The sequence below is a fragment of the Betta splendens genome, chromosome 22 (assembly GCF_900634795.4).
Source record: "Betta splendens chromosome 22, fBetSpl5.4, whole genome shotgun sequence".
NCBI classification, from domain to species: Eukaryota; Metazoa; Chordata; class Actinopteri; order Anabantiformes; family Osphronemidae; genus Betta; species Betta splendens.
In genome coordinates this window covers 16,515,558-16,659,736 of record NC_040900.2, presented here as the reverse complement: position 1 = coordinate 16,659,736, position 144,179 = coordinate 16,515,558, and the positions used below count along the sequence as shown (strand labels likewise).

The 144,179-nt window shown below is 42.1% G+C and overlaps 2 protein-coding genes across 15 annotated transcripts; both read right to left on the bottom strand.

Moving 5' to 3' along the window:
- Positions 1–37,234: 37,234 nt before the first annotated feature.
- Positions 37,235–46,268, bottom strand: LOC129603629 (translation initiation factor IF-2-like). The gene is made up of 2 exons (XM_055505907.1): positions 44,259–46,268; positions 37,235–44,202 (listed from the first exon to the last, which is right to left on the bottom strand). The coding sequence occupies exon 1, from the start codon at positions 46,175–46,177 to the stop codon at positions 45,371–45,373; it is 807 nt and encodes a 268-aa protein (XP_055361882.1). The 5' UTR covers positions 46,178–46,268; the 3' UTR covers positions 37,235–44,202; positions 44,259–45,370.
- An 8,845-nt stretch (positions 46,269–55,113) lies between these two features.
- On the bottom strand, positions 55,114–110,544 carry ccdc88c (coiled-coil domain containing 88C). 14 transcript variants are annotated; one of them, XM_029138376.3, is made up of 32 exons: positions 110,448–110,486; positions 107,624–107,736; positions 105,913–106,021; positions 95,845–95,914; positions 94,027–94,085; positions 92,592–92,675; positions 92,265–92,408; positions 90,204–90,436; positions 88,161–88,242; positions 87,843–88,001; positions 87,558–87,704; positions 87,321–87,465; positions 87,065–87,246; positions 86,836–86,973; positions 86,445–86,729; positions 86,214–86,351; positions 85,554–86,120; positions 84,981–85,108; positions 84,733–84,874; positions 84,373–84,513; positions 83,322–83,483; positions 82,953–83,230; positions 76,570–76,713; positions 70,321–70,507; positions 69,942–70,087; positions 69,633–69,722; positions 68,590–68,885; positions 65,816–65,905; positions 65,371–65,448; positions 65,171–65,275; positions 58,284–58,513; positions 55,114–58,023 (listed from the first exon to the last, which is right to left on the bottom strand). In XM_029138376.3, the coding sequence occupies exons 1-32, from the start codon at positions 110,469–110,471 to the stop codon at positions 57,271–57,273; spliced, it is 5,649 nt and encodes a 1,882-aa protein (XP_028994209.3). In that variant the 5' UTR covers positions 110,472–110,486; the 3' UTR covers positions 55,114–57,270. The 14 variants fall into 14 exon arrangements, 10 of the variants coding, with proteins under 10 accessions (XP_028994209.3, XP_028994205.3, XP_028994207.3 ...); XM_029138372.3 differs by having other exon boundaries at positions 85,554–86,351; XM_029138374.3 differs by having other exon boundaries at positions 65,852–65,905; positions 85,554–86,351.
- Positions 110,545–144,179: the final 33,635 nt, after the last annotated feature.

Genomic DNA, 144,179 nt, shown 5'->3' with positions numbered 1-144,179 from the left:
GAGCTTTTCAGGCCATAAGAAAACTACTTTAAACCACGACATATGCATGTATGCTTTTAGGGTGTATTGAGCTGTTTGACAGTATCCTGGCATCAGAACATGACCATTAGAGGCTGTTCTGATGGAAACCAACGCAGAAACACTAAACCATCGTTTCTGAGCTTTTCTAGCCAAAAGAAAAATAGTTTAGACCTCAACATTTGCAACTGTGCTTATGGTGTACTGAGCTGTTTTAAAGTAGCCTGGCATCAACACGTAACCAGTAGAGGCTGTTCTGAATGCAACCAATGCAGAAACACTAAAACATCATTTGTGAGCTTGTCAGATAGAAAACTAGTTTAACCACGGCATAGCAACTGCTTTAGGGTGTACTGAGCGTTTTAAATAGTCTGGATATCAACACATGACCATAGAGGCTGTTCTGATGAAACCAATGCAAAACACTTAAAACATCGTTTTGAGCTGTCAGCATAGAAAACTAGTTTAAACCACGCATATGCAACTGTGTTTAGGGTGTATTGAGCTGTTTTAAGTACCTGGCATCAACACGGACCAGTAAGGGCTGTTCCGAATGCAACCAATGCCGAAACACTAAACATCATTTTTGAGCTTGTCAGGCCATAAGAAACAACTAGTTTACCAGGCATTTGCAACTGTACTTTAGGGATTGAGCTGTTTACAGCATTCTGGCATCAAACATGACCATTAGAGGCTGTTCAGGTGGAACCAATGCAGAAACACAAAACATTGTTTTGGAGCTTTTCAGGCCATAAGAAACTAGTTTAAACACGGACTTTGCAACTGGGCTTTTATGTGTATGAGTGTTTTAAGTAGTCTGCATCAAACATGACCAGTAGAGGCTGTTCTGAATGAACCAATGCAAAACACTAAAACATCGTTTTTGAGCTTGTCAGGCATAAGAAAACTAGTTTAAACCACGGCATATGCAACTATGCTTTTAGGGTGTATGACTGTTTTGACGTACCTGATCAGAACATGACCATTAGAGGCTGTTCTGATGGAAACGGAACCAATGCAGAAGAAACACTAAAAACATCGTTTTTGAGCTTGTCAGGCCCTAAGAAAACAGTTTAAACCACGGCAAGCAACTATGGTTTTAGGGGTGGTATGAGCTGTTTGAAGTTAGCCTGGCATCAACACGTGACCATAGAGGCTGTTCTATGGAAACCAATGCAGAAACACTAAAAAACATCATTTTGGTTGTCAGGCCATAAGAAAAACTAGTTTAAACCACGGCATATGCAACTATGCTTTTAGGGTGTATTGACCTGTTTGACAGGATCCTGCATCAGAACATGACCATTAGAGGCTGTTCTGATGGAAACCAATGCAGAACAATAAAAACCTCTTTTTGAGCTTTTCAGGCCATAAGAAAACTAGTTTAAACCAAGGCATATGCATCTATGCTTTTAGGGTGTATTGACCTGTTTGAAGTAATCTGGCATCAGAACATGACCAGTTAGAGGCTGTTCTGAATGCAACCAATGCAGAAACACTAAAACATAATTTTTGACTTGTCAGGCCATAAGAAAACTAGTTTTTAAACCACGTCATATGCAACTTGCTTTTAGGGTGTACGAGCTGTTTTAAAGTAGCCTGGCATCAACAAGTGACCAGTAGGGGCTGTTCTGAATGAACCAATGCAGAAACACTAAAACATCATTTTGAGCTTGTCAGGCCATAAGAAAACTAGTTTAAACCGGCATATGCAACTATGCTTTTAGGTGTATTGACCCTTTGACAGTATACCTGGCATCAGAACATGACATTAGAGGCTGGTCGAGGAAACCAACCAGACGAGAAACACTAAAACATCGTTTTTGAGTTTCAGGCCTAAGAAAAATAGTTAAACCACGGCATATGCAACTATGCTTTTAGGGTGTATTGACCTGTTTGACAGTATCCTGGCATCAGAACATGACCATTAGAAGGCTGTTCTGATGGAAACCAATGCAGCAGAAACAATAAAACTCGTTTTTGAGATTTTCAGGCCATAAGAAAACTAGTTTGAACCACGGCATATGCAACTATGCTTTTAGGGTGTACTGAGGTTTTAAAGTAGCCTGGCATCAACACGTGACCAGTAGAGGCTGTTCTGAATGCAACCAATGCAGAAACACTAAAACATCATTTTTGAGCTGTCAGGACATAAGAAAACTAGTTTAAAACACGGCATATGCAAATATGCTTTTAGGGTGTATGACCTGTTTGACAGTATCCTGGCATCAGAACATGACCATTAGAGGCTGTTCTGATGGAAAACCAATGCAGAAAACACTAAAACATCGTTTTGAGCTTGTTCAGGCCAAAGAAAAATAGTTATTTAAACCACGCATATGCAACTATGCTTTTAGGTGTATGCCTGGTTACAGATATCTGGCATCAGAACATGACCATTAGAGGCTGTTCTGATGGAAGAACCAACGCAGAAACACTAAAACATCTTTTTGAGCTTTTCAGGCCAAAAGGAAACTAGTTTTAAACCTCACATTTGCAACTGTGCCTTTTATGGTGGTATTTGAACCTGTGTCAGCATCCTGCACAGAACATGACCATTAGAGGCTGTTCTGATGGAAACCAATGCAGAACACATAAAACCTCGTTTTGAGTTTCAGGCCATAAGAAAACTAGTTTAAACACGGCATATGCATATGCTTTGGGTGTATTGGACCTGTTTGAAAGTCCTGGCATCAGAACATGACCAGTAGAGGGCTGTTCTGATGGAAACCAATGAGAAACACTAAAACATCGTTTTTGAGCTTGTCAGGCATAAGAAAACTGTTAAACCACGGCATATGCAACTATGCTTTTAGGGTGTACTGAGCGTGTTTGAAGTAGCCTGGCATCAACACGTGACCAGTAGGGCTGTTCTGAATGCAACCAATGCAGAAACATAAAACATCATTTTGAGCTTGTCAGGCCATAAGAAACTAGTTTAAACCACGGCATATGCAACTATGCTTTTAGGGTGTATTGACCTGTTTGACAGTATCCTGCATCAGAACATGACCATTAGAGGCTGTTCTGATGGAAACCAATGCAGAAACATAAAACAAGTTTTTGAGCTTGTCAGGCCATAAGAAACTAGTTTAAAACCACGGCATATGGACTATGTTTAGGTGTATTGACCTGTTTGACAGTATCCTGGCATCAGAACATGACCATTAGAGGCTGTTCTGATGGAAACCAACAGCAGAAACACTAAAACATCGTTTTGAGCTTTTTAGCCAAAAGAAAAATGTTAACCCTCAACATTTGCAACTGTGCCTTTATGGTGTACTGAGCTGTTTTAAGTAGCCTGGCATCAACACGTACCGAGTAGGGCTGTTCTGAATGCAACCAATGCAGAAACACTAAAACATCATTTTTGAGCTGTCAGGCCATAGAGAAAACTAGTTTAATCCACGGCATATGAACTGTGCTTTTAGGTGTACTGAGCTGTTTTTAAGTAGCCTGGCATCAACACGACCATTAAGGGCGGTGTTCGAATGCAACCAATGCAGAAACACTAAACATCATTTTTGAGCTTGTCAGGCCATAAGAAAACTAGTTTAACCAGCAATGCAACTATGCTTTAGGGTGATTGACCCGTTTGACAGTATCTGGCATCAGAACATGACCATGAGGCTGTTCTGAATGCAACCAAGCAGAAAACAATAAAACATCATTTAGAGCTTGTCACGGCCATAAGAAAATAGTTTTAAACCAGGATATGCAACTAGCTTTTAGGGTGTATTGACTGTTTGACAGTATCCTGGCATCAGAACATGAACAGTAGAGGCTGTTGATGGAAACCAAGCAGAAACACTAAAACATGTTTTGAGCTTTTCTAGCCAAAAAAACTAGTTTACACCTCAACATTGCAACTGTGCTTTTATGGTGTACTGAGCTGTTTTAAAGTAGCCATGGCATCAACACGTGACCATTAGAGGCGTTTCTGATGGAAACCAATGCGAAAACAAAACACAAACATCGTTTTTGAGTTTCACGGCCATAAGAAAACTATTAAAACACGGCATATGCATGTATGCTTTTAGGGTGTATTGAGCTGTTTGACAGTATCCTGGCATCAGAACATGACCATTAGAGGCTGTTCTGATGGAAACCAACGCAGAACACACTAAACCATCGTTTTTGATTTTCAGCCAAAAGAAAATAGTTTAAACCTCAACATGCAACTGTGCCTTTATGGTGTCTGAGCTGTTTTAAAGTAGCTCTGGCATCAACAGTACCAGTAGAGGCTGTTTCTGAATGCAACCAATGCAGAAACACTAAAACATCATTTTTGAGCTTGTCAGGCCATAAGAAAACTAGTTTAACCACGGCATATGCAACTGTGCTTTTGGGTGTACTGGAGCTTGTTTTAAAGTAGTCCTGATATCACACATGACCATAGAGGCTGTTCTGAATTGAACAATGCAAAACACTAAAACATCGTTTTTGAGCTTGTCAGGACATAAAAGAAAACTAGTTTAACCACGGCATATGCAACTATGCTTTTTGGGTGTACTGAGCTGTTTTAAAGTAGCCTGGCATCAACACGTTACCATTAGAGGCTGTTCTGAATGCAACCAATGCAGAACAACACTAAAAAATCATTTTTGAGTCTTATCAGGCCATAAAGAAAATAGTTAAACACAGGCATGCAACTATGCTTTTAGGGTGTATTGACCTAATTGACAGTATCCTGGCATCAGAACAGACCATTAGAGGCTGTTCTGATGGGAACCAACTGCAAAACAAACATAAAACATCGTTTTTGAGCTTGCAGGCCAAAGAAAACTAGTTTAAACCTCAACATTTGCAATTTGCTTTTATGGTGTACTGAGCCTGGTTAAGTACCTGGCATCAACACTGACCAGTAGAGGCTGTTCTGACTGCAACCAATGCAAACACTAAAACATCGTTTTGGCTTGTTCAGGCCAATAAGAAAACTAGTTTGAACCACGCAATGCAATAGCTTTTAGGGTGAAGCTGTTTTAGTAGCTTTGGTTGATCTAGTATACCTGGCATCAACACGTGACCAGTAGAGGCTGTTTTGATGGAACCAATGCAGAAAACATAAAAACCATCGTTTTTGAGATTGTCAGGCCATAAGAAAACTAGTTTAAACACGGCATATGCAACTATGCTTTTAGGTTGTATTGACCTGTTTGACAGCATCCTGGCATCAGAACATGACCTTAGAGGCTGTTCGATGGAAACCAACGCAGAAACACTAAACATCAGTTTTGAGCTTTTCAGCCAAAAGAAAAATAGTTTAGACCTCAACATTGCAAAACTGCTTTATGGTGTGACTGAGCTGTTTAAAGTAGCCTGGCATCAACATCGTACCAGTAGAGGCTGATTTGAATGCAACCAATGCAGAAACACTAAATCATCATTTTGGAGCTGTAGGCCATAAGAAATAGTTTAAACCACGGCATATGCAACTGTTGCTTTAGGGTGGACTGAGCGTTTTAAAGTAGCCTGGCATCAACACGTGACCAGTAAGGGCTGTTCGAATGAAACCAATGCAGAAGAAACACTAAAACATCATTTTGAGCTTTGTCAGGCCATAAGAAAACTAGTTTAAAACCACGGCATATGCAACTATGCTTTATGTGTATTGACACGTTGACAGTATCCTGGCATCAGAACAGACCATAGAGGCTGTTCTGAATGCAACCAATCAGCAAGAAACACTAAAACATCATTTTTGAGCTTGTCGCCATAGAAAAAGTAGTTTAAACCACGGCATATGCAAACTATGCTTTTAGGGTGTATGACGTTTGACAGTATCCTGGCCATCAGAACATGAACCAGTCAGGTGTCTAGGAACCACACGCAGAAACTAAAACATGTTTTTGAGCTTTTCTAGCCAAAAAAACTAGTTTAAACTAAACTTTGCAACTTGCTTTATGGTGTACTGAGCTGTTTTAAAGTAGCCTGGCATAAACAGTGACCTAGTAAGGTGTTTCTGATGGAACCAATGCAGAAACACAAAAACATCGTTTTTGAGCTTTTCAGGCCATAAGAAAACTATTAAACCACGACAATGCATTATGCTTTTAGGGTGTATTGACCTGTTGACAGTATCCTGGCATCAGAACATGACCATTAGAGGCTGTTCTGATGGAAACCAACGCAGAAACACTAAACCATCGTTTCTGAGCTTTTCTAGCCAAAAGAAAAATAGTTTAGACCTCAACATTTGCAACTGTGCCTTTATGGTGTACTGAGCTGTTTTAAAGTAGCTGCCATCAGAACAAAACCAGTAGAGGCTGTTCTGAATGGAACCAATGCAAAAGCACTAAAAACAGTTTTTGAGCTTATCAGGCATAAGAACACTGGTTTATAAACCACGGCATTTGCAACTGTGCTTTAGGGTGTAATGAGCTGTTTTCAAGTAGCCGGGATTCAAAACATGTCCAGTAGAGGCTGCTCTGATGGAAACCAATGCAGAAACACTAAAACATCGTATTTGAGCTTTTCAGGTCATAAGAACTAGTTTAAACACCGGCATAGCAAACTTGACTTTTAGGGTGTATGAGCGTTTTAAAGTAGCCTGGCATCAGAACTATCTGACCATAGGAAGGGGCTGTTCGAATGCAACCCCAATGCGAAACAAAAAACACATTTTTGAGCTTGTCAGGCCATAAGAACATAGTTTCAAACCAAATGGCATTGCAACTGTATTTAAGATGCTGCATGAGAGCTGTTGACAGCATATGGCATCAGAACATGAACCATTGAGCTGTTAGGTGGAAACCAAGCAGAAACACTAAAAAACATTGTTGTGAGCTTTTCAGGCAAAAGAAACTAGTTAAACTCACATTTGCAACTGTGCTTATTGTGGTACTGAGCTGTTTTAATAGATAGTCTGCATCACACATGACCAGTAGAGGCGTGTTCTGAATGAAACAAGCATAAACACTAAAACATCGTTTTGAGCTTGTCAGGCAGAAGAAAACTAGTTTAAACAACGCATAGCAACTATGCTTTTAGGGTTGATTGACCGTTTGACAGTATCCTAGCATCAGAACCTGACCATTAGGCTGTTCTGATGGAAACCAACGCAGAAACACTAAAACATCGTTTTGAGCTTGTTCAGGCCTAAGAAAACTAGTTTATAACACGGCAATTGCAAACGTTGCTTCTAGGGTTGACTGAGCTGTTTCAAGTAGGCTGGCATCAACACGGACCAGTAGAGGCTGTTCTGAATGGGAAAGCAAAGACAACACTAAAACATCATTTTTGAGCTTGTCAGGCCATAAGAAAACTAGTTTAAACACACGGCATATGCAACAGGCTTTTAGGGGGTATTGACCTGTTTGACAGATCCTAGCATCAGAAGTGACTAGAGGCTGTTCTGATGGAAAACCAATGCAGAATCAATAAAACACTCGTTTTTGGATTTTCAGGCCTAAGAAAAACTAGTTTAAACCACGGCTTATGCATCTAGTGCTTTTCAGGGTTGTAATGACAGTTTGACAGCATCTGGCATCAGAACATGACCATAGAGGCTGGTCTATTGAATGAACCAATGCAGAAAACAAAAACATAATTTTGACCTTGTCAGGCCATAAGAAACTAGTTGAAACCACGTCATATGCAACCTGCTTAGGGTGTACTGAGCTGTTTAGGTAGCGGCATCAAACGTGACAGTAGGGCTGTTCTGAATGCAACCAAGCAGAGACACACTAAAAATCATTTTTTGAGCTTGTTCAGGCCAAAACAAACTGTTTAAATCCACGAAATATGCAACTATGCTTTTAGCGGTATTGACCCATTAAGATCATGGGCATCAGGAAATGCATTAGAGGCTGTTCCGATGGAAACAAACGCGCAAGAACACGAAAACATCGTTTTGAGATTTTCAGGCCAGAAGGAAACTAGATAAACCACGGCATAGCCACTATGATTTTAGGGTGTATGACCTGTTGACAGTTTCTGGCCATAGAAATGGACATTTGAGGCTGTTGATGATGGAAACCATGTGCCTTGGTTCAAACTAGTTTTCTTATGGCCTGACAAGCTCAAAAATGATGTTTTAGTGTTTCTGCATTGGTTTCATTCAGAACAGCCTCTACTGGTCATGTTCTGATGCCAGGATACTGTCAAACAGGTCAATACACCCTAAAAGCATAGTTGCATATGCCGTGGTTTAAACTAGTTTTCTTATGGCCTGACAAGCTCAAAAACGATGTTTTAGTGTTTCTGCATTGGTTTCCATCAGAACAGCCTCTACTGGTCATGTTCTGATGCCAGGATGCTGTCAACAGGTAAATACACCCTAAAAGCATAGATGCATATGCCATGGTTTAAACTAGTTTTCTTATGGCCTGACAAGCTCAAAATGATGTTTTAGTGTTTCTGCATTGGTTTCCATCAGAACAGCCTCTACTGGTCACGTGTTGATGCCAGGCTACTTTAAAACAGCTCAGTACACCATAAAAGCACAGTTGCAAAGGTCGAGTATTTAAACTAGTTTTTTTATTGCCTGAAAAGCTTAAAAACGATGTTTTAGTGTTTCTGCATTGGTTTCATTCACAACAGCCTCTACTGGTCATGTGTTGATGCCAGGCTACTTTAAAACAGCTCAGTACACCATAAAAGCAAAGTTGCAAATGTTGAGGTTTTAAACTAGTTTTCTTTTGGCTAGAAAAGCTCAAAAACGATGTTTTAGTGTTTCTGCGTTGGTTTCCATCAGAACAGCCTCTAATGGTCATGTTCTGATGCCAGGATACTGTCAAACAGGTCAATACACCCTAAAAGCATAGATGCATATGCCGTGGTTTAAACTAGTTTTCTTATGGCCTGAAAATCTCAAAAACGATGTTTTAGTGTTTCTGCATTGGTTTCCATCAGAACAGCCTCTAATGGTCATGTTCTGATGCCAGGATACTGTCAAACAGGTCAATACACCCTAAAAGCATAGTTGCATATGCCGTGGTTTAAACTAGTTTTCTTATGGCCTGACAAGCTCAAAATGATGTTTTAGTGTTTCTGCATTGGTTGCATTCAGAACAGCCTCTACTGGTCACGTGTTGATGCCAGGCTACTTTAAAACAGCTCAGTACACCATAAAAGCACAGTTGCAAATGTTGAGGTTTAAACTAGTTTTCTTTTGGCCCGTAAAGCTCAAAAACAATGTTTTAGTGTTTCTGCATTGGTTTCCATCAGAACAGCCTCTAATGGTCATGTTCTGATGCCAGGATACTGTCAAACAGGTCAATACACCCTAAAAGAATAGTTGCATATGCTGTAGTTTAAACTAGTTTTCTTATTGCCTGATAAGCTCAAAAATGATGTTTTAGTGTTTCTGCATTGGTTGCATTCAGAACAGCCCTTACTGGTCACGTGTTGATGCCAGGCTACTTTAAAACAGCTCAGTACACCATAAAAGCATAGTTGCAAATGTTGAGGTTTTAAACTAGTTTCCCTTTGGCCTGAAAAGCTCAAAAACAAGGTTTTATTGTTTCTGCATTGGTTTCCATCAGAACAGCCTCTAATGGTCATGTTCTGATGCCAGGATACTGTCAAACAGCTCAGTACACCATAAAAGCATAGTTGCAAATGTTGAGGTTTAAACTAGTTTTCTTTTGGCCCGTAAAGCTCAAAAACAATGTTTTAGTGTTTCTGCGTTGGTTTCCATCAGAACAGCCTCTAATGGTCATGTTCTGATGCCAGGATGCTGTCAAACAGCTCAGTACACCCTAAAAGCATAGATGCATATGCCGTGGTTTAAAACTAGTTTTCTTATGGCCTGAAAATCTCAAAACGAGGTTTTATTGTTTCTACATTGGTTTCCATCAGAACAGCCTCTAATGGTCATGTTTTGATGCCAGGATGCTGTCAAACAGGTCAATACACCCTAAAAGCATAGATGCATATGCCTTGGTTCAAACTAGTTTTCTTATGGCCTGCCAAGCTCAAAAATGATGTTTTAGTGTTTTCTGCATTGGTTGCATTCAGAACAGCCTCTACTGGTCATGTTCTGATGCCAGGATACTGTCAAACAGGTCAATACACCCTAAAAGCATAGTTGCATATGCCGTGGTTTAAACTAGTTTTCTTATGGCCTGACAAGCTCAAAAATGATGTTTTAGTGTTTCTGCGTTGGTTTCCATCAGAACAGCCTCTAATGGTCATGTTCTGATGCCAGGATGCTGTCAAACAGGTCAATACACCCTAAAAGCATAGATGCATATGCCGTGGTTTAAACTAGTTTTCTTATGGCCTGACAAGCTCAAAAATGATGTTTTAGTGTTTCTGCATTGGTTGCATTCAGAACAGCTTATACTGGTCATGTTCTGATGCCAGGCTACTTTAAAACAGCTCACTACACCCTAAAAGTATAGTTGCATATGCCGTGGTTTTTAAACTAGTTTTCTTATGGCCTGACAAGCTCAAAATTGATGTTTTAGTGTTTCTGCGTTGGTTTCCATCAGAACAGCCTCTAATGGTCATGTTCTGATGCCAGGATTCTTTCAAACAGGTCAATACACCCTAAAAGCATAGATGCATATGCCGTGGTTTAAACTAGTTTTCTTATGGCCTGACAAGCTCAAAAATGATGTTTTAGTGTTTTTGCATTGGTTTCCATCAGAACAGCCTCTAATGGTCATGTTCTGATGCCAGGATACTGTCAAACAGGTCAATACACCCTAAAAGCATAGTTGCATATGCCGTGGTTTAAACTAGTTTTCTTATGGCCTGACAAGCTCAAAAATGATGTTTTAGTGTTTCTGCATTGGTTTCCATCAGAACAGCCTCTAATGGTCATGTTCTGATGCCAGGATTCTGTCAAACAGGTCAATACACCCTAAAAGCATAGATGCATATGCCGTGGTTTAAACTAGTTTTCTTATGGCCTGACAAGCTCAAAAATGATGTTTTAGTGTTTCTGCATTGGTTCCATTCAAAACAGCCTCTACTGGTCACGTGTTGATGCCAGGCTACTTTAAAACAGCTTACTACACCCTAAAAGCATAGTTGCATATGCCGTGGTTCAAACTAGTTTTCTTATGGCCTGACAAGCTCAAAACGATGTTTTAGTGTTTCTGCATTGGTTGCATTCAGAACAGCCTCTACTGGTCACGTGTTGATGCCAGGCTACTTTAACACAGCTCAGTACACCATAAAAGCACAATTGCAAATGTTGAGGTTTAAACTAGTTTTCTTATGGCCTGTCAAGCTCAAAAACGATGTTTTAGTGTTTTTGCATTGGTTTCCATCAGAACAGCCTCTAATGGTCATGTTCTGATGCCAGGATACTGTCAATTAGGTCAATACACCCTAAAAGCATAGTTGCATATGCTGTAGTTTAAACTAGTTTTCTTATGGCCTGATAAGCTCAAAAATGATGTTTTAGTGTTTCTGCATTGGTTGCATTCAGAACAGCCCTTACTGGTCACGTGTTGATGCCAGGCTACTTTAAAACAGCTCAGTACACCATAAAAGCACAGTTGCAGATGCTGCGGTTTAAACTAGTTTCCCTTTGGCCTGAAAAGCTCAAAAACAAGGTTCTATCGTTTCTGCATTGGTTTCCATCAGAACAGCCTCTAATGGTCATGTTCTGATGCCAGGATACTGTCAAACAGGTCAGTGCACCATAAAAGCAGAGTTGCAAATGTTGAGGTTAAAACTAGTTTTCTTTTGGCTAGAAAAGCTCAAAAACGATGTTTTAGTGTTTCTGCGTTGGTTTCCATTAGAACAGCCTCTAATGGTCATGTTCTGATGCCAGGATGCTGTCAAACAGGTCAATACACCCTAAAAGCATAGATGCATATGCCTTGGTTCAAACTAGTTTTCTTATGGCCTGACAAGCTCAAAAATGATGTTTTATTGTTTCTACATTGGTTTCCATCAGAACAGCCTCTAATGGTCATGTTCTGATGCCAGGATGCTGTCAAACAGGTCAATACACCATAAAAGCATAGATGCATATGCCGTGGTTCAAACTAGTTTTCTTATGGCCTGCCAAGCTCAAAAATGATGTTTTAGTGTTTCTGCATTGGTTCCATTCAAAACAGCCTCTACTGGTCATGTTCTGATGCCAGGATACTGTCAAACAGGTCAATGCACCCTAAAAGCATAGTTGCATATGCCGTGGTTTTAAACTAGTTTTCTTATGGCCTGACAAGCTCAAAAATGATGTTTTAGTGTTTCTGCATTGGTTTCCATCAGAACAGCCTCTAATGGTCATGTTCTGATGCCAGGATGCTGTCAAACAGGTCAATACACCCTAAAAGCATAGATGCATATGCCGTGGTTTAAACTAGTTTTCTTATGGCCTGACAAGCTCAAAAATGATGTTTTAGTGTTTCTGCATTGGTTGCATTCAGAACAGCCTCTACTGGTCACGTGTTGATGCCAGGCTACTTTAAAACAGGTCAATACACCCTAAAAGCATAGTTGCATATGCCGTGGTTTAAACTAGTTTTCTTATGGCCTGACAAGCTCAAAAATGATGTTTTAGTGTTTCTGCATTGGTTTCCATCAGAACAGCCTCTAATGGTCATGTTCTGATGCCAGGATTCTTTCAAACAGGTCAATACACCCTAAAAGCATAGATGCATATGCCGTGGTTTAAACTAGTTTTCTTATGGCCTGACAAGCTCAAAAATGATGTTTTAGTGTTTCTGCGTTGGTTTCCATCAGAACAGCCTCTAATGGTCATGTTCTGATGCCAGGATACTGTCAAACAGGTCAATACACCCTAAAAGCATAGTTGCATATGCCGTGGTTTAAACTAGTTTTCTTATGGCCTGACAAGCTCAAAAACGATGTTTTAGTGTTTCTGCATTGGTTTCCATCAGAACAGCCTCTAATGGTCATGTTCTGATGCCAGGATTCTGTCAAACAGGTCAATACACCCTAAAAGCATAGATGCATATGCCGTGGTTTAAACTAGTTTTCTTATGGCCTGACAAGCTCAAAAATGATGTTTTAGTGTTTCTGCATTGGTTCCATTCAAAACAGCCTCTACTGGTCACGTGTTGATGCCAGGCTACTTTAAAACAGCTCACTACACCCTAAAAGCATAGTTGCATATGCCGTGGTTCAAACTAGTTTTCTTATGGCCTGACAAGCTCAAAAACGATGTTTTAGTGTTTCTGCATTGGTTGCATTCAGAACAGCCTCTACTGGTCACGTGTTGATGCCAGGCTACTTTAAAACAGCTCAGTACACCATAAAAGCACAGTTGCAAATGTTGAGGTTTAAACTAGTTTTCTTATGGCCTGACAAGCTCAGAAACGAGGTTTTATTGTTTCTGCATTGGTTTCCATCAGAACAGCCTCTAATGGTGATGTTCTGATGCCAGGATACTGTGGAACAGGTCAATACACCCTAAAAGCATAGTTGCATATGCTGTAGTTTAAACTAGTTTTCTTATGGCCTGATAAGCTCAAAAATGATGTTTTAGTGTTTCTGCATTGGTTGCATTCAGAACAGCCCTTACTGGTCACGTGTTGATGCCAGGCTACTTTAAAACAGCTCAGTACACCATAAAAGCACAGTTGCAGATGCTGCGGTTTAAACTAGTTTCCCTTTGGCCTGAAAAGCTCAAAAACAAGGTTCTATCGTTTCTGCATTGGTTTCCATCAGAACAGCCTCTAATGGTCATGTTCTGATGCCAGGATACTGTCAAACAGGTCAGTGCACCATAAAAGCATAGTTGCAAATGTTGAGGTTAAAACTAGTTTTCTTTTGGCTAGAAAAGCTCAAAAACGATGTTTTAGTGTTTCTGCGTTGGTTTCCATTAGAACAGCCTCTAATGGTCATGTTCTGATGCCAGGATGCTGTCAAACAGGTCAATACACCCTAAAAGCATAGATGCATATGCCTTGGTTCAAACTAGTTTTCTTATGGCCTGACAAGCTCAAAAATGATGTTTTATTGTTTCTACATTGGTTTCCATCAGAACAGCCTCTAATGGTCATGTTCTGATGCCAGGATGCTGTCAAACAGGTCAATACACCATAAAAGCATAGATGCATATGCCGTGGTTTAAACTAGTTTTCTTATGGCCTGACAAGCTCAAAAATGATGTTTTAGTGTTTCTGCGTTGGTTTCCATCAGAACAGCCTCTAATGGTCATGTTCTGATGCCAGGATACTGTCAAACAGGTCAATACACCCTAAAAGCATAGTTGCATATGCCGTGGTTTAAACAAGTTTTCTTATGGCCTGACAAGCTCAAAATTGATGTTTTAGTGTTTCTGCGTTGGTTGCATTCAGAACAGCCTCTACTGGTCACGTGTTGATGCCAGGCTACTTTAAAACAGCTCAGTACACCATAAAAGCACAGTTACAAATGTTGAGGTTTAAACTAGTTTTCTTTTGGCCTGACAAGCTCAAAAATGATGTTTTAGTGTTTCTGCATTGGTGTCCATCAGAACAGCCTCTAATGGTCATGTTCTGATGCCAGGATGCTGTCAAACAGGTCAATACACCCTAAAAGCATAGATGCATATGCCGTGGTTTAAACTAGTTTTCTTATGGCCTGACAAGCTCAAAAATGATGTTTTAGTGTTTCTGCATTGGTTCCATTCAAAACAGCCTCTACTGGTCACGTGTTGATGCCAGGCTACTTTAACACAGCTCAGTACACCATAAAAGCACAGTTGCAAATGGTGAGGTTTAAACTAGTTTTCTTTTGGCCTGACAAGCTCAAAAACGATGTTTTAGTGTTTCTGCATTGGTTGGATTCAGAACAGCCTCTAATGGTCATGTTCTGATGCCAGGATTCTGTCAATTAGGTCAATACACCCTAAAATCATAGTTGCATATGCTGAGGTTTAAACTAGTTTTCTTATGGCCTGACAAGCTCAAAAATGATGTTTTAGTGTTTCTGCATTGGTTCCATTCAAAACAGCCTCTACTGGTCACGTTTCGATGCCAGGCTACTTTAAAACAGCTAAGTACACTATAAAAGCATAGTTGCATATGCCGTGGTTTAAACTAGTTTTCCTATGGCCTGACAAGCTCAAAAATATGTTTTAGTTTTTCTGCATTGGTTGCATTCGGAACAGCCTCTACTGGTCACGTGTTGATGCCAGGCTACTTTAAAACAGCTCAGTACACCATAAAAGCACAGTTGCAAATGTTGAGGTTTAAACTAGTTTTCTTTTGGCTAGAAAAGCTCAAAAACAATGTTTTAGTGTTTCTGCATTGGTTTCCATCAGAACAGCCTCTAATGGTAACGTTCTGATGCCAGGATACTGTCAAACAGGTCAATACACCCTAAAAGCATAGTTGCATATGCCGTGGTTTAAACTAGTTTTCTTATGGCCTGACAAGCTCAAAAATGATGTTTTAGTGTTTCTGCATTGGTTGCATTCAAAACAGCCTCTACTGGTCACGTGTTGATGCCAGGCTACTTTTAAACAGCTCAGTACACCATAAAAGCACAGTTGCAAATGTTGAGGTTTAAACTAGTTTTCTTATGGCCTGACAAGCTCAAAAACGATGTTTTAGTGTTTCTGCATTGGTTTCCATCAGAACAGCCTCTAATTGTCATGTTCTGATGCCAGGATTCTGTCAATTAGGTCAATACACCCTAAAAGCATAGTTGCATATGCTGTGGTTTAAACTAGTTTTCTTATGGCCTGACAATCTCAAAAATGATGTTTTAGTGTTTCTGCATTGGTTGCATTCAGAACAGCCTCTACTGGTCACGTGTTGATGCCAGGCTACTTTAAAACAGCTCAGTACACCCTAAAAGCATAGTTGCATATGCCGTGGTTTAAACTAGTTTTCTTATGGCCTGACAAGCTCAAAAACGATGTTTTAGTGTTTCTGCATTGGTTGCATTCAGAACAGCCTCTACTGGTCACGTGTTGATGCCAGGCTACTTTAACACAGCTCAGTACACCATAAAAGCACAGTTGCAAATGTTGAGGTTTAAACTAGTTTTCTTTTGGCTAGAAAAGCTCAAAAACAATGTTTTAGTGTTTCTGCGTTGGTTTCCATTCAAAACAGCCTCTACTGGTCATGTTCTGATGCCAGGATACTGTCAAACAGGTCAATACACCCTAAAAGCACAGTTGCAGATGCTGTGGTTTAAACTAGTTTCCCTTTGGCCTGAAAAGCTCAAAAACAAGGTTTTTATGTTTCTGCATTGGTTTCCATCAGAACCGCCTCTAATGGTCATATTCTGATGCCAGGATACTGTCAAACAGGTCAGTACACCATAAAAGCATAGTTGCAAATGTTGAGGTTTAAACTAGTTTTCTTTTGGCTAGAAAAGCTCAAAAACGATGTTTTAGTGTTTCTGCGTTGGTTTCCATTAGAACAGCCTCTAATGGTCATGTTCTGATGCCAGGATACTGTCAAAGAGGTCAATACACCCTAAAAGCATAGTTGCATATGCCCTGGTTTAAACTAGTTTTCTTATGGCCTGACAAGCTCAAAAATGATGTTTTAGTGTTTCTGCATTAGTTGCATTTAGAACAGCCCCTACTGGTCACGTGTTGATGCCAGGCTACTTTAAAACAACTCAGTACACCCTAAAAGCATAGTTGCATATGCCGTGGTTTAAACTAGTTTTCTTATGGCCTGACAAGCTCAAAATTGATGTTTTAGTGTTTCTGTGTTGGTTTCCATCAGAACAGCCTCTAATGGTCATGTTCTGATGCCAGGATTCTGTCAAACAGGTCAATACACCCTAAAAGCATAGATGCATATGCCGTGGTTTAAACTAGTTTTCTTATGGCCTGACAAGCTCAAAAATGATGTTTTAGTGTTTCTGCGTTGGTTTCCATCAGAACAGCCTCTAATGGTCATGTTCTGATGCCAGGATACTGTCAAACAGGTCAATACACCCTAAAAGCATAGTTGCATATGCCGTGGTTTAAACTAGTTTTCTTATGGCCTGACAAGCTCAAAATTGATGTTTTAGTGTTTCTGCGTTGGTTTCCATCAGAACAGCCTCTAATGGTCATGTTCTGATGCCAGGATTCTGTCAAACAGGTCAATACACCCTAAAAGCATAGATGCATATGCCGTGGTTTAAACTAGTTTTCTTATGGCCTGACAAGCTCAAAAATGATGTTTTAGTGTTTCTGCATTGGTTTCCATCAGAACAGCCTCTAATGGTCATGTTCTGATGCCAGGATACTGTCAAACAGGTCAATACACCCTAAAAGCATAGTTGCATATGCCTTGGTTTAAACTAGTTTTCTTATGGCCTGACAAGCTCAAAATTAATGTTTTAGTGTTTCTGCGTTGGTTTCCATCAGAACAGCCTCTAATGGTCATGTTCTAAAGCCAGGATGCTGTCAAACAGGTCAATACACCCTAAAAGCATAGATGCATATGCCGTGGTTTAAACTAGTTTTCTTATGGCCTGACAAGCTCAAAAACGATGTTTTAGTTTTTCTGCATTGGTTGCATTCAGAGCAGCCTCTACTGGTCACGTGTTGATGCCAGGCTACTTTAACACAGCTCAGTACACCATTAAAGCACAGTTGCAAATGGTAAGGTTTAAACTCGTTTTCTTTTGGCCTGACAAGCTCAAAAACGATGTTTTAGTGTTTCTGCATTGGTTGCATTCAGAACAGCCTCTAATGGTCATGTTCTGATGCCAGGATGCTGTCAAACAGGTCAATACACCCTAAAAGCATAGTTGCATATGCCGTGGTTTAAACTAGTTTTCTTATGGCCTGACAAGCTCAAAAATGATGTTTTAGTGTTTCTGCATTGGTTTCCATCAGAACAGCCTCTACTGGTCACGTGTTGATGCCAGGCTACTTTAAAACAGCTCAGTACACCATAAAAGCACAGTTGCAAATGTTGAGGTTTAAACTAGTTTTCTTTTGGCTAGAAAAGCTCAAAAAAATTACTGAAAAGATGACAGTACACCCATCTAGTTTGGGTGAACAGAAAACGCTTGAAAGCGTTTCCGTTTTATATTCCGTTTATTTGGTTATTACTCCTTTCACCTGTACCACATAAAGTCATTGCAGAGCTACAGCCATGTTCCTACAAAGTTAACCAGCTGTTTATTTCGTTATTTCCTCTTTCATGTCCGTCTGGTGAATGAAAGTGGGCGTGGCCATCCACGTCCCAGAGCGGTGACACTGGGGGAAGGGGAAACGCTCATCAACACGCAGGACAAAGATCTGTGTTTCTCTGCTGCTACAGCCTCGGCTGCGTTGGGTTGTTAGTGTCCCTTTCACCTCTACCATATGAAATGTGTTCCTACGAAGTTGATCAGCTGCTTTCAGAATCAGAATCCTTTTTATTTTATATTTTTTATTTTTTTCATATAACTACTAAGGGACGTACACCTTTACATATACCCCTAACTACGGCTGGGTGTTCACTTGTCCGCCACGCTCCAGCTGGCACCCTGCCAAGAGCCGCTTTTGTTACGTAAAGAGGGCCATCACCGACGCTCTCTGTGGGGTGGGACGCATGGGCTCGCTGACCCTGCTGCTGCCTGCAAGGCAGAGCAGGGTTCCTACTCATGTTCCTATGAGTCTATGAGTAACATCCACTGTTACAATGTTCCACCGCTATGTGCTTGGATTTACAACATGAAAGGACGAGTGTCATTGTTGCGGTCTCACCGAAGGAAGCAATAAAAAACATTAACAAGACAATAAAACAGTTTTGCTGCTCTGCTTATTTACAAAAAAACTAAATAAAGTTCACACATTATTTCACTGTAACGTTACTAAAAATTGCAGAAAAGACGACAGTACACCGCTCACCCATCTAGTTTTAACAAATGTGCAATTAAAAATATATTATAAACCCAAAAAAACGCTTGAAAGCGTTTCGGTTTTATATTCCATTTATTTCGTTATTTCCCCTTTCACCAGTACCACATAATGAGTCATTGCAGAGCTACAACCATGTTTCACCAGCCGCTTTCGGCAGTGAGTCATAGACGGACGTTGTTCTGCCCGCTTTCATGTAGACACGGAACTCTTCACAGTTTTGTCAAACGTAATTTCGTTATTCATATACAACAACATGCAAATGCTAAAAATTACTGAAAAGATGACAGTACACCCATCTAGTTTGGGTGAACAGAAAACGCTTGAAAGCGTTTCCGTTTTATATTCCGTTTATTTGGTTATTACTCCTTTCACCTGTACAACATAAAGTCATTGCAGAGCTACAGCCATGTTCCTACAAAGTTAACCAGCTGTTTATTTCGTTATTTCCTCTTTCATGTCCGTCTGGTGAATGAAAGTGGGCGTGGCCATCCACGTCCCAGAGCGGTGACACTGGGGGAAGGGGAAACGCTCATCAACACGCAGGACAAAGATCTGTGTTTCTCTGCTGCTACAGCCTCGGCTGCGTTGGGTTGTTAGTGTCCCTTTCACCTCTACCATATGAAATGTGTTCCTACGAAGTTGATCAGCTGCTTTCAGAATCAGAATCCTTTTTATTTTATATTTTTTATTTTTTTCATATAACTACTAAGGGACGTACACCTTTACATATACCCCTAACTACGGCTGGGTGTTCACTTGTCCGCCACGCTCCAGCTGGCACCCTGCCAAGAGCCGCTTTTGTTACGTAAAGAGGGCCATCACCGACGCTCTCTGTGGGGTGGGACGCATGGGCTCGCTGACCCTGCTGCTGCCTGCAAGGCAGAGCAGGGTTCCTACTCATGTTCCTATGAGTCTATGAGTAACATCCACTGTTACAATGTTCCACCGCTATGTGCTTGGATTTACAACATGAAAGGACGAGTGTCATTGTTGCGGTCTCACCGAAGGAAGCAATAAAAAACATTAACAAGACAATAAAACAGTTTTGCTGCTCTGCTTATTTACAAAAAAACTAAATAAAGTTCACACATTATTTCACTGTAACGTTACTAAAAATTGCAGAAAAGACGACAGTACACCGCTCACCCATCTAGTTTTAACAAATGTGCAATTAAAAATATATTATAAACCAAAAAAACGCTTGAAAGCGTTTCGGTTTTATATTCCATTTATTTCGTTATTTCCCCTTTCACCAGTACCACATAATGAGTCATTGCAGAGCTACAACCATGTTTCACCAGCCGCTTTCGGCAGTGAGTCATAGACGGACGTTGTTCTGCCCGCTTTCATGTAGACACGGAACTCTTCACAGTTTTGTCAAACGTAATTTCGTTATTCATATACAACAACATGCAAATGCTAAAAATTACTGAAAAGATGACAGTACACCCATCTAGTTTGGGTGAACAGAAAACGCTTGAAAGCGTTTCCGTTTTATATTCCGTTTATTTGGTTATTACTCCTTTCACCTGTACAACATAAAGTCATTGCAGAGCTACAGCCATGTTCCTACAAAGTTAACCAGCTGTTTATTTCGTTATTTCCTCTTTCATGTCCGTCTGGTGAATGAAAGTGGGCGTGGCCATCCACGTCCCAGAGCGGGGACACTGGGGGAAGGGGAAACGCTCATCAACACGCAGGACAAATAGATAGCAGCTCAAGATCAACTTAGCAGGGACACATTTCATGTGGTAGAGGTGAAAGGGACACTAACAACCCAACGCAGCCGAGGCTGTAGCATCAGAGAAACGCAGATCTTTGTCCTGCGTGTTGATGCGCGTTCCCCTTCCCCCAGTGTCCCTGCTCTGTTACGTGGATGGCCACGCCCACTTTCATTCAACAGACGGACATGAAGGAGGGAATAACGAAATAAACATCTGGTTAACTTTGTAGGAACATGGTTGTAGCTCTACAATGACTTTATGTGTTACAGGTGAAAGCAGTAATAACGAAATAAACGGAATATAAAAAACGTTTTCAAGCGTTTTCTGTTTATATTTTTTATTGCACATTTGTTAAAACTTGATGAGTGTACTATCATCTTTTCTGTAATTTTTGATGACGTTACAGTGCAAACAATATTTGAACTAGTTTTTTTTGTAAATAAACAAAGCTTCGCCACATTTGAAAGGGATCTAAAACTGTCTTATTGTATTATTGATGATGATATCTTATTGCTTCCTTCGGTGAGACCGCAACAATGACACTCGTCCTTTCACGTCGTAAATCCAAGCACATAGCGGTTGAACATTGTAACAGTGGATGTCACTCTTAGACTCATAGGAACTGTGCAGCCTTGCAGACAGGAGCAGGGTCAGCGAGCCCACGCAACCCACCACCTAGAGTGCGTCAGTGATGGCCCTCTTTACCTAACAAAGGCAGCTGTTCACAGATGATTCAGGGTCTCAGCTAGCCGAGCAGATCATTTGACCACCTTCTAGTGGGAATGGGTATATTTAGAAAACCCAGTAGTTCTAGTGTTAAACTAGTTTTCTTTTGGCTAGAAAAGCTCAAAAACGATGTTTTAGTGTTTCTGCGTTGGTTTCCATTAGAACAGCCTCTAATGGTCATGTTCTGATGCCAGGATACTGTCAAACAGGTCAATACACCCTAAAAGCATAGTTGCATATGCCGTGGTTTAAACTAGTTTTCTTATGGCCTGACAAGCTCAAAAATGATGTTTTAGTGTTTCTGCATTGGTTGCATTCAGAACAGCCCCTACTGGTCACGTGTTGATGCCAGGCTACTTTAAAACAGCTCAGTACACCCTAAAAGCATAGTTGCACATGCAATGGTTCAAACTAGTTTTCTTATGGCCTGACAAGCTCAAAAACGATGTTTTAGTGTTTCTGCATTGGTTGCATTCAGAACAGCCTCTACTGGTCACGTGTTGATGCCAGGCTACTTTAAAACAGCTCAGTACACCATAAAAGCACAGTTGCAAATGTTGAGGTTTAAACTAGTTTTCTTTTGGCTAGAAAAGCTCAAAAACGATGTTTTAGTGTTTCTGCGTTGGTTTCCATTAGAACAGCCTCTAATGGTCATGTTCTGATGCCAGGATACTGTCAAAAAGGTCAGTACACCATAAAAGCATAGTTGCAAATGTTGAGGTTTAAACTAATTTTCTTTTGGCTAGAAAAGCTCAAAAACGATGTTTTAGTGTTTCTGCGTTGGTTTCCTTTAGAACAGCCTCTAATGGTCATGTTCTGATGCCAGGATACTGTCAAACAGGTCAATACACCCTAAAAGCATAGTTGCATGCGCCGTGGTTTAAACTAGTTTTCTTATGGCCTGACAAGCTCAAAAACGATGTTTTAGTGTTTCTGCATTGGTTGCATTCAGAACAGCCGTTACTGGTCACGTGTTGATGCCAGGCTACTTTAAAACAGCTCAGTACGCCATAAAAGCACAGTTGCAGATGCTGTGGTTTAAACTAGTTTCCCTTTGGCCTGAAAAGCTCAAAAACAAGGTTTTATTGTTTCTGCATTGGTTTCCATCAGAACAGCCTCTACTGGTCATGTTCTGATGCCAGGATGCTGTCAAACAGGTTCAATACACCATAAAAGCACAGTTGCAAATGTTGAGGTTTAAACTAGTTTCCTTTTGGCTGGAAAAGCTCAAAAACGATGTTTAAGTGTTTCTGCGTTGGTTTCCATCAGAACAGCCTCTAATGGTCATGTTCTGATGCCAGGATGCTGTCAAACAGGTCAATACACCCTAAAAGCATAGATGCATATGCCGTGGTTTAAACTAGTTTTCTTATGGCCTGACAAGCTCAAAAATGATGTTTTAGTGTTTCTGCATTGGTTGCATTCAGAACAGCCTCTACTGGTCATGTTCTGATGCCAGGATACTGTCAAACAGGTCAATACACCCTAAAAGCATAGTTGCATATGCCGTGGTTTAAACTAGTTTTCTTTTGGCCAGAAAAGCTCAAAAACGATGTTTTAGTGTTTCTGCATTGGTTTCCATCAGAACAGCCTCTAATGGTCATGTTCTGATGCCAGGATTCTGTCAATTAGGTCAATACACCCTAAAAGCATAGTTGCATATGCCGTGGTTTAAACTAGTTTTCTTATGGCCTGACAAGCTCAAAAACGATGTTTTAGTGTTTCTGCATTGGTTGCATTCAGAACAGCCTCTACTGGTCACGTGTTGATGCCAGGCTACTTTAAAACAGCTCAGTACACCATAAAAGCACAGTTGCAAATGTTGAGGTTTAAACTAGTTTTCTTTTGGCTAGAAAAGCTCAAAAACGATGTTTTAGTGTTTCTGCATTCGCTGCATTCAGAACAGCCTCTAATGGTCATGTTCTGATGCCAGGATACTGTCAAACAGGTCAATACACCCTAAAAGCATAGTTGCATATGCCGTGGTTTAAACTAGTTTTCTTATGGCCTGACAAGCTCAAAAACGATGTTTTAGTGTTTCTGCATTGGTTGCATTCAGAACAGCCGTTACTGGTCACGTGTTGATGCCAGGCTACTTTAAAACAGCTCAGTACGCCATAAAAGCACAGTTGCAGATGCTGTGGTTTAAACTAGTTTCCCTTTGGCCTGAAAAGCTCAAAAACAAGGTTTTATTGTTTCTGCATTGGTTTCCATCAGAACAGCCTCTACTGGTCATGTTCTGATGCCAGGATGCTGTCAAACAGGTTCAATACACCATAAAAGCACAGTTGCAAATGTTGAGGTTTAAACTAGTTTCCTTTTGGCTGGAAAAGCTCAAAAACGATGTTTAAGTGTTTCTGCCTTGGTTTCCATCAGAACAGCCTGTAATGGTCATGTTCTGATGCCAGGATGCTGTCAAACAGGTCAATACACCCTAAAAGCATAGATGCATATGCCGTGGTTTAAACTAGTTTTCTTATGGCCTGACAAGCTCAAAAATGATGTTTTAGTGTTTCTGCATTGGTTCCATTCAAAACAGCCTCTACTGGTCATGTTCTGATGCCAGGATACTGTCAAACAGGTCAATACACCCTAAAAGCATAGTTGCATATGCCGTGGTTTAAACTAGTTTTCTTTTGGCTAGAAAAGCTCAAAAACGATGTTTTAGTGTTTCTGCATTGGTTTCCATCAGAACAGCCTCTAATTGTCATGTTCTGATGCCAGGATTCTGTCAATTAGGTCAATACACCCTAAAAGCATAGTTGCATATGCTGTGGTTTAAACTAGTTTTCTTATGGCCTGACAAGCTCAAAAACGATGTTTTAGTGTTTCTGCATTGGTTGCATTCAGAACAGCCCCTACTGGTCACGTGTTGATGCCAGGCTACTTTAAAACAGCTCAGTACACCATAAAAGCACAGTTGCAAATGTTGAGTTTAAACTAGTTTTCTTTTGGCCCGAAAAGCTCAAAAACGATGTTTTAGTGTTTCTGCGTTGGTTTCCATCAGAACAGCCTCTAATGGTCATGTTCTGATGCCAGGATGCTGTCAAACAGGTAAATACACCCTAAAAGCATAGATGCATATGCCGTGGTTTAAACTAGTTTTCTTATGGCCTGAAAATCTCAAAAACGAGGTTTTATTGTTTCTACATTGGTTTCCATCAGAACAGCCTCTAATGGTCATGTTCTGATGCCAGGATGCTGTCAAACAGGTCAATACACCCTAAAAGCATAGATTCATATGCCTTGGTTCAAACTAGTTTTCTTATGGCCTGACAAGCTCAAAAATGATGTTTTAGTGTTTCTGCATTGGTTCCATTCAAAACAGCCTCTACTGGTCATGTTCTGATGCCAGGATACTGTCAAACAGGTCAATACACCCTAAAAGCATAGTTGCATATGCCGTGGTTTAAACTAGTTTTCTTACGGCCTGACAAGCTCAAAAATGATGTTTTAGTGTTTCTGCATTGGTTTCCATCAGAACAGCCTCTAATGGTCATGTTCTGATGCCAGGATGCTGTCAAACAGGTAAATACACCCTAAAAGCATAGATGCATATGCCATGGTTTAAACTAGTTTTCTTATGGCCTGACAAGCTCAAAAATGATGTTTTAGTGTTTCTGCATTGGTTCCATTCAAAACAGCCTCTACTGGTCACGTGTTGATGCCAGGCTACTTTAACACAGCTCAGTACACCATAAAAGCACAGTTGCAAATGTTGAGGTTTAAACTAGTTTTCTTTTGGCCTGACAAGCTCAAAAACGATGTTTTAGTGTTTCTGCATTGGTTGCATTCAGAACAGCCTCTACTGGTCACGTGTTGATGCCAGGCTACTTTAAAACAGCTCAGTACACCATAAAAGCAAAGTTCCAAATGTTGAGGTTTAAACCAGTTTTCTTTTGGCTAGAAAAGCTCAAAAACGATGTTTTAGTGTTTCTGCGTTGGTTTCCATCAGAACAGCCTCTAATGGTCATGTTCTGATGCCAGGATACTGTCAAACAGGTCAATACACCCTAAAAGCATAGATGCATATGCCGTGGTTTAAACTAGTTTTCTTATGGCCTGAAAATCTCAAAAACGATGGTTTAGTGTTTCTGCGTTGGTTTCCATCAGAACAGCCTCTAATGGTCATGTTCTGATGCCAGGATACTGTCAAACAGGTCAATACACCCTAAAAGCATAGTTGCATATGCCGTGGTTTAAACTAGTTGTCTTATGGCCTGACAAGCTCAAAAATGATGTTTTAGTGTTTCTGCATTGGTTGCATTCAAAACAGCCTCTACTGGTCACGTGTTGATGCCAGGCTACTTTAAAACAGCTCAGTACACCATAAAAGCACAGTTGCAAATGTTGAGGTTTAAACTAGTTTTCTTATGGCCTGTCAAGCTCAAAAACAATGTTTTAGTGTTTCTGCATTGGTTTCCATCAGAACAGCCTCTAATGGTCATGTTCTGATGCCAGGATACTGTCAATTAGGTCAATACACCCTAAAAGAATAGTTGCATATGCTGTAGTTTAAACTAGTTTTCTTATTGCCTGATAAGCTCAAAAATGATGTTTTAGTGTTTCTGCATTGGTTGCATTCAGAACAGCCCTTACTGGTCACGTGTTGATGCCAGGCTACTTTAAAACAGCTCAGTACACCATAAAAGCACAGTTGCAGATGCTGTGGTTTAAACTAGTTTCCCTTTGGCCTGAAAAGCTCAAAAACAAGGTTTTATCGTTTCTGCATTGGTTTCCATCAGAACAGCCTCTAATGGTCATGTTCTGATGCCAGGATACTGTCAATCAGGTCAGTACACCATAAAAGCATAGTTGCAAATGTTGAGGTTTAAACTAGTTTTCTTTTGGCCCGAAAAGCTCAAAAACAATGTTTTAGTGTTTCTGCGTTGGTTTCCATCAGAACAGCCTCTAATGGTCATGTTCTGATGCCAGGATGCTGTCAAACAGGTAAATACACCCTAAAAGCATAGATGCATATGCCGTGGTTTAAACTAGTTTTCTTATGGCCTGAAAATCTCAAAAACGAGGTTTTATTGTTTCTACATTGGTTTCCATCAGAACAGCCTCTAATGGTCATGTTCTGATGCCAGGATGCTGTCAAACAGGTCAATACACCCTAAAAGCATAGATGCATATGCCTTGGTTCAAACTAGTTTTCTTATGGCCTGCCAAGCTCAAAAATGATGTTTTAGTGTTTCTGCATTGGTTCCATTCAAAACAGCCTCTACTGGTCATGTTCTGATGCCAGGATACTGTCAAACAGGTCAATACACCCTAAAAGCATAGTTGCATATGCCGTGGTTTAAACTAGTTTTCTTACGGCCTGACAAGCTCAAAAATGATGTTTTAGTGTTTCTGCATTGGTTTCCATCAGAACAGCCTCTAATGGTCATGTTCTGATGCCAGGATGCTGTCAAACAGGTCAATACACCCTAAAAGCATAGATGCATATGCCGTGGTTTAAACTAGTTTTCTTATGGCCTGACAAGCTCAAAAATGATGTTTTAGTGTTTCTGCATTGGTTCCATTCAAAACAGCCTCTACTGGTCACGTGTTGATGCCAGGCTACTTTAAAACAGCTCACTACACCCTAAAAGTATAGTTGCATATGCCGTGGTTTAAACTAGTTTTCTTATGGCCTGACAAGCTCAAAATTGATGTTTTAGTGTTTCTGCGTTGGTTTCCATCAGAACAGCCTCTAATGGTCATGTTCTGATGCCAGGATTCTTTCAAACAGGTCAATACACCCTAAAAGCATAGATGCATATGCCGTGGTTTAAACTAGTTTTCTTATGGCCTGACAAGCTCAAAAATGATGTTTTAGTGTTTCTGCGTTGGTTTCCATCAGAACAGCCTCTAATGGTCATGTTCTGATGCCAGGATACTGTCAAACAGGTCAATACACCCTAAAAGCATAGTTGCATATGCCGTGGTTTAAACTAGTTTTCTTATGGCCTGACAAGCTCAAAATTGATGTTTTAGTGTTTCTGCGTTGGTTTCCATCAGAACAGCCTCTAATGGTCATGTTCTGATGCCAGGATTCTGTCAAACAGGTCAATACACCCTAAAAGCATAGATGCATATGCCGTGGTTTAAACTAGTTTTCTTATGGCCTGACAAGCTCAAAAATGATGTTTTAGTGTTTCTGCATTGGTTCCATTCAAAACAGCCTCTACTGGTCACGTGTTGATGCCAGGCTACTTTAAAACAGCTTACTACACCCTAAAAGCATAGTTGCATATGCCGTGGTTCAAACTAGTTTTCTTATGGCCTGACAAGCTCAAAAACGATGTTTTAGTGTTTCTGCATTGGTTGCATTCAGAACAGCCTCTACTGGTCACGTGTTGATGCCAGGCTACTTTAACACAGCTCAGTACACCATAAAAGCACAATTGCAAATGTTGAGGTTTAAACTAGTTTTCTTATGGCCTGTCAAGCTCAAAAACGATGTTTTAGTGTTTTTGCATTGGTTTCCATCAGAACAGCCTCTAATGGTCATGTTCTGATGCCAGGATACTGTCAATTAGGTCAATACACCCTAAAAGCATAGTTGCATATGCTGTAGTTTAAACTAGTTTTCTTATGGCCTGATAAGCTCAAAAATGATGTTTTAGTGTTTCTGCATTGGTTGCATTCAGAACAGCCCTTACTGGTCACGTGTTGATGCCAGGCTACTTTAAAACAGCTCAGTACACCATAAAAGCACAGTTGCAGATGCTGCGGTTTAAACTAGTTTCCCTTTGGCCTGAAAAGCTCAAAAACAAGGTTGTATCGTTTCTGCATTGGTTTCCATCAGAACAGCCTCTAATGGTCATGTTCTGATGCCAGGATACTGTCAAACAGGTCAGTGCACCATAAAAGCAGAGTTGCAAATGTTGAGGTTAAAACTAGTTTTCTTTTGGCTAGAAAAGCTCAAAAACGATGTTTTAGTGTTTCTGCGTTGGTTTCCATTAGAACAGCCTCTAATGGTCATGTTCTGATGCCAGGATGCTGTCAAACAGGTCAATACACCCTAAAAGCATAGATGCATATGCCTTGGTTCAAACTAGTTTTCTTATGGCCTGACAAGCTCAAAAATGATGTTTTATTGTTTCTACATTGGTTTCCATCAGAACAGCCTCTAATGGTCATGTTCTGATGCCAGGATGCTGTCAAACAGGTCAATACACCATAAAAGCATAGATGCATATGCCGTGGTTCAAACTAGTTTTCTTATGGCCTGCCAAGCTCAAAAATGATGTTTTAGTGTTTCTGCATTGGTTCCATTCAAAACAGCCTCTACTGGTCATGTTCTGATGCCAGGATACTGTCAAACAGGTCAATGCACCCTAAAAGCATAGTTGCATATGCCGTGGTTTAAACTAGTTTTCTTACGGCCTGACAAGCTCAAAAATGATGTTTTAGTGTTTCTGCATTGGTTTCCATCAGAACAGCCTCTAATGGTCATGTTCTGATGCCAGGATGCTGTCAAACAGGTCAATACACCCTAAAAGCATAGATGCATATGCCGTGGTTTAAACTAGTTTTCTTATGGCCTGACAAGCTCAAAAATGATGTTTTAGTGTTTCTGCATTGGTTCCATTCAAAACAGCCTCTACTGGTCACGTGTTGATGCCAGGCTACTTTAAAACAGCTCACTACACCCTAAAAGTATAGTTGCATATGCCGTGGTTTAAACTAGTTTTCTTATGGCCTGACAAGCTCAAAATTGATGTTTTAGTGTTTCTGCGTTGGTTTCCATCAGAACAGCCTCTAATGGTCATGTTCTGATGCCAGGATTCTTTCAAACAGGTCAATACACCCTAAAAGCATAGATGCATATGCCGTGGTTTTAAACTAGTTTTCTTATGGCCTGACAAGCTCAAAAATGATGTTTTAGTGTTTCTGCGTTGGTTTCCATCAGAACAGCCTCTAATGGTCATGTTCTGATGCCAGGATACTGTCAAACAGGTCAATACACCCTAAAAGCATAGTTGCATATGCCGTGGTTTAAACTAGTTTTCTTATGGCCTGACAAGCTCAAAATTGATGTTTTAGTGTTTCTGCGTTGGTTTCCATCAGAACAGCCTCTAATGGTCATGTTCTGATGCCAGGATTCTGTCAAACAGGTCAATACACCCTAAAAGCATAGATGCATATGCCGTGGTTTAAACTAGTTTTCTTATGGCCTGACAAGCTCAAAAATGATGTTTTAGTGTTTCTGCATTGGTTCCATTCAAAACAGCCTCTACTGGTCACGTGTTGATGCCAGGCTACTTTAAAACAGCTCACTACACCCTAAAAGCATAGTTGCATATGCCGTGGTTCAAACTAGTTTTCTTATGGCCTGACAAGCTCAAAAACGATGTTTTAGTGTTTCTGCATTGGTTGCATTCAGAACAGCCTCTACTGGTCACGTGTTGATGCCAGGCTACTTTAAAACAGCTCAGTACACCATAAAAGCACAGTTGCAAATGTTGAGGTTTAAACTAGTTTTCTTATGGCCTGACAAGCTCAAAAACGATGTTTTAGTGTTTCTGCATTGGTTTCCATCAGAACAGCCTCTAATGGTCATGTTCTGATGCCAGGATACTGTCAATTAGGTCAATACACCCTAAAAGCATAGTTGCATATGCTGTAGTTTAAACTAGTTTTCTTATGGCCTGATAAGCTCAAAAATGATGTTTTAGTGTTTCTGCATTGGTTGCATTCAGAACAGCCTCTACTGGTCACGTGTTGATGCCAGGCTACTTTAAAACAGCTCAGTACACCATAAAAGCACAGTTGCAGATGCTGTGGTTTAAACTAGTTTCCCTTTGGCCTGAAAAGCTCAAAAACAAGGTTCTATCGTTTCTGCATTGGTTTCCATCAGAACAGCCTCTAATGGTCATGTTCTGATGCCAGGATACTGTCAAACAGGTCAGTGCACCATAAAAGCATAGTTGCAAATGTTGAGGTTAAAACTAGTTTTCTTTTGGCTAGAAAAGCTCAAAAACGATGTTTTAGTGTTTCTGCGTTGGTTTCCATTAGAACAGCCTCTAATGGTCATGTTCTGATGCCAGGATGCTGTCAAACAGGTCAATACACCCTAAAAGCATAGATGCATATGCCTTGGTTCAAACTAGTTTTCTTATGGCCTGACAAGCTCAAAAATGATGTTTTATTGTTTCTACATTGGTTTCCATCAGAACAGCCTCTAATGGTCATGTTCTGATGCCAGGATGCTGTCAAACAGGTCAATACACCATAAAAGCATAGATGCATATGCCGTGGTTTAAACTAGTTTTCTTATGGCCTGACAAGCTCAAAATTGATGTTTTAGTGTTTCTGCGTTGGTTGCATTCAGAACAGCCTCTACTGGTCACGTGTTGATGCCAGGCTACTTTAAAACAGCTCAGTACACCATAAAAGCACAGTTACAAATGTTGAGGTTTAAACTAGTTTTCTTTTGGCCTGACAAGCTCAAAAATGATGTTTTAGTGTTTCTGCATTGGTGTCCATCAGAACAGCCTCTAATGGTCATGTTCTGATGCCAGGATGCTGTCAAACAGGTCAATACACCCTAAAAGCATAGATGCATATGCCGTGGTTTAAACTAGTTTTCTTATGGCCTGACAAGCTCAAAAATGATGTTTTAGTGTTTCTGCATTGGTTCCATTCAAAACAGCCTCTACTGGTCACGTGTTGATGCCAGGCTACTTTAACACAGCTCAGTACACCATAAAAGCACAGTTGCAAATGGTGAGGTTTAAACTAGTTTTCTTTTGGCCTGACAAGCTCAAAAATGATGTTTTAGTGTTTCTGCATTGGTTGGATTCAGAACAGCCTCTAATGGTCATGTTCTGATGCCAGGATTCTGTCAATTAGGTCAATACACCCTAAAATCATAGTTGCATATGCTGAGGTTTAAACTAGTTTTCTTATGGCCTGACAAGCTCAAAAATGATGTTTTAGTGTTTCTGCATTGGTTCCATTCAAAACAGCCTCTACTGGTCACGTTTCGATGCCAGGCTACTTTAAAACAGCTAAGTACACTATAAAAGCATAGTTGCATATGCCGTGGTTTAAACTAGTTTTCCTATGGCCTGACAAGCTCAAAAATATGTTTTAGTTTTTCTGCATTGGTTGCATTCGGAACAGCCTCTACTGGTCACGTGTTGATGCCAGGCTACTTTAAAACAGCTCAGTACACCATAAAAGCACAGTTGCAAATGTTGAGGTTTAAACTAGTTTTCTTTTGGCTAGAAAAGCTCAAAAACAATGTTTTAGTGTTTCTGCGTTGGTTTCCATCAGAACAGCCTCTAATGGCCATGTTCTGATGCCAGGATACTGTCAAACAGGTCAATACACCCTAAAAGCATAGTTGCATATGCCGTGGTTTAAACTAGTTTTCTTATGGCCTGACAAGCTCAAAAATGATGTTTTAGTGTTTCTGCATTGGTTGCATTCAAAACAGCCTCTACTGGTCACGTGTTGATGCCAGGCTACTTTTAAACAGCTCAGTACACCATAAAAGCACAGTTGCAAATGTTGAGGTTTAAACTAGTTTTCTTATGGCCTGACAAGCTCAAAAACGATGTTTTAGTGTTTCTGCATTGGTTTCCATCAGAACAGCCTCTAATTGTCATGTTCTGATGCCAGGATTCTGTCAATTAGGTCAATACACCCTAAAAGCATAGTTGCATATGCTGTGGTTTAAACTAGTTTTCTTATGGCCTGACAATCTCAAAAATGATGTTTTAGTGTTTCTGCATTGGTTGCATTCAGAACAGCCCCTACTGGTCACGTGTTGATGCCAGGCTACTTTAAAACAGCTCAGTACACCCTAAAAGCATAGTTGCATATGCCGTGGTTCAAACTAGTTTTCTTATGGCCTGACAAGCTCAAAAACGATGTTTTAGTGTTTCTGCATTGGTTGCATTCAGAACAGCCTCTACTGGTCACGTGTTGATGCCAGGCTACTTTAACACAGCTCAGTACACCATAAAAGCACAGTTGCAAATGTTGAGGTTTAAACTAGTTTTCTTTTGGCTAGAAAAGCTCAAAAACAATGTTTTAGTGTTTCTGCGTTGGTTTCCATTCAAAACAGCCTCTACTGGTCATGTTCTGATGCCAGGATACTGTCAAACAGGTCAATACACCCTAAAAGCACAGTTGCAGATGCTGTGGTTTAAACTAGTTTCCCTTTGGCCTGAAAAGCTCAAAAACAAGGTTTTTATGTTTCTGCATTGGTTTCCATCAGAACCGCCTCTAATGGTCATATTCTGATGCCAGGATACTGTCAAACAGGTCAGTACACCATAAAAGCATAGTTGCAAATGTTGAGGTTTAAACTAGTTTTCTTTTGGCTAGAAAAGCTCAAAAACGATGTTTTAGTGTTTCTGCGTTGGTTTCCATTAGAACAGCCTCTAATGGTCATGTTCTGATGCCAGGATACTGTCAAAGAGGTCAATACACCCTAAAAGCATAGTTGCATATGCCCTGGTTTAAACTAGTTTTCTTATGGCCTGACAAGCTCAAAAATGATGTTTTAGTGTTTCTGCATTAGTTGCATTTAGAACAGCCCCTACTGGTCACGTGTTGATGCCAGGCTACTTTAAAACAACTCAGTACACCCTAAAAGCATAGTTGCATATGCCGTGGTTTAAACTAGTTTTCTTATGGCCTGACAAGCTCAAAATTGATGTTTTAGTGTTTCTGCGTTGGTTTCCATCAGAACAGCCTCTAATGGTCATGTTCTGATGCCAGGATTCTGTCAAACAGGTCAATACACCCTAAAAGCATAGATGCATATGCCGTGGTTTAAACTAGTTTTCTTATGGCCTGACAAGCTCAAAAATGATGTTTTAGTGTTTCTGCGTTGGTTTCCATCAGAACAGCCTCTAATGGTCATGTTCTGATGCCAGGATACTGTCAAACAGGTCAATACACCCTAAAAGCATAGTTGCATATGCCGTGGTTTAAACTAGTTTTCTTATGGCCTGACAAGCTCAAAATTGATGTTTTAGTGTTTCTGCGTTGGTTTCCATCAGAACAGCCTCTAATGGTCATGTTCTGATGCCAGGATTCTGTCAAACAGGTCAATACACCCTAAAAGCATAGATGCATATGCCGTGGTTTAAACTAGTTTTCTTATGGCCTGACAAGCTCAAAAATGATGTTTTAGTGTTTCTGCGTTGGTTTCCATCAGAACAGCCTCTAATGGTCATGTTCTGATGCCAGGATACTGTCAAACAGGTCAATACACCCTAAAAGCATAGTTGCATATGCCTTGGTTTAAACTAGTTTTCTTATGGCCTGACAAGCTCAAAATTAATGTTTTAGTGTTTCTGCGTTGGTTTCCATCAGAACAGCCTCTAATGGTCATGTTCTAAAGCCAGGATGCTGTCAAACAGGTCAATACACCCTAAAAGCATAGATGCATATGCCGTGGTTTAAACTAGTTTTCTTATGGCCTGACAAGCTCAAAAACGATGTTTTAGTTTTTCTGCATTGGTTGCATTCAGAGCAGCCTCTACTGGTCACGTGTTGATGCCAGGCTACTTTAACACAGCTCAGTACACCATTAAAGCACAGTTGCAAATGGTAAGGTTTAAACTAGTTTTCTTTTGGCCTGACAAGCTCAAAAACGATGTTTTAGTGTTTCTGCATTGGTTTCCATCAGAACAGCCTCTACTGGTCACGTGTTGATGCCAGGCTACTTTAAAACAGCTCAGTACACCATAAAAGCACAGTTGCAAATGTTGAGGTTTAAACTAGTTTTCTTTTGGCTAGAAAAGCTCAAAAAAATTACTGAAAAGATGACAGTACACCCATCTAGTTTGGGTGAACAGAAAACGCTTGAAAGCGTTTCCGTTTTATATTCCGTTTATTTGGTTATTACTCCTTTCACCTGTACCACATAAAGTCATTGCAGAGCTACAGCCATGTTCCTACAAAGTTAACCAGCTGTTTATTTCGTTATTTCCTCTTTCATGTCCGTCTGGTGAATGAAAGTGGGCGTGGCCATCCACGTCCCAGAGCGGTGACACTGGGGGAAGGGGAAACGCTCATCAACACGCAGGACAAAGATCTGTGTTTCTCTGCTGCTACAGCCTCGGCTGCGTTGGGTTGTTAGTGTCCCTTTCACCTCTACCATATGAAATGTGTTCCTACGAAGTTGATCAGCTGCTTTCAGAATCAGAATCCTTTTTATTTTATATTTTTTATTTTTTTCATATAACTACTAAGGGACGTACACCTTTACATATACCCCTAACTACGGCTGGGTGTTCACTTGTCCGCCACGCTCCAGCTGGCACCCTGCCAAGAGCCGCTTTTGTTACGTAAAGAGGGCCATCACCGACGCTCTCTGTGGGGTGGGACGCATGGGCTCGCTGACCCTGCTGCTGCCTGCAAGGCAGAGCAGGGTTCCTACTCATGTTCCTATGAGTCTATGAGTAACATCCACTGTTACAATGTTCCACCGCTATGTGCTTGGATTTACAACATGAAAGGACGAGTGTCATTGTTGCGGTCTCACCGAAGGAAGCAATAAAAAACATTAACAAGACAATAAAACAGTTTTGCTGCTCTGCTTATTTACAAAAAAACTAAATAAAGTTCACACATTATTTCACTGTAACGTTACTAAAAATTGCAGAAAAGACGACAGTACACCGCTCACCCATCTAGTTTTAACAAATGTGCAATTAAAAATATATTATAAACCAAAAAAACGCTTGAAAGCGTTTCGGTTTTATATTCCATTTATTTCGTTATTTCCCCTTTCACCAGTACCACATAATGAGTCATTGCAGAGCTACAACCATGTTTCACCAGCCGCTTTCGGCAGTGAGTCATAGACGGACGTTGTTCTGCCCGCTTTCATGTAGACACGGAACTCTTCACAGTTTTGTCAAACGTAATTTCGTTATTCATATACAACAACATGCAAATGCTAAAAATTACTGAAAAGATGACAGTACACCCATCTAGTTTGGGTGAACAGAAAACGCTTGAAAGCGTTTCCGTTTTATATTCCGTTTATTTGGTTATTACTCCTTTCACCTGTACAACATAAAGTCATTGCAGAGCTACAGCCATGTTCCTACAAAGTTAACCAGCTGTTTATTTCGTTATTTCCTCTTTCATGTCCGTCTGGTGAATGAAAGTGGGCGTGGCCATCCACGTCCCAGAGCGGGGACACTGGGGGAAGGGGAAACGCTCATCAACACGCAGGACAAATAGATAGCAGCTCAAGATCAACTTAGCAGGGACACATTTCATGTGGTAGAGGTGAAAGGGACACTAACAACCCAACGCAGCCGAGGCTGTAGCATCAGAGAAACGCAGATCTTTGTCCTGCGTGTTGATGCGCGTTCCCCTTCCCCCAGTGTCCCTGCTCTGTTACGTGGATGGCCACGCCCACTTTCATTCAACAGACGGACATGAAGGAGGGAATAACGAAATAAACATCTGGTTAACTTTGTAGGAACATGGTTGTAGCTCTACAATGACTTTATGTGTTACAGGTGAAAGCAGTAATAACGAAATAAACGGAATATAAAAAACGTTTTCAAGCGTTTTCTGTTTATATTTTTTATTGCACATTTGTTAAAACTTGATGAGTGTACTATCATCTTTTCTGTAATTTTTGATGACGTTACAGTGCAAACAATATTTGAACTAGTTTTTTTTGTAAATAAACAAAGCTTCGCCACATTTGAAAGGGATCTAAAACTGTCTTATTGTATTATTGATGATGATATCTTATTGCTTCCTTCGGTGAGACCGCAACAATGACACTCGTCCTTTCACGTCGTAAATCCAAGCACATAGCGGTTGAACATTGTAACAGTGGATGTCACTCTTAGACTCATAGGAACTGTGCAGCCTTGCAGACAGGAGCAGGGTCAGCGAGCCCACGCAACCCACCACCTAGAGTGCGTCAGTGATGGCCCTCTTTACCTAACAAAGGCAGCTGTTCACAGATGATTCAGGGTCTCAGCTAGCCGAGCAGATCATTTGACCACCTTCTAGTGGGAATGGGTATATTTAGAAAACCCAGTAGTTCTAGTGTTAAACTAGTTTTCTTTTGGCTAGAAAAGCTCAAAAACGATGTTTTAGTGTTTCTGCGTTGGTTTCCATCAGAACAGCCTCTAATGGTCATGTTCTGATGCCAGGATACTGTCAAACAGGTCAATACACCCTAAAAGCATAGTTGCATATGCCGTGGTTTAAACTAGTTTTCTTATGGCCTGACAAGCTCAAAAATGATGTTTTAGTGTTTCTGCATTGGTTGCATTCAGAACAGCCTCTACTGGTCACGTGTTGATGCCAGGCTACTTTAAAACAGCTCAGTACACCCTAAAAGCATAGTTGCAGATGCTGTTGTTTAAACTAGTTTTCTTATGGCCTGACAAGCTCAAAAACGATGTTTTAGTGTTTCTGCATTGGTTGCATTCAGAACAGCCTCTACTGGTCACGTGTTGATGCCAGGCTACTTTAAAACAGCTCAGTACACCATAAAAGCACAGTTGCAAATAATGAGGTTTAAACTAGTTTTCTTTTGGCTAGAAAACGATGTTTTAGTGTTTCTGCATTGGTTTCCATCAGAACAGCCTCTAATGGTAACGTTCTGATGCCAGGATACTGTCAAACAGGTCAATACACCCTAAAAGCATAGTTGCAAATGTTGAGGTTTAAACTAATTTTCTTTTGGCTAGAAAAGCTCAAAAACGATGTTTTAGTGTTTCTGCATTGGTTTCCATCAGAACAGCCTCTAATGGTCATGTTCTGATGCCAGGATACTGTCAAACAGGTCAATACACCCTAAAAGCATAGTTGCATATGCCGTGGTTTAAACTAGTTTTCTTATGGCCTGACAAGCTCAAAAACGATGTTTTAGTGTTTCTGCATTGGTTGCATTCAGAACAGCCTCTACTGGTCACGTGTTGATGCCAGGCTACTTTAAAACAGCTCAGTACGCCATAAAAGCACAGTTGCAGATGCTGTGGTTTAAACTAGTTTCCCTTTGGCCTGAAAAGCTCAAAAACAAGGTTTTATTGTTTCTGCATTGGTTTCCATCAGAACAGCCTCTAATGGTCATGTTCTGATGCCAGGATGCTGTCAAACAGGTTCAATACACCATAAAAGCACAGTTGCAAATGTTGAGGTTTAAACTAGTTTCCTTTTGGCTGGAAAAGCTCAAAAACGATGTTTAAGTGTTTCTGCGTTGGTTTCCATCAGAACAGCCTGTAATGGTCATGTTCTGATGCCAGGATGCTGTCAAACAGGTCAATACACCCTAAAAGCATAGATGCATATGCCGTGGTTTAAATTAGTTTTCTTATGGCCTGACAAGCTCAAAAATGATGTTTTAGTGTTTCTGCATTGGTTCCATTCAAAACAGCCTCTACTGGTCATGTTCTGATGCCAGGATACTGTCAAACAGGTCAATACACCCTAAAAGCATAGTTGCATATGCCGTGGTTTAAACTAGTTTTCTTTTGGCTAGAAAAGCTCAAAAACGATGTTTTAGTGTTTCTGCATTGGTTTCCATCAGAACAGCCTCTAATTGTCATGTTCTGATGCCAGGATTCTGTCAATTAGGTCAATACTCCCTAAAAGCATAGTTGCATATGCTGTGGTTTAAACTAGTTTTCTTATGGCCTGACAAGCTCAAAAACGATGTTTTAGTGTTTCTGCATTGGTTGCATTCAGAACAGCCTCTACTGGTCACGTGTTGATGCCAGGCTACTTTAAAACAGCTCAGTACACCATAAAAGCACAGTTGCAAATGTTGAGGTTTAAACTAGTTTTCTTTTGGCTAGAAAAGCTCAAAAACGATGTTTTAGTGTTTCTGCGTTGGTTTCCTTTAGAACAGCCTCTAATGGTCATGTTCTGATGCCAGGATACTGTCAAACAGGTCAATACACCCTAAAAGCATAGTTGCATGCGCCGTGGTTTAAACTAGTTTTCTTATGGCCTGACAAGCTCAAAAACGATGTTTTAGTGTTTCTGCATTGGTTGCATTCAGAACAGCCGTTACTGGTCACGTGTTGATGCCAGGCTACTTTAAAACAGCTCAGTACGCCATAAAAGCACAGTTGCAGATGCTGTGGTTTAAACTAGTTTCCCTTTGGCCTGAAAAGCTCAAAAACAAGGTTTTATTGTTTCTGCATTGGTTTCCATCAGAACAGCCTCTACTGGTCATGTTCTGATGCCAGGATGCTGTCAAACAGGTTCAATACACCATAAAAGCACAGTTGCAAATGTTGAGGTTTAAACTAGTTTCCTTTTGGCTGGAAAAGCTCAAAAACGATGTTTAAGTGTTTCTGCCTTGGTTTCCATCAGAACAGCCTCTAATTGTCATGTTCTGATGCCAGGATTCTGTCAATTAGGTCAATACACCCTAAAAGCATAGTTGCATATGCTGTGGTTTAAACTAGTTTTCTTATGGCCTGACAAGCTCAAAAACGATGTTTTAGTGTTTCTGCATTGGTTGCATTCAGAACAGCCCCTACTGGTCACGTGTTGATGCCAGGCTACTTTAAAACAGCTCAGTACACCATAAAAGCACAGTTGCAAATGTTGTGGTTTAAACTAGTTTTCTTATGGCCTGACAAGCTCAAAAACGATATTTTAGTGTTTCTGCATTGGTTTCCATCAGAATAGCCTCTAATGGTCATGTTCTGATGCCAGGATTCTGTCAATTAGGTCAATACACCCTAAAAGCATAGTTGCATATGCTGTGGTTTAAACTAGTTTTCTTATGGCCTGACAAGCTCAAAAACGATGTTTTAGTGTTTCTGCATTGGTTGCATTCAGAACAGCCCCTACTGGTCACGTGTTGATGCCAGGCTACTTTAAAACAGCTCAGTACACCATAAAAGCACAGTTGCAGATGCTGTGGTTTAAACTAGTTTTCTTATGACCTGACAAGCTCAAAAATGATGTTTTAGTGTTTCTGCATTGGTTGCATTCAAAACAGCCTTTACTGGTCACGTGTTGATGCCAGGCTACTTTAAAACAGCTCAGTACACCATAAAAGCACAGTTGCAAATGTTGTGGTTTAAACTAGGTTTCTCATGGCCTGACAAGCACAAAAACGATGTTTTAGTGTTTCTGCGTTGGTTTCCATCAGAACAGCCTCTAATGGTCATGTTCTGATGCCAGGATACTGTCAAACAGGTCAGTACACCATAAAAGCATAGTTGCAAATGTTGAGGTTTAAACTAATTTTCTTTTGGCTAGAAAAGCTCAAAAAAGAATGTTTTAGTGTTTCTGCGTTGGTTTCCATTAGAACAGCCTCTAATGGTCATGTTCTGATGCCAGGATACTGTCAAACAGGTCAATACACCCTAAAAGCATAGTTGCATATGCCGTGGTTTAAACTAGTTTTCTTATGGCCTGAAAAGCTCAAAAACAATGTTTTAGTGTTTATGCATTGGTTTCTAACATTACAGCTTAAGATGGTCATGTTCTGATACCAGGCAACTTTAAAACAGCTCAAAACACCATAAAAGCACAGTTGCAAATGCCTTGGTTTAAACTAGTGTTCTTATGATCTGAAAAGCTCAACAACAATGTTTTAGTGTTTCTGCATTGGTTTCCACCTGAACAGCCTCTAATGGTCTTGTTCTGATGCCAGAATACTGTCAAACAGCTCAATGCATCCTAAAAGCACAGTTGCAAATGTCAAGGTTTAAACTAGTGTTCTTATGATCTGAACAGCTCAAAAACGATGTTTTAGTGTTTATGCATTGGTTTCATTCAGAACAGCTTCTACTGGTCATGTGTTGATGCCAGGCTACTTTAAAACAGCTCAGTACACCAATAAAGCACAGTTGCAAATGTCGAGGTTTAAACTAGTTTTCTTCTGGCCTGAAAAGCTCAACAACGATGTTTTAGTGTTTTTGCATTGGTTTCCACCTGAACAGCCTCTAATGGTCATATTCTGATGCCAGAATACTGTCAAACAGCTCAATGCACCATAAAAGCACAGTTGCAAATGTCAAGGTTTAAACTAGTTTTTTTATGACCTGGAAAGCTCAAAAACGATGTTTTAGTGTTTATGCATTGGTTTCATTCAGAACAGCCTCTACTGGTCATGTGTTGATGTCAGACTACTTTAAAACAGCTCAGTACACCATAAAAGCACAGTTGCAAATGTCGATGTTTAGACTAGTTTTCTTATGGCCTGAAAAGCTCAACAACGATGTTTTAGTGTTTCTGCATTGGTTTCCACCTGAACAGCCTCTAATGGTCATGTTCTGATGCCAGAATGCTGTCAAACAGCTCAATGCATCTTAAACGTACATTTGCATATGTCAAGGTTTAAACTAGTTTTCTTATGATCTGAAAAGCTCAAAAACGATGTTTTAGTGTTTATGCAATGGTTTCATTCAGAACAGCTTCTACTGGTAATGTGTTGATGCCAGGCTACTTTAAAACAGCTCAGTACACCATAAAAGCACAGTTGCAAATGTCAAGGTTTAAACTAGTTTTCTTCAGGCCTGAAAAGCTCAACAACGATGTTTTAGTTTTTTTGCATTGGTTTCCACCCGCCTCTAATGGTCATATTCTCATGCCAGAATACTGTCAAACAGCTCAATGCACCATAAAAGCACAGTTCCAATGTCAAGGTTTAAACTAGTTTTCTTATGGCCCGAAAAGCTCAAAAACGATGTTTTAGTGTTTATGCATTGGTTTCTAACATTACAGCTTAAGATGGTCATGTTCTGATACCAGGCAACTTTAAAACAGCTCAATACACCATAAAAGCACAGTTGCAAATGCCTTGGTTTAAACTAGTGTTCTTATGATGTGAAAAGCTCAACAACAATGTTTTAGTGTTTCTGCATTGGTTTCCATCAGAACAGCCTCTAATGGTCATGTTCTGATGCCAGAATACTGTCAAACAGCTCAATGCATCCTAAATGTACAGTTGCATATGTCTTGGTTTAAACTAGTGTTCTTATGATCTGAAAAGCTCAAAAACGATGTTTTAGTGTTTATGCATTGGTTTCTAACATTACAGCTTAAGATGGTCATGTTCTGATACCAGGCAACTTTAAAACAGCTCAATACACCATAAAAAGCACAGTTGCATATGCGGTGGTTTAAACTAGTGTTCTTATGATCTGAAAAGCTCAAAAACAATGTTTTAGTGTTTCTGCATTGGTTTCCACCTGAACAGCCTTTAATGGTCATGTTCTGATGCGAGAATACTGTACTGTCAAACAGCTCAATGCATCCTAAATGTACAGTTGCATATGTCTTGGTTTAAACTAGTGTTCTTATGATCTGAAAAGCTCAAAAACGATGTTTTAGTGTTTATGCATTGGTTTCATTCAGAACAGCCTCTACTGGTCATGTGTTGATGTCAGACTACTTTAAAACAGCTCAGTACACAATAAAAGCACAGTTGCAAATGTCGAAGTTTAAACTAGTTTTCTTATGGCCTGAAAAGCTCAACAACAATGTTTTAGTGTTTCTGCATTGGTTTCCACCTGAACAGCCTCTAATGGTCATGTTCTGATGCCAGAATGCTGTCAAACAGCTCAATGCATCTTAAATGTACAGTTGCAAATGCCTTGGTTGAAACTAGTGTTCTTATGATCTGAAAAGCTCAACAACGATGTTTTAGTGTTTATGCAATGGTTTCATTCAGAACAGCTTCTACTGGTCATGTGTTGATGCCAGGCTACTTTAAAACAGCTCAGTACACCATAAAAGCACAGTTGCAAATGTCGAGGTTTAAACTAGTTTTCTTCTGGCCTGAAAAGCTCAACAACGATGTTTTAGTGTTTTTGCATTGGTTTCCACCTGAACAGCCTCTAATGGTCATATTCTGATGCCAGAATACTGTCAAACAGCTCAATGCACCATAAAAGCACAGTTCCAAATGTCAAGGTTTAAACTACTTTTCTTATGGCCCGAAAAGCTCAAAAACGATGTTTTAGTGTGTAGGCATTGGTTTCTAACATTACAGCTTAAGATGGTCATGTTCTGATACCAGGCAACTTTAAAACAGCTCAATACACCATAAAAGCACAGTTGCAAATGCCTTGGTTTAAACTAGTGTTTTTATGACCTGAAAAGCTCAAAAACGATGTTTTAGTGTTTATGCATTGGTTTCATTCAGAACAGCTTCTACTGGTCATGTGTTGATGCCAGGCTACTTTAAAACAGCTCAGTACACCATAAAAGCACAGTTGAAAATGTCGAGGTTTAAACTAGTTTTCTTCTGGCCTGAAAAGCTCAACAACGATGTTTTAGTGTTTTTGCATTGGTTTCCACCTGAACAGCCTCTAATGGTCTTGTTCTGATGCCAGAATACTGTCAAACAGCTCAATGCATCCTAAAAGCACAGTTGCAAATGCCTTGGTTTAAACTACTGTTTTTATGATGTGAAAAGCTCAACAATGATATTTTAGTGTTTCTGCATTGGTTTCCACCTGAACAGCCTCTACTGGTCATGTGTTGATGCCAGGCTACTTTAAAACAGCTCAATACACCATAAAAGCACAGTTGCAATTCCCTTGGTGTAAACTAGTGTTCTTATGATCTAAATAGCCCAACAACGATGTTTTAGTGTTTCTGCATTGGTTTCCACCTGAACAGCCTCTAATGGTCTTGTTCTGATGCCAGAATACTGTCAAATAGCTCAATGTATCCTAAATGTGCAGTTGCATATGTCTTGGTTTAAACTAGTGTTCTTATGACCTGAAAAGCTGAAAAACGATGTTTTAGTGTTTATGCATTAGTTTCTAACATTACAGCTTCAGATGGTCAAGTTCTGATACTAGGTCACTTTAAAACAGCTCAATACACCATAAAAGCACAGTTGCAAGTGCCTTGGTTTAAACTCGTGTTCTTATGACCTGAAAAGCTCAAAAACGATGTTTTAGTGTTTATGCATTGGTTTCCACCTGAACAGCCTCTAATGGTCATGTTGTGATGCAAGAATACTGTCAAACAGCTCAATGCATCCTAATTGTGCAGTTGCAAATGCCTTGGTTTAAACTAGTGTTCTTATGATCTGAAAAGCTCAAAAACGATGTTTTAGTGTTTCTGCATTGGTTTCCACCAGAACAGCCTCTAATGGTCATGTTCTGATGCCAGAATACTGTCTGGCATCAGAACATGCTCAATGCATTCTAAATGTACAGTTGCATATGTCTTGGCTTAAACTAGTGTTCTTATGATCTGAAAAGCTCAAAAACGATGTTTTCGTGTTTATGCAATGGTTTAATTCAGAACAGCTTCTACTGGTCATGTGTTGATTCCAGGCTACTTTAAAACAGCTCAATACACCATAAAAGCACAGTTGCAAATGCCTTGGTTGAAACTAGTGTTCTTATGATCTGAAAAGCTCAACAACAATGTTTTAGTGTTTCTGCATTGGTTTCCACCAGAACAGCCTCTAATGGTCATATTCTGATGCCAGAATACTGCCAAACAGCTCAATGCATTCTAAATGTACAGTTGCATATGTCTTGGCTTAAACTAGTGTTCTTATGATCTGAAAAGCTCAAAAACGATGTTTTAGTGTTTATGCAATGGTTTCATTCAGAACAGCTTCTACTGGTCATGTGTTGATGCCAGGCTACTTCAAAACAGCTCAGTACACCACAAAAGCACTGTCAGGTTCTGGTTCTGTTCTCGGTTTTATTTTGTAGGACTCTGTTCATCAGCCTTATATTCATGTTTTGGGTTTCCATTTCCTGTTTTATTTTGGTAGTCTCTCGGTTTCTGTTTTTGTTCTAGCTTCACTTCCGGTTTACGTCACGTCACAGCTGTTCCTGCTTCACCCGATCATTGTACACACCTGCAGTTCATCAGTAATCACTCACCTTGCATTTAAGCACCCCTTCTCACACCAGTACTCTGCCAGATCGTTGTTTACTGATTCCTGACTCTCACGTTCCCGCAGCTCCTTACCGACCCTGTAAGTCTTCGTTCCGTTATTGACCACTGCCTGTTTTATGACCTGTCTAAGCCTGCCGATTTGGATTCTGAGACCTGAGCCTTTTCCCGTATTGACACCTGCCTGTTATCGGACCCGAGAAGCTATTTGCCTTGTGTGCTGAAAGACTGTTAACCTGTGTATGACCTGGACTGCCTTGTGACTTCGTTTCTGGAATAAACCCACCTTTTTCACCATCTGCATCGTGTCCTGGCGCTGTGCATTTGGGTCCTTTATATGCCGTTACTGACAGAACGATCTGGCCAGACTTGGACCCAGCCAGCACCCAGGGCTGCTACGGGTTTTTTTTTTTTTTTTTTTTTTTCCCCTTCTTTCCCTCTGTTTACGCACCTCCGTGCGTAACCGTGCCCCGGAGTGATGGAGGTCGTTCCCCCGAGTTTACCGAAGGATATCCGCGGGGATTTCCGGCGACTGGCGAGCGAATACGCGGAGGCGTCCAGCGATGATGCGCAACTCCGTCTGGTTAAGCTGGCACTCGAGATTCTGGAGGAAGAGTGGTGGTGGCTTGAGTATCCCGGAGTGCGGACGTTCTATGACCGACTCCGGCGGATGAAGAGGGGTCTGGCACGCGCTTTGCTCGCATCGAGAGAACAATTGTTCGAGGAAGCAGCCGCTCTCGTCCTGAGGGAACCTGTCCTGCGTGAGGTCCTGCAACTCCCGGGCCTGCAGCCAGCAGCCGCTTCATGTCCCACCTCTCAGTCAGGTCAGTCAAGCCACGCTCAGTTTCCAGCCCCAGCTCCACCTCAGTCGTGTCCCGTTCCGGTTCCAGTTCAGCCTTGCCATGCTCAGATCTCAGTCCAGCCGAGCCCAGTTCAGTCTCCAGTCCAGTCGAGCCCAGTTCAGTCTCCAGTCCAGCCGAGCCCAGTTCAGTCTCCAGTCCAGCCGAGCCCAGTTCAGTCTCCAGTCCAGTCGAGCCCAGTTCAGTCTCCAGTCCAGTCGAGCCCAGTTCAGTCTCCAGTCCAGTCGAGCCCAGTTCAGTCGAGTCACGTTCCTGTCCCAGTCCAGTCCAGTCACGTTCCGGTCCCAGTTCAGTCCAGTCACGTTCCGGTCCCAGTTCAGTCCAGTCACGTTCCTGTCCCAGTTCAGTCCAGTCACGCGCAGGTCTTGTCCCAGCCAGAGGGCACCACCTGTCGTACATGTGCTATGCACACCCGATCAGGCCCGACGTCTGCTCCGTCGAGCTCGGCAGCGGCAAGTAGCCATGCCAGCTCCAGAGGAGATGCCGTTTCAGTCCCTGCCGGCTCCTGTGAGGAGCCTGAGAGCAGCGCCGCCGGCTCCGGTGAGGAGCCTGAGAGCAGCGCCGCCGGCTCCTGTGAGGAGCCTGAGAGCAGCGCCGCCGGCTCCTGTGAGGAGCCTGAGAGCAGCGCCGCCGGCTCTAGTGAAGTTCCTGTTCCTGTCGGCCAAGTAGATGCCGTTCCTGTCGGCCAAGTAGATGCCGTTCCTGTTCCTGTCGGCCAAGTAGATGCCGTTCCTGTTCCTGTCGGCCAAGTAGATGCCGTTCCTGTTCCTGTCGGCCAAGTAGATGCCGTTCCTGTTCCTGTCGGCCAAGTAGATGCCGTTCCTGTTCCTGTTGGCCAAGTAGATGCCGTTCCTGTTCCTGTCGGCCAAGTAGATGCCGTTCCTGTTCCTGTCGGCCAAGTAGATGCCGTTCCAGTCCCTGTCGGCCATGTAGAGGTCGTTCCAGTCCCTGTCGGCCATGTAGAGGTCGTTCCTGTCCCTGTCGGCCAAGTTGAGGTCGTTCCTGTCCCTGTCGGCCAAGTTGAGGTCGTTCCTGTCCCTGGTCCGGTTCCCGTCGGCCAAGTAGGGGTCGTTCCAGTCCCTGTCGGCCAAGTTGAGGTCGTTCCTGTCCCTGGTCCGGTTCCCGTCGGCCAAGTAGGGGTCGTTCCAGTCCCTGTCCCTGTCGGCCATGTTGCGGCCGTTCCAGTCCCTGTTCCTGTCCCTGTCGGCCATGTTGCGGTCGTTCCAGTCCCTGTTCCTGTCCCTGTCGGCCATGTTGCGGCCGTTCCAGTCCCTGTTCCTGTCCCTGTCGGCCATGTTGCGGCCGTTCCAGTTCCTGTCACCCTCGGAGCCGCATCGCCCGCCGGCCTCCAGGAGGAGACCGCGCCTGCTGCAGCTCCTGCGCACCTCCAGGAGGAGGCCGCGCCTGCTGCAGTTCCTGCGCACCTCCAGGAGGAGGCCGCGCCTGCTGCAGTTCCTGCGCACCTCCAGGAGGAGGCCGCGCCTGCTGCAGTTCCTGCGCACCTCCAGGAGGAGGCCGCGCCAGCTGCAGTTCCTGCGCACCTCCAGGAGGAGGTCGCGCCAGCTGCAGTTCCTGCGCACCTCCAGGAGGAGGTCGCGCCAGCTGCAGTTCCTGCGCACCTCCAGGAGGAGGTCGCGCCAGCTGCAGTTCCTGCGCACCTCCAGGAGGAGGTCGCGCCAGGTGCAGTTCCTGCGCACCTCCAGGAGGGGGTTGCGCCAGCGGCAGTTCCTGCGCACCTCCAGGAGGGGGTCGCGCCAGCCGCATTTCCTGCGCACCTCCAGGAGGGGGTCGCGCCAGCCGCAGTCCCGGCGGACCTCCAGGAGGGGGTCGCGCAAGCCGCAGTCCCGGCGGACCTCCAGGAGGGGGTCGCGCCAGCCGCAATCCCGGCGGACCTCCAGGAGGGGGTCGCGCCCGTCGCAGCTGCATCGGTTCCTGGCGGCCCGGCTCCGGCCGCACCTGCATCGGTTCCTGGCGGCCCGGCTCCGGCCGCACCTGCATCGGTTCCTCGTCGCGGTGGTCCAAGGAGGACGCCGCTGGTTCCTGCCTCCTTCGGCGCCGTCCGCCTCGACTCCGCCACCGCCACGGCCGTTCGCCTGGGGTGAGTCCCCTCCTGCCACGACGATGGCGAAGCCTCTGCCGTCGTCGTCCGCCGCAACCCTGGGATCCCCAGAGCATCTCCGTCGGGAGTGGACTCTCCTGCCACCCCCCTCGTGAGGAACTCCTGGACTCTGTTCTCCCTGTCATGGACTTTCGGTTTCGGTTCTGTGGACTCTTGTGTTGACCCTCCCCCAGTCCTCCCTCCGCCCACCCTGCTTGTTTGCCTTGCGGGAGAGGGATTCGGTCCCTCCTCCTGAGACCACCCTCCGCCCACCCTGGTTTGGGGAGGGGGGCTTCCGTGGGCGCCGTGGAAGACGCCCTAGGGGGAGGGGTACTGTCAGGTTCTGGTTCTGTTCTCGGTTTTATTTTGTAGGACTCTGTTCATCAGCCTTATATTCATGTTTTGGGTTTCCATTTCCTGTTTTATTTTGGTAGTCTCCCGGTTTCTGTTTTTGTTCTAGCTTCACTTCCGGTTTACGTCACGTCACAGCTGTTCCTGCTTCACCCGATCATTGTACACACCTGCAGTTCATCAGTAATCACTCACCTTGCATTTAAGCACCCCTTCTCACACCAGTACTCTGCCAGATCGTTGTTTACTGATTCCTGACTCTCACGTTCCCGCAGCTCCTTACCGACCCTGTAAGTCTTCGTTCCGTTATTGACCACTGCCTGTTTTATGACCTGTCTAAGCCTGCCGATTTGGATTCTGAGACCTGAGCCTTATCCCGTATTGACACCTGCCTGTTATCGGACCCGAGAAGCTATTTGCCTTGTGTGCTGAAAGACTGTTAACCTGTGTATGACCTAGACTGCCTTTTGACTTCGTTTCTGGAATAAACCCACCTTTTTCACCATCTGCATCGTGTCCTGGCGCTGTGCATTTGGGTCCTTTATATGCCGTTACTGACAAGCACAGTTGCAAATGTCGAGGTTTAAACTAGTTTTCTTCTGGCCCGAAAAGCTCAACAACCATGTTTTAGTGTTTTTGCATTGGTTTCCACCTGAACAGCCTCTAATGGTCATATTCTGATGCCAGAATACTGTCAAACAGCTCAATGCACCATAAAAGCACAGTTGCAAATGTCAAGGTTTAAACTACTTTTCTTATGGCCCGAAAAGCTCAAAAACGATGTTTTAGTGTTTAGGCATTGGTTTCTAACATTACAGCTTAAGATGGTCATGTTCTGATACCAGGCAACTTTAAAACAGCTCAATACACCATAAAAGCACAGTTGCAAATCCCTTGGTGTAAAATAGTGTTCTTATGATCTAAATAGCCCAACAACGATGTTTTAGTGTTTCTGCATTGGTTTCCACCTGAACAGCCTCTAATGGTCTTGTTCTGATGCCAGAATACTGTCAAACAGCTCAATGTATCCTAAATGTACAGTTGCATATGTCTTGGTTTAAACTAGTGTTCTTATGACCTGAAAAGCTGAAAAACGATGTTTTAGTGTTTATGCATTAGTTTCTAACATTACAGCTTTAGATGGTCATGTTCTGATACCAGGTAACTTTAAAACAGCTCAATACACCATAAAAGCACAGTTGCAAATGCCTTGGTTTAAACTAGTGTTCTTATGACCTGAAAAGGTCAAAACCGATGTTTTAGTGTTAATGCAATGGTTTCATTCAGAACAGCTTCTACTGGTCATGTGTTGATGCCAGGCTACTTTAAAACAGCTCAGTACACCATAAAAGCACAGTTGAAAATGTCGAGGTTTAAACTAGTTTTTTTCTGGCCTGAAAAGCTCAACAACGATGTTTTAGTGTTTTTGCATTGGTTTCCACCTGAACAGCCTCTAATGGTCTTGTTCTGATGCCAGAATACTGTCAAACAGCTCAATGCATCCTAAAAGCACAGTTGCAAATGCCTTGGTTTAAACTACTGTTTTTATGATGTGAAAAGCTCAACAATGATATTTTAGTGTTTCTGCATTGGTTTCCACCTGAACAGCCTCTACTGGTCATGTGTTGATGCCAGGCTACTTTAAAACAGCTCAATACACCATAAAAGCACAGTTGCAATTCCCTTGGTGTAAACTAGTGTTCTTGTGATCTAAATAGCCCAACAACGATGTTTTAGTGTTTCTGCATTGGTTTCCACCTGAACAGCCTCTAATGGTCTTGTTCTGATGCCAGAATACTGTCAAACAGCTCAATGTATCCTAAATGTGCAGTTGCATATGTCTTGGTTTAAACTAGTGTTCTTATGATCTGAAAAGCTCAAAAACGATGTTTTAGTGTTTATGCATTGGTTTCATTCAGAACAGCCTCTACTGTTCATGTGTTGATGCCAGGCAACTTTAAAACAGCTCAATACAGCATAAAAGCACAGTTGCAAATGCCTTTGTTTAAACTAGTGTTCTTATGATCTGAAAAGCTCAACAACGATGTTTTAGTGTTTTTGCCCTGGTTTCCACCAAAACAGCCTCTAATGGTCATGTTCTGATGCCAGAATACTGTCAAACAGCTCAAGGCATCCCAAATGTACAGTTGCAAATGTCTTGGTTTAAACTAGTATTCCTATGATCTGGAAAGCTTAAAAACGATGTTTTAGTGTTTATGCATTGGTTTCATTCAGAACAGCTTCTACTGGTCATGTTTTGATGCCAGGCTACTATAAAACAGCTCAGTACACCATAAAAGCACAGTTGCATATGTATTGGTTTAAACTAGTGTTCTTATGACCTGAAAAGCTCAAAAACGATGTTTTATTGTTTCTGCATTGGTTTCCACCTGAACACCCTCTAATGGTCATGTTCTGATGCGAAAATACTGTCAAACAGCTCAATGCATCCTAAATGTACAGTTGCATATGTCTTGGTTTAAACTAGTTTTCTTATGGCCTGACAAGCTCAACAACGATGTTTTAGTGTTTATGCATTGGTTTCATTCAGAACAGCCTCTAATGGCCATGTGTTGATGCCAGACTACTTTAAAACAGCTCAGTACACCATAAAAGCACAGTTGCAAATGCCTTGGTTTAAACTAGTGTTCTTATGATCTGAAAAGCTCAAGAACGATGTTTTAGTGTTTATGCATTGGTTTCATTCAGAACAGCCTCTAATGGCCATGTGTTGATGCCAGACTACTTTAAAACAGCTCAGTACACCATAAAAGCACAGTTGCAAATGCCTTGGTTTAAACTAGTGTTCTTATGATCTGAAAAGCTCAAGAACGATGTTTTAGTGTTTATGCATTGGTTTCATTCAGAACAGCCTCTAATGGCCATGTGTTGATGCCAGGCTACTTTAAAACAGCTCAATGCATCCTAAATGTACAGTTGCATATGCCGTGGTTTAAACTAGTGTTCTTATGACCTGAACAGCTCAGAAACAATGTTTTAGTGTTTCTGCATTGGTTTCCATCAGAACAGCCTCTACTGGACATCTTTTGATGCCAGGCAACTTTAAAATAGCTCAATACAGCATAAAAGCACAATTGCAAATGCCGTGGTTTAAACTAGTGTTCTTATGACCTGAACAGCTCAAAAACAATGTTTTAATGTTTCTGCATTGGTTTTTAAGTATACAGTTTGTAATGGTCATGTTCTCATGCCAGGCTACTTTAAAACAGCTCAATGCATCCTAAATGTACAGTTGCATATGCCGTGGTTTAAACTACTGTTCTTATGATCTGAAAAGCTCAAAAATGATGTTTTAGTGTTTATGCATTGGTTTCATTCAGAACAGCCTCTACTGTTCATGTGTTGATGCCAGGCAACTTTAAAACAGCTCAATACAGCATAAAAGCACAGTTGCAAATGCCTTTGTTTAAACTAGTGTTCTTATGATCTGAAAAGCTCAACAACGATGTTTTAGTGTTTTTGCCCTGGTTTCCACCAGAACAGCCTCTAATGGTCATGTTCTGATGCCAGAATACTGTCAAACAGCTCAAGGCATCCCAAATGTACAGTTGCAAATGTCTTGGTTAAAACTAGTGTTCCTATGATCTGGAAAGCTTAAAAACGATGTTTTAGTGTTTATGCATTGGTTTCATTCAGAACAGCTTCTACTGGTCATGTTTTGATGCCAGGCTACTATAAAACAGCTCAGTACACCATAAAAGCACAGTTGCATATGTATTGGTTTAAACTAGTGTTCTTATGACCTGAAAAGCTCAAAAAAGATGTTTTATTGTTTCTGCATTGGTTTCCACCTGAACACCCTCTAATGGTCATGTTCTGATGCGAGAATACTGTCAAACAGCTCAATGCATCCTAAATGTACAGTTGCATATGTCTTGGTTTAAACTAGTTTTCTTATGGCCTGACAAGCTCAACAACGATGTTTTAGTGTTTTTGCATTGGTTTCCACCTGAACAGCCTCTAATGGTCATATTCTGATGCCAGAATACTGTCAAACAGCTCAATGCATTCTAAATGTACAGTTGCATATGTTTTGGTTTAAACTAGTGTTCTTATGATCTGAAAAGCTCAAGAACGATGTTTTAGTGTTTATGCATTGGTTTCATTCAGAACAGCCTCTAATGGCCATGTGTTGATGCCAGACTACTTTAAAACAGCTCAGTACACCATAAAAGCACAGTTGCAAATGCCTTGGTTTAAACTAGTTTTCTTATGGCCTGAAAAGCTCAAAAACGACGTTTTACTGTTTCTGCATTGGTTTTTAAGTATACAGTTTGTTCTCATGCCAGGGTACTTTAAAACAGCTCAATGCATCCTAAATGTACAGTTGCATATGCCGTGGTTTAAACTAGTGTTCTTATGACCTGAACAGCTCAAAAACAATGTTTTAGTGTTTCTGCATTGGTTTCCATCAGAACAGCCTCTACTGGACATCTTTTGATGCCAGGCAACTTTAAAACAGCTCAATACACCATAAAAGCACAGTTGCAAATGCCGTGGTTTAAACTAGTTTTCTTATGGCCTGAAAAGCTCAAAAACGATGTTTTACTGTTTCTGCATTGGTTTTTAAGTATACAGTTTGTAATGGTCATGTTCTCATGCCAGGCTACTTTAAAACAGCTCAATGCATCCTAAATGTACAGTTGCATATGCCGTGGTTTAAACTAGTGTTCTTATGACCTGAACAGCTCAAAAACAATGTTTTACTGTTTCTGCATTGGTTTCCATCAGAACAGCCTCTACTGGACATCTTTTGATGCCAGGCAACTTTAAATTAGCTCAATACACCATAAAAGCACAGTTGCAAATGCCTTGGTTTAAACTAGTGTTCTTATAATCTGAAAACCTCAACAACAATGTTTTAGTGTTTCTGCATTGGTTTCCACCTAAACCCCCTCTAATGGTCATGTTCTGATGCGAGAATACTGTCAAACAGCTAAGTGCATCCTAAATGTACAGTTGCATATGTCTTGGTTTAAACTAGTGTTCTTATGATCTGATAAGCTCAAATACAATGTTTTAGTGTTTCCTTTCACTTACCTTTTTTAAACACAGTTATTATGGACGTTCATATAAAGTCTTAACTTGTAGATGATAATTATTCATAAAAATAAATAAATGGTATAAAAATCGCTATGGCATGTCAGAATGACAGGACTCAGGAGATCAATGACTCATTAATGCAGCAACTTGTTTGTTCTACATAGGCTTACTATGCGCGAATAAACGGGTAAAACTATTAAAAAAAACGCTGTATTTTCTTAAATTGTCCCGTGGGCAAAATTATAATAATAACATACAGTGTCTTTCCGGTAACTTAAAGCATTGGTCACAAAGGGATTTGAACTCAGAACAGACATTTCCAAGCCTTCTCCCTCAACCACTACACTGCACATGAAACAACAAGAGTTTACATGAGCCTATATAAGACAACGAACAACAGGGTTTTAACACTAGAACTACTAAGGGACGTACACCTTTACATATACCCCTAACTACAGCTGGGTGTTCACTTGTCCGCCACGCTCCAGCTGGCACCCTGCCAAGAGCCGCTTTTGTTACGTAAAGAGGGCCATCACCGACGCTCTCTGTGGGGTGGGACGCATGGGCTCGCTGACCCTGCTGCTGCCTGCAAGGCAGAGCAGGGTTCCTACTCATGTTCCTATGAGTCTATGAGTGACATCCACTGTTACAATGTTCCACCGCTATGTGCTTGGATTTACAACGTGAAAGGACGAGTGTCATTGTTGCGGTCTCACCGAAGGAAGCAATAAAAAACATTAACAAGACAATAAAACAGTTTTGCTGCTTTGCTTATTTACAAAAAAACTAAATAAAGTTCACACATTATTTCACTGTAACGTTACTAAAAATTGCAGAAAAGACGACAGTACACCGCTCACCCATCTAGTTTTAACAAATGTGCAATTAAAAATATATTATAAACCAAAAAAACGCTTGAAAGCGTTTCGGTTTTATATTCCATTTATTTCGTTATGTCCCCTTTCACCAGTACCACATAATAAGTCATTGCAGAGCTACAGCCATGTTTCACCAGCCGCTTTCGGCAGTGAGTCATAGACGGACGTTGTTCTGCCCGCTTTCATGTAGACACGGAACTCTTCACAGTTTTGTCAAACGTAATTTCGTTATTCATATACAACAACATGCAAATGCTAAAAATTACTGAAAAGATGACAGTACACCCATCTAGTTTGGGTGAACTGAAAACGCTTGAAAGCGTTTCCGTTTTATATTCCGTTTATTTGGTTATTACTCCTTTCACCTGTACCACATAAAGTCATTGCAGAGCTACAGCTATGTTCCTACAAAGTTAACCAGCTGTTTATTTCGTTATTTCCTCTTTCATGTCCGTCTGGTGAATGAAAGTGGGCGTGGCCATCCACGTCCCAGAGCGGTGACACTGGGGGATGGGGAACGTGCATCAACACGCAGGACAAAGATCTGCGTTTCTCTGCTGCTACAGCCTCGGCTGCGTTGGGTTGTTAGTGTCCCTTTCACCTCTACCATTTGAAATGTGTTCCTTCGAAGTTGATCAGCTGCTTTTAGAATCAGAATCGTTTTTATTCACCGGGTTTATTTTTATTTACAAAATATAAACAGAAAACGCTTGAAACGTTTCCGTTTTATATTCCATTTATTTAATTATTTTTATTTACAAAAAAATCCCATACGCTTTGCACTGTAACGTCACTAAGAATTAGGAAAAAAGACAGTACACCCATCTAGTTTTAACAAATGTGCAATAAAAAATTTAAACAGAAAACGCTTGAAAGCGTTTCTGTTTTATATTTCCGTTTATTTCGTTATTTTCCCTTTCACCTGTACCACATAAAGTCATTGCAGAGCTACAGCCATGTTCCCAAGAGGTTCACCAGCCGCTTTCAGCGTGACACACGCATGGACGTTGTTCTGCCCGCTTTCATGTAGACACAAAACTCATCAAAGTAAAAGAGCTCAGAGCAGCATTTGCAATTACATGTATATTAATAACGAAATAAACGGAATGTAAAGTAAAATGCTTTATAGAGTTTGGTGTCTACATGAAAGCGGCTGGTCAACTTTGTCAACATGTGGCTCCAGTAAGTGGGGGAATAACGGCCCAAAGCAACAGGCTGAAAGAGGAGGCTGTGGCAGAGAAACACAGGTCTTTGTCCTGTATGTTGATGCGCCCAGCCCCCACAGTCAGCGCTTACCTTTGCTACGGGACTGATAGCCCCGCCCACTTTTATTTATCAGACAGATATGAAAGTGGGGATAACGAAATAAACGGGATGTAATGTAAAACGCTTTCAAGAATTTTGTCTACATCAAAGCGGGCAAATCACATGTGAACGTTTTAATTTTTTTGTAAATAAAAATAATGTTTGCCCTGTTCAAACCTGGGGAATAAAAACGATTCTGATAGCAGCTCAAGATCAACTTAGCAGGAACACATTTCATGTGGTAGAGGTGAAAGGGACACTAACAACCCAACGCAGCCGAGGCTGTAGCAGCAGAGAAACGCAGATCTTTGTCCTGCGTGTTGATGAGCGTTTCCCCTTCCCCCAGTGTCCCTGCTCTGTTACGTGGATGGCCACGCCCACTTTCATTCAACAGACGGACATGAAAGAGGGAATAACGAAATAAACATCTGGTTAACTTTGTAGGAACATGGTTGTAGCTCTACAATGACTTTATGTGTTACAGGTGAAAGCAGTAATAACGAAATAAACGGAATATAAAAAACGTTTTCAAGCGTTTTCTGTTTATATTTTTTATTGCACATTTGTTAAAACTTGATGAGTGTACTGTCATCTTTTCTGTAATTTTTGATGACGTTACAGTGCAAACAATATTTGAACTAGTTTTTTTTGTAAATAAACAAAGCTTCGCCACATTTGAGAAGGATCTAAAACTGTCTTATTGTATTATTGATGATGATATCTTATTGCTTCCTTCGGTGAGACCGCAACAATGACACTCGTCCTTTCACGTTGTAAATCCAAGCACATAGCGGTTGAACATTGTAACAGTGGATGTCACTCTTAGACTCATAGGAACTGTGCAGCCTTGCAGACAGGAGCAGGGTCAGCAAGCCCACGCAACCCACCACCTAGAGTGCGTCAGTGATGGCCCTCTTTACCTAACAAAGGCAGCTGTTCACAGATGATTCAGGGTCTCAGCTAGCCGAGCAGATCATTTGACCACCTTCTAGTGGGAATGGGTATATTTAGAAAACCCAGTAGTTCTAGTGTTAAGACTAATAGTGGGAGCCAATCGCCATCTACAGGCCAAAAGGGCGTAGCACACGCTCTTACACGGTGCAAACTCTGTGATACCTGGTTAAATGTGGATGCCAATAGGCTGACACTTTTCATTGCTACCACTGTAAATGTAAAGGACCTTGAGATAACTTTTGTTTTGGCACTATAAAAATAAATCAACTTCAAAACTCAATATGTATAAAAAAAAGAAAAAAACTTTTGGTGTAATAATACAAATCTCTCTCTATAAACTAAACTATAGGGTTTCTAACAGTAGGCAGCACAACACCATAGGTAGCTTCATTTATAAATTGAACCACATTAGCAATTACGTCCAGTTAAAGAAGTCAGTTCCAGCTAGTCTTTTGTTTTCACTTTCACTCTTGTAATGCTGCAGCTTTAGTAAATGATGTAAAATAGTGAAGAGGCAACAGATCACAGAAAATTAACAGGTATAAAGACCTAAACATCCACATCTACAAACAATATTATTAATATAACTATGTGTCATGTATGCAGGATTGTGACTGTCAAAGACTTCGGAAGTAATAACACAAGCAAACCTAAAAACAGGTAAACAGATTAACCACACACATCAACTTACAGTGATTCAAATTACTACATCATCAGCAACTAATATAATTTCGACAATTAGTAATTAGTTGTATTTTTGTAAATTTTTATGCCATGTAAAAATACCAAATACTTTAGTTTGTTGCGAAGAGGTTGGTAATGGAGCCCAGTCAAATATTTAATTTCATAAGCCTAAGTTCATAAGTTCTTCTCATCATCTTGTCATGTATTTACATACATCTATACAGACAAAGGTTTTCAAAAGAACCAATATTATTCATATTGTCATTAACATTGCAAAAGAAATATACCCACATTAACATACAAATCAAATAATTCGACTGTATATGCACAACTTTTCAAACAAACTTTTGTGGTAAACAATTAAGATATAATATCCACATTGCATTGTTATATTTGCAAGCAACCAAGCAAACACAACGCAATGTCTCACACACACACACACACACACACACACACACACACACACACACACACACACACACACACACACACACACACACACACACACACACACACACACACACGTAAAGGTCAAATATTATATTTTGCACCTTTTATTAAATTAAAGAAATTAAATGAAAATTAGATTACTAGTTATTCCTCCCAGCCGTTCCAGTTTGTTTTGTATGTGTTTTTATTAGCCTTCCTGCTATTATTCCACTTATTATTTTATCTGTTACTTTGTTTATTCATATACATATCTCATTACCATCACCATCTCTTAATCTGTTCAGCAGTAAAGAATTTCAGACCATTAATAAATTGCTGTGTTCTGGTTGTTTGCTCTTTATAACTGACATCATCATTTGATCAATACATCCACAATTCATTTTTCAAAGATCCAGTGAAAAAACTACATTTTAGGTTTAGGAAACAAAAGTATATTTTAAATGACTAAGATGAAATGCATATTGCATGTGCCTGTGAGGTTCAGCTTGTCATGATCCATAAGTCATGTGCAGCTAATCCCCTATAGACTTATTAGGTTTTCAAAGCTTCCTGCTTTATTCATTTTATTATTTATCTAACTAATATATATTTTGTAATTGCAGTTTTAAACACAGCCATACTCATACCACACGGTCTGAGGATCATTGTTAGAGTCAGGAGAAGCTGGTGTACTTTTTGGACACTCAATGGAACCACACCTTGCTTGCATGCTTTCTCTCTTTGAGTGAGCGGAGTCACTTAATTGTTCCACTTTTGACACCTCTCCATGTTGAGGAACTTCATCAGCCCATGTGGTGGCTACAGCCCTCACAGGAGTCACCAAAGCGACTTCTCCATGATGATGATAGAAAGAGGAGGCAGAAGGGACATTCTGAGAGGCCACTGCCCTCCCATTTTCTCTCTCTTGCTCTGAGTATCTCTCTGTTCGCAGACTGAGAGAGGATGAATGATGAATCGGTGCAGTTAGAAAGCTGTCATCTTCATGACTGATTGAACCACACAAGTGAGCAGACCGCGGACGTTCTGCTCCTTTCAATTGAATCACATCTGACACGGCAGAAGATCCATCATTTGCACGGAAACAGTTTGGACCATTAGATCGCAACAAATCAGCTGAAGCCAGGCTAAAAGCTCTGTTCAGTGATTGGCTGGTTCTCTTGGTGACGAGCTGGCCTGAGGTTGGGAGCTGACTGACAGGCTGGCGAAGGGATGGTTTCACGCTCTGACCTGGCCTCTGGTTGAATGACAGTACTGTTGGTGTGACATAACTGGTAGGAGTAATATGTAAAGGTGCAGAGGGGGTGGGACATTTGGTGAAGTAGTCTGTCATAATGTCCTCTCTGCTTCCTGTGGATCCCTACACAGAAAGAAAAAGTAGACAAACAGTTATTTTCTGAGAAAAGCAGGAAACCATTTTGAGAACTTTGGCTGTGTTAATGCATACAGTATGGTACATATTTTTGGCAAAACTGTGTTTTTGTTTTATACTTGAATTTGCAAATTACACATATGGAAATATGACATGCTCTCTCAATGAAACTGTGCTTTATTTAGAGGCAATTCACTACATCATGCATATTATTTTTGCTACCTGTCAACATGTTTTGTATCTCTTACCACTGGAGGTGACTGCAAGTTGCTCTCTTGCAGAAACTCCTCCAGCGTCACCATTTCACTTCCTGGTGAAGATGGGCGGGTCTTGGTCATAACACTAGCTCCACACTGTGGTTGGGCCCTCTGAGGTGTGTGGTCGTACAGGAGGGTGGAGCTACATGGCTGACTCTGCTCTGACTGGCTGAGACCCATGACATCATTAGTAGAAAGGCTAGCTGGGTGACCCTGATGATCTGAACATAAAAAGTGAAAACATTATTATTAACAAAGGTTGATTACACAGTGGTTAAGATAAGCTGAATATCATTCACAATATTGTTATTTGAACCTTTATAGATTATTTATTATTGTTATGATTGCTAAACAAAGGACAATGCATAGTTCATTGTTATATTTTTTTTGTTTTAAAATTTTAGTTCGCTGGAAAACCTTCGGCTACAGACACCATTTAAACTCTAAAACAGTCTCCGACATTAAACTTACACCTCTTTTATAGTTTTAAAATGTTGACAGTATCAGTTTTAGTTTTAGATTTCAAGAGACTATAATTAGTGGGAGAGCTGAACAGCTCTCACACACGTTTTTTGTTGTTTTTTATAATGGTCGTCTATGGGAATCATCGTTCAACTTTTTGTCAACTTGCCTCTTTTTGTCAATTCAATTCAATTCAATTCAATTTTATTTATATAGCGCCAAATCACAACAAAGTTATTTCAAGGCACTTTACAAAGTAAGGTTTAAAACCTCACACAACTAAACCCAACAAATCCCACATACAGCAAGCATTTAATTTGACAGCAACAGTGGAGAGGAAAAACTCCCTTTCTAACGAGGAAGAAACCTCCAGCAGAACCAGACTGGATGTGGGCGGCCATCTGCCTCGACCGGTTGGGGTGAGAGGATAGAGAGATAGAAAAGCACAGCAACAGCAACAAGCAACAACAAGCAACAACAGAGCACAGGCAGGATGGTTGGACCAGGGACTGGATGCAGGCAGGATGGTTGGATCCGCAGCTGCCCATCACAGACACCAAACTTTGAGTCCAATGATACCTGTGGGTGAGGACAGAGAGGGAGAAAGAGTGGGGGTGGGGGGGTGGGGGGGGGGGGGGGGGGAGGAGAGAAGCACAACTACTGGACAGAAAGAGACAAGGTTAGTTAAACATGGGACAATGATGGGAGGTTATGGGACAGAGGAGGTAGAAGGAAACAGAGGAGCTCAGTGTATAAATTAAGTCCCCCAGCAGTCTATGTCTATTGCAGCTTAACTAAGAGATGGTTCCTGTGACTAACAATAATTGCCAGTGACCTGAACCATCTCTAACTATAAGCTTTATCAAAAAGGAAGGTTTTAAGCCTAATCTTAAAGGTGGAGAGTGTGTCAGCTTCTCGAACCTGAAGAGGGAGCTGGTTCCAGAGGAGAGGAGCTTGGTAGCTAAAAGCTCTGCCCCCTGTTCTACATTTAAACACTCTAGGAACCGCAAGTAGCCCAGCGCTCTGAGAACGAAGTGTTCTGCTGGGAGCATAAGGAACTATAAGGTCTTTAAGATGAGAAGGAGCTTTATCATTGAGTACTTTGTATGTGAGTAGGAGAATTTTAAATTCTATCCTACATTTTACAGGCAGCCAGTGCAGAGAAGCTAATGTAGGAGAAATGTGATCTCTCTTTCTAAGTCCTGTCAGAACTCTGGCTGCAGCATTTTGAATGAGCTGTAGGTTTTTTAAGGAGCTGTTAGGACATCCTATGAGTAAGGAGTTACAGTAGTCCAGCCTAGAGGTAACAAATGCATGGATCAGTTTCTCTGCATCGCTCTGAGAGAGGATGCTTCTGATTTTAACTATATTTCTAAGGTGGAAGTAGGCGGTTCTGGAGATTTGTTTAATGTATGATGTAAAAGAGAGATCCTGGTCAAACATGACACCAAGGTTCCTCACAGTAGAATCTGAAGCTAATGTTATGCCATCCAGGGTGGCTATCTGACTCAATAGTGTCTCTCTTAGATTTTTAGGCCCAACAATAAGAATCTCGGTTTTATCTGAGTTTAGTTGAAGGAAGTTTTGGGACATCCAGGATTTGATGTCTTTTAAACAACCCTGAATTTTGACTAGTTGATCTGTTTCATTTGGTTCCAAGGACATGTATAGCTGAGTATCATCTGCGTAAAAATGAAAATTAATAGAATGCTTTCTAATAATCTCACCTAGAGGAGACATGTATAAGCTAAACAGAATTGGACCCAGCATAGAACCCTGTGGAACTCCATAGCTAATCCTTGTGCGTGTGGAGAATTTATCATTAACATGAACAAACTGGAATCTGTTCAACAAATAGGATTTAAACCATCCCAATGCTGTTCCATTAATCCCGATTCTATGTTCTAGTGTCTGTAATAGAATATGATGATCAATTGTATCAAATGCAGCACTAAGATCTAACAGGACAAGGACAGAAACTAGACCATTGTCCGAAGCTAATAGAAGATCATTAGTGACTCTAACCAGAGCTGTTTCTGTGCTATGATGTTTTCTAAATCCTGACTGAAAATCTTCATACAGGTTATTCCCACTAAGGTGGTCAGATAATTGTTTAGCCACGATTTTTTCCAGAATCTTGGAAATAAAGGGTAAATTTGAAATGGGCCTATAGTTGGCTAGTTGTCCAGGGTCAAGGGTTGGTTTTTTCAATAGAGGTTTGACCACAGCCACCTTAAAAGCCTGTGGTACATAGCCTAGTTGTAAAGATTGGTTGATTTGATTTAATATGGATGAGCTGATTAAAGGTAGAACTTCTTTGAGTAATCTGGTTGGGATTGGATCTAAAAGACAAGTGGACGACTTGGAAGAGTTGATTATTGAGGTTAACTCCATATGAGTTATGGGGGAGAAGCTGTCTAGGTAAGACAGAGGATTTAATAAATTTAAAGTTAATGGATCTAGACAGTGCTTTCTGTCATTTGGAAGAAGTCGCTGCTGAATGTTTTTTCTAATGATAATAATTTTATTAGTAAAGTAGTTCATAAAGTCATTGCTGCTGAGATTAAGGGGATAGTAGACTCAATACAGCTATGACTCTTTGTCAGCCTGGCTACAGTGCTGAAAAGAAACCTGGGGTTGTTTTTGTTTTCCTCAATTAGGGAGGAATAATATGTTTTTCTAGCAGCACAAAGTGCTTTTTTATATTTCATTAGACTGTCCTTCCATGCAATGCAGTTTACATTTATTTTGTTGGAACGCCACTGTCTTTCTAGTTGTCTAGTCCTTTGCTTTAGACTGCGGATGTCTGAGTTATACCACGGAGCTAACCTCCTCTGATTCACTGTCTTCTTCTTCAGAGGAGCCACTGTGTCTAACATTGTACGTAGAGAAGCTGCAGCATCATCTACAAGACAGTCAACCTGTTCATAAGGATTAAGGTGACTGTTCTCTGTGTATCTGCAAGACATTGAGGCAAAAGATGATGGAATCATCTGCTTGAATCTGGCAACAGCATTGTCAGATAAACATCTGCTATAGTAACATTTCTTTCCAGCTGGTATAGGGTCAGTTGTGCTAAATTCAAAAGTTAATAAGAAATGGTCAGATAACAGAGGGGTTTGGGGAAGAACTATTAAATTATCAATTTCAACTCCATATGTCAGGACAAGATCTAGAGTGTGGTTAAAACGATGAGTGGGTTCATTTACCTGCTGTGTAAAACCAATAGTGTCTATTAAGGAGTTAAAAGCAGTGCTGAGACAGTTGCTGTCAACATCTACATGAATGTTAAAGTCTCCCACTACAATGACTTTATCTGTGCTAAGAACTAAGTCAGATAAGAATTCAGAGAATTCAGTTAAGAACTCTGAATATGGAGCAGGAGGACGGTAAACAATACAAAACACAACTGGTTTCTGAGTTTTAGAGTCTGGGTGAGAAAGGCTCAGAGTGAGGCTCTCAAATGAGTTATAACTATGTTTAGGTTTAGGAGTAATTAATAAATCTGATTTATAAACTGCTGCTACTCCTCCACCTCTACCTGTACTTCTTGGAACATGATAGTTGATGTGACTCATTGGAGTCGACTCATTTAAAGTAACATATTCATCCTGCTGCAGCCAGGTTTCAGTGAGACAGAACAGATCTATGTGATGGTCACTTATCAAGTCATTTATTAAAAAGGATTTAGATGAGAGAGATCTGATATTTAATAAACCACACTTCATTAGCTTACTATTACTTTGTTCCGTAAGAGGAACTGTTTTGATGTTTATTAAATTCTGGTAAGTCACTCCTCTTTGATTTGTTTGTGACTTGTATAGTTTAGGTGGTCGAGAAGCAGACACAGTCTCTATGTGATAACTAAGACTAAGAGTGGGTCGCGGCTGTAGAGAACATGCAGAGAGGCGTGTAAGACTGCGACTCTGCGTCCTGGGCTCCACTCTGAGTTGTCACGGAGTGGGGGGACTAAGCAACATGGCCATGTTACTAGAGAGCAGAGAGGCTCCGTTCAACGTGGGATGGACGCCGTCTCTTCTAATCAGCCCAGGTTTTCCCCAAAAAGTGCTCCAATTAGCCACAAAGCCCACATCGTTTGCAGGACACCACCTAGACAACCAGCGGTGGAGCGATGACAGCCGGCTATACATGTCATCGCTGGTCACATTGGGGAGGGGTCCAGAGAAAACTACGGAGTCCGACATTGTTTTGGCGAACGAACACACCGACTCAATGTTAGTTTTAGTGACTTCCGATTGGCGTAACCGGGCGTCATTAGCTCCTGCGTGTATTACGATCTTAGCGTACTTACGTTTATCCTTAGACAGGAGCTTAAGATAAGACTCAATGTCGCCCGCTCTGGCCCCAGGCAAACACCTAACTATGACCGCTGGATTCTCTAACTTCACGTTTCGGACTATGGAGTCACCAATGATCAGAGTGGGTTTCTCAGCGGGTGTGTCGCTGAGTGGGGAAAATCTGTTTGAAACGTGAAGCGGTTGGTGGTGCACCGTGGGTGCCTGCCTAAAGCTACGTTTCTTACGAGCCGTGACCCAGTCGTTGCCCAGCTGCCTGGGACCTGCCGGGGGACTGGTAGCAGCTAAGCTAGGAGGCTCCGCACCGGCTAAAGGGACCTGGCTAGCTGGCCTGTTTTCTAAAGTGCGAAGCCGAGACTCTAAGTCTAACAACCTCGCCTCCAACCCTGCAACTAGCGTACACCTATTACAGATACCATTACCATCACTAAAGGAGGCGGAGGATAAGCTAAACATAAGACACACCGAGCACCGAACAGAGCGAGAGGGAGAGGAAAAGGGGGAAGCCATAGCAGGAAAGCGTCTGTCATCATCATACTTTGGCGTAGAAACGTCATTTCAACTTCAAAAGCGTCAATCATCTTTCAACGTTCTCCGTGTAAATCAGCGTCCTCGTATCTTCTATACTTTTCAACTTTTAAGCGTTTAAACATTGGGTGTTTGTTGTTAAATTTTCAGCTTTTCCATTAGTGTGTGTTGCATCAGCTAGAGTGCGTGATGTCACAGCTAGAGTGAGAGGATGCGCTTTTTAAAGACAGAACTTCTGACTTTAACTCGTCACTACAGCGACAATTTTTACTCTATCAATGTAATTATTTCACTAAATCGTAGTCATACTTGTCTTCTTTCTAATGATGTGTCTGGCCATACCCTCTGACATATACTTTAGTCGCTATCAACCTTAAAGCGCAGAGAGATCCCGAAATTCTCCCATAGACTCTAATGATAATTTTCGGCAGACGTCTGGAGAAAAAAACAGGAGGAGACATATTTTGAAATTGCGACTGTGGCTACAAACTTTTGTCCTCAAACATAAAATTCACACCATTTGCTCATTGAAGCCTTGGGACCCATAAAATGAAATAATTTTTGTGATAACTATTATGGTTTAGCTGGAATGAGTCTGTACCCACACATGCTTCCTCTGCGTCCTTTCAAAATAAAAGCACCAATGCAATTTATTAGCTTTAACTGCACTGTTTTTGACTCTTAATGGGTAATTATGATTATTCAAAGACTAAATGACAGTTACGCTATTACCCCCACACATTTCCTCTAAATCCTTTCAAAATAAAAGCACCAATTACAATTTATTACCTTTAATGGCAAGGTTGATTAGTTAATGAGACTATTTTAGAGTTCAGTAAATAACCACTCACACTTATTAGGGTGTTTTATTCTGAAAGGGCTTTTAATCTAAATCATTTGCTTTAATAGGGCTACTCTTGCTATTGAATGATAAATTATGACTATCTAATAATTATTTATAGTTTAGTAATCACTCACACACGACCTCTAAATCCTTTTAAAATAAAAGCACGAATGTAATTGTAATAATCAGCTTATTTATGATCGTCAACAATGCACCTTGGTCAACTTTTTAATCTTTGACATCTTTTTACTTTGGTCAACTTTTGAATCATCATCATATTTTTAATCTTGTCTTAGTATGACCATGGTCATCTTTTTAATCATCATCTTTTTAATCGCCATTTTTTGTCATCGTTTTAATCTTTGTCAACGTTTTCTCGTTTACATCGTCCAAACTTTTGGACGTAGTCAACTTTGTGATGTTAGCAGCTTAATCAGCGTTTGGCATCTTTGCGACAGCAGATCAGCTCTCCTACAGAATTTCTCGAGAAATTACTTTTTCTAGTTCTTTAGTTATAATTTCTTTCAGCTATGTTTTAAATATATCTAATTCTTGGGGAATACATTCAGCATTCACTGTTAATTTCCGGGAAATAGTTTTAGTTACATCTAATAAAATATTTAAATATTGACTTTTAATTACAGTTTCTAGCATCTATTTTGTTTAAATAAAGATCAAATAAAGTATTTTAAAAGGACATCTAATGAACAGCACTTTGTTGTTAGTACCTTTATAGTTGACAGGTGAGTTGGAGCTGGAAGTGTTGTAGCTGCATTCTAATACCGGGATGCAAGGTTGACCAAATGTGGAGTCAGATGTGTTTTGTTGAGATACTTCATCAAATAAAAGACATGAAATTTTAAGCACCAAAATTAACAAACTTATGGTGATGTCTAACCAAAGTTTTCTTTTTTACAAGGAGGCCTACCTCTGAGCCTGTGACTGGAGCCTTTTCCCAGTCTGCAGCTTGATGTAGAGTTCACAGCTTTAAAGGCTTGATCTGGAACTAAACAGATGCTGTTTAAATTACTAAACAGATGAACACAAATTATTGCATATAAATTTGATAAAAAGAAACTAGAATAGGTTTCATCATGTATAACCTATATCTTAACATTAACCTCTCACCCTACCTTAAAGCACTTACTTCATCGTACCTTTCTCCATTTATTTTAACATTACCTTCATTATTTTTTGAGCTGTGAGCTGATTGAAGATGAAAAAATAAATGGATTTTCAGTCTTTTAGCATGGTTTGCTAGGTAACCACATTGGAATTCACATAGAAGTAATAGTTATTATAAATAGTTTGTAACAAGTTCTCTTGTAGTGTATTTTCAATAACATAGTTGACACAATTATTATATTAATTACTTTGACCATGTTCATCATCGCCACTGGCACTCTCACCGCTGCTTCCAGGAGTACTGCTGCGATAAAATTCTAGGTTTCTGTCCGTCACATCTGTAGATCATACACGATGAATTAAGAATCACCCTAGACCTTTACACATACTTCGGACTTTGGACTTACAATCAAAGGAAGCACAATGCTGCAATGATGCAAAAACAAAACATTTGGGTGGCGGTTGTTTTTAAAAGTGTAGCAAAGCAGAACATCTAGCTGACCAGAGTGGGAACCCACATACCAACAATTTTTTGTTACAATTTAGCAGTCTCCCCCTTTTGTTCTAGATGTTCTAGGAAAAAAAAGTGAGATGCAATTTGACTTTTGTTTTACCAAATTGTGAACCCCTTACTACATAAATAAGAACCTGGGAGTAAAAATATACTTAGTATACTATATACTAAGTAGTACTTACTGGTACATTGACTGAAAATAACCAGCATTAGAGTGTGAACAAGAAAAAAGTTCAGAAAACAGGCAGCAGACAAACAAGTTGGACACACTAGGTGGCAGACAACAAGTACTGAAAGGCAGATATCCATCACTATTCAGCTCAAGTCATTCATGCTGCGATCACTGAAACACACATGGCTCCAATTAAAAAAGAGAGATAGGACAAAATACTGCTCAAAAACAACAAACAAACAAAAGGATATAGCAAAGCTGATGTGCTGTGTACACAAACGGATACATAAATTATGTCAAACACACTACTTACTAGCAGTATTGGTGGACTCGCCATGGAAACCTCTTTGTGTTTTGAATGTATGAAAGAAAGTGCAGTGTTTGCTGGTATTAGTCTTTATGAAGAGTGTGCATGCATGATGACTTAGGCACATTTTTGTTAGATATCTGAAACAGTGAGTTGTGGGATGATATGACAATGTTGATGACGACGACAATGATGATGAGATAGATGATGGGATTAGTATACTCCGCTGGCTGAGACTGACTGGCTAGTGAAGATGTCAGCTGCAATTTCAGTGGAAGGCCAAAATCGCAGTCGTCTGGTCAAAGAAAGTGTGGGTCGAGAGGGAGAGGAGGCGGGAAGGAGCTTGTCCTGACTTTTACTGCGAAGAAAATGAAAGCGCCTTGGGGCAAGGGATGCTGAGTGGGAGACAATGGGGCGGAAATATAGAAAAGGTAAGGAAGAAAGATGAAAAATGAATAAAATAGAGAAAATTCTTTCAGTTATAAAAAGCACACATTTAAAATGAAAAATAACAGACCACATGCGAGAAAAACCATTAGAATAAAACGGAAACAAGTCATGCTTCAAGCTCAGAACTGATCTCAACTCAGTGCACACAAAATTACGTTACCCTAATCATTTATGCAGACAAACATCTAGCCATGACCAAGATATATTGGTACCCTTGCAATTCCGACAGGAAATGCAATCCTTCTCTCAGAAAAATGTGGCAGGTGCAAATGTTTGGGTTCTCACACATGTTTGCATTACAAAAGCACTAAAAGAAAAGTCAAGTCTAATACAATTCCACACAGAAACCAAAAGAGGCAATGGACAAAACTATTAGCATCCTGTCTAAATTGTAAGAAATAATCGATTTTAAAGCAAGTGATGCTCCTGGAATTTGTATGTAGACACCCCTGTGCCAAGCAGCAAGGTAATATGGTAATCACACTTGCAACCAGTTATAACTGAGAAAAGTTGACTCAAGATTCATGTTATATGTCACCACTGAGCATGGAGAAAAGAGCTGTCTGTGGATTTTAAATATTCGTGGAAAAACACAACATGACAACACAAAACATCATCATCTGAATGGAAATGGACACTACTGTAGGAAACCCAGGAGGACACCACTGCATATGCAAAGGCTTAAAAAAGCAAAACTAGAGTTTGCCAAAACATATGTGACAAGGCCACAATCCTTCTGACAAAATGTACTGTGAACAGACATGTGTCTACAAAAGAAATAATGCCTTCAAAAGAAACGTGACATGGGAAGAGCTAGTCTGGAGCCAGGCGCTAGGGAACCCCTCTGCGAGGGGCATCCAACTTATGGTGGGGCTGGGGGCTACTCAGTCCCACCCCCCGTCCTTCCCAAAGTGCGATACTCTTCAGTTTGATTTGCATTACTCATATACACCCATCCATGACTAAATCCATGTCAAGACTTATTCTTAAAGCATTACTCTTTAGCTGTTCTCAGTAAATGGTAATTTTAAAAAGAAAGTATTTAGTGGTCATTATCACATACAATGTAACAATAAAATTGGTCTTTTGCCTTGCATGCAGTAGGCCACCTTTAATAGGCATAGGCATAAAGTTATAGTAATACAATAATATACCCTTGTCTAGAAACCTGGTTGCTTTAAGTGCTATAGCATTATCACTATAAGTGCAGTCATGTTTTAAAAGAAAGACAATTGTAAAGTGGCTTCAACTCATCCACTGCCCTCAACAATACCCTCTATAGAAGTATCATGAACATGCACCTTAAAAGTTGTGCTTCTCAGTAGATTTCTTTTATAAAGCTAAAAAATATAAAATCCTTTACATAATGTGTATTATTTGCAAAAATACAAATAAATATATAGTCCTTTATGTACTATAACACAAAGTGATAACATTTTACTTCAATATTTTCTTTTCTATTAATATGCAAACAAAATGTTATGGCATCAATTGTTAATGGGTTCTTAACTGTATTTTTAGGAGATGTCTGAATTTGAATTTGATTTGTTCTGTGAAGCACGTGTGGTGTTGTGTTTACCTCGGCTGATGGGTGTCACTGCTGAACTTTGCGATTTGATGATGGGGCTGGTAATGTGGTTGTCAGGATTACTGTGCATGTGTCTACAGTCTTGTGAGTAACCTGTTCCCTGGGTATGAGAGGCTTGGATATCAGAGGGTATGAATGAAGGAGGAGCAGGCAAGGGGATGTCTGGGGCACTTTTTGCTCGTTCTCTCTCTTTGCTTCCTTCCTTGACACCACCTCTCTCCCTGCTGGTCTCCTTTCGGGGTTTCATCAGTTTGGCTAAAGCTTTGGCTCCAGACCACTGACCTCTCCTGAAAACACACAATGTTGTACATGTCAAACTGTACAATACATCTTTATCTTTATCTTTATGGTGTGGCAAAAATATTCAACAAACTAAAAGGATACAACCGGCATAAAACTGGCATTTTCTAAATATGATATTAAACCTGAATCCACTGTGCAGCTTGTTTGTGACACGTACAATGCTTGGTGCACAAGTTGTGAAGCAGAGGCTTCATTGCCTCCTTAGAGCCGGTCGCTGCATATTATACATAGCGGGCTTGGTGCATAGGAACAACCTGTAATAAGTCAGCGTTTCATGTAGGACTCATCGTAGGACTGGTATTGTCTGTTAAATGCAGCTTTCTCTTTATTTGTAGTCACTGCCTCTTTTCTATCTCACTGGCTCTTTTATGCTGTGCAAAAAAACTTGTTTGCTAGCTTGGGGTTTTAATTTAGTGATAATATATTGCGTGTTACCAACCGAGGCAACCTGCTTAAGAAGGTAGCAGTTTTAGGTAAGACACGTGACAGAGGCAAGCGCCTTGACATGTGTCAGAAGTGAGTAGTAGGCAGATGTAGTGGAGAGATTCCACGGGGGTTGGGGATCACTGCTATACAGTAGTTCACTACATTACAAACTGCCATAGCCATTAGTTGGGCAACCCTTACAAACCTTAACATTTTTGCATTTAGATCTTCCTGAATATATATAGCATACTGTATATTAGTTCCTAGTTTAATTACTAAATTGGTGACATTAATAGAAATATTACTTTTTAGGTGTGGGGTCATAGAACTTGTACTGGTCCATGATCTTCTCTTCTAGTTTTTCCTTTTGACGACGAAGAGAATTCAGTTTATCTCTAAGTAGACAGTGACAAACAGAGTGAAAGGAAGAGAGAAACAAAGATATTAATCAGCCTTGCACTATTGTCCCATTTTGCTTGGTTTTTATTACTTTATTTATTTATTTATTTACAATGAGAATTTTTTATATCAGTTTACTTACAGCACTTCTAGAAAAGTCATTGTTTTGCGCAATATACTACAATTATCACAGGCCTTGCGTTTTTTGTACTTACATGTACAGCTTTTGTTCCTGGTGATACAGCTCTTTACTCTCCATGCTCCTTTCCAGCAATATGTGGTTCTGCTGACTCAGAAGATTAATTTGACTAAGTAGGTGGTGATTCTCCTCCTCCAGGTTTCCTTTTAGTCGACTCAACAGCTTAACACACATGTGCGCGCGCGCGCGAACACACACACACACACACACACACACACACACACACACACACACACACACACACACACACACACACACACACACACACACACACACACACACACACACACACACACACACACACACACACACACACACACACACGTTAAAGTCAGACAGTGCTATACTAAGACAAATATCCCCCACTGGCCTATGGTACTAGGCATACTATTTACCTCACAATGGTTGTCTAGTTTGGTCATTGTTAGATCCAGGCTTTGATGTTGCTCCATTAGTAAATCATGTCGCACCATTGATCGACTGAGTTCAAGCTGAGCAGAACCTAATGAGCTCTTGAGCTCATTTATACGCAGCTTGAGCTCCTCACACTGCTCTGTCTGCTGTGATAATCTCCCTGTCAGTCTAGAAGAGAGTAGGAGAAAGCAGTACAATAAGCACAAAGAGAACATCTATAAGAAAGTAAAGTGATCACCTCATGAACACTAAAATGATAACATTGTTTCTTCTTCTAATATCAATCAACAATACATTTCAAAACCGATACCATTTTTTATTTAAAACCTGTCCAAAACATAAGGCTGAACATGGTGGTGAATGCTGGAAGTTAGGGATGTCATCAAGCTGAAGAAGTCTGGATGACCTGTGGGACTCCAAAGGCAGCTGATGAGTACCGACAGGCCAAGTGTGCTGCAGCCCGTGCCGTTGCAGAAGCAAAATCTCGAGATGGGAGGAGTTTGGGGAGGCCAAGGAGGAGGACTATTGTTCGGCCTCAAAGAGATTCTGGCAAACCATTCGACGCCTCAGGAGGGGGAAGCAGTTCTTCACCAACTCTGTTTTCAGTGGAGGTGGGAAGCTGTTGACCTTGACTGGGGATGTTATCAGACGGTGGAAGGAGTACTTTGAGGATTTCCTCAATCCCCCCGACATGCCTTCTGCTGAGAAAGCAGAGGCAGGGGACTCAAAGGTGGACTTGCCTATCACCCAGGCTGAGGTCACCAAGGTAGTTTGCAAGCTCCTCAGTGGCAGGGCAGCGGGGGTGGATGAGATCCACTCAAGTCTCTGGATGTTGTGGGGCTGTCTTGGGTGACACACCTTTGCAACTTCACGTGGACTAGACTCGACAACCAGAGTGGCTGTCCCTCTTCACAAAAAGGAGGACAGGAGAGTGTGTTCCAAATATAGGCGGATGACACATCTCTGCCTCCTCGGAAAAGTCTATGCCAGGGTACTGGAGAGGAGAATTCGACTGGATAGTGAAACCTAGGATACAGGAGGAACAATGTAGGTTTTGGCCTGGTTGTGGAACGCTGGACTAACTTTACACCCTCAACGGGGTGCTCAAGGGTTTGTGGGAGTTTGCCCAACCAGTCTATCATGTCATGTGTTTTGTGGACTTTGGAGAAGGCATTCCCTTGTAGCATCCTGTAGGGGGTCCTCCGGGAGTATGGAGTCCAAGGCTCTTTGCTAAGGGCTGTTTGGTCTCTGTCAGCCGAAGCAGGAGCTTGGTTCCCATTGAAGTATGTCAGACCTGCTCCTGGTGCATGTTGGACTTGGCAGGGCTGCCCTTTGTCACCGGTCCTGTTCATTATTTTTATGGACAGAATTTCTAGGGGGGTCTCTCTGTCTCTCTCTAGAGAGAGAGGATACTTTATATATATATATATATATATGTATATATATATATATTTTTTTTTTTTTTCGCTCGCTGGATAGCTCAATCGGTAAAGTCACAGGACTTACATGCGGGGGGTTCCCGGTTCGAATCCCCGTTAGGGCGAATAGGCATCCAGTGTGGGTCCTTGGGCAAGACCCTTCAAGCTACCGCCTACCTCATATCATATCATATCATGAGAGACAATGAACCACATGAGATACCGGCTCAGACGTCGCCCGGTCTAACAAGGTCTGCGTCAGGTGTTGGGGAACCAGAGCACCTTGGCGAGAAGTGGGCTACTGGAACAAGAAAGAAATGGCTGAGATGCGAGAACAAGACTCTGTTGGAATGCTACTACTCAAGTAACCCTAGTCAGAGGGGTTACATGCAAAGAATGTGCGGTGAATGGGAACGGAGAAACCCACATTCAAGGCTGACGGCGAAGCAACTAGTAGCTCAGTGTTCCAACATCCACAAACGGCAACTGCTATCACAACTTGAGATTGACGAGATACAACACAAATGCTAATAAACCGGCTGTTCGCAACACAACCTGCGAAAGTGTACTCTCAATGGCAGGGTAATAACAACAGAGCAGACCCACCAAGGCTGGAAACTGAACAGTACTGGAAGGGTATATGGGAAAGGGAGGCATCACACAACAGTGATGCACAGTGGCTGGTGGATCTGAGGGAAGACCACAGCAACCTCCCTGAACAGAATCCAGTGACTATCACAGTGGCAGACATCCAACATAGAGTCTCAGGTATGAAAAACTGGACAGCACCTGGCCCTGACATGATCCACGCCTACTGGCTAAAGAAGCTCACTGCAATCCATGAGCGCCTGGCAGCACAAATGAACCAGCTGCTAAGGGATGGGACTCACCCTGAATGGCTAACCGAAGGGCGAACGATCCTGATAATGAAGGATCCCTCAAAGGGCACAGTCCCATCCAACTACCGGCCAATAACCTGTCTCTCCACAACATGGAAGCTCATGTCAGGCATCATCGCAGCTAAGATAAGTGGGCACATGAGCCAATACATGAGTGAAGCACAGAAGGGCATTGGTAAGGATACCAGAGGAGCCAAACACCAACTCCTGGTAGACAGAACAGTCGCCCAAGACTGCAGAATGTGACACACCAACCTGTGCACAGCCTGGATCGACTACAAGAAAGCCTATGACTCAATGCCACACACATGGATCACTGAATGCTTGGAGCTGTACAACATCAACAGAACTCTAAGGGCCTTCATTGCAAACCCGATGAGGTTGTGGAGAACCACCCTTGAAGCCAATGGGAAGCCACTTGCCCAAGTATCCATCAAATGTGGCATATACCAAGAAGATGCACTGTCCCCACTGCTGTTCTGCATAGGTCTGAACCCCCTCAGCCAAATAATAAACAAGACTGGCTATGGATACCGACTCCGGAACGGGGCCACCATAAGTCACCTCCTCTACATGGATGACATCAAGCTGTACGCCAAGAGTGAGCGAGACATCGACTCGCTGATCCACACCACCAGGATCTACAGCTCGGACATCGGGATGTCATTCGGACTCGAGAAATGTGGGAGGATGGTGACAAAGAGAGGCAAGGTAATCCACACAGAAGGGGTCTCACTCCCAGAAGGAACAATAGCAGACATTGAGGACAATTACAAGTACCTTGGAATACCACAGGCAAACGGCAACCTTGAACAGGCAACAAGGAATGCGGCAACAGCCAAATACCTCCAACGAGCAAGGCAAGTCCTAAGAAGCCAGCTCAATGGCAAGAACAAATCCCGGGCAATAAACACCTACGCTCTGCCAGTGATCAGATACCCTGCAGGAATAATAAGGTGGCCAAAGGAAGAGATACAGACCACAGATGTTAAGACACGAAAGCTCCTCACCATGCACGGAGGGTTCCACCCCAAATCCAGCACCCTGAGACTGTACGCTAGCCGCAAGGAAGGAGGCCGAGGACTAGTGAGCGTGAGAGCCACTATCCAGGATGAAACATCCAAGATCCATAAGTACATCAAGGATAAGGCCCTGACAGATGACATGCTGAGTGAATGTCTCAGGCAGTGGAGAACAGAGGATGAGATGCTGGAAGACGGACCATCATGGGAGGACAAGCCCTTGCACGGGATGTACCACCGGAACATAACTGAAGTGGCTGATCTCAACAAATCCTACCAATGGCTTGAAAGGGCTGGGCTGAAGGACAGCACAGAGGCACTCATCCTGGCTGCACAGGAGCAGGCCCTGAGCACCAGAGCCATAGAGGCCCAGATCTACCACACCAGACAAGACCCAAGGTGTAGACTGTGCAAAGAGGCCCCTGAGACGATCCAGCACATAACTGCAGGGTGTAAGATGCTGGCAGGGAAAGCATACATGGAACGCCACAACCAAGTGGCTGGCTCTCCACGGGTGGTCTCATCCACTTTCCATGCTCGGGTCCTCTACCAGCCAGGAAGCTTGAGGGTTCTGCGCAGTATGCTTGCTGTTCCTAGGACTGCACTTTTCTGGACTGAGATGTCAGATGTTTTTCCATGGATCAGTGCTCCGATCACCACAGGCACCACTGTGGCCTTCACCTTCCAAGCCTTCTCCAGTTCTTCTCTGAGCCTTTGGTATTTCTCTAGTTTCTCATGGTCCTTTTTCCTGATGTTGCCATCGCTTGGTATTGCCACATCCACCACTTCGGCTTTCCTCTGTTCTTTGTCCACCGCCACAATGTCTGGTTGGTTCGCCATTACAATTCTTTCTGTCTGTATCTGGAATTCCCACAGGATCTTGGCTCACGCGTTCTCTACCACCTTGGGAGGTGTTTCCCACTTTGACCTTGGATCTCCAGTCAATACTCTGCGCAGATGTTCCTGTATACTATGCCAGCCACTTGGTTATGGCTTTCCATGTATGCTTTCTTATGGTGGCCCTGTTCGGGAGTCGGTATCCGTAGCAAGTCTTGTTTATTATTTGGCTGAGGGGGTTCAGAACAGCAGTGGGGACAGTGCATCTCCTTGGTATATGCCACATTTGATGGATACTTGGCCTTCCCATTGGCTTCAAGGGTGGTTCTGCACAACCTCATCGAGTTTGCAATGAAGGCACTTAGAGTTCTATTGATCTTGTACAGCTCCAAGCATTCAGTGATTCATGTGTGTGGCATTGAATCATCATCATTGAATTTCTTGTAGTCAATCCAGGCTGTGCACAGGTTGGTGTGTCGCACTCTGCAGTCTTGGGCGACTGTTCTGTCAACCAGGAGTTGGTGTTTGGCTCCTCTGGTATCCTTACCAATGCCCTTCAATGCTTCGGTCATGTATTGACCCATGTGCCCACTTATCTTAGCTGCTATGATGCCTGACATGTTCTCCATGTTGTGGAGAGACAGGTTGTTGGCCGGTAGTCGGACGGGACTGTACCCTTTGAGGGATCCTTCATTATCAGGATTGTTCGCCCTTCGGTTAGCCATTCAGCGCGAGTCCCATCCCTTAGCAGCTGGTTCATTTGTGCTGCCAGGCGCTCATGGATTGCAGTGAGCTTCTTTAGCCAGTAGGCATGGATCATGTCTGGGCCGTGTGCTGTCCAGTTTTTCATGCCTGAGACTCTTTGTTGGATGTCTGCCACTGTGATAGTCACTGGATTCTGTTCAGAGAGGTTCCTGTGGTCTTCCCTCAGATCCACCAGCCACTGTGCATCGCTGTTGTGTGACGCCTCCCTCTCCCATATACCTTTCCAGTACTGTTCAGTTTCCAGCCTTGGTGGGTCTGCTGTGCTGTTATTGCCCTGCCATTGAGAGTACACTTGCAGGTTGTGTTGTAAACAGCCGGTTTATTCGTCTGGCTTCGTTGTCTCTGGTGTATCTCTTTAGGCGGCTGGCCAAGGCTTGAAGCCTTTGCTTGGCAGTTTCGAATGCTTCAGGTATGGGCGTCTGGCTGTACTTCTTGATCATTGGTGTTTTCATTGCACCTCTATGGGCCTCTGTCATTTGGCTCACTTCCCTTCGAGCTGCCTTGACTTTGGCTTCCAACCTTCGTTTCCATGGTGGGAATTGTTTTTCATGGCTCCCATGGTTGCTCTTATAGCCAGTCACTAATGCTGAAGTGTAAATCAGCTCATTGGTTTCAGTGATTGTTGTGGTAGGGATTGCCCTCAATGCTGCATTCACATCTTTCATGAGACTTTCTGATGGTACTTCCCTTAGTGGCTGCCACGCTCAGCATGTCTGTGCTCATTGGGGCTTCGTACCCAATTTCCGGTTGGGGAGATAATGTCACCGCACATTCTTTGCGTGTAACCCCTCTGACTAGGGTTAGTTGAGTAGTAGCAGTCCAACAGAGCCTTGTTCTCGCATCTTAGCCATTTCCTTCTTGTTTTACTAGCCCACTTCTCGCCAAGGTGCTCTGGTTCCCCAACACCTGATGCAGACCTTGCTAGAGCGGGAAACGTCTGAGCCGGTATCTCGTGCTTCATTGTCTCTCATCATTATATGAGGTAGGCAGTAGCTTGAAGGGTCTTGCTCAAGGACCCACGCTGGATGTTCACAACACCCCGACACACACACACACACACACACACACACACACACACACACACACACACACACACACACACACACACACACACACACACACACACACACACACACACACACACACACACACACACGATAGTATGTATGTGTGTAAAACATTCATTTAAAAATCATTGATATACATTAATAAAAAATATTTAAGACAAGATATGTCAAGTCTAGTCCTATATTCCTATATTTAAAAGTGTTAAGAGTGTGGTAAAGTACCTATCCAGCTCAGATTTTAGCTGTAGGTTCTCTTGCTGTAGTAGTCTATTTTTCTGTACTTCTTCATGTAGGTCCTCCTTCTCTTTTTGACTTTGTCCCTCTTGCTCCTCCCATTTCTCTTTTTGGTGCAGCAAAACACAGTACCTGTAGATTTACACACAAAGGGGTATTTCTTAATATATTAAAAGTAAAAAAGTATTAAAAGTATTATTCATTATGTTCTACTAACTGCAATTTGTAGGGGCATATGGATTATAATATAGATTTATGCTGAATGTCTTAAATATAATTTCACATGGATGAGTGACAGGTGCAGTTATTTTGGTTATGTCACGGACCAACGGAACGCGATCGTGATGCAGGACCCAAATGCACAGCCGGAGACCAAACTCAGTCTGGTAATTCATTTAATAGACGGACTGGTTAACGTCAAAACAAGAAGTATAACGTAATCGCACGGTCAGGCACCGGGAATAAAGAAAACTGACAAAGGTACCGACAAGGAGCGAGTAACATAGGTAAGTACAAAGCGAAAACAGAAGCTTACTAAACTTGCGATGGAACGTGGCACGACGGTGTTCTCACAAACAATCTGACAACGGAACAAGGTGCATACTGAGGCTAAATAGGGCGACTAATGATTAACACAAAACAGCTGATGATCACGTGACGAATGACAACTGGGGAAACATTTGACCAAGTGGGAAAACAGAACCTAGAACAGACAGGAAACCAAACGGAGTGTCAAAGTAAAACCGGAGAGCAAGGTAGAAAATAACAGTGACCACCAGGTGCTAATCCATGACAGGTTACCCATGGCAAAAACTACTACATGCAAGTACACTAATTTGTATATTTGTTTTAAACTAAAAAGGAAAAAGTATCCTTTAAGTTCACTTTTATGCACATAAATACTAAGCTATACCAAATTATACCAAAATTATATTTAAGTGATCACGTGTACTTGGTTTCTACTTACAAGTATGAATTATGAGTTAACTGAATGTATAAGGCAAGAATGCTATCATGAAAAATGCATCGCGTACTACATGCACGTACAGTTTGTAGGTCTTTGATGTGCACATTTCAGTTAAAGCTAAGAAAATTCATCATTAAACGAATGAACCAATTAACCATCTTTCAGGTACACACCACTTTTTTTCTTTTCATATTGATATTTTGTCATATTTATCACTATAATATACAACTCCATCATCTAAAAATTGTTTGTAAGACCAGATGCAGTTACTAAGATTTCCACACAGCTTGGATATGGTAGAGCTATACATACTCTGACATTTGCTTGCACTGGACTAAGCCCAGAAAGCTTTTATTTACTGTCACATTTGTCTGTATTTTGCTTATTGAAATTAAATTTGTCCGTAAATAACTGAACTCTTGAATTTGTGATAGTCCCCTTGGAATTTTTTGGCACTTTCCTGCACAACATATATTTTCTGGCTATTTGTGTTGGGACATACCATGTTCCATGATAAAACTTGTAGATTACAATGGAGTGTCATTATTGGATTTGAATACAAAAGCTCCCCAGTGTTTCACACGATGTACATCGAGGGACAGAGAGAGACACAGAGACAGAGAGAGAGAGAGAGAGAGAGAGAGAGAGAGGAGAGAGAGAGAGAGAGAGAGGAAGAGAGAGAGAGAGAGAGAGAGAGGAGAGAGAGAGACAGAGAGACAGGAGAGAGAGAGAGACACAGATAATATATATAGATATACATATAGATACAAATATATAGATATATAGATAATATAGATATATACATATAATATATACACATATATATATATAAATATATATATATATATATATACATATATATATATATATATATATATATATATATAATACCTCTACTCTAGCGCCTACCGAGGTAGGCGGTGCTTGAAGGAGATGCGAATAGGCATCAGTGTGGGTCCTGGGCAAGCCCTTCAAGCTCACCGCCTACCTCATATCAGGAGAGACAATGAAACCACATGAGATACCCGGCTCAGACCGTCGCCCCGGTCTAACAAGGTCTGCGTCAGGTGTTGGGGGAACCAGAGCACCTTGGCGAGAAGTGGGCTACTGGAACAAGAAAGAAATGGCTGAGATGCGAGAAACAGGCTCTGTTGGAATGCTACTACTCAAGTAACCCCTAGTCAGAGGGGCTACATGCAAAGAATGTGTGGTGAATGGGAACGGAGAAACCCACATTCAAGGCTGACGGCGAAGCAACTAGTAGCTCAGTGTTCCAACATCCACAAACGGCAACTGCTATCACAACTTGAGATTGACGAGATACAACACAAATGCTACGGCAAGGGGGAGCCAGGACGCCAGGTCAGAGGGGAGGTTTCACCATCTCCCCAACCGGAAATTGGGTACGAAGCCCCAATAAGCACAGATACGCTGAGCGAGGCAGCGACTGACCTGAAAGATAGGATCATGGCGAGATTGAACAGGCAACCCCGAACGCCACTACAACGGCTAAGTGAAGTACCATCAGAAAGTCTCATGGAAGATGTGAATGCAGCATTGAGAGCGATCCCTACCACAACAATCACGGAAACCAATGAGCTGGTATACGCTTCAGCATCAGTGATCCTAGAGGTGCTTGGCTATAAGAGCAACCATGGGAGCCATGAGAAACAATACCCACCATGGAAACAAAGGTTGGAGGCAAAAATCAAGGCAGCTCGGAGGGAAGTGAGCCAAATGACAGAGGCCCAGAGAGGTGCAATGAGAAGACCGATGCCCAAGAGGTACAGCCAGATGACCATACCTGAAGCACTCGAAACTGCCAAGCAAAGGCTACAAGCCTTGGCCAGCCGCCTAAAGAGATACACCAGAGACAACGAAGCCAGACGAATAAACCGGCTGTTCGCAACACAACCTGCGAAAGTGTACTCTCAATGGCAGGGTAATAACAACAGAACAGACCCACCAAGGCTGGAAACTGAACAGTACTGGAAAGGGATATGGGAAAGGGAGGCATCACACAACAGTGATGCACAGTGGCTGGTGGATCTGAGGGAAGACCACAGCAACCTCCCTGAACAGAATCCAGTGACTATCACAGTGGCAGACATCCAACAAAGAGTCTCAGGTATGAAAAACTGGACAGCACCTGGCCCTGACATGATCCACGCCTACTGGCTAAAGAAGCTCACTGCAATCCATGAGCGCCTGGCAGCACAAATGAACCAGCTGCTAAGGGATGGGACTCACCCTGAATGGCTAACCGAAGGGCGAACGATCCTGATAATGAAGGATCCCTCAAAGGGTGCAGTCCCATCCAACTACCGGCCAATAACCTGCCTCTCCACAACATGGAAGCTCATGTCAGGCATCATCGCAGCTAAGATAAGTGGGCACATGGGTCAATACATGAGCGAAGCACAGAAGGGCATTAGTAAGGATACCAGAGGAGCCAAACACCAACTCCTGGTTGACAGAACAGTCGCCCAAGACTGCAGAGTGCGACACACCAACCTGTGCACAGCCTGGATCGACTACAAGAAAGCCTATGACTCAATGCCACACACATGGATCATTGAATGCTTGGAGCTGTACAACATCAACAGAACTCTAAGGGCCTTCATTGCAAACTCAATGAGGTTGTGGAGAACCACCCTTGAAGCCAATGGGAAGCCACTTGCCCAAGTATCCATCAAATGTGGCATATACCAAGGAGATGCACTGTCCCCACTGCTGTTCTGCATAGGTCTGAACCCCCTCAGCCAAATAATAAACAAGACTGGCTATGGATACCGACTCCGGAACGGGGCCACCATAAGTCACCTCCTCTACATGGATGACATCAAGCTGTACGCCAAGAGCGAGCGAGACATCGACTCACTGATCCACACCACCAGGATCTACAGCTCGGACATCGGGATGTCATTCGGACTCGAGAAATGTGGGAGGATGGTGACAAAGAGAGGCAAGGTAATCCACACAGAAGGGGTCTCACTCCCAGAAGGAACAATAGCAGACATTGAGGACAGTTACAAGTACCTTGGAATACCACAGGCAAACGGCAACCTTGAACAGGCAACAAGGAATGCGGCAACAGCCAAATACCTCCAACGAGTAAGGCAAGTCCTAAGAAGCCAGCTCAATGGCAAGAACAAATCCCAGGCAATAAACAGCTACGCCCTGCCAGTGATCAGATACCCTGCGGGAATAATAAGGTGGCCAAAGGAAGAGATACAGACCACAGATGTTAAGACACGAAAGCTCCTCACCATGCATGGAGGGTTCCACCCCAAATCCAGCACCCTGAGACTGTACGCTAGCCGCAAGGAAGGAGGCCGAGGACTAGTGAGCGTGAGAGCCACTATCCAGGATGAAACATCCAAGATCTATAAGTACATCAAGGATAAGGCCCCGACAGATGACGTGCTGAGTGAATGTCTCAGGCAGTGGAGAACGGAGGATGAGATGCTGGAAGAGGGACCATCATGGGAGGACAAGCCCTTACACGGGATGTACCACCGGAACATAACTGAAGTGGCTGATCTCAACAAATCCTACCAATGGCTTGAAAGGGCTGGGCTGAAGGACAGCACAGAGGCACTCATCCTGGCCGCACAGGAGCAGGCCCTGAGCACCAGAGCCATAGAGGCCCAGATCTACCACACCAGACAAGACCCAAGGTGTAGACTGTGCAAAGAGGCCCCTGAGACGATCCAGCACATAACTGCAGGGTGTAAGATGCTGGCAGGGAAAGCATACATGGAACGCCATAACCAAGTGGCTGGCATAGTATACAGGAACATCTGTGCAGAGTATGGACTGGAAACCCCAAGGTCAAAGTGGGAAACACCTCCCAAGGTGGTAGAGAACGAGCGAGCCAAGATCCTGTGGGACTTCCAGATCCAGACTGACAGAATGGTAATGGCGAACCAACCAGACATTGTGGTGGTGGATAAAGAGCAGAGGAAAGCCGTAGTGGTGGATGTGGCAATACCAAGCGATGGCAACATCAGGAAAAAGGAACATGAGAAACTAGAGAAATACCAAGGGCTCAGAGAGGAACTGGAGAAGGCTTGGAAGGTGAAGGCCACAGTGGTGCCTGTGGTGATTGGAGCACTGGGGGCAGTGACCCCCAAACTGGAGGAATGGCTACAACAGATCCCTGGAATAACATCCGACATCTCAGTCCAGAAAAGTGCAGTCCTAGGAACAGCAAGGATACTGCGCAGAACCCTCAAGCTTCCTGGCCTCTGGTAGAGGACCCGAGCTTGGAAAGTGGATGAGACCACCCACGTGGGGTGAGAAGGGAGTTTTATATATATATATATAATATATATTATTAGTTCACTGGGAATAAAGAAAAAAATGTACTTCAATATGCTAACGGATACTTAAAGTGTACTAATAATACATATTACAATTACAGTTGATATGAGTTCTCAAAAATATACTACAATACATTACAGTTGTACTAATAGCCTGTATGTAGTACACTAATACTTTAGTTGTTCAGTATACAGTAGTTAGTAGCCTAGAAGTACATCATTTGTATGTACACAATTAAAGTACAGGTTAAAATGCAGAGGTGAAACTTCCCAAATGTAGGCTCAATTAAGTTAATTAATTATTATAAGTTAATATATACCGTAGGGCAAAAAAGTATTGTAAGCCACCAATATTGGCAAAGTATACTGCAGTATACTTTTGATATAGGTTATCAAAAGTAATCTATAAGCCACAGGTATATTAATAGCCTGTATGAAGTACATTTATAGTTTAGTTGTTCAGTGCAGTTAGTGGCCTATAAGTACATAATTAGTATAAACAAGTTTATTTAAAGTACATTTTAATGCAGTTAATAGTGCATAAAATGTGACTAATTATGTACTTAAAGTTTACTTTTCATACATTTAAAATATACTTCAAGTTTGGGGACTGAAAAGTGGGCTGGTTTAGTCCCAAGAAGTAATAAATAAGTAAACTCAAACTCAAGGAGTAGAAGTAGATTCACATTCAATTCACACAAGTGTACTTACTCTGCAAACTATACTTTAGAAATATACTTCAGTATACTTGATCAAATAAATTTGAGTACTTGTAAACTTGAGTAGGTATCAGGATTTTCCAACATGAGTGAAACACAATTTGTGTACAAGCTGTCAATCTATAAAAAGTTAACCTGTCAGAAAACTAAATTACTGCAAATGTATTAGTTTCACGTGAATCCAAATGTTCTATATAATCATAAGAACTTTAAGAAGGTTCTGTTCTGTATAATGTTGCAAAGATCAGTTTCAAAATTTTTCCATTAAAAGCATTAGAACAGCATCTTTATCAACACAAAAATTCATTTTCAGTCAATAGCATATGTAATAGACTCAACACTTAATTTGTACAAACATACTTGCTGTGCATCGCCCTGTTTTCACTCTCCAGGGCCCTGTGTTTACTTTTGAGTCCAGCATGCTGACTCATCAACTGCTCATACTCATGTGCTTGTCGCTCATGGACGCTCAGCAAACGCTCGTGGTCACTGAGCACATTTTCTCGACCTTGCCATGCCTCCTCACGCTGCCGCTGCCATGACTCAATCTCTGTCTCCAAGGCAGTGACTTGGCCCTGGAGTACAGCATTCTGGGCCATGAGAGACGCATTCTGACAAGACAGGGTAGAGTTCTCTACCTAAAAAGACATTACAGATTATTCATTTAAAAATGCTATCAGAATTATTAATTACTTTCAAAGCAATTTGTAAAAATTACATATAACACACCTGTAGCTTTGCTGCCTGTGTGTGTAAGGCTGAATTCTGTTCCTGAAGGGTAGAGGTGGTTCGCTGCAGCACCACAATCTGGTTGTTAACAGAAGTGTTTTGGTTTTCTAGCTGTCTGAGTTGCTCTTTCAGTAGACTACTCTCTGTCTGCAGTGATGCATTCTGCAGAGAATAGCAACATCAACAATAACCATGTCCACATTTAGAAGGAGAGTAAAAAATTGGCAAGTGAAAAAAAAACAGAAGGATCCAGAATAAAAACTTTATCTAAACAACAAAAGTCAAAACAAGATACAGTGCCTTGCAATAGTGGAACATCATCATCAAGAAGATTTCCATAATTTGTCACCACCAACCTCATACACAAATGTATATTCAAAGGTAATGTGTTAGACTAACACAAAGTGGCACACAATTGTGAAGTGGATGAAAAACTATCAATGGTTTTACATTTTTACAAATACATAGCTGGAAAGTGTACAGGACAAGGATAAAAGTGTGGGGAGGTTTGGGTTATGAAAAAAAACAGACATGACGTAGAAACCGTAGACAGAACAGGATACAGGAGTGCTGGGAAGTCAACAGTGCATGTCTACCTACCTACCAAGTGAATCTACCTGACCCTGTGGCAAAACATGAAAAGGGCCATTCAGACACACCCAGCGAGTAATGTGACTAAGCTGGAAATGGTTTGCAAAATCTAAATATTTTGCAAATATTTCACTCTGTAGATGTAAAAGCTGGTAGAGATGTACTAAAACAGTTGAAGTTGTAATTGCAGCAAAAGGTGGTTCTAGAAAGTACTGGCACGAAGAAGCAAAATACGAATGCACACAATGTTTAGATTTGTTTAGTTAGGTTCAGATTATGAGTAAAAACACTGATCATTTTCTTTTCACTTTGTGTCACTTAGTCTACCACATTCAATCAAAATAAATATATGTTTGTCATTGTAACAAAACATGACTAAGGTATATAAACACATTTGCAAAGCACTGTGCATACAATATACTCTAAGGCATGTATTTAGGGTCTAATATGTATTACTTACACTCTTTTCTACGCCAATAAGATAATCTTTAAGCCTTAGCAGCTCAACAGTGGCTGTTGCTTGACTTTGTTGTCCATCTAAAAGTTGGGAGTCGTAATTTTGTTCTTTCTCCTGATGCAGCACATTCAGAGTCTGATGAGCCTGCAAAAATCATAACAATTGTAGAGAAATTTCTGATGATTTCTGAATTCTGAAGTCATTGTTTAGTAAATGAAGCGACAGTCATTTTTTGCCTGTTAAAAATACAGTATGTGTATTTGATTGTTAAATATTTATTATGTCCATGCAAAATATTTTTAAGTGTGCAGAAAAATTTTCTTCTTAGATTTCAAAGTTAAAGTAATAAGCATGTAGTCTTACAGTGGCTAACTCAGTGCGTAACATATTGTTGAGTTTGTTGCTTTCCTCAAGTTTGTTTTGAAGAGTGGAAATTTTCTCCTGATTAATCTTCGTCGTCTGATGGACAGTTTCCTCCAGTCGAGACTCCAGCTGCCTATATTTGCTGACATATACATGCAAAAGTGACTCAGGGACTCTATGAATTACGTTAAAAACATTAAATAATTTACAATCAATTGGTTGTCCTATGATTAGACTGAAGCATGCACCTGTCTTCCAGTGTGTGCTCTTCCTGCAGTAGTTTCTCTCTGTTTAGTCCAACCTTCTCCAGTTCCTTATTTAGGTTCTCCAACTCAACACTCTGCTGTTGAACGCTCAGCTTCTCTATCACTAGTTCCTACATAAACATACACAATACCATGCCACACTCTATGTGCTACAGATCAAAATGTAACATCAGTATTATAACCTGCTTCAGCTTGAACATTTATCTATTGTATTGGTATAAATACATGCTTTTTTATTTGTAACCTTAACACTTATCCCAGGGGTGCTCAATCGTGGACCTCGAGAGCTACCGTCCTGCTAGTTTTCCAAACCCCCCTTCCCCAGCTAATACTGATTATTTTGGCCATGTGTGTTTACCCAGTCAGCAGCTTACTGACACCTGATCTAGCTAATCAGAGAGTTGGAAAACCAGCAGGACGGTAGCGCTTAAGGAGCAGGATTGACCACCCCTGCCTTAACTTGTCCACATTTTGATCCAGTTCCACCACAATACAGTTCTTGGATAAACACTGACCAAGTGTACAAATATTAACTGCAAATGTATCACATCTTACCTCCCTCAGAGCAGCCAAAGTCTTCCTGTCAATAGTTAATTGTCTTTGTAGCTCCTTGTTCTCCCTCCCTACCTCTTTGGCTTTGACCGTCACTTCTTTCAGTCTGTCCACTTCTTTATTTAGAGCTATTCCTTCCTTCAAAACAATAGAAAGTTGTTTGGTTTTCTCCTCCAGTTCTGTCTCTTTCTCCTCCAACAGCCTTCTGATTTTCCAGCTCTCCTTCTCCATGTGTTTCCTGCCCTTCTCTGACTGATCCAAGTCCATCTGGAGCTTCCTCCTTTCCTTTTCTCCTTCCTCCCTCTTCCTTTGCTCCCCTTTCAGTTCTACCACTTCTCTCCGCAGCTCCTCCTCTTTACGGTTTATCTCCCTCATTTCTCTCTCCATTTCTTCCTTCTTTTCTTTGCCACTCTCTATTTGCTTTTCTAGGCGATGCTTCTCCTGGTTCACAGATGCCACGTTCAACTCTAGTCTTTCTACCCTTTTCCTCTCTGTGTGTGCTTCCTCTAAGACCTCTTCCAGCCTCTTCTGCAGCTTTTGTGTTTGAAGTTGAGCCCCTTTATGCTCCTCCTGTAGGTTAGCAAGACAGATAGATACAGAGCGCAGGTTTTCCAGAGCACAGCGAAGGTCCAGGTTTTCTTTTGTCAGTAGGTTGTTCTCTACCTCATGCCTTCCCAGTCGCTGCAGCTCATGCTGGGCCACCTCTGCCTCCCGCTTTAGCTTATATACCTCCTGATTCAGGGAAGACACTTCCTTATCTAGAGCTTCTGATCGCTCTATGTACATACGCAAAGATGCTACCTGCAGGCAAAACAGAGACATCTACATCTTATAGACTGATATTTGTCGGTACATGAATAAATGCATTCTTTTAAGGTTTCTTTTAAATTTTACTTCTTTGTTAAGAGTATCTCTGGTCCGCTCTAGCCTTGCCATTTCTCTCTCCAACTCCTCACATCGCCCAGCCTTCTCTCTTAGCTTTGCCATCTCTTCATTGGCTTGTTTATGTTGAGTTTCCAAGCTAGCCAATCGTGAGCTAGTGTCAGTGATATTCTGATGCAGTAAACAATTCTCTGCTTCAACATCACAGACCCTCGCTTCATTGTTAGACTGAGCCCTTTCCTGAAGAGACCCCACTGCATCAGACAGATGGTGCTTCTCCCTTTCCAACTCTGAAATCTGATTGTAAGGGACATGAAGAACATATGCAGAAGGGTTTCAGCAGATAATGCATTTTGGCTTCTTAAACTCAAAAACTTTATCCAAAAGTGTATATGTTCATCACCTGTTGCTCCTTCTCTGTCCTTAGAATGTGCATTTCTCTCTCCAGACTCTGTTTGTCTTTCATTAGTTTCTCTCCAAGAGATTCCATATCCAGATTTGTAAGCCTCTCCTGGTCTAATAAGCCCTGAAGACGCGCCACCTAACAAATGTATAGTGGCTAAAGGTTATAAGTATCTCAAATATGCCCAAGTGCAGTTCTGTTAATATAGAAGTCTATTTAGGTTTCACACCTTCTTGGTGAGACTTTCATTCTCTTTGTCTAGGTCCTGGATGTGAATCTGTTTCTCCTGTAGAAGAAAATTCTCCTCTTTCAGTCTTTCTATAAAGGCCTGCAGATCCTGGTTCTGTTTCTCCAGCTTTAAGACACGACTGGAAACACACTCGTTGAGCTCATGGACCAATGACTTATGAGCTGTAACAAAAAGAATATTTTGATTAGATCTGTCTATACATTTCTTGACTCAGAGAGAATACAGTTTAACATACACTCATTGTGATCTGTGTTCTTTGACAGCTGCTCCAACTCCCAACCGAGGTGAGCTGACTCGTTCATACTCTGTTTTTGTCCAATCTCCAACAGCATGTTCTCCTCCACCAGCTCCTCTAGCCTCTGACGTTCACTGTCTCTCTCCTTGACAAACACACCAAGTAAACACACACAGACAAAACAAGCAAGCAACTCTATAACCTCCAAACACACATGTACATATTAAAATATAATACCATTTCCAGGTCCTGTATTTTAGCTTGTAGTAACAGGTTGTCTTTCTCCAGTATGTGGAGTTTGTTACAGCGTGTCCTGGAGGCTGCCAGCTGCTCTTCCAACAGCACCTTTGTTTCCAACAGAGTCAGGTTGTCCTCACGAAGCTCCTGAAAGACCAAACACATACACACAAACCCATTTTGAGTAGCCTGTATACTTTCAATAGTCCTAATTCAGACTATATTCATTACTGTGTCATATTGGCTAAGCAAGTACTGGTATGTAGCATGATGGTCTGGTTGTACCTCCACTCTGGTCTTGTAGAAGTGAACATCGTTCAGTTTCTCTTTACATCTGGTCAGTTCAGTTTCCAGTCGGTCAACCCTGGCAGCCCTTTCCCTTAATGAGTCCACTTCATCCCGGTACACTCGGACTGAACGAGCCTCACAAGACAGAGCCTGGTTCTGAACGTTCCCCAACATGCACACGTGCACATACACAAGTACACAAATATTATCCTGGATATACTCTATAAATATATACAATGCAATAAAAAACTGTAATGTTCCCCAGCGTTTTACAGAAACAACACAGTTAAGTCAAATTATATTCTTTTTTTGCACCTCTTGTTTCAGTCTCTGTAGCTCCTGATCCAGACGCTCCACTTCATGTTTTGAATCCATCAGCTGCTCGGTCTTGTCCTCCCTGCAAAATACATACAAAAATAATGTAATTTCAGTATACCGCACAATAAGCCGCTACTTCTTTCACGTCCTTTGAACCCTTTTTTAAGGATGCACTCGTATGTCTGCTCACTGTCAGATGGACAGAGCCAACAAGCAAACTCGACGTTTCACTTATTCTTACATGCAAACCATGAGTTGCAGCGCTCAACAAAAGCCAAAACAATCACCACCTCAAAAGAACTGAAGTTGAAAAGGTCTCTCTCGACACTGTGGAAGCAGCTCACATGAGGAAAAAGTCACCAAAACAGTAAAAGACCTGAATTCTGACACTGATGACGATGACATTCACACTCTCCCATCATCAGACCCACTAGCGGCACTGTGATGTCTGCCAACCCTTTCAAAAGCGGAAAACCGGAAAGACTCCGGGACCCGATGGTGTGTCCCGAACACGTTTGTGCTGACCAGTTGGCACCGATCTTCCGATTACCAAGGTCGTCAACCATTCTCTGTAGCTGTCTACAGTGCCCAACTTCTTTAGGCAGTCCACCATTGTGCCCCTCCCTAAGAAGTCCACCATCAACAGCCTGAACGACTATAGACCTGTCGCCCTGACGTCTGTGGCCATGAAGACATTTGAGAGGCTAGTACTAAGTCATCTGAAGGACATCACAGACACCCTGCTGGATCCCCTGCAGTTCTCCTACAAGAAAAAAAGGTATGCAGATGCGGCAAACCGCAGGGGTGCGTCGCTGCTCTTCTCCCTGTACGCTAACGACTGCACCTCAGGGAACCCATCTGTGAAACTCCTGAAGCATGCAGATGACATGATCATCGTTAGGCTGATCCAGGACAGTGATGAGTCTGCATACAGGAAGTGGAGCAGCTAGTTCAGTGGTGCAGTCAAAACCAACTGGAGTTGCCCCAGGAGCTGCTGACCATATTCTGCACGGCCATCATTCAGTCTGTCCTCTAAACCTCCATCACTGTATGGTTTGGGTCAGCCACCAAGCAGGACAGACACAGACTGCAGCAGGTAGTCTGGTCAGCATTAAAGATCATCGGGACTGAGCTTCCTTCTATTGATCATCTGTACTGGGCCAGAATAAAAAAAACGGGCAGCAAGCATCACTGCTGACCCAACACACCCTGCACACAAACTGTTTAAACTCATCCCCTCTGGCAGGCATCACAGAGCAATGGCCACCAGAACCAGACAGAGAGTCAGCTTCTTCCCCCAGGCTGTGTCTGAGCTGAACGCTACCGGTCACACAATACAGTAACTCAATGACTCTTACAGAGATAAAAATAAATGTGCAATTTGTTAATTTATTGTGTTAATAACTATAATCAAAATTGTAAGTATTTAGTTTTTTTGCCACAAGCAGGAACAAAGACAGAGTCAGATCACATAGTTCCTTAGTTGTCCTGTGCAAACTTGGAGATTAAAGCTGATTCAGATTCTGGTTCTTAGTGGTTTTAATGTGTAGAAAGCAGCGGTAGATAGTGATCAATTATATTTGTGGTACGCTGCTGTACTTTTTTTTTTTAACCAGCCATGTTGCAGGCACTGTTTGAAAAAAAGAAACATTTACCATATTTAATTAAAGGTTACAAAAATCTTTCTGTATATTATCTTTCTGAATAAATATCTCACGTTACAACGTGGACACCAACGTGGCTTATAGACAGGTGCAGCCTAAAGATGAAAACATCTATAGTCAGGAAAATACGATAAATACATATGCCTATACGCATGCCCGCACAATTCAGAGTTTCAGATCAGTTTGACCCATGGCACGCATTGTTACTGGTTTGTGTGGGGTGAAATTGAGTTGTGCAGTCTTTGACTTTTAATGACTAGTAATTTATGTTCTTCTAAGCCTTTGTTACTTTTTTTTATCCATTGAAAGCCATGGTCATAACAGACAGTATTAAACTAATTAGGCTTATGTCTAGGCAGACTATGAACAAACTTACAATTCTTGTCTATATCTGAGAAGCTTAGCCTTTGTATCAGCAAGCTCCACAGACAAATGTTGTTTTTCTTCTTTGCTCAGGCCCAACACATTCAAAGCTGATCCGCCATTATTCATTCCCGAATCCTCAGACGTTTGCCAATATTCCTGGCTGCTCATGCTGAGGTTCCTGCAATTTTCCTGGGGCTGCTGACTGGACAGGTAGTCTCTCTCCTGGGTCAGATCCACAATTACCTGAAAGACAGAAGAGTTAATATTGACAGGTTCAGCGCTGTGTGCTTTGACAGAGGCCGAAGAGTCGAGGAAAGGGATTGCTGTGTTTATTAACTATTTATTAAATGGTGCCTGCCATCCTGGGCATGTGTCGAGCGGATTTGCAGTCTTGACACCAAACTGCTGGCTGAGGCCCTCCGTTCATATTATCTATCCAGAGAGTTTGCACACGTTATACTCATCGCTGTTTACACCCCCCGCTCTGCGAATGCTGCCGCTGCTTGTGTCGTCATACAGACGGTCGTCTATAACCTGCAGTCCAGACATCCTGACGCCGGTGACTTTTATCACACCAGCCACTCAGTTTGTGAGTTGTCCCAAAAGGAGGTGAGAACACACTGGACCTGATATATGCGAATGTTAAGGCTGCCTACTCTTCCACTGCACTCCTACCCCTGGGCAAGTCAGATCACAATTTGATTCATCTGCTGGCACAATACACACCTCTGGTTTAAAGGTAGCCTGCCATTATTAAAACTGTTTAAAAGTGAAAAGATGAGGACCATGTTGCTTTGCAGAGAAGAGGAAGGACATTGATGGACAGACAGACGGCATCACAGATTTCTATAAATTTCTGCGTGGACACCCATGTACCTGATAAAACTTTTGATACTTTCCTACCAACAAGCTATGGCTCACTCATGGCATCAAAGCCATCCTGAATGAAAAAAGGAAAGCATTCAGGTCAGGGGACACAAGGGAGCTAGGAGTGTCGAGACTGTTGTCAGTCAAAATCAGGGGAATGAGGCCTACAGGAGGAAACTAGAACACAGGCTTCAAAACAATAACACCAGGGAAGTGTGGAGGGGCATTAGGACCATCACTGGCTATAATTCCAGCGTTCTCTGGTCAAACCTTCAATCGACTCCCCTCCAGTTCGCATATCACCTACAACTAGGAGTGGATGACGCCATCATATATGATTTCTCCAATGAATTCAATACCGTTCGGCCTGCGCTGCTGGGAGAGAAACTGAAGGACATGCAGGTTAAGGGAGTCCTGTCACCCCTCTCACTATTAAAAAGGTGGAGGTTGTGACCGAGTACAAATACCTGAGAGTGTACTTGGACAATAAACAAAACTTTAAAAATGATTCATCACCTGTGTACAAGAAGGCTTAGAGCAGAATGTACTTTCTGAGGAGGCTCAGGTCCTTTAACGTCTGTAGCACGATGCTGAGGATGTTCTATGAGTCTGTGGTGGCCAGTGTAGTTTTTTACGCTGTGGTCTGTTGAGGCAGCAGCATGAATGTAGCAAACAGTAACAGACTGGACAAAGTGATCAGGAGGGCTGGCTCTGTTCTGGGGGTGGAGTTGGACCCTCTACATGCTGTAGTTCAGAGTAGGATGCTGGTCAAACTCCTCTCTATCCTAGACAACACCGCCCACCCCCTACACAGGGTCCTGGCTGGACTGAGGAGCACCTTCAGGCAGAGGCTGATCAGTATTAAGTGCTCCACAGAACGTCACTGGAGATCCTTTCAACCGGTGGCCAGTGTGTGTAGATGTGTTAGCATTCTTATTTTTAATCTCCATACCTCCTTGTGTGTACCTGTAATCGTGCGATTAAAGTGTGCAGAGCAATTTTCCTCTGGGATTCATAAAGTTTTTAGAATTTTGAATCTTAAAATTACCTTTCCTGAGAATGCACATTTGTGTTGCAGGTTAAATTCTACCACCATTACTTACATTATTACGAATTAAACACATTCATCATCGTCATTTATTATTTTAGATTTTAAACCTAGCATAAATTTAAAGAACATGCAGTTTAATGTGTGTCCAAGTACCTGAGTGGCTTTATCTCTCTGGTCAATCAGTTGCTGCAGTAATAGAGCCATATTACGAGAGAGAGGTTCTAGCACTTCACGTGGAAGTTCTGCATCTTCCTCTAGCCAGTTCAAATCCAAAACATTCATCTGGTTATGAGTTACCTATAACAAAAACAATATATGTATATATATTTATATGTATGTAGAAACACACACACGCACATTAAACAAATGTTGTCTTAAAAAATCATAATCGGTAAAGTATTCATTCAGTCCGTGTAATTGTTTTTTGGCACAAAAACAGACCTTTTAAAATATGGTTTGGAAAATATAAAAATTTTCAACCTCCTGTATGTAGGAAACGATGGCAGCCTGGGTCTCAATGTCTAGCAGCTTGATCTTCTCTATCATCTCCTCCTTACGATCAGACTGAAAAATCAAAGCATATCTAAATAGAGCCCTTCATTTAAAAGATAACATACTCAAGGTTATTCATGTTTTTGTTTTCCATTACACCAATATGTCATATGTTGCAGGTAGTTTCATAGTAATGTGTGTGTGGTTCACAGGGTGGAAGAGATCAACATTTTCATGTGGTTATATCAATTCCTCTCTTTCTGTCCTTCATAGAAAGAGACATTAGTAAGTAAGAAGCAGGAGCAACAGGCAAAGGTAAACAACTGTTAGTTGTGTTCAGAGCCATGGGAGAAATGTGAATGACACCATAAAACAGAGAAACCACCTGTGCTGTCACATTCCACATAAGTGCCCCTCTATTCTTTTATAACAAGTATTACTAACCCACTAAGGTAAACTTAGCCTCACCTTCCTGGCTAGATTCAGTTTAACTTTTAGAAATAAACTAAATATTAGTGCCGGGCACATTAGGTCGTGTTGACACAGTTTATTTTCATTATTAATATTTGGAAAGTCAGTTGCTCACTGGCTCTGATTACAAATGCAGACAAACGAAGGGTCACAAGAGGAGCGGGCTGGTGATCAATCAGAGTCTTTCGGGGGGGGGGGGAGACCGCTGCACTGAACTGGAACTGTATAGAATAAAGGTGTCTTATATGGAAATTATCTATTTAAATTTCTCCCGAATGGCGGAGTTCGTGGAAAGACGTCATTTACGGCAAAGCTGAATCTGAATCAGCTGAATCACTGTAGTACTTTGAGTCTGAAGTATCACTTAAATGCATTACACACTGTTAATGCCAGCAAAAATCACCCACCTAAACAAACGGAGGGAGACTTCGGCAGACTACATAAAATGTAGTCTGTAGTAATGTCCCTCATGACGCACCATCACAGGAAGATTCCACGAGTTGTAATAAAAACAGCGTTACAACGAGTACCAACTGTTGCTCTCACCGAAAAAAAGTATTTTCAAAATAAAAATGCTAAGTAGTATACTACTTTTGAATTTGTTACTAAATGCTTCTCATATTAATGCATGACTCACAATTAAACATAGGAAACTCATGCAGTTAACGCGATTAAGGATTTTAAGCACTACTAAATATATTAAACAAGCTCTTATAAATATTACATACAATACTACATTACACAAATATTTAATCAATTGAATACTCAGAAGGAAGGCTTATAGTCTCCATGCTGTGTCACTTAAATAATTACCACATTCATACAACATGTGGCTCCACATGTTTTTCAATCTTGTAGTATCACCCTGCAATTAAAGAATCAGCAGGAGCAGCTGCTCAGACATGCAAAATTTCTGGGCATGAGTGTGCGTGTGTATGCATGTGTGTGTTACCTGAACAGCACAGCCTAGAATCAGCAACAAAAGTCTCTTTAGTTCTTCCATGCTTCTAGCTGGAGGGAGCAAATCACAAACATGCTATATATCACAAACTTTACCCATAGTAACATAAAAGTGCTTACTGACTGTATAAAACACAAGAAACTCTGACTGAGCTAAGAAAAACATCTAAATCTTATGCCAATATAAGTCACGTTTTAAACTTCATGTTTGAAGAAATTATCCAAATGTTGATGACCGGTGATTAAGAGAGCAGCAGCCCTCGGGCTATATTATATATACAGCTAACTATCTACAGACTCTCTATTGTGAGTGTATATAGTAATAACAGCTACAATATAAATGTTTTCTGTTAAACAATAACTCTGAAAGCAGTTTAAAAAAGTATATTTTGTAGCAATACTGACCAGCATTCACTGCCACCACAAACCAATTTGGGTTGTATTTGTATATACTGATGAATATTTTGACAGAATGAGAAAAAAAGAACGTTTCTAGAATATTGTATTTAATTTGTAATGAGTAAGCAAATTACATTGATTTGGTATGCAATATAACTTAGCTTTCACTCCGCGAGGAGTTCTTTCTGGTTTCCTTTTGGTTTGGTGTTTTTTTCCATTTTGTAATCAATTTCAATCAGATTACTGTTAATGTCTGAGTATTTAAGGTCTTTGAGCTTAGTGTTTACTTGTCGGTTTTTCATGGTTGTTACATTTAAGACTGATCTGGTTACCTTGCTGTTGTTTCTGTTCCATGTGTGTTTTTTGTTTGTTACATGTTTTAGAGTTTTGATATATTGACCTATAATTATTATTATATTATTATTCCTGTTTTTTTTTGCTTTTTACTTACACGTACTTCTGTCTGGGATTATGCATTTGGGTCCTCCACTTTTTATGTCGCCTGGCCATAGACTGATTGGTGGAGCAGGCAAGAGCAGGGTTTACTTTCTTCCCCATGAGGGGAAGAAGAACTCTCTGTCACCTGTAGCAGCATTTTTTTTCTTTTGCTATGTTTGCCTTTTTTGTAAGTCTGATTTCTGTTAAGCTATATTTTAACGTCTCTTTGCTTCACAAGATCGAGAAAAAATAAACAATAAAACTCTATAATTTCCTAAAGAGAAATTGTAATTTATTTTTCCGCTGAGACATCTCTGTGGGTTGAGTGCCAACATATGCTTCCTGGTTTTCTCTGTACTTCCCCCAGCAACCGTCAGGCTGAGAGCGGGGCTGCCAGCCTGCTGAGGCACTACTGCTCTCTCCGCCATTGTTTATCCTTGCTTACACATTATTACGCACTAACATTCAATGGCCGAATATCTGGCTCTGAATTAGGACAGAACGGTCGAATGAGCACTACGTAAGTAATATAGTCAACCTTACGAGTAAAGTTACGAGCTGCTGCTTGTCGTGTTTTGTACTGTCAGGCGTAGCGCTGGTCTACATTTCTAATGTTAGCTTGTGGATTAGCTTTGAGTGGCTGGCAGCTCTAATACTAATTCTATAATTATTTCACAATTTTGTAGGCATATCCAAACGTTTGTCTGTAAAAAAAGTAACATGCCCCGCAGGACCAATCGATGCAGGTGGGGAGGTTCATTCTGTGTGTTGTAGGATATGACCATTTTCAGCCACAACACGTAATACTGACTATTTACCTGTTTTCTCTGAACACAGACCATGAAGGTTAAATGTTTTTACGCATTTGGTTAATAAAATGTCCAATTTTTAATAACAAAACTTGCTTTTCAGTGGTGAAGTATCCCTTTAAGTATGGAGTGTTTACTAAATATTGTGTAGGTATGTGTGTTACCTGATATTGGATCTTTGGCAATGCAAAGAATGTTGGGAAGGGGCATCACTATTAACTGCTTCAAGATTTCCTGTAGCAAAAGGGATTGCCAAAGAGTTTTAAATGCAAAAAACAGAGAACATTGACATTGTTTCATGTACAGTTTGATCTTGACTAAAATTTCTGTGACAAATACTGGAGAACAAGCAATAGATCTCAGCATGGCACATTTCTTTTGTGTTTTATAAACACAACGTCAACAATCAGATTTAAAAGCACAGTGTATGCTGCTCATGTTTTTACAACAGCTGCTTATCTTAGATCAAAACAAATTTTACAGAGTTCAAAGTTCCATTACCAACTGACACATACTTGTTAGAGTGCATGCGTAGGAATTGAGTTCAAAGGTTGCAGCCAACAGGAAACACCCTCTTTTCAGACAAAGAAAGTGTGCGTGCGTGCGTGCGAGGTGAGAGAGAGAGAGAGAGAGAGGACCTAGTAGGAGATAATGCTTTCTATTCCACAATATCCTCTCCTGTCTCTCAAACTCATCTGAGTGTGCAGACAGGTAAAGAAAACACAAGGTAAACCATTGTTAACTTTAATCCTACATGAGTCCTGTCTACATGGATAATACTTTATAAATGTTGACGCATGAGCTTTAGATCTACACCAGTTGTCTTACAGGCTTTGAGAGCATATAGTTAGACAGGCCAACAACACATTTCTAGATAGCCCTATAGCATTCAGCACATATTGTTGGGACCTCAGGAACTTGTTTTACAGCACCAAAAAATACAATACAGCCCCTTTAATTAGTCAAATGCAAAACATGTATGTGTTAGATTTAGGGTTTCTGGAGCTGAAATAAGTTGGCTATGCTTAGTCCCATACAGTAGCATCATCACACAAAATGGAAAACTATTAAAATGTATCTTAATCTTTAGGTGTTATTATGCAAAGCATGCACTGCATTGTTATTTGAATTATTTCACGTATATTTATTTATTATTTTTCTTACATATTTTCTGTACATTTATACTTTCAACTGCAAACCATTCAAATATCAAAATGTTCAGTTTTTTGATATTTACTCTATCAACATATTTTTTTCATTTAGTGATAGTCATGCTTGTCTTCTTTCTAATGATGTGCCTGGCTAAGTCGTCAGATCTAAACTTTAGTTTATATCTGTCTCAAAGAGCAGAGACAGTCTGAATTTCCCCTAGACTACAATGGTAATTTTTGCCTGACTTTTCGGGGAAATGCAGAAGGCAGCAGTGGTCCTGGCTAATTTTGTCTCCATGACAAACAACTCAACTGCAATAGATGAATCACTCAGTTCAGAAACTGACTGACTGGTTAAACTGTTTGAGCTTCCTCTAAACACACTTCCTCTAAATCCTTTCAAAATAATCCAAATTATTAGATTTAATAGCAATAGTTCTGCTTTTTACTGCTTATGACTCGTTAAGGAGACTATTTTACAGTTTAGTATATACAGTAATTCGCCATACGCACTTCCTCCAAATCCTTTCAAAGTGAAGGCACCATTTGAAATATTTAGTTTTAATAGCACAATTCCTGCTTTTGAATGGTTAATTATGACTAGTTAAAAAGACTCTTACCCTACAGATAATAACCACACATACCCCCTCCAAATCCTTTCAAAATGAAAGCACCAATGCAATTTCTTTAAAACTTTTGGTTCTGACTGGCTAATTATAATTAGTTATTAATACATTTTACAGTCCTACACACACGTGCTTGCCCCAAATACTTTCAAAATAAAAGTTAGTTAGATAAAAGCATCCTCTCTCAGAATGATGCAGAGAAACTGATTCATGTATTTGTTACGGCTAGGCTGGACTATTGTAACTCCTTACTGATAGGATGTCCTAACAGCTCCTTAAAAAGCCTACAGCTAATTCAAAAGTGCTGTAGCCAGAGTATTTAGATCTCTTAGAAAGAAAGATCACATTTCTTCTCCATGGGCTTCTCTGCACTGGCTGCCTGTAAAATGTAGGATAGAATTTAAAATTCTCCTACTAACCTACAAAGCACTTGATATGACATGATAAAGCTCCTTATCATAAAGAACTCATAGTTCCTTGTGTTCTCAGCAGAACGCTTCATTCTCAGAGAGCTAATCGACTTCCTAGAGTAAATGTAGAATAGGAGGCAGAGCCTTTAGCTACCAAGCTCCTCTCCAGTGGAACCAACTCCCTGTTCAGGTTGGATAAAATATCACACTTTCCACCTTTAAGATCAGGCCTAAAACCTTCATTTTTGAGGAAGCTTATAGTTAGAGATGGTTCAGGTCCCTGGCAATGGTTGTTAGTCACAGGAACCATCTCTTAGTTAAGCTGCAATACACAGACTGCTGGGAGACGTAAACATGGAGCTCCTTAATTTCCATCTATTGCTTTTTTGCAAAATATTTGTCACATTTTGTCAGACATTTTTCTCTTTGTGTTTGGACATAGTCACAACTTTATATGATAAAAGTCCGTGGTCTTGAGCCATCTGCAAACCAGGCAAATAAATGCATGATCAGCTTACACCATAGTTACCAATGACTTACAGGCACAGCTTTACCTACTGAGTAATAGCTTCAGTTACACTGGACTATATACCAGAAGGTAATAAGAAACCCAGCCAGTCTTGCTATCCATCAGACTCATACACAAACACTGTACAGCATGAATAAAACATGTGAGATGGCCAACATGTCTTGAAGGCACCGAGAAGCTTTGTCACAAAGTTTGTATTTGTTTCATCAAGCCACATGACGGAGAGGTTCAACAAGTAGTGTGACCTCAAAACTACAAATATACTATATTTACTTAATTTTTTGCTTGACATGTTGCTTGAGTTGTAAAAAACATATGCAAATATTAATGGGTGATGTAATGGATGGAAAGAATGGAAAATCACACAGGATACAAGCTTTCAGTGCATACATTGTTTGTATAGTCCCTAGATGGGTATGTTCTGATTTTTTGGATGACTGTCTTACAACTTCGGCAAAAACTAAAACAGCACAAGTCCAGTATAATTTATAAATGTAAATGTTTACTACTGTATATGTAAATTTAGTGTAGGTTTGCCAGAAAATCATACAGAGTTGAGGAAGAAAATGTCTTCATACTGTAGGTCCATAGATAAAACCAACCAACAAACTGACTTGAACCAACATGCTTTAAATAATTAGTTAGAAATAGGACACACTCTAATGAGGATAGCTAGACCCAATGCAGACCTCAACAGCTAGAGAACAGAAATGTGGCAACATGAAGTTGATGAATTATTTTGATTGATTAGCTAGCTAGAAATTATAATAGTGTTTAATATTGCATACAGTAAAAAAATAATATAGAATAATAATACTTATCAACAGCACCCTCATCACAGCTAGTCTTTTAAATTATAATAATTACGTATAGGTGTCAAACCTGTGAAAGTCTACAATAAACTTATATCCTATTGACTTCATTTTTGATAAGGTATGTTCAGCCAAACAGACATTGTGAGTGCAGGAACTCATCTTTAAAAAAAAATAATAAAATAAGTAAATGTGCTCAAAAAGGAGATTATTACTACACAATCTTATTTTACCATTACTTTGAACTTGTCATTCTTTACAAATGCTCTAAAATGCTGAATATAGTAAAGGCGAGTATCTAATTGAAAACACAGTGGGTATGTTATCAAAAGCTGAGATCTATATATAGTCTCACCAGTCTCACCACCATTAATATAGTCTGCAGCACTGACCTGTTTAAGTGTACAGAGACACATGGCACTTAAATCATTGCCCTATTAACATATTGACCTTACATTTATAATATGAGAACAATTAATTGGTGACAAATTGGTAAACATATTTAAAATCCACATTCACTCAACTTTTACAATAACACAACATTGTAGACAGTATTTTGTCCACAATGGACATTAAATCACATCACTGGTTACATGACATATTTGTTTGTAATCAACAACACAGATCATAATATATGATGAGTTACATCCAAGCGAAAGGCTGTTAAGAATTGTAAAGTACTGCTTTTGTTCAAATAGGCACTCACTAAATTTAAACCTAGCAAGCGCATGAAAAGAGTAAATAGTTTTGAGTCTAAATATCATGTTGCTGTGCTTTGTACAGTGGAGAAGAAATACAACGTAGGAAACACCCCTCTTCTCTTTCTTTCAAACAAACACACACAACCTTTGTCACCAGGAATACATTTCACTCTACTGATCTACTGACCTAATTAGAAGAAAGCCAACGCCTAACCCTTCATGACCAGCTGCATGCTTTTTGAAAGCTCTACAGTACTGTAGCTCACAGTTTAGCACATATGACTAGACACACCTGCTCACGCAGACCTTCATATGAGAATGATGTGATCCGATAACCGATGAAAAATACTTTTCAGATTTCTTTATTCTAGTGAGTCCATTTTTGTTTTAGAGTAAGTACTACAAACATTAACAGGTGTTTGAAGGACAACAATTTCAGTTTGCGGTTTGTTGTTAAACACAACATGACCGTTTTTTTCCTGATGACTACTCTATGCCAGGTTCTTCCCTTTACTCTGACTACCATAATCACATTTTAATCACATGAGGCTCAAAACTACAATGAAAACTAGAAAAAGTCATTTAAATTACATTGGAGAGCTTAAAAAGTTGACCAAGATGAAAAGATCACAAAGATTCAAAAGTTGACAAAGATTAAGATGACCAAGGTTTCAAGTTAAAAGGATTTTGGACGACGTATGTGTGATTAATTGCTAAACTGTAAACATACACGCCTTGATTTTGAGATTTGGAGGGAGTGCGTATGATTATTTACTAAACTTTAAAATAGTCTCATTAATTATTTGTAATATTTGTATTCAGGCAGAACTATAAATATGGCAATACAATGATTGACATATGATTTTGTACAAAAACCTTGACATTTGCCTTGGGTTTACACCTTTTAACGACCCTTCTAGACACATCACACGTGACTAATGACCAACAGGTAAGATAGGTTAATTGTCTAACTATACAGCCGATTCCTATGTTAATCAATAGGTGAGATTCTCTGTGTCTCGTACACTGCTCAACCCCATATATTTCTGTGCATGTGAAGAAACAAGAAGCAATTGTCACTTTTTGGGTGCTCTCTTATCAGAGTGCAAACCCCATTTAGTCAGTCATTGCACTAGTTTACAATGACTGATGCATGGTTCTGTATTAAAATATTCACAATTGTCTAAGCTTTACACCTTTGAGACTGTTGCAACACTCAAGTCTTCGTTTCATAAAATTAACATGTTAAAATTACTAGGCATTTTTTTCCGTGTGGACAGCTAACTCGCCGTTCAGCTATTATATCCAGTAGCTGTATGGTGTAAGTTCTTGACTCTGGACTGGGGGAGGTGGGTTCGATTTCCGTCTGAGTCATGTTCATGCAATCACATAATATAAATATTTGTATTTCCCAGATAAATTGAGTTATATGCTTAATGTATTACTATATTAATAATCTATATCATAGATGAAGAAATTTTAGAAAGTTTCAGTTTTTCGAGTAGTTTCAGTAATGTTTCAACTGATTAATTACAAATAGTTTATTAGAATTTTTTACAGTATAATAAAAACCCATTAAAAGTAGTTAATAATTCCTTATCTTGAAATTCAACAGTTTTTGTTTCCATCGTGCACATTCCGCTCTATTTAAAAAAAAGATCTTTAGATATATTCAGCTATGTATTCAACTAAGCTATTTTAAGTAGTGTTTTCAATGTTTCAGATATTTTCATAAATATATATATTTGTATATATATATATATATACATGTATATATGTAGTTTTTCAAATAGTTTTTATAGTGCTGCTTTGACTAATGATATCGACAGTTACTGTGGCTCAGCAGTCAAAGGTTTGACTCCAGCCCAGAAAAGTCAAGATTCAAGTAGTAGTAAAATTGAGAAATGGTGGGTTTTGCAGTAAAGTATTAGAAATATGTGCAAAACAGATCTTTAGATATATTCAGCTATGTATTCAGTTCCAGCTGTTTTCAATGCTTAAGCTACTTTTAAAAATTCTTCAGCTATAGCTAAGCATTCACTGTGCATTTTTTTCTTTCTAGTTTTTCTTATTATTATTTCGCCCTATTTTTCAGTCAGTTTCATCGTCTCTATGCTTCATTGTAGGATCATCTTTCAACTTTCTAAGCATGTATCATCTTTAGGAGGAGGGGGATATTACTTTTCATGTTTTCAACTTTTTAACTTTTATCGTTATTCAACTTTTTTCATACTTTTTTATAACGGTCGTCTATGGGAATCATCGTTTAACCTTTTGTCAACTTGGCTCTTTTCATCAGCTTCTGTCATCATCATACTTTGGCGTAGAAACATTATTTCAACTTTAAAAGCACCTATCATCTTTACCCATTTAAATCAGCGTTCTCGTAGCTTCTATAGTTTTCACATTGTGAGCATTTAAATATTGGGTGTTTTTTGTTAAATTTTCAGCTTTTCCATTAGTGTGTATTGCGTGATCTAGAGTGCGTGATGTCACAGCTAGAGTATGAGGGCACGTTTTTAAAGGCAGAATTTTTTTTACCTGTCACTATAGCCACAGTTTTTACTCTATCAACGTATTTTTTCTCCCATTTGTAGTCATATTTGTGTTTTTTCTAATGATGTGTCTGGCTAAGCCGACAGACCTATATTTTAGTCAGTATCAACGCTATCTTTAACTCTCACAAACTCAAATATTTGCCCTCACTGTACAGGTAACACAGCAGATAGATTCCTACATGCATTCTGGTCATGTTTACCTGTGCAGCAATTTTGGCAAAGAGTATGTGAACACCTGTCAACCCAGTTAAGATGTCCAATCCTAGCGGCCCCTGCACTTTGTCTTCTAGGAAATCTAAGTGGGCTTGATCTAGAGACAAACTCATCACACACACACTTCTTTCTGCCCTCTGTGTTGCAAAGAAAATCATCCTTATGAACTGGAAAACTAAAAAAATAACTTAGACACATTGTCTGCTTCGTCAAATCAATGACCAAATCTATACTCTATAATCTATACTGGATTGATTCCATTTCCAGGTAAAGATGCGTGGAGCTCGGGTGCTGCGTCATGTCTGGCACAGTGGTGGAGGGGGTGACTGGTGGTTGGGGGTGCCTGCCTACCTAAGGAACCGGGACAAGGGGACTGGGGATTCTGGGCCGGCCGCATGGGTCCCCTGCAGCGGGGGTGTGGTGGCTGCTGAGACCGGCGGTCCTGTGCCGAAATAGGGCCATTTTGAGGGTTGGCGTGTGCTTGTCTCCGGGAAGCGGAGGCGGGCCTCCCTGCCGGTGTGCGGGGGGCGGACCTTGGGGTGGAGACCTGGGTGACCTGTGTCTGGGTGGAGTCCCTCTGGGGGTGCCTACCTGTGCCCAGAGGGGTGTCTCTCCCCTGGGGCGCTGCCCCTGCTCTGGTGGGGCGCTGCCTGCCCTAGCGGTCCGACGCCCTCTGGTAACTGCTCGGGCCTGTTGGGGGGAGGTTGGCAGACTACTCGGGCTGCAACCTTCATTGGGCCCTGGGGGAGGTTGGCCCTCAATGCACAACCGCAGATTATGCGTGTAGGTTTGAGTGTAGCACCACACGGGGCGAGCATGTGCATACTTGAGCGAGAGAATGGGTAAGTGTGAAAGAAGGGTCAGGATGGCTCTGGCTTTGCTGCGTGTGGCGCCTGGGCAGTAGTAGTGCGGTCCCCGAGTCTCGGCTATCTCTTCCTGGCTGGGGGTTGTGAGGGGCGGTGGGATGGGTACCAGAGCCAGTCAGGAACCTGGCTCTGCGGACCCTGGTGCTGTGCTTCCCAACTACATTTCTCCACATTCATCCACTTAAGTCCTGGGGCGTCCTGCTGATGGAGGGACCAGGGCTACTGGAAAGTGGTTCAGTCCCTCCCAAGTGGGATGCTCTGCAGTTTTAATTGCATTAGTCATACACACTCGTCCAGGAATCGGGGGGCTCCTTCCGGGGCGGAGGGGTCAGTGGACGGAGCCTTCACATTGATGGCTCTGTCTGCTGGACCCCTCGGAGAATTAGCAATCTCCCAAAGTTCCTCATACTTAGCCACATACACATACATGGGGGGTGGGCTCTTTCACTGGGGCCTAGGGCTGAGGCCAGTGGCCCTGGTGGAGAGATCACCACCCAGTTTTAACTGCAAAAAGACATTTAGGGGGGGGGGGGGGGGGGGCACTGTCCGGGGACACACCATCAGCCAGCGGTTGTGCTCCTAGAGGCGTCACCTACTTTCAGTGCCCTCTAGTTCCAAACACTCATGTTCAAGCTGGGTCGCAGGGTTCTGGGGTGCCTTTTCCACTGCCCTCTGCTTCTACCGGGTTGGGGGAGTTGGGCGGGGCTCGGGAGGAGCTGCGGTCCCTGCCTGGGGCCACATGGGCGGCAGGCAGGAGACCTACCCTCCCCACGAATGAGATCAAGCAAATGGTGTGGGTGCGAGAATGTATCTGAGAGTGCATGGGTTCACGTATAATTGACTAGTTTGTTGTGAAAGAGTTTATGGTGTATGTGTGTTGATGTACGTGTGGGTGGGTGTATGTGTCTGTGTTTGTGTGAGTTTGTATGCGTATGGTGCGGTTGGAGTGTGGGGGGTACGGTTTTCCACCCGGGGTACGTTGATCGTCTGCCTGGGTGGTCTCTTTTCTGCTGAACCCCACCGATTTTCGGCCTTGTGCTGCTGGCCCGGTGTGGTGCCAAGGGATGTGGTCGGGCCGATAGGGGTAGGCCCCACTCGTGTGGGGGTGGTGGACTGGGGTGGGCAATACTCTAGGCGCGGGGGCATCTCCTAGCAGGCTCCCTACGGACCGTGGGTCTTCGGGTTCCACTCTTTCAGGCCGACCCTCCCACCGGGGGGAGTGTTTGCCCCTGGTTCTCATGGGGCGGACAGCGTTGACCTGCGGTGGCCCACTCTGACCTCGGGTGCTGTCTCTGTGGCTGCTGCGGCTCTGCCTGGGGGGCTCTGTGTGGGCGGCTTGGGTTGCAACACCTGCCCTACTGGAACTTAAGGTGTGTGGGCTCCCTTGCTGCTAGGATTCTTTACCCTGCTTGTTGAATGGGCATAGTGGCCAAGCTCCTCACATCACCCTGGCTTCCACAAGTGGCATTGTTCATGCACCAAAGTCTGCCTCACCCTTTGGCACAGTGTTAAGCTACAGCTTTACTAACCTTGTAGTGGGATAATCAACACCTGAGCTGATAAACAGGCTTTCAAACCCAACTGTTAGTATTACTGAAACTTATCACTACCAATATCAATAATGTGTGAATATGGAGATTGTGGTGTTGTATGTCATGACTATTATTAAGTAGTATGGGATATGTATAACAATGCATATGTGTATGTATATGATATGTATATGTTTGTATGAGTATGTGCACATACCTTAACACTATTATTTGTATTAGTATTAATTTCCAAGGTAAACCACAGTACAACAGTTGTTTAGTTATGAATTTGTTAGCCTAAGGTACATGCCTGCTTATTTCTTTTGCACCGATTGTTTACTTAACAGATTTGCTTGGTTTCAGCAGCTGGTTGCACGCCTACCCTCTAGTTATTAAACTTTTAACAGTTAAGCAATGTTCACAGCTGTCCTGATTTAAAAATGCCTGTTCTTCTGTGATTTTCCCCAGAAGTCTCAGACAAATGCAATGGAGTCTATGGGAGGAATTCTGGAAACTCTTTGTGCTTTAAGGCATATAGGTCTTACATCAAAAAAAATAGCGATCCAGAAAAACTAAACAGTGAATGCTGGAAGCAAACAATCTGAAATTTTAAAGACAAGACAAAATAATATATTTTATAGTGATAGTGTATAGTGTTTATATTTGTTGAAGAATTTCTGCATGCATAAAAAAATAAAACTATTGAGTGCTGCTGTAAAACATCTGCTAAAATATTGGAATCTGCACTCCTGTTTGAGCCCTAAACATGGCCATAGTTTGTGAGTCCTCTTTTTCTAGTTTTGTTGGCACTGTGTGTGAGTATGTATGTGTGTATACCTGGTAGTATGTCCTGATGTGTCTGATGAGAACCGTCAGGTTGTGAAGGCGGAGTGACACATCATTGTTCACATTTGTGTATAGACTCTGATTGGTGGGGCTGGGGTCACTATGACAAACACAGGAGCACTTAGATGTTAATATTTGATTATTATGAAATTGAATTGAAAAGAAAACTCATGTGTTTCACACACGCACACTCTTCTGCTGAATCCATGGTAACTATTGTGTTAGGAGTAGCATTTATGCTCACGTCACCACATGCTTACACCTCCTCCCACCCACCCTTATTTACAGCAAAGGAAACAATAGGATGATTATCCTCTAGATACCTTGCTAGAAGTGGCAGAAGAATGTGTGTGTGTGTGTGTGTGTGTGTGTGTGTGTGTGTGTGTGTGTGTGTGTGTGTGTGTGTGTGTGTGTGTGTGTGTGTGTGTGTGTGTGAAGGCAATAATGAAAAGAAATGTCTAAGTAGACCAATTACTGTCTACATTCAGTAGGAACCAACCCAATGTGCTTGTAACTGAGGGGCTAAAACAGTGTGGAATAGTAGACTGTTGGTTTCTGACCTTACACCTTGCACTGATGGGTTAAATGCTGTAAATGTTGATCAATAAAGGCTTTCTTTCTTTCTTGTGTTGTTTCTATGTGTATGTTTCTATGAGTAAAATACAAAAGTGACAAATTATCAATCTTCTATCGTTTAAAGGAGACTGTTTTTTTTTTTGCTTTTCATGTTAAAGAATATTGGACTTCAATGTCTCAATAATCTGTCTGTAAGTTTTCATGCCAAATAGCTCTAGATCGTCCACACTGAACTTCTCAAAGAGTTTATTTCCAGCCTCCTGGTGGAAAACGCTGTTTAAGGGGTCTGTCGCATGATAAGTTAGTTGTCTCACCTCTTTGAGAAGAAACGCATGGGGTCATAGGGGTCACAGCGTCAAGCCTGTTGTTGTTTGGCGTCTAACGGAACACTAATGTCTAATGGCCAAAACAACCCCGGGCGGGTCGCGTTGAATGAACCTCATGATTCTAGCTAGGGATTTTGACACTGTAGAGGGCCTGAGCCCATACATCACCTTGCAACACGGCAGTAGCTGCTTAGCTCTCTGTGTTGCTGGAGCACATTGCTGTCTGTGATAGATGGCTATGCTGCAACCCCACTCTGTCCAATTGTGTGCATCGGAAATACAGTTTTGGTATTCTGCATTTGTCCTGGGCAGGACCAGAAGTAGTTCTGTGAGTGGTCTGTGTACTGTTAACATAGGCAATAATTGGACTACAGCACAAATCGTTCTTAGACAGGATTGGCTAAAGGAACAAAATTAGAAATAAGTAGTTTTTTAAGAGTCACATAGATTAAACCAAACATTCTGTCTCCAAATGGTAGAGTTACTAGCTGTTAGAAAAGTGGAAATTGATACTAGCTCAGCTCTAAATAGGCTAAACAAATTACTAAACTCACACATGTAATAATCTAATACAAAAATATCTAGCTGATACCTTTACATGAAACCAACAATGCCAGGATGTGGTCACGAGTTTTGTGCATGCAAGCAATCACACACACACACATACATGCCTGCACACACACACACACACACACGAGACACTGTATTTAACCAAAAACATAAAAATTTGCAACAAAATACATTTTTAGAAACTCCTGAAAATAAATCATATAACCTTTCATCTGTTTGATGGTACCTACATGTGTGTCATGATCTTGTGCAAGAAGACACCATCCACCAGCTCCATAAACATGCTGACATGGTCTTCTGAACCCATACCACCACATGAACTCAAAGGGCCTAATGTCCGCACCTAGAGACATGCAAATTGATGACAAAAAAAAGAAAGATAATATTACACTTTTACCTCACAATATGGTGGCCCATACCGAACATGTCTAAGCTAGTTCTGATAAAGCAAAAATCTAATAACAAGCCAGTGTCGTGATTCGCTAAGCTAAACAGTCAATTCAAGTGAATTCTCATGCTTGTTTCTCAGCCAGTTAAAAAGATAGAAACACAGAAGCTAGCCAATGACCAATTGTCAGTTTGGTCTGATGGATATAAATGAGCACTGGGTTGGGAACCACCATGTAGCTGAAGTTGGATGACCTAAGTATATGGCTATAAAACAAATAATCTCTTAGGAACTGCAAACAGTTACCCTAAAGTGGTCTATAATTGTCAAGAGAAACTGTCGGTCTAGGGCTTCTTTAGTAGTTGCAAATTAGACAATATTTGTTCAATTAGCCAATTAAACTTTTGCAAATGCTTTATATACTATATATTTTGAATAATACAGAAAAGAAAGTTGTGTTTATCTGTGTCCAAGTAAAGAAAGCCACCATTTTTAGTGGTAAAATGGTGGGTGGCAAGACAGGTCAATGAGATGTGCGGTCCTGAGCAAAACAGAATCACTCCAAGATTAAAAAACTGTTGGCTGCTCTGCTGTTTTTTAGTGTTAGATTGAGTTACTAAAGATAAAAATTAAGTTTATTCGATAGTTAAGAGTTTATATAATTCACAACAAAATAACAATTCAGTGCTACATCATATAATTTAATTACTTTTATTAAATCACATCAAATGAGCACTTGCTCCTTGTTCTAATGAAACTGGTGGATATGGCTGGTCAGAATGGTGAAGGTCGCTTAGACTACGGGAAATCTGTGCTCTCAGAAACGGCAACAACCCAGATAAGCACCAGTTGTAAGCAGTGCAACAGGAAACAGGTGATTAACCTTACAGTTATTCTAATAACTAAATGCGGAAAGTCCCGAAGACATCAACCACGATATGTGTGTGGACTTGACTATTTTATACTTCACTCTGAAAAGTATCAATACAAATACAAAAATTACAGTAAAATCATTTTCTACCGTGAGTAATCTAAGATGTGAGACGGCGTCGTTTACTAGCAATTGTGTTAGCCAACTGTTATAACACATGTACCTGAAATGAAACAGGAAAGAGAAAGTAAGACAGGGTCGGAGCTCGCGTTATCACTCTCGCCATTGGGGAGGTTTATAGATTGTAGTCACTCACCCACATCACCAGCGGTAACTCCATGAAAGAAGCCAGCAACTCCGACAGAGTTACATCCATCGTTGCTCAACGGCTTTTACAAGGCCTTATCAATCACCAGCTAATCCACCGCTAAAAAAGTCAATATCCGTACGATCTTGCGGGACTTCGCTACACAGGACAGAACAAAGCCCCGCGAGGCATAGATCCCCCCCTCCGCGCGAGTCACACCACTATTGTCTCGCGCTGTCGCCTTTCCCCAAAAATATGGTTTAAAATTTAAAAGAGCAAATACGAACAGCACTGACTACTGTCACGCGTACTCCTCTGCACCACAGAGTCCTTACTTTTAGTTTCTAACGTAAGTAGTCGTTTAATTTTCCGACTAAAACTAAAGGTAAAACTCGATCCAAACTTCGAAGCAGTTAGTTGCGTTGCCAGGGATACACGACTCGGTCCATAAAATAATAAGACTGCCTTAAAATATAAAAAAGTACAAAAAGGTAAATCGCACAACAAATTAGACACACTGCGCAAAACTGTCGTTGTTTATAACACCATGCCAGTTCTAGGTACCTCTATCTTTCTCCCTATCAACCTGACTGAGATAAGACGCAGGGGGACTAACAACAGAATCGATCAATCCGCGACAGCAAAAGGCGTGGTTTTCACCCTTCCACACAAATGAGCCAATGATCAGTGCCATAGTTGCGAGCGTAGACAAAGAGTTTGAACAGTACAAGATAGCAATTGTCTTCGAACAAGGTTGTTGTTTTTTTAATTTAGTGAAGATAATTTATGAAACCCCTGGGGAAATGCAAATATAGTCATTCAACTCCAAAGTCGCCATGATTCTTCAAAAAACTGGAACCTATGGCAGTGATGAGAAAAATAATGAAATTGGGCCTAGATCCATAGCCACATACGGTAGCACAGTCCCAAGATCTCTAACTCATTTGGAAGTAAGGCCTAGCGCATCGGCAACTACCACTAGATGCCGTGGCACATGCCGTAGAATCTACGGCTTCTACGGCACATGCCACGGCATCTACAGAAGATGCCACGGGTCTACGGCATATTCCACAGCATCTATGGAACACGCCATGGTAAATACGGCATAGATGCTATGGCATATAACGATACTGCAGCAGCCCGGACTTCTGGGGTGCTGAGCATTGTAGGGGATGTTGTTTTGGAGTGGGTTATGCAGCACCGTGAGGGAAAATGTTGTTAGTTTAGGTGACCCTCGCAGTGCTGCGATGTGTTAGTCGTTCCAAACAAAATTGCCCTTCCGACTGGGAACAGGATACTTTGATGTCTGTTCCTCCTTCTTTACTGCTATGAGGTACTTGGGGATCGTTTGGTGTATGGGACATAGGTGCTCTTACCGATAGGGCTCAGATCTATGGCAGTTAGCTGCAAAGCTAGCTGTCTGTGCCAGGTGTGGGCCCCCAGGTCGTCAGAGTAGAAACAATATGCTATGTCATATACAGAACTTACCGTGGCACATATGAGGCTTTTCATGACATGTCTACATGTGCTGGCTATATAATTAGAATTGTTGTAAATTCCCATTGTTATTATGGTTATTGTTATTCCACCGGCTTACGTTTTTAAATCAGGCATCACACGGGACAGCTACGGGGTCCTAGAAAACGGTTGGCAAAGGGACGTAATGTGAGTTTGACTGACCGTTAACTTTCGGATCTGCGTTCATGACGAAAGTGGGTGGACGATCCGTTGATAATCGACAGTTATTTTGATTGTCATGTCACAGAATACCAGAGCAAACGAACAAAATAAAGGTCTTTAATGGGAGGGGTTATATGGATGTGATGTTCCAGCAATAATTAGCTCATACAGTCCAGCTAAATATCTTACAAGAATATCATAAAAAAGGTCATTTATTTCACTGATTCCATTCAAAAAGTGAAACCTGTATATTATATTCATATATATTATATTATATTATATTATATTATATTATATTATATTATATTATATTATATTATATTATATATATGTTATATTATGTATTATATCATTCATTACACACAGACTGATATTTCTTTTCTTTAATTGTGATTATTATAACTGACAATGAAAACCCCAACTTCAGTATCTCAGAAAATTAGAATATTACTTAATACCAATACAAAAAAAATAGTTTTTAGAAATCTTGGCCAACTGAAAAGTAGGAACATGAAAGGTATGAGCATGTACAACACTCAATACTTAGTTGTGGCTCCTTTTGCCAAAATCACTCATTCATTCATTCATCACGCATCATTATGGCATGGCATGGAGTGGATCAGTCTGTGACACTGCCCAGGTGTTATGAGCCCAGGTTGCTCTGATAGTGGCCTTCAGCTTTTCTTCATTTTTGGGTTTGGCATATCGCATCGTCCACTTTACAATACCCCATAGGATTTTTACGGGGTTAAAGTCAGACGAGTTTGCTGGCCAATTAAAAACAGGGATACCATGGTCCTTAAAGCAGGCACTGGTAGCTTTAGGAGTGTGTGCAGGTGCCAGGTCTTGTTGCAGAATGAAAGGTGCTTCTTCATAAAGTAGGTCAGCAGCAGGATGCACAACTTTGTCCTGGTGTATGGCTGCTTTGACTTCAGATAACACAGTGGACCAACACCAGCAGATGGCATGGCACTCCAAACCATCGCTGACTGTGGAAATGTTACACTGGACCTCAAGTAATATGGGTTCTGTGCCTCTCCACACTTCCTCCAGACTCTTGGACCTTGATTTGCAAAGGAAATTCATCAGAGAATCTAACTTCGAAGCATCCAGCAGCAGTCCAGTCCTTTTTGTCTTTTGCCCAGGTGAGACGCTTATGACACCGCCTGTTGTTTTAGAGTGGCTTGACACAAGGAATGCGACAGCTGAAATGCATGTCTTGCATGCAGTACATGCGTAGTGGTACTTGAAGCACTGACTCCAGCTGCAGTCCAGTCTTGAATCTCCCCCAACATTTTTGAATGGCTTTTGTTTCACAGTCCTCTCCAGGTTTTTTTGAGATACTGAATTTGGGGGTTTTATTAGTTGTCAGTTGTAATCATTACAATTACAACAAGTAAACATTTCAAATATATCAGTCTGTATGTAAGGAATGATTATAATATACAATTCATATTTATATGACCAGCATCTGTACATGACATGAGTCCTGTGGGACAAGTGTTGCAGCTTCTGATCAGTAAATCAATCGACTGAGCTAGCAGGAGTAATGTATCTATTCAAAAAATGTTTGTTTCACTTCAAACGGTTTTAAAATAAAACTTTTAAATAAATAAAAGTTAAATAAAAGTTGTTGTTTTTTTATCGTGCTGTTTTGAATTATATCACTGTATATTTAGCCAATTTGAAACTTGTGCTCTTTCTATACATGGTGTAGTAGGGTCATCATTAATCATATATATTTAATGCTTACATTGTACTGCTACAGCATACATATTTATATTTATTTTCACACCATTAAGTATTAGAATTGAATAGAATCAAATTAACAGGTCATCAGCCTCCAGCCAGCCCATCTGACATTATTAACAGTTAGCTTTTAGAATGGCAACAGTTTGACTGTGGTTTTTACTAAGAGTATAGGTTGGAGTGTAGTCATACTGACGTTAATAGGATTGTCAGGAGGTTCTAAGAGTAGATTTTTCATTGAAAATACAGTAGTATTTGTAAAATACACAGGCTGAAATCACTTCAGCCTGTGTCCGTTCACAATTACTGACTCTACTTCATATTGGCACATCCAGGAAGACATTTGCAACCACTGACCTAAAATGTAAGCAACCCTTATTAAAAGAATTTTAAGGTATTATTAAGGATATAGAATTTGAGTAATTTAATGTAGAAATGTAGAACTATTCACTCTATAACTACTTTCATACCTTGACACAGATATCTGCACGTTGATGCAATGCCACCTCTGTAACATCATTTAATGGTTTAATATTTAATAAATAGTAAAAACTTTGTTGATATTGTGGTGGAAATATTCTATAAAGAAGCAGATGAGAGAGTTGTCCTTTTGTGCGATTTATTGAAATAATAAAGAAAATAAAAATAATGGGGAAAGCAAATAAAAAGCATGGATGTTGATCGTGCACATCAACAAACCAAAAACCAGCTGGGAGATCAGTGCACACACCACGAAGGTGTGATGCAAAGAGCCCACGATCCTCAAGTTGCTTCTGCCTTTTAACCCCTTTCTCTGGCTCTGGTGGAATGTCTCTCTGCAGCAATGGAGCTTCAGAGAACCAAGCTTCAAGACAAAATGCATTTGCTTTAACAGCCTTGGGTCTGGTGGGGAGTCAAATAGGAAGGAGCCAGAGTCCGGGTGTAAAAGACAAACATATATCATAAATTATTAGTCAGTCAAATGGAACATCAGATGTTTAGACTTTATGTACGACAGGGCACAAGAGATTAGTTGTTTGTGTAAGAATGTTCAGTATTGCACCTAACCAGCACATGACAGCTGTGTTGTATAAGAAATAGCACAAAGGCAATTTTTCCATTACATTCCCCCCTTTTGATTACACATTAATCAAACACTAAAATAATAAAAATTGTCAAACATTGCATTTTGAACTAATAACGGCCCTTACAAATGAAACAGTGAGTGTATTAACTCATCAAGATTCAAAAATACACCTTCACATAAAATGCAAGTAACTTAGGGATAAAAGGTTGGGAGCTGTTTTGGTGGGTAGTTATACAAGAATAACCTCTGTATAGGCATGTGAAGAAAATAACTCAATAATCGTATTTGTATCAGAATTAGAGTTGGGGTTTTTTGAACATGCATTGTATCATTTGATACAAGAGTGTTGCTGAGGTCACAAGCATAATGAGACCTCTAACCAGTGGGATAACTTTCAGATATTTAATTGTAGATTTGGGTCTAGAATGAATAGGAGAATCAGGGATTAACCAGAATGATGATGCATTTGCTGCTTGTGTTGTCTTATAACCTCATCGGTCGATGAAGGATAAAATTTAATTGTAGCAGTGAATAAAGTGATTGTGAGCAAATCAAACACCAAGTCAACTTCAGGATATTTAAACTCAGTGTTGTTGTGAAATTTTCTCATTCAAAAATAGTGTGTAAAGTTACATGGAAACATCATATGATAAAGACAATAATCCAAGTAACATAAAATGAAGTCTAACACAGCATGGTTACAATTCATGTCTTGTAACAATCTGCTTCTTCCTGTTGCAGTAGTGTTAGATTGTTTCCAACCTGTGTGTTGAAGTATTGACAGTTCGTTGGGGTTCTTCAGGTAGTGATCAGCTCATAACAGAGGCACTTGGGATTTGTTATCACCGCCAGGTTTCCTCCCAATGTTGTCTGAGTCACTGTCACTCCCGTGATGTGAAGAGTCTACACGTCGTCCAGCGTCGGCAACTCAAGGCTGCTTGTGTGTGTGTTTTCTCAGGAGCTTGTGTGTAGATGTATGGTCTGATAGTGTGAAAAAAAAAAATCTGAGAGAGACACTATTGAGTCAGATAGCCACCCTGTGTGTAGCCACATCGTGTGTAGATGTATGGTCTGATAGTGTGAAAAAAAAAAAAATCTGAGAGAGACACTATTGAGTCAGATAGCCACCCTGGATGGCATAACATTAGCTTCAGATTCTACTGTGAGGAACCTTGGTGTCATGTTTGACCAGGATCTCTCTTTTACATCATACATTAAACAAATCTCCAGAACCGCCTACTTCCACCTTAGAAATATAGTTAAAATCAGAAGCATCCTCTCTCAGAGCGATGCAGAGAAACTGATCCATGCATTTGTTACCTCTAGGCTGGACTACTGTAACTCCTTACTCATAGGATGTCCTAACAGCTCCTTAAAAAGCCTACAGCTCATTCAAAATGCTGCAGCCAGAGTTCTGACAGGACTTAGAAAGAGAGATCACATTTCTCCTACATTAGCTTCTCTGCACTGGCTGCCTGTAAAATGTAGGATAGAATTTAAAATTCTCCTACTCACATACAAAGTACTCAATGATAAAGCTCCTTCTTATCTTAAAGACCTCATAGTTCCTTATGCTCCCAGCAGAACACTTCGTTCTCAGAGCGCTGGGCTACTTGTGGTTCCTAGAGTGTTTAAATGTAGAACAGGGGGCAGAGCTTTTAGCTACCAAGCTCCTCTCCTCTGGAACCAGCTCCCTCTTCAGGTTCGAGAAGCTGACACACTCTCCACCTTTAAGATTAGGCTTAAAACCTTCCTTTTTGATAAAGCTTATAAATAGAGATGGTTCAGGTCACTGGCAATTATTGTTAGTCACAGGAACCATCTCTTAGTTAAGCTGCAATAGACATAGACTGCTGGGGGACTTAATTTATACACTGAGCTCCTCTGTTTCCTTCTACCTCCTCTGTCCCATAACCTCCCATCATTGTCCCATGTTTAACTAACCTTGTCTCTTTCTGTCCAGTAGTTGTGCTTCTTTCCTCCCCCCCCCCCCCCCCCACCCTCACTCTTTCTCCCTCTCTGTCCTCACCTACAGGTATCATTGGACTCAAAGTTTGGTGTCTGTGATGGGCAGCTGCGGATCCAACCATCCTGCCTGCATCCAGTCCCTGGTCCAACCATCCTGCCTGTGCTCTGTTGTTGCTTGTTGTTGCTTGTTGCTGTTGCTGTGCTTTTCTATCTCTCTATCCTCTCACCCCAACCGGTCGAGGCAGATGGCCGCCCACATCCAGTCTGGTTCTGCTGGAGGTTTCTTCCTCGTTAGAGAGGGAGTTTTTCCTCTCCACTGTTGCTGTCAAATTAAAAGCTTGCTGTATGTGGGATTTGTTGGGTTTAGTTGTGTGAGGTTTTAAACCTTACTTTGTAAAGTGCCTTGAAATAACTTTGTTGTGATTTGGCGCTATATAAATAAAATTGAATTGAATTGATTCACCGGCGCAGCTTCAGGCGGCGCTTGGCTCACACCTTTAGCTGAATGGTCAACGCAGCCTCGCCTCAGTGCGTGTGTGAGCACAGCGAGGGTTGTCCTTCTCAGTTCTTTTTTTTAGTGGTGGTTTTCTCCGTGGGATGTGGATGGAGGGTAGCTGTTGGATCGGGGACCTTCCTGCAGTGGATGGAGTGGATCCAAGTCGCTCTCTCTGCGATCTTTCAGCCGTATGGGTCGTCAGAAGGACCTGGAAGGGGCCTCGCCACCGTTTGGAGGTTCAGTGCTTCCTCCTGAACTCCCAGTGCCCTGGTTGGATGGTGTAATGGTCCTGTCGCCTGTTTTCACCTATTGGGAAATCTGAATTGTAGGGAAAAAGTGTTTGGGCGGCACGGCTGCCAACAGGCCCAAACCAGACTCCATGGCTACAGGTGGAACCATTCGTCTGCCAGAGTCTGCGTTCCTGTGAGGTAGAAAATTTTTAAAGCACAGGGAGATGAGGAAGGAGAGAGTAGAGAGGAAACAAGGAGAGGGAACGAGGATCAGGAGAGGGAGGGGTTGTTGGGCAGCAACCTTTGCAGCAGCGTCTGCAGCTGCATGTCGGCAGAAACAAAGTTGTTACTGATGGTGTGAGTCGGACAGTTAAAAGCAGCATTAGCTGTAGGCAGCAGGACAGCGCCCAGCAAAGCAGCAAACTTATCATGATGTAAGATAGGTTTACAATCAGACTTCAAAAGCTTCCTATGCTTCCACAAAGCACCTGTGGAGTCTGTGTAGATGGTAACAGACTTTCCGTTTGCTAGTTTACTAGTGAAAAGTCCTACAATAAGAACAAAGACCTAGAAAAGACGTCAGCTGTTTATACGTGCACGGTTTAGGCAGGTTTTAAATTGCTTTAACTCTGTTGGGTGAGATGGATTTGCCATCAACTGTAATTACAATGACCCAGAAAATAACCTTTGTCTGAACAAACTGTAATTTAGACAGGCTCTCTTTGTGGCCTGTAGCATCCAATGTTTCAGTAGCTTAGTGGTGTCTGCAGTAACGCCATCTATGGTTGCCTTTCAGAGGGTGTTGTTGTTTACATGGTTTGTGGTCAGATTTAGGTGTGATGACCACTGGTTCACATCCTCTGATCAAACCTACATCAGGTCTGTGTGTGAGTCACAGGGAAGCAGGAGCTTCCTGTAAGGCTGAGTGTTAGGTCAGTGCGTCCTCTGAAAAATAAAAATAAAAACAAAAGCATGTAATGTGGGTAAATACGTCACATAGGGTCGGAAGTCGTTCACCAGTCTCCACCCCGTTGACATCTGTTCACGAAAGGAGCCACGTCCTGCATCTTTCTCCATCATGTTTTCACAGAGGGAAGCGTGTAACTGTAGAATAAAAATCAAAAGTGTTTTTGTTTGTTAGTAAAAGAAATCACGAGCTCAATCGGTAAAGTCACAGGACTTGCATCGGTGTTCGAATAGGCATCCAGTGTGGGTCCTTGGGCAAGACCCTTCAAGCTACCGCCTACCTCATGAGAGACAATGAACCACATGAGATACCGGCTCAGACGTCGCCCGGTCTAACAAGGTCTGCGTCAGGTGTTGGGGAACCAGAGCACCTTGACAAGAAATGGGCTACTGGAACAAGAAAGAAATGGCTGAGATGCGAGAACAAGGCTCTGTTGGAATGCTACTACTCAAGTAACCCTAGTCAGAGGGGCTACATGCAAAGAATGTGCGGTGAATGGGAACGGAGAAACCCACATTCAAGGATGACGGCGAAGCAACTAGTAGCTCAGTGTTCCAACATCCACAAACGGCAACTGCTATCACAACTTGAGATTGACGAGATACAACACAAATGCTACGTCAAGGGGGAGCCAGGACGCCAGGTCAGAGGGGAGGTTTCACCATCTCCCCAACCGGAAATTGGGTACGAAGCCCCAATAAGCACAGATAGGCTGAGCGAGGCAACAACTGACCTGAAAGATAAGATCATGGCGAGATTGAACGGGCAACCCCGAACCCCACTACAACGGCTAAGTGAAGTACCATCAGAAAGTCTCATGGAAGATGTGAATGCAGCATTGAGAGCGATCCCTACCACAACAATCACAGAAACCAATGAGCTGATATACGCTTCAGCATCAGTGATCCCTAGAGGTGCTTGGCTATAAGAGCAACCATGGGAGCCATGAGAAACAATATCCACCATGGAAACGAAGGTTGGAGGCAAAAATCAAGGCAGCTCGGAGGGAAGTGAGCCAAATGACAGAGGCCCAGAGAGGTGCAATGAAAAGACCGATGCCCAGGAGGTACAGCCAGATGCCCATACCTGAAGCACTCGCAACTGCCAAGCAAAGGCTACAAGCCTTGGCCAGCCGCCTAAAGAGATACACCAGAGATAACGAAGCCAGACGAATAAACCGGCTGTTCGCAACACAACCTGCGAAAGTGTACTCTCAATGGCAGGGTAATAACAACAGAGCAGACCCACCAAGGCTGGAAACTGAACAGTACTGGAAGGGTATATGGGAAAGGGAGGCATCACACAACAGTGATGCACAGTGGCTGGTGGATCTGAGGGAAGACCACAGCAACCTCCCTGAACAGAATCCAGTGACTATCACAGTGGCAGACATCCAACATAGAGCCTCAGGTATGAAAAACTGGACAGCACCTGGCCCTGACATGATCCACGCCTACTGGCTAAAGAAGCTCACTGCAATCCACGAGCGCCTGGCAGCACAAATGAACCAGCTGCTAAGGGATGGGACTCACTCTGAATGGCTAACCGAAGGGCGAACGATCCTGATAATGAAGGATCCCTCAAAGGGTACAGTCCCATCCAACTACCGGCCAATAACCTGTCTCTCCACAACATGGAAGCTCATGTCAGGCATCATCGCAGCTAAGATAAGTGGGCACATGGGTCAATACATGAGCGAAGCACAGAAGGGCATTGGTAAGGATACCAGAGGAGCCAAACACCAACTCGTGGTAGACAGAACAGTCGCCCAAGACTGCAGAATGCGACACACCAACCTGTGCACAGCCTGGATCGACTACAAGAAAGCCTATGACTCAATGCCACACACATGGATCACTGAATGCTTGGAGCTATACAACATCAACAGAACTCTAAGGGCCTTCATTGCAAACTCGATGAGGTTGTGGAGAACCACCCTTGAAGCCAATGGGAAGCCACTCGCCCAAGTATCCATCAAATGTGGCATATACCAAGGAGATGCACTGTCCCCACTGCTGTTCTGCATAGGTCTGAACCCCCTCAGCCAAATAATAAACAAGACTGGCTATGGATACCGACTCCGAAACGGGGCCACCATAAGTCAACTCCTCTACATGGATGACATCAAGCTGTACGCCAAGAGTGAGCGAGACATCGACTCGCTGATCCAAACCACCAGGATCTACAGCTCGGACATCGGGATGTCATTCGGACTCGAGAAATGTGGGAGGATGGTGACAAAGAGAGGCAAGGTAATCCACACAGAAGGGGTCTCACTCCCAGAAGGAACAATAGCAGACATTGAGGACAATTACAAGTACCTTGGAATACCACAGGCAAACGGCAACCTTGAACAGGCAACAAGGAATGCGGCAACAGCCAAATACCTCCAACGAGTAAGGCAAGTCCTAAGAAGCCAGCTCAATGGCAAGAACAAATCCCGGGCAATAAACAGCTACGCTCTGCCAGTGATCAGATACCCTGCGGGAATAATAAGGTGGCCAAAGGAAGAGATACAGACCACAGATGTTAAGACACGAAAGCTCCTCACCATGCATGGAGGGTTCCACCCCAAATCCAGCACCCTGAGACTGTACGCTAGCCGCAAGGAAGGAGGCCGAGGACTAGTGAACGTGAGAGCCACTATCCAGGATGAAACATCCAAGATCCATAAGTACATCAAGGATAAGGCCCCGACAGATGACGTGCTGAGTGAATGTCTCAGGCAGTGGAGAACAGAGGATGAGATGCTGGAAGAGGGACCATCATGGGAGGACAAGCCCTTGCACGGGATGTACCACCGGAACATAACTGAAGTGGCTGATCTCAACAAATCCTACCAATGGCTTGAAAGGGCTGGGCTGAAGGACAGCACAGAGGCACTCATCCTGGCTGCACAGGAGCAAGCCCTAAGCACCAGAGCCATAGAGGCCCAGATCTACCACACCAGACAAGACCCAAGGTGTAGACTGTGCAAAGAGGCCCCAGAGACGGTCCAGCACATAACTGCAGGGTGTAAGATGCTGGCAGGCAAAGCATACATGGAACGCCATAACCAAGTGGCTGGCACAGTATACAGGAACATCTGCGCGGAGTATGGACTGGAAACCCCAAGGTCAAAGTGGGAAACACCTCCCAAGGTGGTAGAGAACGAGCGAGCCAAGATCCTGTGGGACTTCCAGATCCAGACTGACAGAATGGTAATGGCGAACCAACCAGACATTGTGGTGGTGGACAAAGAGCAGAGGAAAGCTGTAGTGGTGGATGTGGCAATACCAAGCGATGGCCACATCAGGAAAAAGGAACATGAGAAACTAGAGAAATACCAAGGGCTCAGAGAAGAACTGGAGAAGGCTTGGAAGGTGAAGGCCACAGTGGTGCCTGTGGTGATCGGAGCACTAGGGGCTGTGACCCCCAAACTGGAGGAGTGGCTACGACAGATCCCTGGAAAAACATCCGAAATCTCAGTCCAGAAAAGTGCAGTCCTAGGAACAGCAAGGATACTACGCAGAACCCTCAAGCTCCGTGGCCTCTGGTAGAGGACCCGAGCTTGGAAAGTGGATGAGACCACCCGCGGAGGGTGAGAATAGAATGTGTTTAAGTATCCTGGGGTCTTGTTCACGAGTGAGGGAAGGAAGGAGCGTGAGTTTGACAGACGGATCGGTGCGGCGGCTACAGTAATGCGGTCGGTGTATCGGTCCGTCGTGGTGAAGAGGGAGCTGAGCCGAAAGGCAAAGCTCTCAATTTATAGGGTGAGAAGCTCTGTCACCCGGGAGGAGCACGGAGTAGAGTCGCTGCTCCTCCACATCGAGAGGAGCCAGTTGAGGTGGCTCGGGCATCTGGTTCGGATGCCTCCTGGACGCCTCCCTGGGGAGGTTTTCCAGGCATGTCCCACCGGTAGGAGGCCCTGAGGAAGACCCAGGACTCGCTGGAGAGACTACGTCTCTCGGCTGGCCTGGGAACGTCTTGGGGTCCCACCGGAAGAGCTGGAGGAAGTGTCCGGGGAGAGGGAAGTCTGGAACTCTCTGCTCAGACTGCTGCCCCCGCGACCCGGCCCCGGATAAGCGGATGAAAATGAATGGATGGAAATAAGCATAATCCTTACGCCTATGCCAAAAAAGGATTCCTTAAGTTTCGTTTTGACCATGGGGCTTCATAAAGTAACTTCAAAATATTTAGTTAGCTAACAACGTCAACTGCAAAGACAGCTACTGCAAAATAATGTTTTCACAGGTAAATTAATCCTAATAGTTCAATCCAATCTCTTACTATAGTATATACTGTAATGTCCCATATGCATGTAATTACAGACGTTTATTTTTAAAAACATATTAAACCACATTATTCAAATAGAGAAAACATTTATGGTTAAACACAACTGTGATAATATGAAACATATTCATTAAAATCTGACAATTATTAGTGTTAGTGATGGTGCATTAACAAATGCTTATATAATAATAATATTCAATTCAATTAAAATTTCAATTCAATTTTATTTATATAGCGCTAAATCACAATTAAGTTAACTCAAGGCTCTGTACAAAAGGGGTTTAAGATCATAAACAACTAAACCCAACAAATCCCACATACAGCAAGCCTTTAATTGTAATTAAAGTGGTACTAAAGTACCATTCTGATTTTTACTGTATTGAACCACGTGCCAAGCAAAACCAACCAAAATCATGTGTCAATCATTATATAAGTAAAATGACAAAGCAAAATAGCAAGCCAATCTTCTAATAATATTAAGATTGTAACGATTTATGTCAGTTCCTGTTTTATGTTGAAAGGACTTCCTGTTTCACCTCAGCTGGTTTCTGTCATTTCAGTTCACCATGCACACCTGTCAATAATTAGCAATCACACCCAGTATTTAAGCACCACCTCAGCCAGCAGTCAGACGCCAGATTGTCGAGTCCTTTCACCACTATCCAGTGTTCTAGTATTGTTTTCTTGTTTTGCTGATCTTGCCTGTTCTTGACCGCCGATTCCTGCCTGGCCCTCCTCTGTACCTTTGTTCGGGATTGTGGTATTTGCCTGACCGTCTGACCAGTGAGTCTTTGCCTAGCCCTTGTACCGTTGCCGAGCCTATCCGTGTACCGAACCACTGCCTGTCTCTTGGACCTGATCTCGCCTGTTCCTCATTGTGCCTCATGCTGAGATACGTTGTGTATGCCCCGGACTGCCTGGCGACGCTGTACAATAAAACCCTGCTTAATTCACACTCGAGGACCTTAAGTCCTCGAGTGTGCTGTGCATTTGGGTCCTCAGCCGTGTGTTCGTGACAGAACAATCTGGCCAGACTTGGACCCAGCCAGCGCCCAGCCTTCACCCAGGTCTGTTACTATTTTCCTTTTTCCCCTTTTTCTCTTTGTTCGGCTCCGTGCATAACCATGCACCGGTGCGATGGAGTTTTTTCCCCCGAGCTTACCGGAGGATATCCGCGGCGATTTCCAGAGACTAGCGATCAAATATGCGGAAGCTCCCAGCGTTGAGTGAACGCTGGGAGCTAGTGAAACTGGCTCTCGAGATTTTGGAGGACGAATGTTGGTGGCTTGAGTATCCCGGGGTGCGGGCGTTCTACGACCGACTCCGCTGGATGAAGAGGGGTTTGGCACGCGCTCTGCGCGCATCGTCGTGCTGCCGCAGCTGCTCCCGCCGCCGCTCCTCCGGCGGCTCATGTTCCGGTCGCCGCTCTGGAGGTTCACGTTCCTGTCGCCGCTCCGGCGGTTCCCGTTCCTGTTCCTGTCGCCGCTCCAACTGCAACTGCAACTCCCAGGCCTGCAGCTAGCAGCCACACCAGGTCCTACTTCTCAATCAGGTCAGTCGCGCCACGCTCAGTCTCCAGCCCCAGTTCAGTCGTGCTCTGCTCAGGCTCCAGCCCCAGTTCAGTCGTGCTCTGCTCAGGCTCCAGCCCCAGTTCAGTCGTGCTCCGTTCAGGGTCCAGCTCAGCCTTGTCGCGTCCAGGTCCCAGCCCAGTCCAGTCACGTTTAGGTTCCAGTTCAGTCAAGTCAGGTTCAAGTCCAGTCGAGTCCCGCGAGGACGCCGTTCTAGTTCCCGTTCCTGTCGGCTACCATGAGGACGCCATTCTAGCTCCCGTTCCTGTCGGCTCCCACGAGGACGCCATTCGTGTTCCTGTCAGCCTCGGAGGGGCAGTCCCCGCCGACCTCCAGGAGGAGGTCACGCCACCTGGAGTTTCTGCCGCAGTCCCCGCCGACCTCCAGTAGGAGGTCGCGCCAGCTGGAGTTTCTGCCGCAGTCCCCGCCGACCTCCAGGAGGACGCGCCAGCTGCAGTTTCTGCCGCAGTCCCGGCTGACCGCCAGAAGGAGGTCGTGCCTGCCACAGTTTCATAGGAATTTCATATAGCATTTCCATAGGAAAATGCACAGTGAATGCTTCCATGCTGGATTGTATTGCTGAAGAATTGCTAAAAATAGCTACAAATTTTAAAACATATCTGAAAGTAGCTTAGCTTCAGAAGAAGCTGAAGGAGTTGAATTTCAAATTAAGGATAGTTCAGAGAGATCTGTTGAAATTCAAGAAATGCTAAAATGAAGAAAGTATGTAAAGGATTTCTGAACTTGATGAAATATAGTTGAATGTATCAAAATAGGTAAATGGAGTCCAAGAGCTGAAGGAATAGTTGAATGCTGTGGAAACATTTAAAACAGCTGACAGTAGCTGCAGAAGATTAGCTGAATTTTAGATTTGGAAAAGTTGGAGTATTTGATGACGCATGTGCAGGGAAATGCTAAAATTTATAACTCAAATAATTTGAAGGAAATCAATATAGTTATATTAAGAAGTGAACGCATAAACAAGCCCATTATACCGTAAAATATACTAATTAACTATTTGTAATTGATCAGTTGAAACATTAATGAACCTAGCCGATGAGTTGAATGTATAGCTGATCAAATCTGCAAAGAAGTTGCAGAGCTGAATGTGCACAAACAAAATAAAAGCAGTTGGATTTCACTAAAAACTATAAGGTGTTTTACATATGACAACGGTGCTGTAAATCTTTCTTCTGAAGAAAGTTTAATACTTGCTCGAGGCGGGTTTCAAACCATGAACTCCAGCATTATGGGTCATGCTTTCTTGCCACTGGGCCAAACTATCTGTTAAATTCTTGTTAAGAGTGGCTGTATAGATCCTACTTCGAAAACTAAAACTTTCTAAAAGTTCTTCATTTATGATATAAATTACTAATAGAGTCATACATTAAGAATAAAACTTACTTTGTGTGGGAAATGCATATATTACACAATAATCTGATTGCACAACCATGCCTCACACAAGTATTGAACCCGTGTCTCCCACTCCAGAGTCAAGGACTTAAACCATTGAGCTAGTGGTCATAACAGCTGAAGGATGACTTGGCTGAAGAGTTTCCTCTAGATGAAAAAAACTACTTTGTCAATTTCACATGTTTATTTTATTAAACAAAGACTTGAGAGTTGCGACAGTCTCAAAATGCTAAACCTAAAGCAAATGAGAATATTTCATACAAAATCATGCGTCAATCATTGCAATTTCAACACATTATAGTGGCTCACAGCAGTTAGTCCCGCCCTGATCCGCTAAGGCTTATGGGTAAAACAACCGTTTTTTGTTTTTAAAGTCTTAAAGTTAAAGTTAGGATTCAAAAAAATGTATAACTTAGGTGAAATTAATTTAGCACCTGTTTATTTATGGTTTTAATGTGTTCCTTTTGTTCTTTTTTGTGTGGTACACCGTGAGTGAGACGATGTGTGGGAGTGACCATCAACGAGCAGCGATTATTTCGGTTTGTGTGAAAAACAATTGTGGCTTGCTTTCCACAAAGAGAGCTCACCAGTTGCAACTGCTTTTTCTCTGCTTTTCACCTATAAATAAAGGTAAGATTAACTGGACATTGAGTTAATTGGCTTTCCTTGTAAGCAAGACTCTCCAAAACAATGTACAGAAGAACTAAAGATAATAATAACTAGATAAAGTATTTCCATAAGAAAATGCACAGTGAATGCTTCCAAGCTGAATGTATTCCTGAAGAATTGCTGAAAGTAGCTCAAACATTTAAAACAGATGAAAATAGCTCAAGCATGTAAAGCATAGTTGAATTTATTTAAGGAGAAATAGGAATTGATTAAACAGTGCTGAATATTTGCAGAAGAAGCTGAAGTAGCTGAATTTCAAATGGAGGAAACTTGAAAAAGATTTGCTGAAATTAAAGAACTGCTGAAAATCAAGGAAGTGTGTAAAGGTTTGCTTCGTTAGTTGAAATACAGCCAACTGTATCAAAATAGCTAAATATTGTAAGTAAATAGTTTTGATTTTCAGGAGCTGAATAAGTAGTAGTAGTTTTGGAAATATTTAAAACAGCTGAAATTTGCTTCAAAACAAATATTTGAATTTAAATTGTTAAATATTGAAGCTTTGAAGGAAATGTGTGCAGGTAATTGCTGAACAGTAAAATAGTTTCAGTAACTAGTCATAGTTAACTAGTCAAATGCAGAAAAGTGATATTTAGGCTAAAGATTTAGATTAGTGTTTTTATTTTGAAAGGAATTTAAGCATATAACTCACTTTATCTGGGAAATACAAATATTTATATAATCGTGTGATTGCATAAACATGCCAAACGTATTGTCGAATTGCTGAAAGCAGCGTAAGCACTGAAAACAGCAGGAAGCAGCTGAGGAATTTAACGCATAGCTGCATATATCTAATAATCAGTTTTGCATATATTCTTTATCATTTCATGCAAACTTTTTAATTTCACTGGTGCCTTAGTCAGGACTTGAACCAGAGTCCTCACAGTCAGAGTGAAACACTTAACCACTGAGCCACAGTAACTGCAGACAAGTGCTGAAACAGCTGGAGGCTCCTGAGGAATTTAATGCACATAACTCACTTTATCTGGGAAATACAAATATTTATATAATCGTGTGATTGCATAAACATGCCAAACGTATTGTCGAATTGCTGAAAGCAGCGTAAGCACTGAAAACAGCAGGAAGCCGCTGAGGAATTTAACGCATAGCTGCATATATCTAATAATCAGTTTTGCATATATTCTTTATCATTTCATGCAAACTTTTTAATTTCACTGGTGCCTTAGTCAGGACTTGAACCAGAGTCCTCACAGTCAGAGTGAAACACTTAACCACTGAGCCACAGTAACTGCAGACAAGTGCTGAAACAGCTGGAGGCTCCTGAGGAATTTAATGCACAGCTGCATATATCTAAAAATGTGTTTTGCATATATTCTTAATACTGTTATGTACTTTATATATTTTGTGATTTTACTGCTGCCTTAATTAGTACTTGAACCAGAGTTTTCAAGGTCAGAGTGAAACGCTTAACCACTGAGCCACAGCATCTGCTGACAGTAAAACTCTAAGCATCACTATACATACTATTTGAAAAACTACTAAACTGAATGTTTTGCTGAAGGATTGCTGAAAGTGTCTGAAACATTGAAAACATACTTTGAAATAGCTGAAAAGCTGAATTCATAGATAAATATATCTAACGATTAGTTTTTCAAGAAGAGTTGTATGTGCACAAAGGAAACAAAAATGGTTGAATTAAAAGTAAAGAACTACTATTTATTACTACAAGACCATTGCATTTGAGGTTTATGGCGCTGTGAACAACTTAGTTTCACATCTTGCAGTTGTTCCAATTTGGAATTGAACCTGAGGCTGCATGCGCCAGAGTCAAGGACCTTATCCACTCAGCCAAAGGAGCTAGAGCCATCATTTCACATGGCTGCATTATACACCCTGGTATCAATAGTAATGCACCTGTTTATTTTAATAGTGAGAAGAAAAAAGTTCATATTTCCAAAAGTATACAAGATATGACTAAGAAAACAAATAGCACACTTCTCCTCAAAAAGCTGAACATTTTGATATTCGAACGGTTTCTGTAGCCCAAAGCGTTTAGGAGGAGTTAGGTGCCGACAATTGTAGAAGGGACGTAGAAAGGAAATATCAATGCTAACACTAGATAAAGCATTTCCATAGGAAAATGCACAGTGAATGCTTCCATGCTGAATGTATTCCTGAAGAATTACTGAAAGTAGCTTAAGCACTGAAAACAGCTGGAAGTAAGGAATTGAATGCATAGCTGCATATATCTAAAAGTCTGTTTTGCATATATGCATAATACTTTCATGCAAGATGTATGATTTTATGATTTTCTGCTGCCTTAATGAGGACTTGAACCAGAGTGTGCAATATCAGAGTCAAACGCTTAACCAATGAGCCACAGTAACTGCTGACAGTTCAGCACTTCTACTGCTTTAAAACTATTACATTGAAGGTTTATGATGCAACAACTTAGTTTCACACCTTGTGATTGCCCTGAAGCACTGAAACAGCTGGAGGCTCCTGAGGAATTTAATGCACAGCTGCATATATTTAAAAATGTGTTTTGCATATATTCTTCATCATTTGATGCAAAAAAAAAAAAATCACTGGTGCCTTAGTCAGCACTTGAACCAGAGTCTTCAAAGTCAGAGTCAATCACTTAACCACTGAGCCACAGCAACTGCTGACTGTACAACTAAGCCGTTCTATACATAGTATTTGAAAAAATACTAAACTGAATGTTTTGCTGAAGGATTGCTGAAAGTAGCTGAAACATTAAAAACATAGTTTGAAATAGCAGAAAAGTTGAATGAATAGATAAACATATCTAACGATTAGTTTTTTGAAAAGAGCTGTTTGTGTACAAAAAAACTAAATTTAATTTAAGCAATTACTATTTACTTCTACTCCTATACATATTATTTAACTGGTGCCTTAGTCAGGACTTAAACCAGCGTCTACAACATGAGAGTCAAACACTTAACCACGGAGCCACAGTTACTGCTGAGAATGCGGGTCTAAGCAGCACTATACATACTATTTGAAAAACTGAATGTTTTGCTGAAGGATTGCTGAAATTAGCTGAACCATTGAAAGCATAGTTTGAAATAGCTGAAAAGGTGAATGCATAGATAAATATCTCTAACGATTAGTTTTTGAAGAAGAGCTGTATGTGCACAAAAGAAACAAAAATGGTTGAATAAAGGTAAAGAACTACTATTTATTACTACTCAACCTTTTCATTTGAGTTTTATGACGCTGTGAACAAATCAGTTTCAGATCTCGCAGTTCAAGGAATTGAATGCATAGCTGCATATATCTAAAAATCTGTTTTGCATATATGCATAATACTTTCATTCTTTTATGATTTTGTTGCTGCCTTAATCAGGACTTGAACCACAGTCTTCAAAATCAGAGTCAAACGCTTAACCTTTGAGCCACAGTAACTGCTGACAGTACAACTCTAAGCAGCACTATACATACTATTTGAAAAACTACTAAACTGAATATTTTGCTGAAGGATTGCTAAAATTAGCTGAAACATTGAAAACATAGTTTGAAATTGCTTAAAATTTGAATGCATAGATGAATGTATCTAACGTTTAGTTTTTTAAAAAGAGCTGTATGTGCACAAAGGAAACAAAAATGGTTGAACTTAAAGTAAAGTAATACAATTAATTCTATTGCTTTAAAACTATTACATTAAAGGTTTATGATGCAACAACTTAGATTCACACCTTGTGATTGCCCTGAAGGACTGGAACAGCTGGAGGCTCCTAAGGAATGAAATGCACAACTGCATATATCTAAAAATCTGTTTTGCATATATTCTTAATACTTTCAAGTAATATAAATGATTTGCCGATCTTACTGCTGCCTTATCAGGACTTGAACCCCAGCCGTCAAGGTCAGAGTCAAACACTCAACCACTGAGCCACAGTAACTGTTGACCCCTCTAACTGCTGACAACACAGTAACTGCTCGAACTCTAAGCATCACTATACATACTATTTGAAAAACTACTAAACTGAATGTTTTGCTGAAGGATTGCTCAAAGTAACTGAAACATTGAAAACATAGTTTAAAATAGCTGAAATTTAAACAAAAATTTGCAGGAACTGAAAATTGTGGCCACAGTCGCGATTTAAAAATGCCTGTCCCTCTGTGATTTTACCCAGATGTCAGAGAGTATTTTCCATTGGAGTGAATGGGAGGATTTCTGGAACTCTCTGTGCTTTGAGGCAGATACAGACTAAAGTGTAGTTTTGATGGCTTAGCCAGGCACATCATTGGTAAGAAGACAAGTATGACTACAAATGAGTGAAGAAAATGCATTGATAGAGTGAAAACTGTGGCTGTAGTGACGAGTTAAAGAGAAAAGTTCTGGCGTAAGAAAGCGTCTCTCTACACTCTAGCTGTGGCATCCCCCACTCAATTAGAGCCAACACACACTAATGGAAAAGGTGAGAATTCCTCAAAAACCACCCTATGCTTAAACCGCTATAACTCAGAATCTGTTAAAGATATCAAGAAGCTAAACAAGACATTAATAGTTGAATAGTTGAAGATTGTTTTGTAGTTTAAATGGTGTCTGTAGCTTAACGTGTGTTGACGTAGTTAAAGCTGAAAGCAGACAAAGTTGAAGAGGATTTGAAATCCTTCTTCCATTCATTTCAATGGGGAAAAAAAAGTTGAAAAAAAGCCTAATAACTCGAAAAATATGAAACATACGAATGTGAAAAATAATAGCACACTACTCCTTAAAAAGCTGAACATTTTGATATTGGAATGGTTTCTGTAGCTCAAAAGATGCGGGAGTAGTTAGATGCGGTAAAACGTACGGAAGAACAAATATAATAATAACTAGATAAAGCATTTCCATAAGAAAATGCACAGTGAATGCTTCCAAGCTGAATGTTTTCCTGAAGAATTGCTGAAAGTAGCTTAAGCACTTGAAACAGCTGGAAGCGGCTGAGGAATTTATTGCATAGTTGCATATATCTAAAAATCAGTTTTAATAATTTCATGAAATACATTAACACTTAACCACTTAGCCACAGTAGCTGCTGACAGTGCAAGTCTAAGCAGCTCTATACGTACTATTTGAAAAACTACTAAACTGAATGTTTTGCTGAAGGATTGCTGAAATTATCTGAAAAATTGAAAACATTGTTTGAAATAGTTTAAATTTGGAATGCATAGATACGTATATCTAACGATTAGTTTTTTAAAAAGACCAACCAAAATGGTTGAACTTAAGATAAAGAAATTCTATTTACTTCTATTGCTTTAATACCACTACATTAAAGGTTTATGTTGCAACACAGTAGTTTCACACTTTGTGGTTGCCCTGAAGCACTGAAATAGCTGGAATGGACTATTTGAAAAACTACTAAACTGAACGTTTTGCTGAAGGATTGCTGAAAGTAGCTAAAACATTGAAAACATAGTTTCAAATAGCAGAAAAGTTGAATGCATAAATAAATGTATCTAACGACTAGTTTTTTGAAAAGAGCTGTTCTTTTCAGCGATCAGCCCCCACACTGGCCTTTATGAGGCTGTCTTAGACTTATGTTATAAAGTCCCATGTAGGACCACAGATCAACGCCTCTGTGGTGTAATGGTTTGTTTATTGTTTAACAGCCTTGATGTGTCAATTTTTTACCCCGGGTTCGAATCCCGGTGGGAGCAGAAGTTGTAATTACTCAACATTTTTATATTTTCGCATACAAGAAAATAACAAATGATTAATAGGGCTGGCTGCCTGTATTATTTAGCAGAGCTACAGCCATGTTACCAAGAGGTTCACCAGCCGCTTTCGGCAGTGAGTCATAGACGGACGTTGTTCTGCCCGCTTTCATGTAGACACGGAACTCTTCACAGTTTTTTCAAACATAGATTTTGTTAATTTCGTTATTCATATACAACAACATGCAAATGCTAAAAATTACTGAAAAGATGACAGTACACCCATCAAGTTTGGGTGAACCGATAACGCTTGAAAGCGTTTCCGTTTTATATTCCGTTTATTTCGCTATTACTCCTTTCACCTGTACCACATAAAGTCATTGCAGAGCTCCAGCCATGTTCCTACAAATTTAACCAGCTGTTTATTTCGTTATTCCCTCTTTCATGTCCGTCTGTTGAATGAAAGTGGGCGGGTACACGTATGGACGTTGTTCTGCCCGCTTTCATGTAGACACAAAACGTATCAAAGTAAAAGAGAGCTCAGTGCAGCATTTGCAATTACAACAGGCTTTAAGAGGAGGCTGTAGCAGAGGAACACAGGAGAGATTATATACCCCACTTTCGATCAACTCTGTTTTTGACAGCTCTAGGTCAAAGGTCACTTGATCTTTTCACCCTTGATCTTTAGCCCTAGGGGTCAGAGTGCACTTGATCTTTAACCCCAGAGTGTCAAAGTGCGCTTGATCTTTAACCCCAGAGTCAAAGGTCAGCCGAACTAAATCCACCGCGTTAAAGGGGCATTGTGATCATCAGAACCGACAACATCATCATCAGCGTGAACGTTGGGGTTGCGGTGGAGAATCGGTTTCAGTGCGGAGCTCCTAAGAAAACAAAGTTGCGGTTGTGCAGAGTGCAGAGAGCGCTTCCCGCGTCTCTCAAGGGCGAGCTTAAGCTAGCGTCGGGCTCTATCAGCTATGTGTTTTGCTACCCCACGGGGGAGTTGCGTCTTTACCAGCTCAAAGTCGGAGATGTTTTCTCCCCCGACACTGTAACGATGCCCGTCACTGCAAATGACCGGAGTGTTTTGCGCGGCATAGTAGCGGAGTATCTCAGTGAGCTTTTTGAAAGAATGGACGAGGATGAATCTGACGAGGAAGATGAGCCAGTTGAAAAGAGGATGCGAGCGGTGCCGGACACCGAGGGGGAGAGTTTAAGCGACGCTATGGGAGTGTTCGACATGGAGGACCCCGACCCGAAAATACTAAAGTTTGTATGGGAAACCAGCGGCTCCGTCAGCGACCGTTGGTACTACAGAGTGAGTATACACGCGCCCGGAGGCCCCGACTGTCGGCTACTTGTAGCCCGCTTCAGCACCGAGTGTGGTGTTTTCCAGCAAATTATGAATGTATCCTGCAGAGAGTGGCTGAAAATATTTGATGAATGGGGAGTCTCGATTGCGCAGTTGTTTCGGATGAGCCAGGATTATAAGGAGTTGATTGTAGTTAGAAAAGCCCTCTTCCCCTAGACACACCCACCCCTCCCCCTCTCATTTCCGGGGATAAATAGAGACCCTCTGCTCCAGTCCTCGGCAAGCAAACAACCAAGCAAGCAACCCGGCAAGCATGGCTTCTCTGCAACTCACGCCTCCACCTTCTCCGACCCCGTCGATGGATAGCGCCTGCTACGACGGGGATGACGACGATGACACCGTTTCCACATCAACGCGGATCAGCGACCGGCCCTCAATGGAACTGGGCTCAGACGGGTGCAGCGTTCATGACAGCGAGGAGGAGGACGTGGGAGCGGCGTCCCCTGGATCAATCACGTCGGTGCGGTGCGAGGTCCACCATCCCGCCCCGGAGGAGGAGAGCGGGGATGAGCTGGACGGACCTTTGCTGAGGCTCTTTCTGGACACTGTAAAGGCCTTTGCGACGCGGGTTCTGTACATCGCAGTTCACGACTACAACGAGTTTATCTGCAACGGCTGCCAGACCTCGCATCCCAGCCAGATGCAGCACACTTGCCTGTTTAGAGTACCCCCATACTTTCTGGGAAGATATTATGAAGCTCTAAAGAAGAGGGTTCTGACCAGCAGCTTCGTCGCAGCGGCGAGTAGACTGCTGAGAAATACAACATCCGTGTGTCGGCGGAGAGAGTGCTACAGGCCGGGGAAGCCGTTCTGCACGGCCTGAAAGATACAGAGAATGTCGTGGAGGTTCTGGGTGATATACAAGATGAACTGACGGAGCGGGCTATGTCAAAACATGAGCGACATGACCTGCAGGAGGCGGTGGATCTCTGGGAGGGGCGCATTTGTCATGATAGCCTGTAATTCTTTCTAGTGTCATTTATTCATCATGTGTGTGTGTACTCATTCTAATTTCACTTATTCATACTGCATCTACCTATTGCCCGTATCATTTTGCGTAGTCACATGTATTGTAATCACATTGTATGCATTTATCCATTTTGTATAAGCGATGTAACATTTATTCTCTTTAAAAAAATAAAAAAATAAAAGCTTGTGAATTTTTAAAAAAGACTACTCATTACTGAAGCGACCGAATAACCTTATAACAACGTAAAAAGCGTGCTGGCTGTTCAGAGCAGAGGTTTTTGGCGAGGAGAGAAGATGCCTCCTAAACTTGAAAACCTGATGAAGAATATTTATTACAACCATTCTCATCCGGGCAGTTATGGCGGTGTGGCTCCTTTACACAGAGCCGTAGAACGGCATTCTGGCAAGAAAATTAGTATGGATCGCATCAAAGAGTTTTTAGCCAAACAAGACGCGTACACGCTGCAAAAGCCATTAAGGATCCATTTCCCTAGAAATAGGGTGTTTGTGTCCAGACCTCTGAACCAATTTCAAGCCGATCTCTGCGACATGCAGGCCCTAGCGTCGCACAACAACGGATATAAATTTCTGCTGACCGTTATTGACGTATTTTCTAAAAAAGCATACGTTAGGCCTGTTAAGAATAAGGGTGCAAAAGAGGTGGCGACCGCTTTTGAGTCCGTTCTCGCCGAGAGTGGAATCCCTAAACGTGTTCAGACGGATCAGGAAAAAGAGTTTTACAACAAGCTATTTAAGGCTCTGATGATAAAACATGAAATCACGCATTTCAGCACATTCAGCGAGGTCAAAGCGTCGGTCGTGGAGCGCTACAATAAAACCTTAAAATATAAACTGTACCGCTACTTTACGGGTAAAAACACCCTGAGATATGTGGAGGTTTTGCAGCAGATTGTCAAAAGCTACAATAACGCGTATCACTCGAGTATTAAAATGAAGCCCGTTCAGGTGACGTCTGAAAATGCTTTAGAGGTATTTCAGGATCTGTACGGCTCCTTTCCTTTGAGACACGAGAAGGCCTTAAAGATGAATTTTAAAGTCGGTGATATTGTGCACATATCGAAGCTGAGAGGCGTTTTTGACAAGAAATATGCCCAGGGGTTCACCGACGAGCTTTTTAAGATCGCGGAATGCGTTCCTAGGATACCGCTGGTCTACAAACTATGCGATTACGACGGCGAGCCCGTCGAAGGATCCTTTTACGAGGCAGAATTGCAGAAAGTGGCGGTGTCCGGCGACAAGGCGTTCAAGGTGGAGCAAATTCTGGGCAAACGCAAAATTAGAGGGGTGGAGCACGTTCTGGTTAAATGGTTGAACTGGCCCGAAAGTTTAACAGTTATATAAAGGCGTCGGAGATTGTAAACGTATAAAATATGGACGAGGATGGTTTTTACATCACCCTGCCGTCCAACGCAGGTGTTGAGCTGTTCCCGGACAACCCGCCCTCTGTATTTCGCGCCGATCTGGCGCAGCATATAGATTTAAAAGGAGCTTGGGAAGCTGCTCTGACAGACCTATCATACATGCATACGTGGTCGACAATACCCCACGGTCGCGCCTATTTTAACTGGATGGATACGGCCCCTCTTGAACCCTCAGAGAACCCCGAGCACCCCGCCACCGATGCCGAGGCAGACCACGAGGTGAATCGAGAGTTTTTTGGATACGGGTCCTACGTTAGAGAGAGTCTTATGAGGAAGCTAAACAACAGGTTTAAAAGGCTTAAAATGGACGTCGATCTAGAGTATGAAACACACACGCATTACTTTGCATGGAACGGCAGTGGGCGCTATAAACTCCAGTTTCCTGAGCCTGTGTGCTACGCGCTGGGTGTGGAGAAGGACGCGTGGATTTCTACGGGGCCTGGAGTCCAGCTGTCGCCGCATCCCGCTGATTTAAAGTGCGGATTTTACCATTTATACTGTTATTCGGATATAGTGAGGCACCAGGTGGTTGGTGACTCGTTCGCTCCTCTCCTGCGCTGCGTGACGGTCGAGGGTCAATACGGAGACGTCATCACAAAGACGTTCAACCCTCCGCACTACCTGCCGCTGTCCAAGCATCATATAAAGAACGTCTACGTGGAAATTAAAAACGATCAAAACAACCCCGTCAAATTTGCGTACGGCAAGACGATACTCACGCTGCACTTTAGGCCTGTAAAAACATGATGCGCCGGAGTTATAACGCGGACCCGTATAGATTCGTCAGCTATTATGACGATCAGGTGGGGTCCGGCCTTTCAGGCTTTGCCGGAGCCCCCGCACAGTACGGTAGAGGTCTATGCTCAATGTTTTACAAACTGTTTTGTTTTGTAATTCCTCTGGTAAAAAGTGGATTTAGAGTGGCCAAGCCCCATCTAGCAACAGCCGCTAAAAACATAGCCTCCGACGTCGTGCGGAAGGCTGTTAGGAGGTTCACCGGCGGCCGGTCTGAAGAGCCGCAGGAGGGCTCCGGTATTATGGTTTTAGCCCGTAGAACCAGGAAACGCCCCCCGGGGCAGCGTCTACCGGGAGTCTCCAAAAGAAGACCCGCTCAAAATAAAATTCAGTCAACCCGGGCGGTCGTAAAAAGTGGAGGTCTGCTGTAAAGAGCAGGGATATTTTCTAATCAGCATGGCTCTGTTACGCGAGAAGTCGTCGGAATGCGTCATGTCAGAGCTGGATTTGTTTTCTTGTCCGTTTTCACAACTGAGCATAGAGGACAAGCAATATGTGGAGATTTCACCAATCTCCTCCATCACCGACGGCGGTCCTATTGAATTTTATGTAGCGGCGGAGGGGGAGCGTTACCTGGATCTGAACGACACGCTGCTGTTTTTAAGGCTGAAAATTACTAACGCGGACGGAACCGATTTAGCGGCGGACGCTGATGTAGGCATCATCAACTACCCTCTGAATACAATATTTAGCCAATGCGATGTGACTCTGGGGGATTGGCTGATCTCCCGGTCAAGCGCCACTCACGCGTACAGAGTGGCGCTTGACAGTCGCATCACTTGACGCACCACAGTCGCGCAAATTCCATCTCCTGGGCCCGCTACACGCGGATATCTTTTTCTGCGAGAGGCTGCTCTTAAATTCTGTTGATTTAAGAGTTAAACTCACAAGAGCCAGCAACGCCTTTTGCCTGATGCACGCTGCAAACGCCGATTTTAAGCTGCATGTGCTGGGCGCCTCTCTGTTTGTAATGAAAGTGATCGTGTCCCCCGCCGTGCGCATTGGACACTCATCCGCACTGACCAAGGGCAACGCTTTGTACCCGCTCTTGCGCGTCACTGTGAAAACATTCTCCATCCCGGTCAATTCCAGAATATGCACGCAGGAAAATCTTTTTCTGGGCACTCTACCGAAATATGTGGTTATAGGGCTGGTTAACCACGAGGCTTTTACGGGGCGGAGTACTATGAACCCTTTCAGGTTTATTCACGCCAACCTGGAGTTTTTAGCCTTATGCAGAGACGGCAGACAGATTCCGGGAAAAGCGCTGCAGCCTGATTTTGAGCACGGCTCCTCTATCAGAGAGTATTACAGCTTAATCACCGCTACCGGGCGGCACCTGAAAGACCAGCCTCTGTGTTTTAATAGAAGAGATTATGAGCAAGGTTATACACTTTACGCGTTCAACGTGGCCCCGGAGGAGGAGGGCGGAGCTCTGCCGCCGGTCAAGACAGGCACCTTGCGCCTGGAGATGCGCTTTAGAACGGCTCTAGCGCAGACGACTACACTAGTGGTCTACGCCTGCTACGATTCCATTCTCGAGATTGATTCAAAAAGGAACGTTTTAGTCGATTATTATTAGAGGGGATGAACAGCGTTCAACTGGAAAACATTATGCGGCCCGTACTGGGCGACGCGTTCCAAGGAGTGTGGGCCTCTGACGAGCTGTCCCTGCAGTTGTTTACGAGACCCTCCTATATTATAGTGAACACCCACCCGCGGCACCTGCCCGGAGAGCACTGGCTCGCGCTGATTCTTGAAGAGAGCGGAGATGCCGCGTTCTTTGACAGCTACGGGCTAGCGCCGGACTGCCCCAACTACCCTCAAACTATTTTACAATTTCTGGAGAAGGACTCTAAAGCCGTTTATTATCACAATAGACAGCTGCAGCACCCGTTATCCGTCGTCTGTGGGGAGCACTGTGCGTACTTTCTGTTCCACAGAGCCAGAGGCTTATCCTATCAAAATGTATTGAGTTTGTACGGGGATAACGCGTCCGAGAATGACTCTATGGTCGCTGATTTTGTGAAAGCCTACCAAAAGTGTGTAAAATCCTGCGCGGCCTCACCCGACTGCATGCGGGCCTGCTCTTTAAAAATGTTTTCGAAATGTTATAACCTTAGTCTATAGTTATATATATGTATACTTAGTCTATAGTCTTGCCATGTGTTTTTTCTTTTTTCATATAATAAAAGTAAATAATACTCTGAGATGAAAAAATGCGGTTCAATAAAAATCCTTTATTTAAACTTAAACAGCGTTGCTTCTTTTTTTTTTTTATTACGACAAATTAAGCCATTTAGGCGATAACAGGGTCGTCTTCGTCTTCTTTTTCTTCTGTCGCCCCCCCAGAGGAATGTCGGGCGGTGAGCCGCTCTTTACGCTAGAGGGCGGGACGACCCCGCGCTTATACTCGTGCAGGAGCTCCCTGGCGTGTTTGTTAGGAACGCTGGATAGCGGTATGTTTATTCTGGAGTCTGCAGAAAAGAGTCCCACCCCGCCGGTTTGTCAGAACCTTTGTGCGTGGAGCTTAAATGTCTAATCAGATCCATAATGTGCGAGCCCTTCACAGGCTTGTCGTTGAAGACAAACTCTCGCGAGTGGTTCCAGCTCACCGGACCCCCAGAAGCCGCCATCTTTTCCAAAATGTAACCCGCCTTCTTTTGAAAACGAGGGTTAACGCCCGTCACAACATCCCGCACAATTTTATCAGGGGATTTCTCGCGAGAGGATCCCGCGTCAACGTCAGCCGGCTCCGCCTCCTTTGGCAGAGACAGCACAATCTCGCGAGAGGCGGCCCTCTTTTGCTTTTCCAAATTAAGGTAGCGATGTAACAGGAGAGTGTATTTTTTAATCTTTTCGTCGGGGGCTAAATTTTTCTGCTCTAAAACGACTCTCATTTGCTCGTCCAAGTCGCCCTCTGCCCTGTCTCTGATGTCACCGCCGCCCCCTCCGGCGTCCTGAAGCCGGTTCAGCTGTTGCAGGGAGACCAGATACATTTTTCTGGAGGCCATCTAGCGGCGGCTTAGCGAGGGGTCGGTATCAGGCCGCTCACCAACTGACCCAGGATCGGTAGCGCGGCCGTGAGCAGCGGAAACAGAAACCCACCTTTTTGAATAAGCGCTCTCTTTTTTGCTAAAGCGGTGCGTTTATCGGCCAGGATTCGGAGGCTGCGTCGCTGTCGCTTCAGCTTGTTGTACTGATTGCTGGACAGCGCGATGTTGCATTTGAGGAGGTTAAACACTAGCTCGCAGATGGTTTTAACCAGATCGGGCGAGCAGGTGGCCAATAGAGCGCGGCGCTGCCTCGGGGGGCTGGAAACCAGTACTTTCAGGAGCGATAAATTTCGCCTGATGCGTTCAGACATGACGTTTTCTTGAGGGTAGATAGACGCAGGCGCGCTCGTGGGGCAGCACACCCGTCCTCAGCCTGAACTCGTCTGGGCACCCGGCCGTCAGGTCAACCAGTAAATACCCGTGCGGCTGTCTGGTGGCGTCTTCAAAACTTTCCATAAAATACGCCTTCTGCCCCGGAAATATCTGCTGAGCCAGCGTTGCCGTTTGCAGTTTATCGTGGGGATTTTTAAATAAAATAATGTGCGTGCTGTTTAGACTCAGCGTTCGCCCGTGTTTACCCTTTTGAAAAACATTTTGAGTTAAAAACATGACGGACATGTTTCGATGATGTCTGTATTGGGTAAAGATTTTAACCACTTCAGGGTGCTCCAGAGCTTGAAACAACACATCGTCCAAAATGATTAAATGACTCTGCCCTCGCGGAAACAGCGTCTCGTCGTTGAAAGAATCAGGCAGTCCTTCCACAAATTTTATTCCTTTATTCATCCTCCGCAGCTCCTCGTACATGGGTTGAAAAGACGTATATATCCACACAATGTTATCAGGCACATTATCGGTTACATGTTTACAATTCTCCAAAAAACTTTTCACAAAAAACGTTTTACCAGCGCCACTAGGGCCCGCTATAAGGCAGGAGAACGGGGCTTTCAGGCCCGGGACAAATCCCTCCCCCACCTCCTGCATGGCCCTAATAACCAAAAGGGACGCTGGACCCTCCGGGAAGCAGTCGGCGCTTGTCAAACACCACTCTGAATTTCTTGTCGACCGAGACGTTTTTTAAATCAAAGGTCTTTTTGTCGCGGGCAATGTTGTATTGAGGAGCCGTCAGGATCTTGCTCTCGCCCGTTTCAATATAGTTCTCCACCAGGTTTTTAACTGAGTCAAAATTGATGCTCTTACAACACTCTGTCGTCTGTGTGATGCCCTTGACTTTAACCGTCACTCTGCCTCCTCGCGTCTGATACCCGTAGCTTTTAGGTCCTGCGGAGACAAATTCTTTAATAGAGTCAGACTTTAGCTCATCCATCAAATCGCCCAGGTAATTACCCAGCGGGAGCTTGGCTTCGCCGGGTTTTGAATAGTAGATTACGCTATCGGTGTCATAATACAGAACGCATCTCTCAAGCCGCTCCAGGCAGCTGTACAATTTCAGCCGGGCGTAACTGGTGGTCAAAGCGGCGACAAATACGTTGTCTGACCGATTGGGATGAGCTACGACCCGCTCGCTGCTGCAATGTTGAATCAACGCCACCCTGTCGTTTAGAAAAGTGAAATACTTTACCTCCCTGTCTCCTGAAAACAGCAGCCTGAAAAAATATTCGGGCCTTTCCACTATTTCCGTCTGAACGAAATTACACCTCTGACTCAGCTTCCCCCAGAAACTGTTTAGGCATAATTTTGCTACTTGTCTTTTAGCTGGGTTTAACACAATATTTACCGGATCCAGGACGATCCCCTGATTTCTGGCATAGTCATTGACGTATTTTTGCCTGCTCTCCGCATCCGTAGCATCCGCGGGATAGCCGCTGGCTTCCTGCTTCCCCTTGAGAAAGGTTGAGATGTATTCTTTAAAGAGAGATGTACTCTGCTCTTTGAAATGCCACACATCTATGACCTCCGCTACTCTGTAGCCCTTCTCCAGCGCTTTCAGAATCTTGGGGGAAGGCCAGACTCCTGTCAGAGCGCGCTCCGCGTTGCTGTGGTCACAGGGGCCGTCCTGACGGTTCAGCTCAGCACAACTTCTGCATAGAGTAAACACTAGGCGCCCTTTGCCGGATCTGTAAGGAAGCACAGGGAAAAACAGGCCGCGGGGAGGATACAAGGTCGCCTTAATGAACCCGAAATAAGATTCCAGAGGCTGGAAATCTCTGAATATGATCTCCGGGTGTCCCAGAGGATAAGGACACGTGTAGTTGACGTAAGGATACAGGGATGTAAAATCAACGTATCTCACAACCTCATCTTCTCCCGCCGAGTATCTCAGCGTTACGGGGCATGTGCGCCCCCCGTACAGAGCATCGCGTGGGGCTAGAGGCTCAGGGGTCTTGTATGCTTTTAGGAACGCTTTCACACCCTGGTGCGACTTTTTCAGCAGATCCCAGTTGTGCTCCTTCATGGTGATCACACGGAGCCCGTACTCTGACCTTAACTCTGTCAATCGCTCCTGCGTCTCAACGTGCATTCTTTCAAAAGTTTTCCCCGTTAAGGCGTGAACGCGGCTGCCTGTGAAACACTCCAAGCAGCCGTGGTAGAAGCAGCCCAGAAATTCATACGCGACCTTCACCCCGCCTGACTCACAATAGCCGTCCACCCGCAAGCGTCCCAAAGCTCCGTTCACCTCCGTTTAGAGCGTGCTGGATAAACACTCCGTCTCTGAACATCACCCATTCTAACCATTGCACAGAGGCGTTTGAGAAGCGCTTGCAGCTATACTTGTAGTCGTATGGACAGGGAATGGCGAGAGTGTTTTCTTTAAGAAAACATGTTCTGAAAACAAACATACACGCAGAGGCGATGGTTGCTCGCTTGAAGGGGTCTAGAGCCGTCTCGTTCACAAAACACTCTCTAAATGCAAAGCACGCCTTCATGAGAATCTCTGTGTCATTTTGGCAGTAGCGCTTTGCCTCCGCTTTAAAATTAAACGTTCCGCCGGAGACTAGGGTGTACCACGCCATGAAATCCTCGCGTTTCTTTGGAGTCATTTGCTGACAACCGTAATATTCAGGAGCTGGGTACGGGCCGACATAATTCAGATTCTCCTTAGAGCTGAACTTGTGAGGGAAGTGACCCTTTTCAGCATCCTCAAAGCCCAGAGCTTTTGGCAGGGAGGCCAAAGGGAAAGGTAGAAAGCTCATGGAATCTATAAATTTGAGATTATAATGAGGCTCTGTGAACAATACCAGTTTAGACCTCTGCATTACAACGTGAGGGCTAATCCCCAGCGACACCATGGCGCTCAAAAGAATATGCCCGTCAAAACCTTTCCAATTGTGAGCCAAAAACAGGGAATCTTTGTACTTTTTAGCCCTGTAGCGCCTGAGAAGCTTTACGGCGCAGTCGGGCCTGTAATACCCCACGGGCTGCTATTATTGCCCCTCATCACGCAGACGTAAAAGGGCACGTGCATGCCATTCTCATCAGGATACATCTCAAAGTCATAGAACAACAACTTCTTATCTGAAATAACGTCTGTGGTGGTTTCAGGAGTCGGTAGACTTTGTATGTAGCACCGGTGAGGCTCGGTCGCCCCTGCATATTTGACCCCGCCACAGATGCAGCATTTAACATCCGGACATTCGTGCGGCTTTGGTATTTTAATCAGTGAGACGTAATACAAGAGCCCGCAGCGGTGTCATTTCTTGTGCATGTCACAAATGCTCGCGTGCTTCTGAGCCACAGGGTGCCACACCTTCTCCCTGTGTTTTGCAAGACAAAAGGCCGAGGCACACCAGCGGTTGCAATATTCACACACTACGCCCCCACCGGCTGCGGGACGCGTGGCCGCGCACGCAGCATCAAGACACAGGTTACAACGCCCCTCGCATTTATGATTCAGCAACCCATCATAACCGGTGTAGCAATGACCGCACAAATATTTTGTTCCTATGGATTTGTAGTATATTTATGTATCATATCATATATTATTATATAGGTAGTGAACAATCTGTTCGGGTCAGGTTAAGATGCAGTGACTGTTCCTCAACCCTTGCAGTTTGGCAGGGTCGTTGTCTGGGGAGCATCTGGGATAGACTCCAGGAAACAGACATTTACATTTACTTTTAGCAGTAAAATTGATCATTGCTTATGAGAGAAGTACAGAGAGTAGATGGGTTCGTGTGGGGTGGGGTGAAAGAGTTTGCTTAAACTGGGTTCGCAGAATCTGTTGCGTAAACTGTTTATTCGAGCTGTTCCTAAGGAAATATTCAAAATGTCACGCCGACCTGGGAAAGGAACTGGGAGGTTGATGGTGGGCCAGATGCAGCTGGAGCTGGACAGATAACACGGCCCAGCGCCAGGACTTTCCAAGTAGCCGAGAAAAACATCTACACGTCCTTATTTGGACATGTGGAAAGACTTTAGGTGGTGGTTAAAAGCAGGCCTTCACAGGCTGGGGTTTTCAGAGCGCTTCGCAGAGGGTCCGCTGGTAGCACACAGCGGACCTTTTCCGACCTCTCGGTTCTCTCTGCAGAGGAACAAGCAGGTGAATTCGGTCTCTGCCTCTCTTGCTATTACTCTTTTGTAATCATTATCTGATTGTTTTAATTTGTCATGTATAATAAATTTGTATGCTATTGATTTAAACTTCTAAGTTGAGTTCTTGTGAAATCTCTGTCGTGGTCTAAGAGAAGAGAAAATACACGACAGAAATTGGCGTCACTCCAAGCAGGCAGGTCATAGCCGGGTCTGAAGCCGACAGGTGCCCGGCTGCACCCAGCCCGAGACGACTCGTCACTGGTGGCCACAGGTGAGATGCGCTTAAAGCTCTTACATGACGATTCTCTGTGTTGGGGGCAGTGTGGGCAAATGTTGGTTACATTAGAAGGTTCTAAATTCTGATTCGGCTATTTCTAGAAAACAATCTGTGTGGGAATAAGCAGAGAGAGGCAGTGGAGAATTTGCTTGTATAATTTGCTGTATATAAATATAACTAACCAACTGCTTATTTGTGTGCTGTACTTTGCTTTTATTGTGGGGAAATAGAAAATGACATGGCCTATTGACCTCTAGACGTTGACTTAAATGTTGACTTAAGGCAGACGCGGATTGGACACTCTAATATTAAGGGCTTTGAAGTCTGTATTTGGTTAAAGTATATATAAAGGCTGTGTAAGTACCATAACTGATGCCGATGGCTTCGGCCCAACAACGCTGAAGTGGCAGAATATATGCACATTTTTTCACTGGACTGGACACTCTCTATTTACTCTTTTATAGGGTAGGAGCTATATTGTGCCATTTCAAAAGCGTACACCAAATTTACAGGGGGGGGTGCGTAAGAAGCATCAGGTTACGGTGCGGCCTTAGTGCATTAGGACGTAGAGTGTGACCTTGTGCTACACATTCAATCAAATTTTGGTTTTAGGCACTGTAGGTTTATGTGTGTATGAGGAGACCTACATTAAGCTTGGGACTGATCAATCCAAGTGTAGATTTTCTCATGAGTTGTGAGGCCTGAGAGACATAGGGAAACCGGTAAAAGCGCTTTCTGTGATATGCATATGAAGATGAAGTGTGCTGGCAATAGTGTATGAAGTTTAATCAAGTGTGTATATGTGTATATACGTATGTGAAGTTAAACGGCGTAATAGTTGCTTGTTGCTGATTTAAATTTGAGTAGGCTGGGTTGACAGCGGCTCCTCTACTCCTCCGGTGCAGAGGGAGTGTGTGTGTGTGTGAGGGAGAGAGGCAAAGAGAGCAGGAGGGCGGGGGAGTGAGTGTGTGTGTGTGACTAGAGGCAGATCCCCGCTCCTCATACGTGTGTGTTTTCAGATAGTTGGGGGGAGCGACGAAGTTTTATTTTTGTAGTAGCTTAATACTTTATTGTCCTATATCATGTTTACTATGTTTCCTATATCATGTTTT

Bases quoted from the DNA above. Each gene is read 5' to 3' on its own strand.
- LOC129603629 (XM_055505907.1), bottom strand. From the start codon at position 46,177: ATGGCCGACAGGGACAGGAACAGGGACTGGAACGGCCGCAACATGGCC.
- ccdc88c (XM_029138373.3), bottom strand. From the start codon at position 109,028: ATGGATGTAACTCTGTCGGAGTTGCTGGCTTCTTTCATGGAGTTACCG. The intron at 58,514-65,170 runs GTACTAACAACA...TTTTATGTTCAG, and splicing joins CTCACCTGTCAACTATAAAG to ATCATCAGGGTCACCCAGCT. The intron at 58,024-58,283 runs GTAAGAGATACA...CTTTCTGTGTAG, and splicing joins ACTTGCAGTCACCTCCAGTG to GGATCCACAGGAAGCAGAGA.